The 144,179-nt window shown below is 40.9% G+C and overlaps 4 protein-coding genes and 1 pseudogene across 5 annotated transcripts; 4 read left to right on the top strand and 1 right to left on the bottom strand.

Moving 5' to 3' along the window:
* The first annotated feature begins 29,026 nt into the window (after positions 1-29,026).
* On the top strand, positions 29,027-38,130 carry LOC133823015 (protein SHORT ROOT IN SALT MEDIUM 1). The gene is made up of 21 exons (XM_062255571.1): positions 29,027-29,183; positions 29,313-29,419; positions 29,714-29,917; positions 30,218-30,499; positions 30,681-30,781; positions 31,010-31,684; positions 31,785-31,830; positions 32,740-32,832; positions 32,902-32,957; positions 33,326-33,443; positions 34,182-34,393; positions 34,482-34,545; positions 34,644-34,817; positions 34,949-34,976; positions 35,065-36,233; positions 36,340-36,414; positions 36,571-36,645; positions 36,739-37,323; positions 37,406-37,447; positions 37,527-37,589; positions 37,699-38,130. Exons 2-21 carry the CDS (start codon positions 29,348-29,350, stop codon positions 37,786-37,788), a joined length of 4,224 nt encoding a protein of 1,407 aa, XP_062111555.1. The 5' UTR covers positions 29,027-29,183; positions 29,313-29,347; the 3' UTR covers positions 37,789-38,130.
* A 1,513-nt stretch (positions 38,131-39,643) lies between these two features.
* On the top strand, positions 39,644-41,924 carry LOC133824770 (uncharacterized). Its single transcript, XM_062257747.1, has 5 exons — positions 39,644-39,819; positions 39,947-40,052; positions 40,218-40,272; positions 40,792-41,300; positions 41,475-41,924. Exons 1-5 carry the CDS (start codon positions 39,644-39,646, stop codon positions 41,922-41,924), a joined length of 1,296 nt encoding a protein of 431 aa, XP_062113731.1.
* Positions 41,925-50,059: 8,135 nt separating this feature from the next.
* LOC133823014 (uncharacterized) lies at positions 50,060-57,221 on the bottom strand. 2 transcript variants are annotated; one of them, XM_062255570.1, is made up of 5 exons: positions 57,159-57,221; positions 53,058-53,151; positions 52,584-52,804; positions 52,380-52,496; positions 50,060-50,231 (listed from the first exon to the last, which is right to left on the bottom strand). In XM_062255570.1, the coding sequence occupies exons 3-5, from the start codon at positions 52,734-52,736 to the stop codon at positions 50,067-50,069; spliced, it is 435 nt and encodes a 144-aa protein (XP_062111554.1). In that variant the 5' UTR covers positions 52,737-52,804; positions 53,058-53,151; positions 57,159-57,221; the 3' UTR covers positions 50,060-50,066. The 2 variants fall into 2 exon arrangements, with proteins under 2 accessions (XP_062111554.1, XP_062111553.1); XM_062255569.1 differs by lacking the exon at positions 57,159-57,221 and having other exon boundaries at positions 53,058-53,436.
* A 7,887-nt stretch (positions 57,222-65,108) lies between these two features.
* LOC133824768 (protein PIR-like) lies at positions 65,109-87,901 on the top strand (annotated as a pseudogene).
* Positions 87,902-95,710: 7,809 nt separating this feature from the next.
* LOC133824766 (uncharacterized) lies at positions 95,711-141,261 on the top strand. Its single transcript, XM_062257745.1, has 4 exons — positions 95,711-96,090; positions 135,986-136,116; positions 136,198-136,505; positions 141,127-141,261. Exons 1-4 carry the CDS (start codon positions 95,711-95,713, stop codon positions 141,259-141,261), a joined length of 954 nt encoding a protein of 317 aa, XP_062113729.1.
* Positions 141,262-144,179: the final 2,918 nt, after the last annotated feature.

Genomic DNA, 144,179 nt, shown 5'->3' with positions numbered 1-144,179 from the left:
TCACGTTTAATAGTCAACCAACATGCCTTAAGAATAGCCATGCATGTCATACATAATAATCAACCGACATGCATCAAGAATAACCATGCATGTCATACTCAATAATCAACCAACATGCATCGATAATAGCCATGCATGTCACATATACACAGGGTGCAGTTCTCTTACCTCAAAGTCGAGCTAGAACGATTAAAAGAACGACCCTTGAGAACGATCAACTTTTAGTCCTTTAGCTATCACCTAGTCATAACCAAATATAAGGTATCATTAATAAAAAATGATCAACATAAGTTCCCAAGTCAATATCTAGCCTCCGGAACATCAATCCCCACTTAACCGGGTACTAGGTACAACCCCGAGGCCTAAGGCTTGAATCCCCAAGCTAAAAACACCATTTTGGGCTAAAATGACCTTAAGGGCCGCAGCCCTCCCCTGCTGCGCCGCGGCTCGCCCTCAAACAGAGAGGGCTCTCCCTCTGCCAGATGCCAAGGGTCGCGGTGCACCCCTGCTGCGCCGCGGCGCCCAGCCCAGACCAGCAATACGGCCACACGCACCAGAAATTTAACCCTGCGCTTTCCCTCTCAAACCAGCCTCTCAAATCAACTCCAAACCTCCTCCAATCATACAATTAAACCCCCAAATAACACCCATAGCTCACCCTCATCAAATCCCAATCAAACCAACACAAAAACTCCCTTTGATTCCCACTTTCTACATCAAAAATCATGAGCTGAAAACTAAAACGAAAACAGAGCAACACCTGAAACCAAAGTCTAAAACTCACCTTGAAACCGGTTTTGGACCTCCCTCACAAGCTGAATCAAGCCACCAACCCAGCCTTAAGTTTTCCTAGCTTGAAACCTCTCCTAGAGCTCAAGAACACCAAAGGAGAAATGAAGAAGATAATGTACGGGAAGGAGTAAGCAAGTCTCTGTTTTGTTCTGTTTTAATCTACCACTTTCTACAGCCAGCAGCCTCTTAAATCATATATATCCACCCCTAAAATGACCAAATTACCCTTGTGTCATCTTAAGCCTCTAAAACCATTCTAGGGGTAAAATTGGTACTTTTTGCTTAACCCGTTAATCATAATTAACGCTTCCCAATTCCCGCTAATCTCAATATCCTCAAACACCAATAATTCATATCCCGTTACCCTAAAATCCCTAGTAACGCTATAATCATTAATATCACCCCGAGCCCCGAGCTTAAACCCGTTATGACTAGACCGAACACTTACATCTCATGATCGTCTCATGTCGATAGCTCGAACCAATCCACCTTATAATGTGGCTATATTAATTAATCACAATCATGCACCCAAAATATACAATTATGCCCACATTGGCCAAATTACCAAATTACCCTCACAATAATAAATTCTCCCATATGCATGCATTCACCATCATATAATAATATAATTCACGTAAACATGCATATAATCATTAAATATTATAATAAATCAATTATGGCCCTCCCGGCCTCCTAATCAAGGTCCTAAACCTTATTAGAAAATTTGGGGCATTACAGTTATTGTTGAGATTTAACTAACATACCGTCAACATAAACTTCCATGTTGTTACCTATCTGTTCGGAGAACATCATGTTTACGAGTCGCTGGTAAGTGGCTCCAGCATTCTTGAGCCCGAATGGCATGACGTTATAGTAATACAGTCTTGTGTCTATCACAAAACTCGTATGCTCTTGGTCAGGGGCGTGCATGGCGATCTGGTTATATCCAGAATAGGCATCCATGAATGACATGAGTCCATGCTCTTCCGTGGCATCCACGAGCTGGTCGATCCGAGGTAAAGGGAAGCAGTCCTTAAGACAGGCCTTATTGAGGTCCGAGTAATCAATACAAGTCCGCCACGTCCCGTTAGGCTTCAGGACCAGTATCGGGTTAGCTACCCAATCGGGGTAAAAAGCGTCCCTGATGAATCGGTTTGCTTTCAACCTGTCGACTTCCTCTTTAAGGGCCCTCTTCCTATCGTCATCCAGTAGTCTCCACTTTTGCTGCTTCGGCGGGAAACTTTTGTCGATATTCAATGCATGGCTCACCACATTTGGACTTATCCTTATCATGTCTGAATGTGACCATGCGAAGACATCCTGGTTCTTCCTCAAAAAGCAAATTAATTGCTATTTTGTTTCTTCGGGGAGGTTTTTCCCTACCTTTACTGTTTTCAGGGGTTCTGCTTCTTCGAGCCTGATTTCTTCGAGCTCTTCCAATGGTTCGAGAGCAGCTCTTTCCTCTATTCTTGGATCGATTTCTTCATCTATTTCGAAGATTGTCCAGTCCTTATTCTGAATAATGATGAGTGCTTGTGCGCTCGTCTGCTTCTTTCCTCTCATGGAAATGTTATAGCATTCCCTTCCGACTAGCTGGTGCCCCTTCAATGTCTGGATGCCACTAGAAGTCGGGAACTTGATGGCCAAATGCCTTACAGACGAGACTACCCCCAGCCCTACTAGGGCGGGTCTCCCGAGCAGCACGTTGTAGGCCGATGGCAGGTCCACTACTTCGAATTCCATCATCTTGGTTGTTGAGACTGGGAAGTCTCCCAAGGTTACAGGGAGTTCGATGGATCCCATACAGGCAATCCCTTCTCCTGAAAAACTGTACAACATCGTTGCACAGGCCTTTAGTTCACAAAGTGCGAGTCCCATATTTTCTAAGGTGGCCTTATAGAGAATGTTCACTGAGCTCCCATTATCAATAAGAACTCGGTGAACCCTCTTGTTCGCGAGCTGAAGAGTGATGACTAGTGGGTCGTTGTGAGGAAATTGAACATGGGACGCATCGTCCTCAATAAAGGTTATAGGTTGAGATTCAACTCTTTGGTACTTCGGAGCTCTGGGTTCGGGTTCATAAGGGGACTCGTCGCCAGTTTTTAGCTCATTCACGTATCGCTTTTGGGCATTCTTGCCCGATCCTGCGAGATGAGGCCCGCCCGAGATGGTTACAACATCTTCTCCATCAATCAGATGGGGTATCTCGTCTTCCCTAGCTCGGGAATTGCTGTTTTGGGCAGGCGGCAGTGCAGCTGTCCTCTAGCTGGTAGGAGCTTGATTATTGTTTTGGTTTCTGACATACTGCCTGAAGTATCCTCTTGAGATCAAGCCTTCGATCTCATCCTTCAGTTGCCTTCACTCATCAGTAATGTGTCTAGTATCTCTGTGAAATCGACAGTATTTACTGGAGTCTCTCTTGGATTTTTGGTTTCTAAGGGGGTCTGGATGTCTGAAAGGGACCTGGTTTTCATTAGCCAGGTAAATATTCTCCTGAGACTCGTTGAGCTCGGTGTACACCTTGTACACGAAGAAATACCTTTCCCCTTTCTTCTTCTTTCCCCCTTCCGCCTCGGGGTTACTTCCTTCATTCTTCTTTCTTTTGGAAGGGTTTTCTGCAGGGGGTTTTGAGCCTGATGGGTCCACCGAGGTCGAGGCAGAGTTTACGTTTGTCGTTGTAGTTATGGGCTGAGAGGTCATATTCAGCTTTGACCTCGCCTCTTCTACATTGACAAACCTCTGACCTCGTCGATTAAACTCGGTTATGGACCTCACAGACTTACTCTGCATATCTTCCCAGAGGGGACTTCCCGACATTACCCCAGCTCGGATAGCCATTAAATGACCATTGTCATCTACATCACGAGCTCGGGCGACTTCCAGATTGAATCTTGTAAGGTAGCTTTTCAGCGTTTCATTTGGTTGTTGCTGGACGTTGGTCAGGGCCGATGCCTCGGGCCTTATCCCGATCATGGCTCTAAATTGCTTCTTGAAATCGCTTGACAACTGATCCCAAGAAGTGATTGAATGCCTCTTATATTTTTTGAACCAGTTTTTTGCTAATCCTGTAAGCGATGCTGGAAACAGCATGCATCTGAGCTCATAACCCACATTACTTGCTCTCATAATAGTGTTAAATGTACTTAAGTGACTGTACAGGTCGGATTTCCCTTCAAAAGGTGGGACATGAGGAATCTGAAACCCCTGAGGAAACGGAGTGTTGGAAATGTGGGGAGCGAATGGTTCAAGCTCCTCATCAGAATCTTCATCCCGATTCCGACCTCGCTCATTCTGTAAGAGCCTAAATGCTCTCTCTAGTTGATCAATTCTCTCCTAAACTGGATCCACGGGAGGTCTCGCCTGAAATTGGTTATCGTTGATCACAATTCCAGGCTTGTGCCTTCGCATGGGATCCTTGCGCCCATTTAGGCGATCTCTCAGGTTTGGGTTCGAGGGGTTACCACTACCCCGATTTTGATTCAGGTGTTCCCGCAAGTCAGGGTGGTTCCTTTGGTTCCCAGTATTTCTGCGTCCTTGATCATACATACTGACTGATCTGGTGTCCCCTGAGTCTTCACTGGCGAGGCTCGTTGCATGATTGTTTCGAGATGGATTCCTTTCAGGTTACCTTGTCTCTATAGTGTGAGACCGAGACATTTGGCTTCTCGTAGGCCGGGCGCTTCTCTGTTCTCTAGCAGTTTCTCCATTCCCCTGCTTCCGTCCAGCCCACCTTTCCCTATCACCCTGAGCTGGTTGTGTGCTTCTCCGAGGTGGTGAGGGATACCTTATTGACGACAGAGGGTGCCGTATGGGTGATGGTGGCTGCCACCCATTTCGAGGTCTGGATGGTCCCGAGTTTGCCTATGCTAGATCAGGAACATTCTGCGCGTTACCAGGATTCTAAGTCTGAGCCGCTGCAGGAGCTCGGTTATTCCTAGTTTCAGCTGGTAACTCAGCAATTGAGTTAACAGGAGCTCTAGCCCGGGTGTTTCTTCGGGGCCTCGAGGGAGCAGGTTGTTCTATCGGTGGCGGAGGTTGCTATGTTCTTCTTGTGGCGGCATTTTTGTGAGATCGCCCACGAGGCCTACGAGGAGGAACATGAACGTCCCGCGGAGGTGGGACCTGGACCTCAGACAAAGGTTGAGGTTGAGCCGCCTGCGCCTCCGCAGCCAATCTAGCTAATTCCTCGTTACGCTTCTTGGCCTCAGCCAACTGTTTTCTCAACTGATGATTTTTTAGTTCCACAATGGGGACATATCACTCAGGATTATAGAACATGTCTCGTCGTCCCTAGGGGCCGGTGTGTTAGGAGTGTGTCCTAAAAGCATGTAAAGACATTCATTTTTTCTGTGAATAAATAAATACAATGGTTTATTATTATTGTCATATTTAGATTGTTAAATTATTGTTTGAATAATTTTGTAAATATCAAAAAAATTCCATATTCATTATTGAGGATGTGATCTTGTATTAGTACGAGAGAATTAAGATCACATGAATGAATAAAAATAGTCAACAACAACAAATTAAAGTTATGGAATTCTTTAATTGGAGTTGTAAGTACGGTTTACTGAGTATCATAATGATACAAATAATCTAGATTCGGATTATTGATGTGGAAAGACATCTTGGTAAAGGTGCTTTATATAATATGATTATATATGACATGGACCGATATGAATTAAAGTCTTTATCCAAATACCATTTAACAATAAAGACTTGTAATTCATATCATAACTAATGATCATTTATTGATCAACCTAAATCCTGAGTGTTCATGAACTCCTGTTCATGTTTATTAAATCTTTTGATTCATTCGTTAAGGTCTCTTCAAAGAATGAGGCTAATGAGTTTTGTTTTGGAGATTTAATATCATGGATGGCTGGGAACATGTATCAACAATACGGAATCTAATCTTTCCTAACGGATCGTATATTAGTTCCCTTAAGGGTTAATTCTGGAACTGAATGATTTTCAGCTCAAATCTATAATTAGATTATAGATTAATTATTCACTAGTGAATTAATGGTACTTAAGGAATAAGAAGTAAATTAGAAATGTTAAATGGTAATTCTTCCATTCTAATTTATGAACTAATTAATTAGAGGGTTGAACTATTGTAAGATGGTTATATCAATAGACGACTTAAGAAAAAGATTTCTATAAAAGTATATCTATAACATAAAGAGTGCAATTCTGAATTTATAGTGGAGTAAGATCAGAATTAATAAATTAACTATTATAATTAAAGAGTTTAATTATTTAGTTTCAATTTATTGGAGCCTAATGTTATAGCTCCATGGTCCCCGAAATGGCTCAAACAATCACTGTCAAAGGCAAATACAAAAAAATGGGCAAAAAGGACTTATGTGATAAGTAAAATATTTTTCTATGTATCAAACATAATTATTGTTTAATTATGTGTAATTAATTAATTATTTGATTTAACAAAAATATAATTAATTTTGAATTAATTTATTTTTGGGATTTTTGGTATTTAAATAATAATAAAAATTGGGAAAAATCACATGCCACCACAAGCATGTGGTACACGTGTGGCATAGTACACATGCACTGTGCTACACGCATAAGAGATGTACTGAGTCTCTTGATTCCACAATTTTAGTAATTTAAATATTAAATAAATAATGAGATATTTTAATATGATTAAAATATTATTATTTAAACAAAAATCTGATAACTGATTAGTTATTTTGAATTTGTTTAAAATAACAAATATTTTAATATATTGGATATATTAAATATTGGATATCAGTTTTTCACAGAACGTAACTTTTCAGGGATAGAAAAATATCTAGAAATCTCTCTCAGAGAAAGAGAACAGTGACAAAAACAAAGGTCATTGTTCTTCACAAAACCTAGGTCCAAACTTTATCAGATCTCATGTGTTGAGAACATCTGATAAATAGTTATTGCCTATTATTTGTATAGCGAGCCCACACTCGTTCTTTGTGTGCCTGAGAACATTTTGGAAGATCTTGGTGTGAGATCTTGAGGATTTAGCCATACGAAAAGATAGCAGCAAGGAAGGACCTGAAGTAATTTTTCTGTTCATGTCCTTGATTCAATATATATATATATGCATGTGAAGAAGTAGATCTTGAAATATTATGGGATTAATCTAACAATTTGATTGTTGCTCCGCTGCGCATAATCTCTGATTTGATCAATAAAAACCAACACGGTGGTGCTAGAGGTCCTCGAGAGTCAGAGGACTCACTTCTCTCCTCTGGTTCTGGATTCGCATTGGCCGTTTTCCAGGGCACCGCGGATAGTTGACTTCTTCTTCAGGAATATTAGGATCATTTGCGACCATAGCTAATCAGGGAGGCTTTTTCGAATGACTAGACTCAAATTCGTACTGCTTAATGCTCTCAATGAAAGCACCAAACTGTTGACGCTGTTTTTCGTCAACTTAAAATGTAGAGCAATTAAACAATATGAGCTATGGTGTAGATGAATAGTATGGTGGAACAACAAGGGTTTTATGTGGTTCAGCAGTTAAATCTGCCTAGTCCACGAGTCTATTTTATTAGGACTTGGAGTTTTCTGGAAATCCTTCAAAGATGAATTCCCCAAAGTTCTCTCTCAAGATATCAAAAGATCCCTCCTTTACAAGTGTTCATGACCTCTCTATTTATAGAGAGTTTTCAGAGTTCATTCCCACATATTTCAGGAAGATACTCATGCATATTAATTGAAATAATGATATTAAATGCCGTAACTCCTATATACAAGGAAACGTCCCCTGAAGGCCAGGAAACAGATAACAGACTTGTTAATATCCCTTTAATGTTGGGATGTTACAACAATAAATATCTTTAAACGTACAGAACGTGTTACATCAGATGACTCATCAAATCTCCGAGGTCAGCAACCAGCATCGCGTCAGTCAAGGTTTACGGACAAGTTACGAACTGGTCGTCTTATTCCAAGACCTGCTCGGAGCAGATAAATACCATCGAGGTTGTCACATTTCGAGCTTGTGCTCTTTAAGCTCGGACTACTCGGTCTGAAGGCACTCGCTAACGAATGTATCCTGATGCTATGCTCTTTCGAGCTTAGAAAGAATCTCAAGGTTACATCTTCGAGATTGTCATCTTGCTTCGGGGGTTTTACAACTGGACCATGAACATGCGTTTTTAAATATCTCGAGCTCACACTCGATGAGTCCAGCCTTCGAGGTCATAATTTCTTGTCTCGAAATCTGGGTGTAACAATCTTGTTCACCAATAACATCATTGATGATGTCAATAATATCATCAGTCATTGGAGCCCCGTCGTCCACTGCTTGAGGCATATCAACTTCACTATGGTAGGTCCACTTCACGTATTGTTGCAGAAACCCATATCTGTGTATGTGAGCCTCCACCACATCCAGTTTTTGATTCAACATATTGAAACATTGAACACATGGCACTACAACAATTTTCACTTTCGATGGCTCCCTTTAATGTCTTAGTTAATGTCTTACACCATAGGTGTAAGACATTAAAAATTAGAAGGGGTCTTTAATATCATATATTGGGAGACATTGAATTTTTTTGTTTATGACTAAAATTGCAAGTCATTAAAACTATAGGGAGACATTGTAAATAGACTAGGCGGGCGCCACAATGGCATTTGGCTTGCCTATAAAGTCTTCCATTGGGAGATGTGGCAAACATTTGATGTCTCCCAGTATAAGACGTTAAAAGTTATCAAATGACTTTTAACGTCTCCCACTAGGAGACATCAAATGTTTTCCACGTCTCCCATTGGAAGAGGTGAGATTTCATTACAAAAAAAGGGCCAATGCATATATTTCTTTCTCCCACGTTTTCTACCAATAACTAAATAACATTAATGAACACATTTATTTATTTTAAAAAGCTAGCTATACAGCACAACACACACTCTCTCTTATACGGTTACTTTAATTTTCTTTCTTTTTATATTAAAAATAAATCACAAATAGTGTAAAACAAATAAACAAACCCTGCAACTCTCACTATCTCTTTCTCTCATTTCTTCCCAGCCGCCTTTCCCACCTCCTTCATTTCTTTCTCTTTTTTCTCTCAAGCCTCTTCACTTTCTTCCTCTCTATCTCTCTATTCCTCTCACTTTCTCTTTGTTTCATCTGTAGATAGCGGCAAAGATTGGGTTCCGACGACGATGGGTGCGACAACGATGGTGCAAGGATGGGCTGGGCACACCAAAGTCAGCAGTGAGAGTCGATGGTCTCTCTATATCTATATCCTTTTTATTTTTATTTTTCATTCTTTGATTTTTTTTTTTTATTTTTGGGAAAATTTGGGTGCCAATAGAGTTTCAAGGACCTTCAAATGATGGAACTTTTGTCCCCATATTTGATTTTTGTGTTTCAGAGTTTGTTTGAGATATAGGTTTTAGATTTGAACAATGTTTAGTGATTTTTTTTTCTTTTTGAAATGGATTTTAGGGTATGTATGTTGGTTTTGGTATTTGTATTTTATGCATTTTTCAGATTTGAGATTGTATTGTAATCTTGAGTGTATCAATAATAAATTTGATTATGATCAATTTTTATATTAATTATATAATGTGATAATAAAATTACTTTGTAATGATTCAATTGGAATTGATTCAGGAAAACAAAATAAATATTAAATTAATTGATTCAATTTCATTGTAAATATCAAATATATGAGAAAAGATACAATGTGTATATAAACCGTGTATATTTAATATATAATATCATCAATTTATAAAAGAAATCTGGGTATTATAAACCTTATATATTAAATTAATTGGAAAAAATTTAAAATTAAAAAAAAAAGATACAAGGTCTCCCATATAGAGACATAATATATATAATAGTTTAATGCACTGCATACAACGTCTCCCATTGGGAGAAGTAGGACGTCTCTCACCTCTTCCAATGGGAGACGTGGGATGTACACTTAGAATGACCCCAGCAACCACGTCTCCACCAATGAGAGACATTAAAAGTTTATAATGTCTCCCAAATAAAGTCATTGAATGTCAAAATTGTTGTAGTGTGGGCACCTGACTTCTCCCGAAGCATTCACATGATTCTTGGCCATTTGTATAAATGCTTGAAGACCATTCCAAAACTCATCAAGATTACGTCGTCTATTAGTTATCCAAATCTTGACAATTGTCATATCTGATTCAAGTGGAAAATAAATTATCACAATGTGATAATCATAAAAAAAAAATTACATTTATTTGCTAATAATTTTTTTATCACCAAAATACTAATTTTTTTTAAGTAAATTGTGAAATTTTATGAATAAATTATTAAATTTTATGAATATATATTATTGTTAGTTATGAATGTATTATAAAGTTTCGTTATATAATCAAATATTTAATTATAATTATTATTATGTTATTTAACAATTATCAAATTCTTAATATAATTTTCACTTTTTATTTTTTTAAGAACAACAATAAAGTTTTATTATTTTAATTTTAACTTAATTTTAAGAGTAAAGTTAACTTAGTTACCTATTTTATCTACATATATTATCAAATTTTATGAATATATTATTAAATTAATTAAATAAACAAATATTTAATCACAAATTTATTAATTTACCATTAAAGATTATTATTTTAATTTCTACTTATTTTATAAAAAAATATTAATAAAGTTTTATACTTGTAAAATTATTATTTTAATTTACACTATAATTTTTTTAATTAATTTTTATTAATTACTTTAAAATTTATTAATTAAAAATTTTAATCACACTAACTTTAAAACTATTTTGTAATGTTTAGTTTTTCTAAATCTACAAAAATTTCGGCAACATAACGACTGTAATTTAACCTATCCCAAAATTTAAAATCTACATATAAACTAAAAAAACCAGTCACAGAGTATACATAAAATTGAATAAAATCATTTAAATTCTCATATCAACAACAAAAAATATATTATAAATAAATAATACAAATTCTTAACATGATTTATCAATAAATTCATCAACATTTATTTATATACTATAATCTTAACTAACATTAAACATCTAATATGGATTTATCTAACCTAACATACAATTAAAAAAATTATATCATCTAAACTAACATTTTTTTATAACATACATTCATATTTTCTTAAAACATAAATATATAAATATACAATTTTCATCTTAAAAAAGCACAAATATAATCAAATTAACAAACAAATATACTTCTAATAATCCTTTAAGTCTTTAAAAAGAATCTGGAAAAAAATAACACTATTTAAAATAATAATCACACACCTATAAAATATAAATTAAACATACATCAATACATATAACAATACATTCATCAATCACAAAAAAAAAATTCAATTAAAAACAATACCCAAGGGAGGATCTCTACAATTTGAACAATACCCAAGTGTAGTCTTCTGTTATCTAAAAAAAGAAAAGAAAAAAACAAACATCAAAAACTCATTTTGACCAAAAACTAAATAGCCACAAAAAATACACACATATACTAACAAAAAAATACATTTTAAACCATAAAATATAAAGAAAATAGGATTAGATTACCAAAACAAGGCAAAAATGGTAGCAAATCAGCTCAGATCAATGGTGGGGCTCGGATGGACGTTAGTTTTTCAAAAAAAATTTGCAGAAAATGAATAAGCAGGCTCGGGCTTGGGAGTTATATCAACTGATTCTATAGAGACGACACGTCGTCGTTATAGAGTACAAGAATGTTGTCGCTGATATCAAACGCACCGTTTCACTCAAACGGTGGGACCCTACAGCGATGACATGTCGTCGCTGTAGATAAGTGAATAGTACACGAATCCTGCCACATGCTACGCGTCTAGTCTATAGCGACGACATGCAGTAAAAATTTGACTGAAATTTTTGGTAGTCCACTTTCCCTCCATTTTTTTTACCCTATTGCAACGACATGTTGTCGCTATAGACAAAAAAGTAACTACCCAGTGGATTAAATTAGACTCTATAGAGTGAAAATAAGCAACCAACTTTTGGCGGTTGAGTTCCCTCCCTATCCTACAGTGACGACATGTCATTGCTATAGATAAACATATTTCCCTCTCTTTTTTACGAGGACTCTACAACGATGGCATGTTGTCACCGTAGAGTCAGTTCCCGCCTCTAGTTCCCTCCAAATTCATGTCGTCGTTGTAGGGTACCCAAAATTTGGAGGGTCTGGTCGTGTGTTGCTGACGACCCTACAGTGACGACATGTCGTCGATGTAGCTTATTTATTTTAATAAATTAAAAAAATATTTTTTTCGTGGATTTCGACTACATACAGCGATGACTTTGGAATCGTCGCAATATATGTCATCGTTGTAGAGTCTTTTTCTTGTAGTGCGTGCCCTAAAAGTAAATTTTGCTAATAAACTATATGAAATTTGTTAATTTATATGAAAACTCATTAGTTTTTTAAATAGGCTTGAAGGTAAAACCTAAAAATAAGTTAAGTTTTAGGGGTAACTAATCAATATCTTAAGATAACCAATTTCTACAAATAGGCTTGTAGGTAGAGCTATAAATGTGGGCAAGCCCGACCCACATTTTCGTGCCTCCGAATAATTCGGGTCGGGTCGGGCCAACCCATATTTGAAAGAGTAAGCCCAGCACGACCCATGTCGTGCTGTGCTTCATGCCGTGTCGGGCCCAAATCAGACCGGCCCACTTTCCTTATTCGAGCCCACTTTTAGGCCCATTTTATTATTGCCAAAAAAAAAGTGAGGATGTGGAATTAAACCATCCACCTCCTCTATAATAATCAATGGACTCACCACAAATCTAAATACATTTCTTTGTTTAAATTATAGTTTGAGATATTTTCATATACTTTTCAACAATACTTTACACAAAATTATACAAAGATTATTATTAAAATTTGAATAAATGCTAAAAAAGTTTAACTCAAAAATCTTAAAATAAATTAATATAATTACAAAATTATAAACATTGAGAAAAATAATAGACTTTTATTATCATTTTAGCTTACATATAATTAACAAATAAAAATTTATTATCATTATTAATGTCAAAATATCAGGCATTTTATCTTGTCGTGCTTTCGGGCTAGTTTGTTCGTGCTTTCATGTAGAGTCCCAAAATGTTTACTTAGTTAGCTAGCTAGTAGTAGTTGTAGTATTTTAGATTTCGTGGATTTTGGTTCAAACCGGGACTTAGTTGGAAACTTCTAGCAATAGTTATGGATTTTATAAGTTTAACCTATAGTTTAAGAATATTAATTATAACATAAGGTTTGATTAACATTGCTGGTTATAAATATGATATTTATTATAACCTAAGGTTTAGATGGAGCCAATAAGAATATGACAATTTTCATAAGCATGATTATTAAGGAATTATTATTTTAATGATAAAATAAGGAAATATAAGACTTAGTCTTCACCAGAAACTGTTAAGGTCGTAGTTTGACTCAGTCAAAGTAGTTATCCAACCTTAATTATGCTCAAAAAGTGCAATTACGTGTTTAAAATAATCACGTATGCTGATATATCGCAGCATAGGAGCCGATATATCGCCTGACAAAGAATACGGAAAAACACGTTGACGTTGCACGATCGTACGAACGGAAACTCGGGACTAGGGGCAGCCGATATATCACCACATAGGGGCGATATATCGCCTATATTTGATATTTTTTTATTTTTGTTTTAATTTTTTTTTAAATAACTTTGACTCCTTAAACCTACTTCTGATAGTTTTGACCGAGTCTTCAGTCTCTGATTGACGAATATTCAAATATCTTCAATTAAATTCATTATTTTTATTCAAGCCAAAAAGAATATTTTTATTCCTAGAACTCTATAAAAAGGACTTAGAACCCAGCCCTTTCACTTACTCAGCTGTGATCAGACTCCAAGATGCTAGTGAGACCATGAGAGTGATAAACACTTGGGTTGGGAAAAAGCTTTTCTATTCTTAAGCTTTATAAAACACTTTGGAAAGTGAGGTTAGGGAATTTTGGTATTGGGGATAGACCAATCCATAAGGTCAATAAAGGTACCCTTATTCTTAATTTCAATCCTGTTTGATTCCTTAGTTTCTTTAGTTTTCATTCAGGTTCTAACTTTTGTTATGGTTTTGTGGTTAGGTTTTTAAGTTCTTTGAACTTAAGGTGTCTTTTCGGTAAGTTTTCTCTTGGTGGTTTAGTTCTATTTTTCCATCTCTTTCTTTTAAGAAATACTCACTACTCTTATTATTGGTTTAGGAGTGTTCCAAGTCCCGCATTTGTTCTCATATCCCTGTTTTTGTAAGGAAAATAGGATAGACCTTGTGTGTTTGTATGATATGTTATGCTTATATGTTATGTTTATGTATAATATGTTATGATAAGTTTATGTTTTAATATGTTATGTTATGATTTGCCCTACCTCAAATATTAGACAGGGGACCTAGATGGGTTATCATACACTACATGTGATCTAACTTACCTCAAATATTAGACATGGGACGTAGATGGTTTATCACATGTCATAATGGTCATTAATAGTATAGTCCTATATGGTATACGTTTCTATAGTCATATGTTTATAGTATATGTTATGATATGTTTATAGTATGTGTTATGATATGTTTATAGTATGTGTTATGATATGTTTATAGTATATATTTATGATATAATTTTATGTATATGATTTATGTTGTTAGTAGTTTTTCTTTATGGGTATTAGGCTCACTCCTTTTCTTTTAGTGTGATGCAGGAAAATAGATGCAAAGGCGGAAGGATTCTTGGAAGCTTGGTGTGTGTATGGAGGTGAATGGAATGGGTGGGCTGCGTGTCGATTCGAGGACAACATTTTTTTATTTTAGTCTCTTTAAATTACGTTTTTATGTATTTTTCCGCATTTAGTTTTGTAAACAATTTTATTTAAAGTTATGTTTTATTTTTAAAACAATGAGCTCATTTATGTATTACAAATATTATTTTTAAGTTTTTCAATAAAGTTATGAATTTTCTCATGTATGTTATCTTCAAAGTAGTAGGTTATATTTAGTAGGTTTAATGATCTAAGTCTCATAGATAGTTGGGTCGTTACATTTCATGTCGTGCCTTCAGGCTTGTCGTGCCGTGCTCAGGCCCATGTCATGTCATGTCGTGCCAATTTTCAATTCGTGTCGTGCCTGGCCCAAGCCCATATTTTTTCTTGTCGTGCTAAAAAGTCTAGCCCGTATTTACAACTCTACTTGTAGGTAACTAAAATGAAGCTTTTGAAGGTAACTAATTGATATCTTATCGATATCATAAGCAACCAAAATATTATTTTTGGAATACCCCACGAAAACGAAGAAAAAATATGGTTTGCACTGAGTTGGAAATATTCCCACTTTTTATGGAATTTAACTTATTTTTTGTAGGATGAATTATTTTCAAGTAAAGTATATTATTTTCAAATAAGGTAGTAGATTTTTGTAATTATTTATTATTTTGAATATTATTTTTATTTCGTTTATCAAAAAAAAATATTTTAGAAATATTTACATAAATATTGGAAAACTAAGTAAACTTTATATAAATATGGACAAAAAAATAATTAATCAAAATATTGAAAAACTGCCTAACAAAAACGAAAAAATATGGGATTCCCTTCATTTTATGAACCAGATTACCAGAGATTAACAAATTTCCTATAAACCGCCGACTACAGCATTTTGATCAAGAAACCTAATTATTGATCACCAAATCTTCATTCTCCGGCCACTGGAACTCGTTCTCCATAGTTTCCGACAATCCCATTATCTTCTTCGGCTACTGCAATTCGTCCTCCATTATTTTCGACCATAACATCATCTTCTTCGGCAACAACACTCTTCTTCTCCGATAAAGAAATCAAATTATTGATCGCCTGCTCTTCTTTTTCTCTGGCTTTCTATAGTAATCGAGCTAAAAGTAATATTCAAATTCCAATAAATTGCTCTTCTTCTCTAGCAACTGAAACAGAATTTCGATTCTTGTCCAACAATCACAACTCCTTCTCCGACAAATCATCTGTTTTTAGCTTTGTTTCTACGATTTCTCAACAGGTAACATTTAAAATAAACAAAATCTTGTTTGAAATATATGACATGGAAAATAATAACACAAAGAAACAGGAAATTACTTTTTTATTTACTCACATGAAACCGGTTACATCACATAACTTTAACATTTGCATAATTCAAATATTACAAAAAAATAAAAAATAAGACAACAAAATAAATACAGTAACTAGTCACACACGAAAAAATAATAATAACACTCTGCATAATAATTTATCATGAAACATGGAAAATAAATCTTGATTTAAGTTTATGAAACCGGTTACATAATATGTCTTTAACTTTTGCATATTTGAAATATATTAAAAAAAAAAGACAACGCATTCACTAAGGTAATCAGTTACACACGCAAAACTGAACATTATGCAAAATAATTAATTATAGAATTTGGAAAATAGTTATTGATTAACTTAAAGAAATCGGTTAATTATATATTTTCAACAATTGTTAATATTCATTCACTAACGTAACTAGTTACATTTAAATTAATAAAGCAACAACACTAAAAATTATTTTGTGATACATTGCATGTATGGAATACATAAAGACATTGATCCATTTTGGAGGAAATTGGATAGACAGATATCAGTATGATGACTACACCATGACTGGATTGCTAATACCAGAACAATTTGGTTCATCTAGTGAAAAATGAAATAAAATGCAATATGCAAAATATATTGAGCTGAGTTACCAGTTATCACCAAGTATGCCACCAATGAAATTGCTCACTGACAATTTAGTCTTATTCTACATTGAGCTGAAAAAGGAGCAAAATGCAGTAACGGAGCTACCACTATGCATCACCACTTTTGATAAAACAATAACTGAAACTATTGAACACAATACATATGAAGAAGAAACACAAATACAAAACACATATCTAGAAATGCTAGTTCTTCAACTAAACAACCAACAATCAGTTACAAAGTTACAATATGAAGAAGCAACCTACACGACAAATAACTAGGTACAAACATTCTCAAACATTACAAACATAGCTGATAATGTAGCAGATTTTATTATAAAGAGAACAGAAGAAAACAAAAGAAAAAGAGAATAAGATACAGAAATTATAACTGATCATAAAGTTTTCAAAATTAAAGAAGGCCAGATTTATAAGGACAAAAAGCTCTTGAAATATGCTCTATGTTATTATGCTATGATCCACAACATCCAATTTAAGACAAAAAGATCTAAACCGAGAGAGTACCTGGTAACTTGTGTGGATGAAAATTGTAACTAGTTACTTAGAGCTTCAAAATTTAAGGAAACATAAACATTTAAGATCAGAAAGTATGTAAAAACTCACACATGCTCCTTGGACATCATTATGGAAGACCACAGGTAGGCAAATTGCAATGTGATTGGAGAACTAATCAAAACAAAATACATGTCAATAAAGAGAGTACACACACCAAATGACATAATCAACGACATGCTAGACGATTATGGTGTTTCAATGGGGTATCAAAAAGCCTAAAGAGCAAGAGAAAAAGCTTTAGAATTGGCAAGAGGAAACCAAGATGATTCATACAAAAAACCTCCCATCCCTTCACATGCTAAAAGTCTCGAACCCAGGTACAATAATGCACCTGGCTACAAACAATAAAGATCACTTCAAATATATGTACCTAACATTTGCAAATTCCATCAAATGATGGAAACATTGTAGGCCAGTCATTGTGATAGATGGAACTTACTTGAAGACATCATTTGGGGGAACTTTATTCATTGCTTCAACAATGGATGCTAACAACAACATATTTCCATTAGCCTTTGGAATAAGAGATTCTGAAAATGATTCATCATGGTTATGGTTTTTCACAAAACTAAAAGAGACATATGGAGAAAGAGAAGGTATTGTTTTCTTTTTTTTGTTCCTATTCAAACAAACTAAACACATAAAAGAAACTGATTAATAATAATTCAGCAATATAATAATAAAATCAGTGTAAAAAAATAATAGTCATATAAATTAATGAAACCAGTTACTTAATTTTACACAATAACTAGATACTTAATCGTGATTTTACAAACATGTAAAGCAATCATTTCAAATATGCATAAAAGCATAGAAAATGTATACCCAAAAGCTTTCCATGGAGCATGCATATTCCACCTGCTAAACAACATCAAGGTCAATTTCGGTGTCCATGGTGAGGACCTAAACATAAACTTTGTGAAGGCAACAAAGGCATATAGGGTACAATCATTTGAGCACTGCATGCGTGAAATAGACAAGATTGACACTCGCATAAGACCGTATTTAAAAAAAATTGGATATCGCACTTGGTCTAGATGCCATGCTCCAACAAGAAGATATACAATGATGACATCAAATGTAGTCGAATCAATAAATGATGCATTAAAAGCTGCAAGAACACTGCCAATCACTACAATGATGGAAGGCCTTCGAAGTCTAGTTCAAAAATGGGTATGGAAAAATGGTAATGAAGCAAATGGAACATTCACACAAGTAACAATAGATGTTGAAACTGTGCTCAGAGAAAACTTTATTCGGGCCATTAAATTTTAGGTAACTAACATATATTCTACACTAAATATTATTTACCAAGACATTTGGTAACTAGTTACTAATAATTACCACAGTAACCAATTTATAACATGTATTCCTCTACTAAAATAAACAAGTATTCCCAGTAAATACTATATTGTACCAAATTGTGGTAGAAAACAAATGAAATTTTCTGGTCAACCCAATGGAGAAAACATGCGAGTGCAAAAGGTTCCAACAAGATGAAATACCATGTGCTCATGCAATAGCAATATTTTCCAATACACGGCTGAAAACATATGATTATGTTGCTGATTACTACAAAACTACAACTATGAAAGCAACATATGAGTCAACTATTCATCCCTTGCCAAATGAAAGTGAATGGACACTACCAGAGACTTTACACAAAATTGTCCTACCACAAAAAACAAGAAAGCCACCAAGCCTCCCTAGAAGGAAAAGAATCAGATATAGAGGAGAACCAAAAGTGTAGATTAAATGTGGACGATGCGGGCAACCAGAACATAATAGAAAAGCATGAGGAAATAAACCAATCCCAAAGCAGCGAAACCCAAAAAAGCCAAAGAAATTAGACAAATACATTTGTAAAGACTAGATAGACTACAATTTCAATTCATTCAATCAATATAATAAAATTATATCATAATGTTTTCCCATTCAATAAAACTACAGTCTTTTTAAGCATTTAACATTTTATAAACTTGAGACTCAAGTTCCTGGTTACAACACAAGTTATTCAAATCTGAAGGCTCAAGTACTTGATTACCACACATGTTAATCAAAAACCAGTTGCCATAAATACATGTAACATACGACTATAAATACATGTAACAAATGACTTAAAAACCCAGTTACATAATCACATATCTTTCACAAAAAAAGATAAATATATCAAAAACATTTAAAAATAATAAAATAAAAAATAAAGAAACTGTAACCAGTTACCTGAAACATATGGCTTACACTATCAAAAAACGAGGTAACTGGTTACACCATCCTCATACAAACCTATTTTCAAAAAAATTAACATTTACGAACCAGTTACATAATGAAATATCTCTTTCAAATACATTAAAAATTCATGAAGTATTATAGTTTAACAAAAAATAATTCATAAATTAAAAATAAAATTAAAACTGAACCCAATTACTTGTAACATATAACTGATCATTTCAAACAATACAATAATCGATTATCCATTAGCACACAAACTTCTTCAAAAATATTTGAAACCTATTTGAAAAAATAAAGATGCGCATAACAATATCTTCAAACTTTTAAAAAAAAATCATCAACTCTATTGAAAAAAAAAACATACACATTAATATAAAATACATATAAAAAAACTTTATATTAAGTCAAAAGGTGAAACCAGTTCTTTACATTAACCAAAACACAAAACAAAAATAAAAAAGTACCCAGAAACAAGTACAGTACTAAATCAGTATCCAGTTACAAACCACAACTTCACTTTTAAAAAAGAAAAAAAAAGACAGTCATTAATACAACTTAAAAAAACTACAAAAATCTCTCTTATTCTTCTTCCTCGTCTTTGATTTCTTTGACAAACCATCATCTTCTGTCTTGTACCCACCAATCTGCTTCTTTTTCCCATGAATATACAAGTTAATGGCAAGATAATCGCGATAGGTAGCAACTTTGCTAGCCATGTTCTTTGGGATGTCATCAATCTTCCCATGGATAAACAAATCAACATACTTGATAACAAATATTCCACAATCACTGAAAAACAAACAAAATAAACAACAAATTACAAAAACCAATTACCTACTTGTCCACTTGAGAAGGCAAGTCTTTGGCAAAATTAAATTGGTTCCTTCTTCCCAACAAAATATGGACCAACATTCAAGCCAGGTCTTTCATAGAAACATAAAAATAAAGAAAGTCCAGAAAATATGGTAAAACAACAGAATAAGCCTTTACATATGGCAAAGCAATACTCTCATTCTTCTTCCCCACCAAAGAGTTGAAGACAGTTAACATTCTACTCTGTATGGAAAAATGGATAAAAATCCAATGCAATTGAACATTCACATGCATAGGAAAAAGGACATGATTCACATCCACCCAAGGAATGTTACAAAACAAATATTCACCAATAATATAATCTGAAACCAGGTTATCAAAACGAATATTGCTTGGATCACATTTGGTTGCTGAAAAGTTATCATACAAACCATTGATAGTTGCATCAAACTAGGAGTCTGTAGTTGTAACCCTCTTATTCAAATTATCACTCAACTTAATCTTCTTCCTCAAGTAATAAAAACAAATATTGATGTGCTACAAAAAATAAATAAACAAACAAAAGTCAAGAACCTGGTTACTAGCCAATAAATAATAATAAAAACTAGTTACACACAATACTACAAGAATCTGGTTACTTGTCAAAAAAATTATCAAAGTTAGTTACACACAATACTACAAAAACCTGGTTACATGTCTTAACCATCATCAACAAAATAATAAAACATCTAAATAAACAAATATCGGTTACAAAATATTATACCAAGAACTTGGTTACTTACAATGTCCAAAAGTTCCTCCCCACAAGTTTGAAGCTTGTAAAACCTTATAAAAATTTTTAAAAAAAGTATAATCCATAGGTGGATTGATAATGTTATTAACATTAGAAAATTTCTTCTTCTCTCAAACAAAAAAAAAATTATATTAACAGACATTTACATATCAAAAACAATAATATTAAACAAAATAAAAAAAGCATACTTGTTTTTAAAAATCATTTTATCCTCAATCCATGTAATATAATCCATGCATTCATCATTTGAAACATTATGTCCAATCTCATCTTTAAATGGAAGCAACCCTCTAACAATCAATACTTCTTCTACCTTCCTCTTCGCATCTTCTTTTACTTCAGATGGGCCAAACTCGCTAACAAAATGATATTTAACATGAGTACTAGGTTTAGGCTCCATCTTTTCAATAGCAACAGGAATTTCATCAACATCTCCAACCATTACAACTTTCCAATCATCCTTACTCCCACTTAATCTCTTTTCTCCTTTTGCATACTCCACAATTTTATCAATAACCTTCAAAATCTCTGGATCCAAATATATTTATTCAAAACTTAAACCATCTGAACTGAACTCATGCTTCTTTGAATTATCCTGTAACGAAGAACAATAAAATCAGTTACAACAAATTCCCTTTTAAATAAAATAATACAAAGAAACAAAACAAAATTGATTTCAATACCTTAGTTCCAGCCACAATATTTGACAACTCCAACCCAGTATAAACACCATCAAAATTTTCACTTAAATCCTTCCCAAAACCCTAAAAAAAATGAAACTGGTTACACCAATAACATGTTACACTAATAAACTTACAAATAACAACATACTATTATGTAACAGAAACCAGTTACCTTACTGCTATCAAAATCTTCACCTAAATCCATCCCATAAGCCTGGACAAATAAAAAAAAGAAAAAGAAATTGTGTTACAACAAACAATGGTTAAAAAAAACAAAATACATAGAACAAACAAGTTACCTTAGAATAAGGAGAAACATGGCTAGATACTTTATCAAAATCAGTTGACTTTTTCACTTCATTAAATTCAGCAGTTTCATCACCAGAACGTCCAACTTTTTCTGATTTTTTTTCAACAATATTTCCAATCATTGTGGACAATTCACAGAGTTTCTCCATGAACTCTGACCTCATAATTGAAATATCACTAATAATAACTTGTTGGCTCTCTTATATTTAATAATTTGTTTCACAAATCAATCTCAATTTTTCACTATCAATCAGAAAAAACATAATAAAATACATTACAAAACAACAAAAAATAAAAATAAAAACAAACATATAAATTTAAAACAAAATAATGATTTTTAACTAAAACAAACACCAACACTAACAAGTACCTGGGTACCCGAACCATCATCTCCATTATCAGCACTCTCTTTGGGCAAATATATAGGCTCAAACTTAAAGTTCTTCACTGTTGGTTTCCGCCTCTCCCTAGAGTTTGGATAAACATCCAAGATAGTTAACTGAATAAATAAAAATATATATATATAAAAACCAAGAAATTGGTTACCATGTTCCATAAGCAACTACAAACAAAAATCCTAAATGATTCAAATAAATTTACGTAGTAACCAGTTACAAAATGAAATATTATACATTTTTGCAGTTAAAAATCTTTGTCACCAAGTTCGAATAGAAAGCATTATCAAAACTCTTCCAATTTAGCAAACGATGATACATTTTACCAACCCCCTGACAAAACTCAGGATGCAAATTAAATATAGTTTCATATATCCATACCAGAAAAGTAATAGGGAAACCAAGAAGTTTATAAGGATGAAGCCCAACCTTCCCATTAACAAAAACACCATAAAAATTTTTATTGCCACCCTTCAAAGTAATTTTCATATAATGAAAAGTCCTATCCCAAACAAACTTCCCAAAACCAATACTTCCCAATTAAGACAGATCACGATCAACCATCTAAAAAAAAGTCATCAACCAATTTCTCACTAATATATCCATACAAATAGTTTCCTAAAATATGAACTATCCCCAATTTCACAACATCATCATCATCTAATAACTCCTTACTATTGAAAGCATTACATAATTCTGCCTTTGACACTTTACCACCAAAACGACCAAATATTTTTTTCTTAAAATGAACTTTCTTTTTTATGAAAAAGACTTAAATAAGAAAGACCATCACATTTAAGACCTGTAACAAGGGCACACTCCTCAATAGAACATCTACAAACCCTACGACCCAACTTAAACTACATCCCTATCATGAGACATCTCTCTCAATAAGACCAATTGTGCAAGTTGGGTGTAACACCCTGGTTACCCCAGAACAGTTACGGTGAACAGTGAACCGGAAATTTGACCCGCTACCTGAGTCCTTTGGTTAAAACGTGATCTAAGTATCTTTATCAGGTTAAGGTGAAAATCGGTAAAAAGGAAAGGGTACATTTCATTAAGTAAATAAACTGCTCATGAGCCTTTTAAAATGTTTACAATTAGTTTGTATTACAAAAGAGTTGCTACAGTTCCAAATATACAATCCCCGCCGCCCTAAGCGGCAAAAATAGGGTAAACCCCTAGTCCCTCTGAGAACTCCTTGACCGTGGCAGTCAAGTGGCCCTGTATGTACATCACATCGCCCAAGCTCTCCACTCAAGGCTGGCCAAGCTTTTCCTTTCCTTTACCTGCACCACATAGTACCCATGAGCCAAGGCCCAGCAAGAAAACATAACAAAACATGATATAATATCAACAACGATCATATTAACCCTTCAGGACTATCAGTCCAACAAACAGGTGGCAATAGCCAAAAGTCACAATAATGAGCATCGCTCCCTCTAGCCATGTAACGATAGGGTCACCAGGGCTTAACTGATAGGTGATTCCTTCATAAGTTCGCTCAGGACAGGTGCATGGTGATTGGTCACCAACATAACCTTCCTCACGACTCTAGAGTCGAAACTATGGACAACGTCCCTTAGCCTTGTGACAAACAGTCACCGGGGTCATATACCTTGGCTATAATCATCTGGTCATAGACCAGGCAAGCGCTTGTAAGTTTCTCGACCCCAGGGTCGGTCTGGCATTAATGCTATAGAGCCATTCAATGCATGATTCTCGACTTTAGAGTCGGTCCCTGACTAGTCAGTGTCTCCAGCAGGTAATCAGCGTTCAATAGCATTTAATATGCAATCCATGTCCACATATATCAACCAGCATGCCTCAAATATCAAACCATACATGTCATATATCTATACAGGGTGCAACTGTATTCATACACTGTTTTCTTACCTCTGGTTCGAGTGAGGATTATAATATGAACGACCCCTGAGAACGATCAACCTTTAAAAACCTTGACGGTCACCTGGTCATAACCAAATTATAGAATTTATTAATAAAAATGATAACCGAGGGTTCCCAAACCAAATCCCAGCCCCCGAGACCTCAAATACTACCCAACCGGGTACTAGGTTCAACCCCGAGGCCTATGGTTTGAATCCCCGAGCCAAAAACCTCATTTTAGCAAAATTGGCCTTAAGGGCCGCGGCCCTCCCCTGATGCGCCGCGGCGCGCCCTTAAGCCAGAAGGGCTCCCTCCTGACAGACTCCAAGGGCCGCGGCGCACCTCTGCTGCGCCGCGGCGCCCAGCCCAGACCAGCTAGAACGCCCTCAACGAACCAGTTTTCTCCCTATGCATTTTTCTATCAAACCAGTCTCTCAAACCATCATGGAACCTCCTCCAAACATGTAATTAAACCCCCAAATAACACCCTTAGCTCCCTCACATCAAACCCCAATCAAATTAACACTAAAACCCCCTTTGATTCTCATTTCCCACATCAAAAACATGAATTGAAAGCTATAAGCAAAACAGAGCACCAACTGTAACTAATGGCCAAAACTCACCTTGAGACTAGCTTTAAATCTCCCACACAGGCTAACACAAGTGCTCCAACCCAGCCTTAAGTTCCTCTAGCTTGAATTACCACCAAGAACACAAAACCATCAAAGAAGGAGTGAAGAAGATGAAGCTAGGAGAAGGTACGGGAAGAGAAGAAGGCAAACCCCTGTTTTACTCTGTTTATTCTACAGCCTTCCAATCCACTTAAGTCACATATATCCTCCCAAAAAGACCAAAATACCCTTGTCTCATCTTAAGCCTCTAAAGCCACCTCAAGGGCAAAATTGGTACTTTCCGCCTATCCCGTTAATTATAATTAACGCTTCCCAATTCCCGCTAATCTCAATATCCTCAAACACCAATAATTCATATCCCGTTACCCTAAAATCCCCAGTAACGCTATAGCCATTAATATCACCCCGAGACTCACCCCGAGCCCCGGGCTCAAACCTGTTATGACCAAACCGTTAAATCATGTTTAAAGATTGTCTCATGTCGAAATACTCGAACCAACCCACATTATAATGTGGTCTCACAATATATCATTAATATGCAAACAAATATACAGTTATACCCTCAACGGGCCAAATTACCAAAATACCCCCTGTAAACAAATGTGGACTCACATGCACGCATTTAACATCATATTATAATATAATTCTCATAAACATGCATAAACACATTTAATGGCATAATTAAACAGTTATGGCCCTCCCGCCCTACTAATCCAGCCATTAACCATAATAGGGAAACCGGGGCATTACATTGGGTTTGGAAATGAATATCAGAAACTTCTAAGAAGTGCCCAAATGGCGTCTTCTTAAAGAATGCTTTTTGACTTTTGGTGAACTTAGCTTTCAAGTCTTTAATGACATTCTTCTCATTGAAATGTTGTACCTTACTTCCAAATTGATCTTTAAATGAGCCTACAGAATAAACAAACATACCAATTACACAACATGTAACCGATTTCATAAAATAGAAACATGGAAAATAGATCTTGATTTACGTTTATGAAACCGGTTACATAAATATGTCTTTAACTTTTGCATATTTGAAATATATATATATATAAAAGACAATACATTCACTAAGGTAACTAGTTACACACTCAAAACAGTACATTATGCAAAATAAACTACTTATCTACTTGTAACTAGTTACACATGTAACCAGATACAGAGAAACATAATACTTTAAGAACAAAAAAACACAACGATAAAAATAAAACAAACACAATCCCCCGAATGTAAATCCGATTACAGTAACATCAACATATGAACATTTTTTATATTATTATACTTAACAAAATAAACACATACCACAACATGCTTAGTCTCAACAGAATCATCTACATCATCCTTACTACCAGATGCAAAGGTTTCCCTCGTCTGTTTAACAATGGAAAGAGATTTACTCTTCTTCCTTGCAACAGACTTCAAACGAGTAATGTTACTCATTCGAGGAAGAATCTTGCCAATATCATCTCCAACACAGCCAGCCTTCGAATCATCTTTTACTACTTCAGAAGATTTCTTCTCTTAACCAACAACACCACCAACTTCATCACTATAGAACTCAGAGTGATCCATCAGAAATCTTCGAAATTAAAATACACAATGCACTGCATAATATAAAAACAAACAACACAAACGAAAATGAATAACGAATATATATGTAGAGCACAAACAAATAACTACCCATAAACTTTCCCAAAAAAACTGATCAAAAACTGCCAAACCCACACTAGAAAACTAACTATCAAAACGTGCACCAAAAACAAAAACCACCATTAACACCGATTCAAAAAAAATCAACCACAACCGGAAATATCAATCACCCATGACTGAAAATAAATAATCCAAAGCAAAATTAACAAAAATATACATTAAAAAAACTAAAACATAAACCCCTGTAACCAGGTACTCATCGAGTCGAAACAACACAATCGCTACAAAACCACAAACTGAAAAGTTAGCAAACCCTAAAAACAGAACGAAAGAGAAGACAAAAATCAGAAAAACAAATGCAAAAGGATACGAGTAAAACGAAATGGGGGAAATATGAAAGCGTGATAACGAAGCAACCTAGAAAAAATAGTAGATATAGGTACTCGAGTACCTGCATGGAGAAGGAAGAACACGTCTGAAGACAAAAAATTGAACAAAAAAATAAAATAAAAAATAATACATAAAATTACTAAAATACCCTCACAAAAATTCAAATTTAGCATAAATAATCTTATACAATTAAATATAGGAAACCTAATAATTTATTTGATAAATATGGAAAAACAAATCCCTTAAAAAAAGTTAAACAACAAAAAATTACCATAAAAAATGCACAAAAAAAGCAATATATATCAAAATTTAGTTAATTTTCCCATATTTCACGTAAATTCACTATATTTTATGAGGAAATCACATTTTATATAAGATTTTTAGTAGAGTGTGAAAAATATGACTTTAAAAAAAAAAAAAAAAATTAATCTATGACTTTTTTTAAGAATTTTCACTTTTATAGGTTTATTTTCTTATATTTTTGTATAAAAGTTGGTTTATGCCATAATTTTACTCTTAATCAAGTTTTATTAATTTGTAAGGGTATGTTTGTAATTTGATTATTATTTTTTTAGCTTATTTGTTTTTTTATATTACTAATTTTACATTAAATTTTTCTTTGGTTGTTTTGCAATTTTTTTTTGGTAATATGAATTGTTTTTAAAATTATTTTTTATTTATTATAAACATTTTTTCCTTTTTTTTTTAGATTGTACGTTTCTTTTTTCAAATTTTGGGTAAGGTAACTAGTTACTTGATTGATCTTTGATAGTTATGTAAAAAAAATCCTAGAGCTAGGTTAAATAATATGTACCAGGATGAGTAACTAGTTATCCTGAGAGGAGTAACTTTCTGCCGTAGGAGGGATAACCAGTTACCATAAGAGGGGTGATGAATCACTCATATTAAATAAGAAAAGAAACATAAAATTTGAAGGAAAAAGAGGAAGAACATTTTATTAAAAAGGAAGAAGAAGTAACTATGATTTTAGTAACATAGGTAACCAGTTACCATAAAGAACCCATAAATATACACACACTAGAACGTGAAGGTAACCAGTTATCCCCAGAAATATACACACAAAGAACGTGAAGGAAACCAGTTACCCATTCACGTTTTCATATTTTTATTAGTTTTTTTCTTCCAAATTTTGGTATTCCTATAAGTGTTACAGTAAAAAGAAAATGCTGAAAAAATTGATTTGAATTTTTTTACATATAGTGGAAAAAACTATAAAAAAAATTAAAATAATAAAATATAATAAATACAAAAATAGTAAAATAATTATGTAATGTTAAAATATATGTGTGAAAAAATGAAAAAAAATGGAATGAGAAAAGAATAAATATAAAAATGAAAAAAATATGAAAAAATAAACAAAAGAAATGATGAAGGAAAAAAAACAGATGAATAAATAAAAATGAAAAGAAGAAAAAGAAAAATAATAGAAAAATGAAAAAAAAATATGAATGAAAAAATTGGTAGAAAAAAAAGAAAAAAAAAAGAAAAGATGAAAAAAGAAAAAAAAGAAAGAAAAAAAAGGTTCATGTGTATGAAAAAAGAAAAAAAATAGAAAGAGAAAATAATAAATACAAAAATGAAGAAAAAATAGAAGGAAAAAAATGAAAAAAAAAGAAAGAAAACTGAAAAATATGAAAAAAATAAAATATAAATGAAAGAAAAAAAATAGATAAATGAATAAAAATGAGAAGAAATGGAAGAAAAATAATTAAAAAATGGAAAAAAAAAGATAAAAGAAAAAATTGGTAAAAAAAAATAAAAAAAGAAAAAATGGAGAAAAAAATTAAAATAAATTTACTTTTAAAATAAAAAAATAAAATTATGATAAAAAATATAATATTTTTATATTTTAGTTAGCATATTTAAATTTTTTTTTAATAAATTTTCCGATATAAATTAACAAAAAAAAAAAAAAAATTCCCGGATATTATTAGAAAAGCTATATTTTAAAAAAATTCTAATATTTTATTTCTGAAGTAACGATCCAGTAGGCGATTTAGGCCTGCGGAGCCCTTTTTAGGGATAATAAGCCGGCTTTTGTAATGGCCCATTTAAACGAAATGGAGCGTTGTTGGCCCGCGAAATAATAAAAAAGTAAAGGATTTTTGGGAAACCAAATCATCCAAGTCCCCCCACTCATAGTCGCTCCTCCGAGTTAGGGTTTTTCCGCTGTTGGAAAATCAAAGCTTTCGCTATCCTCATCGTCATCGTCGCTAGGGTTTTCTTTTATCTTTATTGTCTAATTTGGGTAAGAGTTCTTGAAATTTTTCTTTTTGTGATTGGAAAAATTAGAATTCCTGAAACTTATGTATTTGAAAACCTGATCTTGTGGTTCATATATCCTCAATTAGTCATTGTCCCATATTTTTTTTTGCAGGATTTATAATTATTACTTCGTCTATGTGAAAGAAAATGTATTCTTCAAGAGGAAGTAATGCGTACGGTCAACAGTCTTATGCTGGGCAACCTGCCTATGGCCAAAACGTAAGTTTTCTTTTCTCCATGTTAGTTTTACAATCTGCAATTCCTTGCATATGGGTATCAATTAACCTCGTTAGGAAAAAAAACCTCACGGGGTTCGAGTAATGGTTTGAGAGGTGGCATGCTGGTATTGTTGCTGTTGCTGTTTTTTAATTTTTCTACATTAGCCTTTTGTTGTTTAATCTCAATGCAATTGCTATTGAATTCTTGAAATTTAGTACAGAGTTATGTTGAGTTTTGCTTCGATTGTGTTTGTGTTTTTTTCAAAGTTTCATCCTATTTTTGTTATGTTTGTAGCTGGGATCTGCTTATTCTGGAAGTACTGTTGGAGGTCCAGACGGGGGTTCTCAACTTTCCATTTCTTCACGCCATACCTCTATGTTAGGTGCTTCTCAAGAAGCGGACGCTGCTGCCTATAGAGCTCATCCTTCTACCACAGCTCATTACGGGGGACAATATGGTTCTTTGTATAGCTCGGCTGCTTTGACAGGTGTATCTCAGGTTGGAGAATCTAATCTTAGAGTAATATACGATTCTTTTTAGTATATATTGCGTTGTCTTGGCTAGATAGTTTTTTTCAGCCTAGTTAACATAGAATTATCATTTATGTCACTGATACATAGGAAAGAATTGTCATGTTAAAACAAATGCAAAACAACTTGGTTATACAATTGTATTCCAATGTAGGATGCACACAGAGGGTTTTAATTAATGATATTTCCTTTCATAATTATTTTTCCTGGATTATATGGTGTATTGCAGTACTTAATGCCATATTCATGTTGTTTATTATTTGAGCAGGTTCCATCAATAACTGCTAAAGCGGGATCATCTGCTTTGGAAAGTCGTGGGGCCTATACCTCAGCTGTTCCAGATTCACCAAAATTCTCTTCTGGTGACTATGTCTCCTCTACAAGCCATGGGTATGCTCATAAAGGGGGTCAACTATATGGGGAAAAGGTTCCTGATTATCCTGTTATAGACAGAAGACAATACGGTGAAAGACAGAGTTCTTACATGGGAAGGGACTTGCAAAACGAATCAACTGGAAGATTTTCTGATTCTGTCAGTTTTGCTCATCAGGTGCTGCGTTCACATCACTTTTTATCTATATTTTCTGTTTCTTCTTTCTTCTTCTCATTTTCTTATTCTTTTTTGTTTTATTATTTTTTCTTTGTTCTCACTGATCTGCGCTTCTTCCTTGCAAGATTTTAAATATTTAATATTTTGTATGTTTTTTTTTTCCTGTTATGTTTTGTGACAGAGTGAAATTTATGATCGGATTGATCAGGCAGTTTTGCTTCGGCAAGAACAGTTATTGAAGTCACAATCATTGCAATCTGCTTCTCTTGATGGAAGTGCCAGGTACTTTTTCTCTGATATTATATGTTAACTGCAAATTAGTTTTGTCTTAACAGAAACGTCTGATCAATCAGAGTTAGGTTTATTTCATATTAAATGAACATCCAATGTCGTTCTTGCCTTTTCATGAGGAAATTGGCCTTTTCTTACTGGTGATAGTCTTTGGACAGCTAGCTATGTTAGATGGTAATATGTTTCTTATAGAACTGAGTAGCAACGCATTTCTGGCAGAGAAACTGATTATCTTGCAGCAAGAGCTGCTGCTGGTCGTCATCCCACTCAAGATCTCATCACTTATGGAGGAAGAATGGATGCTGATTCTCGCAGTATATCATTACTTGGTGCTTCATCCTACAACACACAACATGCCCCCTCAATATTAGGGGCAGCCCCACGGAGAAATGCTGATGACCTTGTCTATGCACAAAGCTCTTCAAATCCTGGTTATGGAGTGAGCCTCCCTCCTGGTAGGGATTACGCCATGGGAAAAGGGCTGCATGCTTCGTCACTTGAGACAGACTATCCAAGTAGTGTATTGCCTCGCAGTGGTCATGCAAGGATTGATGAGCTGAAGGATGATAGGGCTAGTTACCTTCGAGAGTTTGAGCTAAGGGAGGAGGAACGTCGTCGCGAACGTTTGCGGGATAGAGAAAGAGACAGAGAAAGGGAGAAGGATCGAGATCGTGAACGAGAACGTGAACGAGAACGAGAAAAAGAAAGAGATCGTGAAAGGGAGCGCATTATGGAACGACGAGAAAAGGAGAGGGAGCGAGAGCGCAAACGTGCACTTGAAGTAAGGCGTGATCGAAGTCTACCGAGAGTTTCTAGGGATCGTCGAGGCTCGTCTTTGTTAAAGGAGGGGAGATCATTGCGACGGGAGTCCCCTCAACGTGAAGCTTTGCATAGGTGGATCTTTTTGTTTCATTTTGCGTCGACTGGTTCTGTTATAGCTGCTTGTGTATCTTGCAGCCTTTTTCACTAACTTTGGTGTTCTGTTATCCTGAAGGCGTCGTTCCCCAGTTAAAGAAAAAAGGAGAGAATATGTCTGCAAGGTAAAAAGCAAAAGTTAGTCGTTAAAATGATAATGAGAATGCTAAACTCTTCAAACTGTTGCAATCTGCTTTTCACCTCCACTGGGGATCAGAAATTGAGTTCTTCGTTCATTCTGCTGTTGGCTTTGGATTAGTGTTGACTTAAATTCCCTCAAACCTGGGTTACTTCTATTAATTCACAACGCTGGAACCTTTTTTTATTTTATGTCACTTCCTGTTGGTGCCTTGGTTTTCACTGCAATGCTTCTTTCCACATTCTTGCTGCAAGGTGTCTTTCTGTATTCTTGTTGCAATGTTTCTTATGACATTCTCAATGCATTTTTTTATTTCTCTATTCTGGTTACAATGTTTCTTACCACAATCATGCTGCAATGTTTCTCTCCACATTCTCTCTGCAAGGTCTCTTTCTGTATTCTTGTTGCAATGTTTCTTACCACATTCTCACTGCAATATTTCTCACCACATTCTTCCTGGATTTCTTTATCTCTTGTGCTTGCCTTTGGCTCCAGCATTTTCTTTATATCTCTTGTGCTTGCCTTTGGCTCCAGCATTTTCTTTATATCCTCTTGTGTCTTGCTATGTATTCTTCCCTCTCCTTTTTTTTTCAAAATTATTTCATTTTCTTCTTTTATCTGCCACTTGTTATGTTGGTGCAAGTTTATGGAAATTGATATTTCTGCAGTGTTAGCCTCTGGTATATGGATTGCCTGAACTAAAATGGAATAGAAGTGTAGGCATTTTATTTGTTTAGCTGATGGTGGATGGAAATCGGAATACGATTACATTCAGGAAAATGGAACACAGTTCTAAGAAATATTGAGGATGGAATCTTTGTTGTATTTGTTTACTATATTTTCCTTTATACCAATGATTTTTACACATGTTTGGTAACCAAATTCTCTTTTGCAGGTTTACACTTCCAGTCTGGTTGACGAGGAGAGGGATTATCTCTGCATAGATAAGCGATATCCCAGGCTTTTCATATCCCCAGAGTTTTCCAAGGTCCATCTTTAGTGTTTTATATCCATCTGGATTTTGGTGACAATGTTTAACAAAATTATGTTTTTTCAGGCTGTTGTATATTGGCCAAAGGAGAATCTCAAACTTTCTATCCATACTCCCATCAGGTGACTTGTTTTTATAATTTCGTGTCATCTGGTTTCTGAAAGTTATTTATCTCTTTTTAATTTTTATTCTTTTTTTTTCTTCATTTGGACTAGTGACGAGGCTTGATGCTAATGATTTTAATTTGAAATAATTTAAATATTTTACTTTTATATTTGGTTTGATTATAAAATTAAGAGAACTAGTGAGAGATTTTAGTGCATCAACCTTTAAACTCCGAGCAGTTGTGGAACTTTTCATCACCCCATTCGTGGGGGAAAAACTTAGATTTTGGGAAAGAACGTTGCTCAGCATTCTACTTTTTATTCTGATGAATAGAGAGAGGAAAAAGGAAATGTAAATATTGGGTCTCTTGTTGAAATTGGAACAGTTTTGAGCATGATTTTATTGAAGAAGAGAGCGCATCTGGGTCGAAAAAGGATTCTACTAACCTTTTGTCTGAAGAATCTTCAAAATCAGGACATGGAAATATACTGTGGAATGCAAAGGTTGGAAATTCTCCTCAGCTGTATTTTAAGAAAAGTTTTTAACTGTAAATTACTGTGATTGATCTGAAATTACACAATTTTGCATCAAACTTTATTATCTTTTCTTTTTGTTCCCTTTTCAAAAATTTGTCAGCACTGATTATTAATGCCTATCCATGGACATTTTAGCTGTACAATTATAAGAATCTTCCTTTCGTGAGCGAAGTGTCAAGTCTGTATATCTGTTTCTTCCCTGATATGATTCTTGTACAACTTCTCAAAAAAACAAAAACAAAAACAAAATATTTGTTCAGCATTGGACATTTCTTGCTCCTTGATGTGTGAACAAATCCATATTTAACAAGTTCCCCTCCTCTCCTCCTACTTTCCCCTGGTCACACATTGTGTCATTAATTTTCATTTCAATATTTTAATTTGTTTATGAGAATGTTATTTAATTTTACTTTCTCCTATTATTTGCATTTTATTATAACTCTTAAAAAGCTTATTCATTTATGCATAATAATGTTTTAGTTTTATGTGCACCAAACATGGTATGGTACTCAACAATCCTATTTAGTCAAATGTAATCCAACCTCATTTAATAGTCTTGTCATATCTACTCCAATCCAATCCTCTATGGCAGATGACTCGTGATTGATAGTTTGGATATTTTGGTGGAAGCTCCATTATATGGCACTCTAAATTGATACAATTTTCTCCTTGAATAATCCTTCGTCTTTTTTGTTTATTTGTTAGTTTATTCTAATGAGTGGAATTAGCAAGAATGCTCTGGAGGAGCTATCATCTGAAAAAATTTTTGATGATCGCATACCCCATATCTACAACATTCTTCGGTTTGCTGTTCTTAAAAAGGATCATTCTTTAATGGCAATTGGAGGCCCTTGGAAATCTGTTGATGGTGGGGACCCATCTGTTGATGATACCTCTCTAACTCATACTGCCCAAAGGTTGACGCTGAACCTTTTTTTTCTTTAGTATTATACCTCCCGGCAAGAAGTTGTCTTTTGTAAATGCACTAAGCATTTTTTGTTATAGATATGCAAAGGAGATTGCTCAACTTGATCTGCAAAATTGCCAGCACTGGAATCGTTTCCTCGAGGTTTTCTTTTGACTCCTTTCTCTCAAAAAATGTATTTTAGTCGTAATTTTGCTTATTCATTTTAGGTTAATTTATAAATTTTGCTGCCATATATACAGATACACTACGACAGAGTTGGAAAGGATGGACTGTTTAGTCATAAGGAGGTTACTGTATTGTTTCTTCCTGATTTGTCTGAATGTCTCCCTTCATTGGATGCATGGCGAGACCAATGGCTTGCACACCAGAAGGTTGTTGCTGAAAGAGACCGTCTTCTTTCGCTGCGAAGAGAGGTGCTTGACAAAGCCATTATTCTGTGTTCCTTTGTGCTTAAAATGATTGCCAAAATGAATTTATGTTTGTATTCTCAAATTGTGAGGGTGCTTTCATTGTTATTAACTACCTAATATGTTTATTCTTTCAGAAAATGAAGGTGAAAGATGCACTAAAAGGTGAAGTTGGAATCTTGTATAGGTGTTAAATTTTTGTGCAATGCCTTTAATTTCAGTTCTATCTGATTAACCTTTTTCTGGCTTGCAGATAAAGATCATGATTCCTCGAAAGATGTTAAACGGGTAGACAAAGAAGAAAAAAAGAAAGAGGTAGCATCTTCTGGAAAAGCTAAAGATGTTGAAAAAAAGGAGAAAGAGAAAGATGGTAACAATTTGAAAAAAAGTGCATCTGAAGTAAAGGGTGACACAAATGAAAAACCTGGGAAACAAAATTCTATGGAAAGTAGGGAGGAAGAGATGAAAGTGGATAAAAAAGAAGAGGGAGCAACTGCTGTTGCTCAAACAACTGGTGGTGTGATGTCTGGGAAGAAGAAAATTATGAAGAAGGTTGTCAAACAGAAAGTTGTTGGCAAGACAACAGGTGATACTGTAAGCAAACAACATAATGGAAATGAAAAGGAGGAGAATAGTGCAAGCTTAGAGGGTTCAGGTCAACAGGATGCATCTTCCGCTGCATCAAGTGGGGTCAAAACTTTTGCAAGGAAAAAAGTTGTGAAGAAAGTGGTAAAAGCTAGTGCAAGTGAAGATAAAGTTGCACAAGTTGAGAAGAAAGTTGACAAGGAAACTGATTCCTCTGGAGACAAACTGAAGGATAATATAGATCCAAACAGTGCTGCAGCAGTGCAAGATACGAGTGTGAAAACAGTCAAGAAGAAGATTATCAAGAGGGTACCTAAAAGAAAAATTGCTACCGTGCAATCCAACGATGGTGTTTCTGGCACACAAAAAGAGGGTGATGGTAATGAGAAAGCTGCTGCTGAGGCAGTAGATGGAACACAAGGTGCAGGGAAGCAAAATGCAGATGCAGACAACATGAAAACTGAAGTTAAGACATTAGAAAAAAAAATTATTTCTAAAACAGAGAAGTCAGATAAGATGGGAAGTTCTGGTAAAGTAGTCATAAAGGATGAAAAAGCAGAGAAGAAAGAGGTGAAGGTAGCAGGCGAGCGAAGTGCCACTAGAAAGGAGACAGAGACGGATAAGAAAAAAATATCTCAAAAGGACATCAATGATAGTAAGAGTGGGTTATTGAAAGATAGTGAGAAATCTAAAGATGTTAAAGAGAAAAAAGGCAAAGATGTAAAGGATGAGTCTAGAAGCAAATCAAATAAAGAATTGAAAGAAAAGAAAAAACCTGAAGAACCTCCTCGACACCCAGGATTTATTCTACAAACCAAATCGAGCAAGGATTCCAAGGTAAAGTGCTTTGTTGAATATGGTAGCATTATGCCTTAAAATGCTTATAAGATATATCCTGCATCTTAATTCATCCAATAATCCTAATTTTTAACATTTGTTTCAGTCCCGATCCATGTCACTTGCACTGGAAACACTCTTGGATTATTCTGACAAAGATGTTGAAGAATCAACATTTGAGGTTTGCTTTCTTGCTTCACCTATTGTCTTTGTAAAAGTCAAATTACCACACTTTTACCATTAGTTTACTCTATTTATGGAAACTATATTGTAATTACTTGAGGATCTTAAGTTTTTTTTATTTTTTTTATTTTTTTTAAATATAATCAATTTGTAGCTCTCACTCTTTGCTGAGACACTCTGCGAAATGCTTCAGTATCAGATGGGTTGTCGTCTCTTCACTTTTCTCCAGGTTGGTCTGAGAATTGTCAATACAGATGGATATGCATATTACCATACATTATTCACTAATGTCTTGTTTTCATTACTCTTGTTTTTGTTTTAGAAATTGCGTGTGAAATTTGTGAGAAAAAGATTTCAAAATAAGAGGCAGAGGGAAGAGAAGAGAGGGAGTGAAATTGATAAATTATCACCAACAAAGCGCCTAAAGACTGAGAAGCTCTCTGTCAACAACCAATCTACTCAAGCATCTGAAACATCAAATCCAGCCCAGCCAGATGATAAAAATACAACAGAGGAGTATGTCATTGTTGATCCTGCTGTTGAGGTGAAGACTAATAACTTGGTTGAGCCTGCTGATGAAGTGAAGACAGAGAATGGAACAGATGATGATGAAGACTATGAGGAGGATCCAGAAGAAGATCCAGAAGAGGATGAGGAAATGGATGATGTGAATCCTCCAGGTGATTCATCTGTCCAAAATGATGCCAAGGAAACAAACTTAAAAGAGGAACCTGTAAATGAGAAGGATGACAAATTGGACAAGGGACAACCTGGCCTCAAGGCTACAGAGACAACAGCAAAATCTGACACAAAAGCAGGTGAAAAAATTGAGACAAAAGTGGATACTGGTGAGAAAGGAACTCTGGTAAAGTTGAAGGAAACATCTGCCGACAAGGAGCTATTACAGGTATCTATCTTTCTTGAGTTGTATTTTGATTGTATTCTTTTTTCAATTGTGCATTAATCGAACATATTATATTCTTAAACAGGCTTTTAGGTTTTTTGACCGGAATCGAGTTGGCTACATCAGGGTATTTTTCTTCTTTCAAACGTAATATTTGATTTCATAATTGCTACGAAGCTGTAAGTAATATATGTTTGCATTTACAGGTTGAAGATTTGCGGTTGATTATCCACAACTTGGGGAAATTCCTCTCTCACAGGGATGTCAAAGTGAGTATCCGTTTCATTAAATTCCAACGTATTTTGTTATCTGGACACTACTTTTATTTATTTATTAATGTGTGGTTTGTCCAATGGTGTTTTTCCTGCCCTGCTTCAGGAACTTGTGCAGAGCGCATTGTTAGAGAGCAACACAGGAAGGGATGATCGTATTCTTTACAATAAGCTTGTGCGGATGTCCGACATATAATAAGATTGAAGAAACCGTGGTGATTTAGGTCTTTGCTTGACATATTATGTTATATTAACTTGAATTGCTCGAAAGAACATTAAGCCTTTAGACTCAAATCTAGGTTATTCACATTCCATATTTTGCATGGATTTTTGTTTTTTCAGGATGTGGATTTGAATACTAATTTAAAGTCCATAAATCTGCAAAAAAATTATAGCTGAAGCTGTTAACATTGTAAAGAAACATTGATGATTTTTCTTTTTTTAATGACTTCTCCAAAAGTTATCTTCATTGGATAATTTACACCAAGAGTCCCCAATTGATAAAGCATATCCTTTACACGGACTCAATTACTCACTATTTTACTGTCTCGTCTTTCCCTCTAATTAAAATACATTGTGGCCTCATCTTTTACAAGTAAAGATCGTATTATTTAATTACCTTACTTTTTTTCTTTTTCCCTAATGCTTGTTTGTGTTTAGCAAAAATTTTCGATTCAACTCACATAATACTATATGATACAATACAATCGAATATGAGCACTGCTATTCAGCCAGCTAGAATTTCTAGCACGGGCTGCATGTTTATATAACAATTGTTGTTTTCAAACATTAAAAAAAGAAAATTTAATAAAATAAATAATTTATAGGTGACACAATTGCTAACTAATTAAATATGACAACCTGGATATCAAACATAAGCAAAACAATGGTACTATAGTAATTAGCATTTCAATAATCTTCTCAAACTTCACTGACCTCCCCTTCCGTAAGAGAATTCATGAAACTCCGATCACTATAGCAAGTAAATTTGTGATCCTCATCTCCAGAAATCAAAGCATTTCCCACAAAATTGGTAATCTCCGATCAGTTCTGCTGCAACTTTCTATAACTCCAACGACCTGCATCTCCAGAATCCAATCAAGAAGCAAGGTCTGCAATCTTTTTGTCTCAATTCTATTCTAGTGCCATTTTCTTCTATTTCAGAACTATTAATTTTCTAAATCTTGTTGATAAAGCTATTTTGTTTGTATATAAATATTCTCTTGATTATAATGATAATGATGATAATTACGAAAAAAAAAAATGCACAGCGTAATTATCATCATTATCATTATAATCAAGAGAATATTTATATACAAACAAAAATTACGCTGTGCATTTTGAAAACAAAAATTTTATGAGCTTAGAAATTGAATTTTTTTTTATTAAAAGTTATAGATATATGTGCATTGATTGGCCAAAATAGACATAAATAAAGAACTTTATAAATTTTAGAAATTGTAATTTGTCCTTTCAATAAAAATACTTTGATATTGAAAATTTTCAAAAATAAAAACGATATTAGATTGTGATGTTTAAGTGCTAAAAAATTAAGTAACAAGGCTACCAATTACCTTATAAACAATGAATATATTAAAAGGAATTATTATGTAGTGTATGTGATTACACATAAAGGTAACCAATTACCTGTCGACTTATACCCTACTAATTCCTTAAATATTGTCAAAATTTGTAGATATAGACAATACTATTTTTGTTCAATTTGGAGGCAAATTGAATGAAAACAATGAGTACCAAGGGTACACAATGACTGAAATATTAATTCCGCCAAATTGTTTTCTTGACAACTTGGTGAATTTGATAAAAAAAAGGAGATAAAAGAAACAATGACAACTTTGAAGTTTCTTATCAAGTAGCCAAAGAAACACCACCAATGAAGTTGGAAACAGACAACTCAGTGTTGTTCTACATAGAAAAAAAAAGCTATTGCAATGATAACAGACTTACCATTGTGTGTCACTATAGTTCAAGAATCATGCAATGAAAATAACCTTCTCCTACTAGCAAATTAGCTAGCTACAGTAGAAGAAATGGAGATGGGGACATTATTATTGCAAGCCAACCAAACTTCCATAGATGAACAAATATTACTTGAAGAAGGAATGTCAAGCACAACTAATGAGGGCATTGATGTGCCATACATACCTCATCTTGCTGAAGAAGTAGCAGATTTCATAATTGAAGACAATACGGAAAGGAAAAAGATGTTGGAGGAAATCTAAATAGTAATAACGGATCACAGGGTCAACACAATAAAGGAAGTGCAAGTTTATAAGGATAAGAACACAATCAAATAAGCTCTTAGCTACTATGCTATGCTTCATAACTTCCAGTTCAAAACAAAAAGATCAGAACCGAGAGTACCTGGTTACCTGCGTAGATGACACTTGCACCTGGTTTGTGAGAGCATCTAAGTACAAAGACCAAGATTTATTCAAGGTATGAAAATGCATTTCAAAACACACTTGCTCGATTAAAATAGTTATGGAGAACCATAGGCAAGCAAAAAACATCGTAATTGGTGAATTAATAAAGAACAAATACAAATTAATAGAAAAAATTACCTCGGAATGACATTGTGAATGATATGAATGATGACTTCAGAGTAAACATGGGATACACAAAATCATGGAGATCAAGAGAGAAAGCTTTGCAACTAGTAAGAGGAAACCTGGATGATTCATTTTAAAAGCTTCCAATGTTGAAGCAAGAAAATCCAAGAACAATCACACACCTACTCACAGACAAAGAATATAGATTCAAATACTTATACATAGCTTTCTCCAACTTAATCAAGGGCTGGAAGTACTTGAGACCTATAGTTGTTATTGATGGAAGTTTCTTGAAAAAGGCACACGACAATACCCTATTTTTAGCTTCAACATTAGATTCAAACCACAATATTTTTGTATTGGCTTTTGGAATAGCAGACTCTAAAAATGATAATTCATGGCTTTGGTTCTTCTCCAAACTAAGAGACACCTATGGAGAACCCGACGATATGATAGCTTCAAATTAAATATTCTTGTTTACATAGAAAAAAGAAATGGTTACCCAACCAGATTTACACATATATGTTATATTTTTTAATATCTGAGTAAAATAGCTGGTTGCCTTTACCAGAACTTATCAAATGAATAATATCTAATTTTTTTTTTTCAATATTTAAATTCCACAGGATTGGCTATTGTTTCTGACAGACACAAGACCATAGACTATGCAGTACATATGGTGTACCCAAATGCTTCCCATGGAGCTTGCATGTTTCATTTGCTCAATAATTTGAAAAGAAAGTATGGAAACCATGGAGAAGAGCTACAAATGAATTTTATTGAAGCAACAAAGGCATACACAAAAACAAAATGTGAACGTTTCATGAAAGACCTTGATAGACTTGACAAACGCAGTAGACCCTACTTAGAGAAGGTCGGGTATGAAACACGAGCAAGATCATACTCGCCAACAAAAAGATACTCAATGATGACATCCAACATCGTAGAATCACTCAATGCTGCACTAAAAGTTGCAAGAGGTCTCCCCATTGATATCTTTGTCGAATGCCTTAGAAGCTTGGTTCAAAAATGGGTTTGGACCAACTCAAATAATCCAAACGGAACATTCACAAAAGTCTCTACATCAACAAAAAATGAGTTGAGGCATGACATTATTTCAAAAATGAAGTATGAGGTATGCAACTGAATTTTTCCTTACTACTTCTGCCAGTGGATGGTAACCAATTACCTTCCATAATTGCAGCAGAAAAAACATTAAGTTACACAAAAGTGTAACTAGTTACCTTCAATATTAAGTTTAGTTTAAATGTGTATTGTTTGATTCTATTTCATGACAAAAATATTTTAGGTCTTTCCTTTCAAACCAATAGAATACCAAGTTCGTGATGAAAAAGAGGTCAATTTTACAGTAAATATGCAAAATAGAACATGTACTTGCAATAGGTTTCAAGAAGATGAAATGCCTTGTGGACATGCAATAGCTGTAATTGCAAAGAGAAACTTGAGAGTCTATGATTACTGTGCAAAGTTCTACAAAATCGAAACATTGAAAGTATTATATCAAGAAAATGTTCATCCTTTGCCTCATAAAGATGAATGGAATCTCCCACAACACTTGGACATAGTGATGCTACCTCCAAAGGAAACAATCCTTGCAGGAAGACTAAGAAAGAAAAGAATAAGATCAAGAGGGGAACCAAATGTAATATTCAATTGTGGGAACTGTGGGCAACCGGGACATACCAGGAAGACTTGCAGGAATCCTCCAATTGAGAAGCCAAACAAGCAGAAAAAGTAAAAGACCTAGCTTCATACGTTACAGCGAAACAAAACTATCATAACTTTATTGATTAAATAGTGATTTTCATATTCATCAAGTATCATTGAGTATTTTTTCATATTCATCAAGTATTATTGAGTATTTTAATAATTATGTTGCAAAATTAAATACATTGATTGATTACTCAAAGTTATTAATTCTTTTCAGACTAAATTCTTGAGTTTTTTTGCCTGTTATTTATCAATGCCACCATCAACATAAGATACTAGCAAGAAAGTAACTGGTTACCCATAAAAGAAAAAGGGATCAAACAAGAAAGTAACCAGTTACGCAAATATACCAGCAAAACAACGATATAGGCAACTGGTTACCCTGATATAACAATACAAGACAAATTAAAAGAAAATTTAACCACCATAACAATATAAAGCCAAAAATATTAAAACCTTTGCTTTCTTCTGTCACACACTCTCTATATAGAATATCAAAGTTACTTTGCTTTAAAAATCTCAAAAAAAAAAAAAAAAAGGAAAAGAAATAAAAAAAGAAAGCAAAATACACACATAATAATGATAAAAAAATTGAAAAATACACATTTTTGTTGGCCTATCTACCGAATTTAAACTTCTTAAGTTCTAATATTAACTAAATAAATTGGTTACCTTACTTTAACAAAACCAACATAAAAAAAAATCAAACACTTAAGTAACCAGTTACCCTCAGTATTTTAGAAAAACAACAACCTGGGTACTTGTTTACCCTCAAATCAGTCCTGCCCCAATTACCCCTGGTAAATTAGCAAAGCAACACATCTGGGTAACTGGTTACCCTCAAATCTTTCCGGAAAATTGAGAAAAAAAAAATACAAAACAAAGTGAAAACTAGCTAGTTGATTTAAAGTGTTATATACAATATATATATATATATATATTAATAATTGAATTAAAAAAGGAACAAAAAAATAAAAATTAAAACAACAAATGAACTAACAAAATTTAAACTGATATATAAAATATCCTTAAGTATCCCAATGTTTTACATAAGCAGAAATTTAACATAACTAATTGTAAAACTTGAAATTGTCCATCATTTAATAACTGGTATTGCCAAAAAAAAAAAAAAAGAAACATCACAAAAGCCTATGCAACAATCTTCCTTCTCTTCTGTCTCCTCTCCAAAAGCCTTTATTGAACTCATCACTAGTTAAGTAACCCTCAAGTTCTTTCTTCTTGCCAAGAAAGTACAAGCTAACCGCAATATCTTGGCAAAGGAGGCGAACATCAATTTCTTTAGGCATCTCATTCTCATTTCCAATGATTATTTGCTTAGCAAAGTAAGTAGCAAACGCCCCACAATCGTTGCATATTGGAAAAAAAAACTAAGAACTTAACAAAATCACAAAAAAAAAAAAAAACTAAAATCAAATAGAAAAACTAACCAATCAATCTGTTGAGGAATGCCTCTAGCACTAGTCAACTTCAAAGCATCATTCTCCGACACATCATAAGGACTAACATCAATATTTATATCTTGACGATCATATAAACCAATCTTTTCCAACAGAAGAGGAATCAATACAACAAAAGCTTCAATCACATGTAAAGTGTGATTCCCATGCCTTGCACCTGACATTGAATCATACACCTTAAGTAATCTCTACTTTATATCAAAGTGCAACACAATCCACTGCATAAGAGCCTTCACATTAACAGGCATAACAACGTCATCAAGAAAATTCCAATGAGTGGCACAAAACATGGATTCTCCCCTCATTATCTTCAAAGTAACACAACTGTCATCTACTTTAAATGCACCACTACCTGATTTTTTTAAAAATTTCATACATAAAAACTATGTTTTGCCCAAACAACTATCAATGGTAGATACTCTCCTCTTCAAACCATTACACAACTTAACATTTCTCCTAAGTAATACATCATCACATAAATATGCTGCAAATGAAAAAAAAAATATGCTTATAAGATAATATATCAAGTAACAAAATCAACTATTACAACTTAACATATTTAAACTCAAGGGTAATTGGTTACCATCAACAACACAACACAATTAATAGCTTGGGTAACCAGTTACCAAATGTATTACAACATAGCAAACAGTTCGATAACTGGGTACTCGATAACATCATAATATATAAATTGAACTGGATCACTATACTTTCTTTTTCTAAAATCCAAGATGAAAAAATAAATAAAAGAAAAGGAAGAAACTCACTGATGTATCAAGGAATTGCCCAAGGTAATTAAGGCTATAGAACCAAGTCTTCTCACCAATAAATATGAAAGTGAAGTTAATTGGTGTGTGCACCGTATTATCATCATTTTTCTTGACCCTGTACAATACATAAAAAAAGGTTAAGTAATTAAACAAATATATTCGACAAAAAAAAATGTTAAAAATAACTAATATTTATACATACTTGTTCCTTTTCTTCACATTACTTTCAATCCACGTGTGAAACTCAGAAAATTGTTCTACATTGTGATTGTGAGCAAGATCATTGGAAAAAGGACATATATTATCCAATATGGTCCTCCTTCTTTTTTGTTTCACTTCGACTTCAGAAGATCCAAACTTCGTTAGGAAATGAGACTTTACTAAGGCACTCGGCTTCGCTTCCCTTTTCATTTCCAAAATCAGCCCACAATCAACAACTTGTGCATCACCACACACCACAATAGACCTCTTGCTTTTATCCTCCAAACAAATACTACCTTTAAGTGGTCTCTCAACTAATTCATTAATAACTCTCCACATTTCGTTAGAGACATGAAATGTAGGAGTTCGAGGACTTGAGCACACAATTAATGTAACGCCCTACTTCCTTAGAGCCGTTACCATGTGATTTATAAATGTTCCATTAGCTTGCTAATAGAGGTTTTAAGTTAAAAAGTGTGATTAAATTGAATTAAAGACTCGTTTAACGAATATTAAGTCAAAGAAATTGGTCATTCATTAAAATTTATAAAATTGTTACATTGGGATCCCAAAATACCGTTTTAAAATACTTTTACAATCCAAAGATATGGTACAGTCGACCTAAGCAACAAAAGCGAACATTTACCACGTGTTCCTTTAAACAACCCCAGCCGTGGCGGCCATGTAGGCCAAACATGTACACACTGATCCATGCCCTCCAACTCATGGTTGTTCGACCCATTTTCCTTGCTCTTACCTGCACCACAGAGCACCCGTGAGCCGAGGCTCAGCAAAAGAACTTCAAGCACGACATACAATAATAATACACCTCAGCAAGACATACTTAATCAGAAAAATAGACAGCTACCAATTCCTATTGGAATGCACAACAATACAACAGTAAAACAACTATATATCACAATGGCATAACAACGTAATAGTACATCAATACAATAACACAACAGTACATAACTTAGCAGTATAATAACACATCAGTCTAATAACACAGCAGCGGCCTTCACCGATCGGGGTGCGCTATCAGGCACCAAGTTCGTCGTCCTAGCCGAACAGGTGTGTACAACACACTTTAGGGTCTCGCCCTGGCGACCTGCATTCAACATGCTTAACAACAATCTTGGCCCCTTGCCACTCCTGACTCTTGCCGATCCTGGCTCTTGTCGATCAGTCATAATCACATGTATGACATAACAAACATAAACAATACATACAACGTTATATGTCACATAGCTCTACGGGTACAAATAGTTCTCTTACCTGTTGTCCCGAGTGACAACCCAAAGCGATCCCGAGCACGACTCCCAATCTCGAGCCTGAGCGGTAAGACCTAGTCACAACGTATCAATAAATATCCATCATGATCTAAAGCAATTAAAAGCCTTTGGAATAACATACTAGCCTCCGGGACCTTGAATTCTACTAAACCGGGTAGTAGAATCCTTCCCAAGCCTTAACATTTGGGTTCCCGAGCTCAAAACTCAAATTTGGTCACTTTCCCTAATTTGAGCCGCGACATGCCCCTTAGGGCTGTGACGCGCCTACAACTCAGAGAGTAGAGCTCTCTCTGCTGAAGGACGCAGGCTGTGACATGCCCCCCCTAGGGCCGCGGTGCCTGGGCAAACCACAGGCTTCTCAGCCTCTTCAAACACGCGGGCCGTGGCACCTGAAGAACAGGGCCGCGACTCGGGCCTCCGAAACCCAGAAATCCACCATTTTTTTATGAGCCAACCTCTCCAAAATCCACACATATTAGAGCCTAGACCCAGAATTCACTCCACAATTCATACCAAAGTAGCATAACTAATAAAGATACCCCAAAACTTACCCCACAAACTCATCAAAATCCAGAAATCATATCCTAAAGTTCAACCCTATAGAACCTCTAAACCACAAAAAAAAAACTCAGTAAAATCAACAGTAATTACCAGAAGAAACATAGAAACAACCTTACCTCATCTGATGACCCAGCTCTGAGCTAAACCTCAACTACCTTTAGCTTCAATCCCCCTTTGAATTCCAAGCCTTCTCTCTTGAATTTCAGCAACAAAACTTCCTTAGCCCTTTGAGAGAGAGAGAATTGTGAGGGAGAGAGATAGCTGAGAGGTTGTGGTGTCCTTCCCCTATTTTCAGGCCAGTTCTAGAGTACACTTTAGCTTAAGTCTATCCTCAGTTGTAAAATACCTTAAATGCCCTCTCTAGTCCTTCAGTTCCACCAAGGGAAATCCTGTCATTTTCCACCTCTCGCCAATTCCTCGAGTATTCCTCTAAATTCCCATTTAATCCTGACATACCCAAATAATTACTAGGTAATTAACCGTTACCCAATAAACCTAGGCACATGCCAAGTTCTCAAAATACCCCTAGGCTCACCCCGAGCCGGGTATCTGACCCCGTTGTGACTATTCCGCTAATCTGCTCCCTAGGATCATCTCGGACCACACATCTCAAATATATCCCTATAACACTGGGGTCTCACTCAAAACACATGCATATTTACATTTATGCCCTCAACGGGCCAAAATTACCAACATGCCCTATTCACAGAAATGGGCCCATATGCACATTCAATACACATAAACATGCATGTCTAATTCACATTACCACATAATTCATTTATAACACCTCATCACACATAAAATCCATTACTCGCTCAATAATCCCAATTAGGCCCTCCAGACACTGTAGTCAAGGCTCTCAACCTTAATATCAAATTCAGGATGTTACAACTATCCCCTCCTAATTAAAATTTCATCCTCGAAATTTATTCACACACCTTGGAATACCAATCCCGCAAACTTGACTATAACCCCAAAATCAGGTCCTTTACTTTGTCATTACTTGCAACACTTTCATAAGTACAAAGTTTTAATCTATAAGACCTTATCTCTTTTATCCAGAATTCCACTGGCCTTTTCTTACACAGTAAATTTCACTAAATTTCTAGGGTCTCTTCACCCAATCAGGGGTTGTACTCATCACCCCCTTTCTTCAACATTGGCACCAGTAACACCTCGTGAGTCTCTACCCATACTAGGGTAAGGCCAAACTGTAGGCCCCTGGCCTAATCCCTATTAGCATCTCACAAACATATGTCAACTCTAGAGTCAAACTCCTATTTCCTTTCCGAAAAATCATATCCTTGTTAGTTCATAATACACAGAGGACACAAAGTCCTCAATCCTGGAACTCCACGTTCCCATATCTAGACTTACAAACTCTTATGTCCCTGTAATAACGTAGTGCAAGAGGAAATTCTTGAAATGTCTCTTGCCTTGATCCTCAACTGGGTGAATCTTGAAAACATTGTCCTATCCTCGCAATCGGGTAATGAAACCTTTGTTCTTGATAATGGGTACCCATTCTTAACGATTACTTCCTTTGAATATCCATATGCGGTATATACCCTCGCAGACTGGGCCCTCTTCTTGACAAACGATGTTGACATCTCCCATGATAAGATGTTCCGTCTGATCAACCCTCAAGTTGAACACGTCTTCAACTGAACCTTAATTCCTCCCGCTGAGCTAGTACCATTCTTCATAATGTCCCAGATACCGATTCTATCTCTGCCTTAATCCCGTAGCATGCTCAATTCCCTAGATATGACAATAATCTCAACGAATCCTCATGAGCTCATCTGAAAATTTACCGGTCGATCCAATATTTATCTAGTCTCACTGAAATAATCCTAATGGTATCTCCCTCACAGCTAGGTACCCCGTAACTACAACCGGGTCCTTTCTGTTTCACCTCAGAAGTCACCATCACACCTTACAGTCCATGGGCGACCCTTATTTGATAGGAAAATCCACACTCAGGATCACCTCATATACCTCATAGAACCAACTCAATCAATTACTACCAATTTTTCCCAGGCAGATTCTAAAATCTTAAGCCCCATGGCATGACAACCATATAACATGTGCCACACGTCGGTGTCTCCCCCAACAGGTAAGTAGCACCAAACTCAATCAGTTCAATTTATAAACAGGAACAAGAACTAGAAAGCCAACCAGTCACCTCCTCGGGCTCTAACCATATCGAGACGGTCACTTGAGCTGGGGTAGGGTTATCTATATTCTTTAGTTCTTCCGTCTTTATCTTCGAGCAATTCCCCTTGATGTGCCCTACGGTTCCTCATCAATAACATGCCTTTGCTCGACATTCACCCACATGATGTCTCCTACGCCTAGCGCATACTAAGTAACCCTTCCAGACCTCATCGCTGTCCACGTGGCCACCCCAAACACCATGAACCTTCTTGTCAGGACCAGGAGTAATAGAACCATCGGGGTCTTTCTTTCCTGGTTACTGGGCCTCTGTCCTTACCTGATCCCGCAAATGGGGATACCATTGCCTTAGCTTTTCGCCCAACAACACTCTTACTCCATGTCTCGTCCCCTGCGTCCTCTATAACAAGGGTCCTCCCTATCGCCCAAGCGTAGGTAACAATCTCATACACTAGAGCGATCCTAACACTTTGGGCCATCCTAGGGTTCAATCCTCGAGTGGACCGCTTCTTCCGGGCCACATCTGTTGGTACCAAATCAAACACAATTTGGCCGATCTACAAGGCTCACTGACAACCTTGGTCACTGCCTTTCTATCTAGAACCGAATTCATAAACTCATTGATCTTCGCAATTCAAACTGCGTCATAGTAAGGCCTTTTGTTGAAATATTGTCTAAGGTTCCTTCCAACCTACCATGACAACATTCCTGGTCTGGGGTACATCTCCCTACCAGGTTCGGGCATCCTCCCGCAACACGTACGCGACACATGCCACTCTATCATTGCATTTCACTCCCATATAGCCGAGGATGGAGCTAACCATGCATGTCCACTGTTCAATTCTGTACGAGTCTAGACCTCCCTAAAAAAACTGAAGGATTAAACTTTTGGATTCTTTCATATAATAATTCTCGTATGTTTCCACCCTTAGGTTAAGTCGTAACCGGTGCCATTGTTGCCAACTCTCATAGGGCAGCGTATCCTGACAGAACCCACTGTCTCAATCACCTAACCTCTTCTTCTTGCCTTTACAATCCCGCTTGCTTGCTAGCAAACACTTGTCACCAATCCCAGGACCGACGGATGATTTTGGTCTCAGCTGTCATCATTCACACTGCCTGATCCAATTGACTGCCTTGGATACAAAACTTCCAAATCTATCTGCAATCGAAAACTTGGCCTACCAGCCTTGAAACTTTAATCCAACACTAAACCAAAGCAAGGCTAAACAACATAGTAGCCATATAATACACATATCAAAACACAAATCCAAAATGCTCATGCAACACTCATCAAACCTCATTCCCACAAAAACACAAACATATCTATCATGCTCCTTATTCTAGTAGATAAGGCAACTCAAATAAACAGTTAAGCAAATATTGCATCTAATACCAACCAACCTTGAGTCGAACTTGTCTCTGGCAGCAAGTGTACATGTTTGGTCAATCTCTAGAAACCATAAACCTTGGCACGCTCTGATACCAAGTTGTAATGCCCTACTTCCTTAGAGCCATTACCATGTTATTTATAAATGTGCCATTAGCTCGGTAATCGAGCTTTTAAGTTAAAAAGCGTGATTAAATTGAATTAAAGACCCGTTTAACGAATATTAAGTAAAAGAAGTTGGTCATTCATTAAAATTTATAAAATTATTACATTGGGATCCCAAAATACGGTTTTAAAATACTTTTACAATCCAAAGATATGGTACAGTTGACCTAGGCAACAAAAGCGAACATTTACCACGTGTTCCTTTAAACAACCCCAGCTGTGGTGGCCAAGTAGGCCAAACATGTACACACCGCTCCATGCCCTCCAACTCATAGTTGTTCGACCCATTTTCCTTGCTCTTACCTGCACCACAGAGCACCCATGAGCCGAGGCCCAACAAGAGAACTTCAAGCACATCATACAATAATAATACACCTCAGCAAGACATACTTAATCAGAACAACATATAGCTACCAGTTCCTATGGGAATGCACAACAATACAACAGTAGAACAACTCAATAGCACAATTGCATAATAGCCTAATAGTACATCAATACAATAACACAACCGTACAATAACTTAGTAGTATAATAACACAACAGTCTAATAACACAACAATCTAATAACACAACAACCTAATAACACAGTAGCAACCTTCGCCGATTGGGGTACACTATCAGGCACCAAGTTTGCGGTCCTAGCCGAATGGGTGTGTACAATGCTCTTTAGGGTCTCGCACTGGCGACCTGCATTCAACATGCTTAACACCGATCTCGGCCCCTTGCCGCTCTTGACTCTTGTCGCTTTCGGCTCTTGCCGATCAGTCATAATCACATGTATGACATAACAAACATAAAAAATACATACAACGCTATATGTCACATAACTCTACAGGTACAAATAGTTCTCTTACCTGTTGTCCCGAGTGACAACCCAAAGCGATCCCGAGTACGACTCCCAATCCCGAGTCTGAGCGGTAAGACCTAGTCATAACGTATCAATAGATATCCATCATGATCTAAATCAATTAAAAGCCTTTGGAATAACATACTAGCCTCCGGGACCTCAAATTCTACTAAATCGGGTAGTAGAATCCTTCCTGAGCCTTAACATTTGGGTTCCCGAGCTTAAAACTCCAATTTGGTCACTTTCCCTAATTTGAGCCGCGGCATGCCCCTTAGGGCCGCGACGCGCCTACAGGTCAGAGAGTAGAGCTCTCTATGCTGAAGGACACAGGCTGCAACATGCCTCCCCTAGGGTCGCGACACCTGGGCAAACCATAGGCTTCTTAGCCTCTTCAAACACGCGGGCCACGACTCCTGAAGAACAAGGCCGCGATTCGGGCCTTCGAAACCCAGAAATCCACCATTTTTTTACGAGCCAACCTTTCCAAAATCCACAAAAAGCAGAGCCTAGACCCAAAATTCACTCCACAATTCATACCAAAGTAGCATAACTATTAAAGATACCCCAAAACTTACCCCACAAACTCATCAAAATCCAGAAATCATATCCTAAAGTTCAACCCTATAGAGCCTCTAAATCACAACAAAAACTCAGTAAAATCAACATTAATTACTAGAAGAAACATAGAAACAACCTTACCTCATCTGATGACCCAGCCCTGAGCTAAACCTCAACTACCTCTAGCTTTAATCCCCTTTGATTTCCAAGCCTTCTCTCTTGAATTTCAGCAACAAAACTTCCTTAGCCCTTTAAGAGAGAGAGAATTGTTAGGGAAAGAGAGAGAGCTAAGAGTTTGTGGTATCCTTCCCCTGTTTTATGGTCAGTTCTAGAGTATAGGTTAGCTTAAGTCTATCCTCAGCTGTAAAATACCCCAAATGCCCCTAAGTCTATCTCTAGTCCTTCAGTGCCACCAAAGGGCAATCCTGTCATTTGCCACCTCCCGCTAATTCCTTGAGTATTCCTATAAATTCTCGTTTAATCCCGACATACCCAAATAATTACTAGGTAATTACCCATTACCCGGTAAACCCACACATTTGCCAAGTTCTCAAAATACCCCTAGCCTCACTCTGAGCCGGGGATCTGATCCCATTGTGACTATTCCGCTAATCTGCTCCCTATGATCGTCTCAGACCACACATCTCAAATACATCCCCATAACACTAGGGTCTCACTCTAAACACATGCATATTTACATTTATGCCTTCAATGGGCCAAAGTTAACAACATGCCTCTATTCACAGAAATGGGCCCACATGCACATTCAATACATATAAACATGCATGTCTAATTCACATTACCACATAATTCATTTATAACACCTCATCACGCATAAAATCCATTACTTGCTCAATAATCCCAATTAGACCCTCCAGGAAATGTAGTCAAGGCTCTCATCCTTAATATCAAATTCGGGACGTTGCAAATAAGTCATCTTTAATTTGCCTCTGAAAAAAATAAATAAGGAACCAATACTTTATAAAAAAAACAACAAAATATGGAAAAAACTGTTACTTAAACAATACATGGTAAAAACAACATACATTAGCAGGAGTAATAAATTGTGAAGCAATCTGAACAAAATGCTCGAAGTCAGCCCCCATCTCTTCACCAATATAAACATCTTGGTACCCTCCAGAAAAACAGTCATCAAAATAATCCTAAAGTACAAACAACAACAATTAAAAAAAATGAGAAACAAATCAGACCTAATAACACAAAACACACAGACAATAGTAACCAGTTACCTCAGAAGAAGTATTAGCATGCACATGATCTTCACACTCTACACCCCCATTATCATTAGTAGCAGGCATAGATGCCTTAATATCACCCAACAAAGCTATGACACTTGCAAACTCAGTTGCGAAAGATTTCTTCAAATCAGAAATTTCAAGCATTATACACTTCTGGGGATCTTGCACTTCAACCAATTTTGATTCAATGGCAATAAGGTCCTCACGAATATCTGATGTACAATCATCAATAGGTGGATTTGTTGGAAAAAATGTATTGTCAAAAGACAACCCTCTCAAAATAGGCAGTTTGATTTTTTCATTGGTATGAATCATGACATTAACATCATACTACAATAATGATTTTTTTTTTAAAACAAACTGCAACAAGAGCTGTAATAGGTAACCAGTTACCCAAATAAATAACCAAAATAATAAAAAAGAATACAAGAAAAAAAAACTAAAAAAATAAAAGGAAATCGATACCTCTTCCTCCAAAAGCACTTTATCAAGCAAATACTGGTACAACACACTTCCCTTGCTTGTGAAATTCAAAATTCTTGGAAACAAGGAATCAACCCTCTGACATAAAGATTGAGAACAAGAAGGAATGCTCTCATAAATCCATATAAGGAAAGCAATAGGGAAACCATAACACTTATAACTATGGTTATCAAGTGACCCATCTGGTTTCCTAGGGAAAAAATCATAAATGGCATTCCTAACTTTCAAGACGGATCGAATGGCACACCTAGTCCATTGCCACAAAACTTTCCCAAACACAAAATTTTTCAACTCAACACAATCAATATCAACCATAGCAAAAAAAAAAAAAAGCTGACAACCCGAGTCTCAGGCTATGTCCCAATCAAATAATGTAACGCCCTACTACCTTAGAGCCGTTACCAAGTGAGTTTTAAGACAAAACAGTGTGCAATGAACTTGCTAATCGAGGTTTTTAAAACAAAAGTGTGACTAATAAAAGTTAAGGCTGTAATCTTTGAAAATGCGCCGTTTCATTAAAACTTCTAGTATTAAACATTTGGGATCCCAAAATGAGGTTTGAAAACTATTTACATCTTGAAATAAGCTTACAGTTGATTAGTTATAAAAATTATAGATTATTACAGCCATTTCTCGAATAAACCCCCAACCAAAGCAGTCGGGCAGGCCAAACATGTACGCGTCGCTTCACGCTCTCCGTACTCATGGTTGGTTGACTCAATCTATGCCCTTACCTGCAACACAGAGCACCCGTGAGCCGAAGCCCAGCAAGAAAACTCATGCAGTACATAACATATGCAAATTATACAGTTAATCATATCAGATAGTCCACAGATAAACAAGTCAACCATTAGACTAAGCAAACACGGCCATGCCGCCCCAGAAGCCTTACCAAAGCCTGGGGTCTCGGTCCTTACCGTAGGATCTCACATGTATCCACTGGGTCCTACCCTGACTATAAGCATCCCATGTGCTAAGTGTTACTTCCGGCCCCGCTGCCGTTCTCGGCCTTGCCGCCCTCGGCCATAGCCGTTCATTTCACTATAATCACACATATAGTGTAACTCAAACAACATTCAAACAAATATTAATTCATTTAAGTCTGCACCCTAACATGTAATGCAATATAGGGCCGTGCCTTGCAATCATCTCATCATGCAACAGGCAATATAGGGCCGTGCCCCGCAATCACACTATGGGCCCATGCCCTATCCTACGGGTGTTATAGTTTTCTTACCTTTCAATTCGATAGCTTAGATCACCTGACTCCTTGAGCACGATCCCACTCGAGCCTTAGCGCACACCTAGGCATAAACATAGGTCAAAGTCAACACCGAACCCCAAGTCCGAATACCTAGCCTCGGGACCACTCCCGAGCCCCCAGGAAGTCCTAAATCCCCAAAACAAAGTGGCGGAATCGAGCCCCGAACCCTAGGTCAAAATCCCTCATCAAAAACCCAAAAATCCACTTCTGTGAACAGTGCAACGCTACAGCGCTCTAAAGAGGGCGCTGTAGCGCTACAAGCAGAACACACCCCCCAGAACAGGGGCTAGCGCTACAGCGCCCACTGACTAGCGCTGTAGCGCTAGTTGCAGCCCAGCAGAACCCAAAAATCGCTTCTTGCGATTTCCTTCAACCATTTCAACCCCAAACTTGTCCAAACCTTTTCCAAACCCAAAATCAAGCTTATAAACACTCTCCATTCATCCCAAGCATCCCCAAATCTCAAAACCCAAGCACAAACATCCCGAATCTCAAAATTCACCATAAACAACCCTAAACCCAGAAATTCAGTCAACAACAAAGTTAAAGGCTCAGAATTCTTACCATTGATGCAAATTTCGACCTTGATTCAACCCTAGACCTCCTTAGCTTGTTCATCCTCAAAGCTTGCCCAGAAATTCCCTAAAATTCCCATCAACTCAGCTCAAACCATCAAAACCCTTAAAACTGAAATCTCTAAAAACTTACCTCAAAAGTTGATGTGTTCTTGCTAATCCTTGCCAAATCTTCAAGTCTAACCCAAGATCCTTGATGCTCAGCCTATCATTGCTCTCCACTAAGCTTTTCTCCAAGAAAAATGGAGAGGAATGGTGCAAAAATGCACAAACCGATCCTTTGGAAAACCCCTCTGTTTTCTCTCTTTTCTTTCTTTCCTTTTTCTTTCTTTTCTTTCTTTCTCTCCACAGCCAACACTATTTCTCTATAAATCCCACTAAGTGTATAAAGCCTCATAAATCAATCTTCTAAAAGCCAATTGACCAAAATGCCCTTCCTATTAACTCTAAATCCTTTTGTCCAAGTAGGGCCATTTTAGTCATTCACCCAATTCCCGCTAATCCTCAAGTGTCTCTAATATTTTCCCGTTGCTTTCCAACACCTGATAAATCACCAAATAAGTATCCCCCATCATCAAAATTAATCTCAATCTATTCTCTAAATTCCTGCTTATACCCCCAGGCTCGCCCCGAGCCGGGTATAAATTCCCGCCATGACTTTTCCGCTAGCCTGCTCACTGGGATCGCCTCGAGTCACAAATCACAGATACATCCACATCACAATGCGGTCTCAACAATCATCACATATCAATACAGCTATGCCCAACATGGCCAAAATTACAGTTATGCCCTTCTAAAACGATCCGGGCCTACATGCACACTAATATACATAGTCATGCATCTCAGATAAACAAATAGTCATATAACATGCTTTAAATCATAACCATGCATTTAACTCATAAAATCACACATAAATCCCAACCTTCCCTCCCGGCACACTAATCAAGGCCCTTAAGCCTTATTAGTGATTTTGGGTCGTTACAAATAACTACCTTGCAAATGAACAATGGACAACTTAACAACAACCATATCACCCTTCTTCTGCAATTCTTTATTGAAAGCAGATGCAACCTCATCTTTCCTAAGCTTCTCTTATTTCCTAGGTTTACCATCACACAAAGGAAAAATAAATTTCCTAAGACCCAAATCAGCCTCTTTAAAAATGCTAAAATCAACACTACCCACACATTTCAGTCCAGTAATGTGGGCAAACTCATCAATTGAAAACCTAACTACTTTACCACCCAACTTAAACCAAAAATCAAAATCTTCATTTTTTTATGAACCTCCCTCATAAAAACACTGCGAAATAACTAAGTCTGAAATGTAATATCAGGCAAATCCAAGAAATGACCAAATGGTGTTCTTCGAAAAATTATTTTTTGTCTCGAAGTTAAAACTGACTTAATATCACTTATAACACTAGCCATATTCCATTGTTGCACTTTACTCCCAAATTGCCTCTTAGGTTTATTTCTAAAATGGGCATCCTGCAAAAAACATGGCAACATGTTAGTAACTGGTTACTTATCATTGAAAAAGCATAGATAAACATATAAAACTATTTCAAAATAACTAGGTACCTATAAAAAAACACTAACATCATTAAGTAATTGTGTACCGATAAAGCCAGAAAATAAAAAAATACAACAAAATAAAAATGGACAACATAAAGTACCTGATTACTTAACATTAAAATAACACATATAAGTAAAGTAAAACATTTCAAGGTAACCAGGGACCGCATGAGAAAACACTAAAAAACACTAAACATCATTAAGTAACTGTGTACCTATAAAGCCAGAAAAAAATACAACAAAGTAACTAGGTGCCTATAAAAAACACTAAAAATCATTAAGTAACTGTGTACCTATAAAGCCAGAAAATAAAAAAACACAACAAAGTAACTAGCTACCTATAAAAAATACTAAAAATCATTAATTAACCATGTACCTATAAAGCCATAAAATAAAAAAATACAACAAAATAACAGTGGAAAACCTAAAGTACATGGTTGCTTAACATTCAAGTAACACATATAAGTAAAGGAAAGCATTTCAAGGTTACCAGGGACCACGTGAGAAAACACTACCAAACACTTGGGAACTTGGAACTTATCAAAAAAAAAAAAAAAAGATATATGAACATGGAAAACCATATCAAAGTAACCAGGTACCTTAACTCTACTCCCATGATCTTTCTTTATCCCAATAGTCATGCTCTTGAAATTTGATGACCCTTTACCTCGAGGTGAAGAACACAAACCACCAGCAACACATGGCGATGAAGCACCACCATTACCTCCCTGATACACATAAACATAAGATGAAAACTATGAATACCAAAGAGAAAATATATGAGCATAATTCTAATTAACAAAAAATAAACTAATAACCAAACCAAAATACAAACAAATAGTACAAAAACAAAAGTAAAACCAATAAAACTAAAGAAACCAAAATACATGAATGTTAGGTGCTTCATTGTTAACAGGTGTCGTTGGAGTTCGAGGAGAACGACACAAATTTAAAGAAGGACCAATATCATGAGGGAATTTAGAAGGACCAACATTACCTCCCTTTTTAACCATTTCTAATACATATTGTTGACGCCGTTTTTCGTCAACTTAGATATGAAGAGCACTAAACAATGATACAAAAAAATAAAAGGATTCAATAGCTTTTTACGTGGTTTAGCAGTTAAAATGTGCCTAGTCCACGAGTCACTATCTCACTACTCTCTCAAAGCTTTTTCAGAAAAAAATTTGGCAGAGTATTCCTCAATACAATTTGTGCGTGAATACAATTGAATCAGACCAGACTATTTATAGACTTGGTCATGAGAATATCTTCCTCTGATTCAGGGAAGTTACAATCAATTATATTAGTTTGAAATAAATATAATAAATGCATTGATTACATAATATCCCATAATAATAGGGATTTTATATATGATAATAACGACTCCCTATGAAATATGGATTTCCTAACAACATTCCTGCGTGTGAAACGCGTCGCTGAGCTCGATCGTATTGCTGACGTGCTTTCAATATCAGTCCAGACTTCGAGCTCACCGTTCTAGTTATAACCTCCTCCTCATCTAGTAATTTTGTCGAGTACGTTCCTCGGAGAAGGTCGGTGCCTTCGAGCCTGCAACTTAGGTTGGAACGATGCGACTCATGCTCGATTGCTAGTGATGGATCTATAAGTAGACTAGAATGCTGATAGCATATCTAGAACCATTTGATAATTCGTACAAGTGTTTTGCTAGTATTCGTATACACGAGCTTAACTATTTCAAGCTTAACCATTTTGAGTCGACCTTTCGAGGCTATTTATTTTATTCTCAAAATTTGGGTGTAACATTTTGCCCCCTCAAAAGTGTTGGTTCGAATCCTCTAAGAAGGAAGCTTTTGAACTTCACTTTCGAAAAATGTACCCACCTGCTACACTCGAGTGTGGACACGTGTCATTAGGGGATTGCATACCAAGAGTACTCAAGTACTCTTTTCTTTGCACATGTCCCTTCCAATTCCCTTTTTGCCGCCAAATTTTTAAACCGAATGTGGTCCCTTGGATCACATTTTAACCTAGATCAAGGGTTTAGATTCCCCCTTTTAGCACTACCTTTTTTCCTATTTAACCCATTCGCCACCTTCTACCCCTTCACTTTGCTTTTTAATTTTTCAGAAGAAAAACAAACGCAAACCAGAGCTCTCCTTGCATGTTCTCCAAATTGAAGAAGCAAAGCACTTTTTCAACCTTCGGCTCCGTATGATCGTTCCCGCTACCTCTTCTACAATTGACGATATCTTCGTACCCACAATCCACATTGTGTAAGTTCTCTGATCTTCATATATGTATTTTTTTTACATATGTTTCCTTTATGTGTAAAAAAGTTTTTCTGGTTTCTACCAGATTCTTGAAATCTCTTTTGCACTAGGTAGTTTCTGATTTTGGTAAATTGGTAGTGATCAGAGATTTTTTTAGGCAAAAAGATTCGATGAAAACAGATAAAAATTGTGCCTTTCTTTAGGTCATGGGGTAACATGTTATAAGTTTCGTGTAGCATAAGAAATAGAGTTCTGAATTAGGGTTTTAACGCACGTATCCCGATAATATTGCCTTTTTGGGTAATTGGCCATTTTTTCCCTAGAAATTCGGGATACTCTTAAATTGACAATAACTACCCCACACTCACGTGGGTTTACCCTCGATGCCCTGAACTTCATAGTAGTTCAGTGTTGGCATTGGAATTAATCTCTCCGTTTCGAGCCTTCAGGCTTGATTAAGGCGATCTCGTTATCTCGAGCTTGCGAGCTTGAGTTATCAAGATCTTAATCTTTTCCTCTTATTTTTTATAATGAGCCCTCACCTTTTTCTTTCTTGTTAGATGTCACAGTCTTCAAAGAATCAGTAGGGGGCCGAGCTTTCCATCCCTTATCACCCGTCATCTCCTCAACCTGAATTGCCATTCACGCGAAATCAACGGTTAATCTGTGCGCATAAGGAATAGCGCGAACGAGAAGATATATGATCCCATTTTTGACGTCAGATCGACGAGAGGAAGAGAAAGAAACTTCAAGTTGCGGTATATACCGATCTGGACCTTGAGATCCGACCAATTCCACTAGACCCTAAGCTTAGAGTCATCGTAGCCTACCCTCCTGTCACTCTTTCATTCTACCTAATGGAGGATCTTTTAAATCAACTGTCCACTGCTCCTAAATCTCTCTCCATCTCAGTCTTGGAGAGCTCTTTCTTTGAGGCCGAACACTACCAAAGTACCATCACTTCGACCTGACAGATTTCTGAGCTACTATCCTGCCTTGGGCTAAAACTCTCCAGCAAGTTGGTATGTCGTCCCACCAGCTCCAACAAAAGGAGCTGCTATGCCCCTGGCGCAGGCAATCTCGAGAGGAAGGTTAAGCACACAGCCTGGAGTCGAGAGCACCTGCGATGCCTTACTGCCTCTAAAGGACTATTTCTGGGACTTCCTGGATTATGCCGATATCACCCCATTCCAACTCCAAACCCACTCGTACATGCTCCTGGCCTCCTTGAGGTCGCTATACTAGGAGATGAAGTGGGAGCGCCCTCAGCGCACGAGATCCTCTATCTCTTTTGTCTCAAAAGTAACCTTTCCCGAGCTCACGACGGAGATGGATTCTACTAACTCTCGAGCTACCCCAAGGAGAAGCGCCTGTTCGAGGATACCCCAACCATCCTCCTAATTTCAAGACCATCTTTTTCTAGACGGACAGTCTTACTCCCTCTTGCTTTTACTCCTTCAAGTGGATTCATAAGTATTTCACCATAGACCTTATTAATTATCTTTTTCTTTCATTTTTGAGCTCACATTGCTCACAAATATTGAATGCAACAACCTACCACCGTCCATAGCCTACAGATTCCATGAGAGAACATAGGGAAGCGATCCTCAAGCTCCCTTACAATCAACGATTCCTCGGCTATCTCCTTCACGAAGACAAGCTCCGGCTTTGTAGCCATCTTGAGGAGAGCGATTCCACTGACGACTCGAGCATCCGTAAATATGCAAGGTGGGAAGACGTCCCCGTGCCCACAACCAGGCTCCCTGTGAGAGGCAAACACATGGGCTCGAGCTCGTGTGGCCCGATACCTCGCCCAATCGAACCCTCCTGCTCGGGTAATGAGGCACAGGACGAGGCCTCAACGAGCTCATTTGAAGGAGGTAAAGTTGTACTCGACTTATCCCACTGGTCTCCCACTTTGCTTGGATACGAACCCAACACCATAGTTTTATTTAACGATCCCCAGAACAATTTCCTGGTCAGGGGTAGATTTTAAGGTTCATAGGTTCAATAGCTGGTTGGGGAAATACCAAACAATGTATAGTTTAAACAAGGTTTGGGATGGGATAGTCGTACAATATGGAACCAATGAATATAGGGACTCCATTGGCCTCGCTAGAATATGGGGGAATTTCTTGGTCCCCTAGCTCGAGCTTAGAGGAATCCTACAGTCAAGTTCCTAATACTTTGCCGTTTTCATTATTAGACTTATGCATTTTTTCTTCTCTCAATACAATTGATCTTCTATTTCTCCTTTAAGGCGAGATGGATTCCAATTTGGACAATATCTTGGGGATACCTCCTAAGGCTTGAGGTAGCAAGCGAGGACGTGCCACCTTGAAGAAGGGCATCGTTCCTTTGAAGAATGCGAAGGTTGCTGAGGGCGACGATTGAATGCAAGCGCATAATGGTGACCTTTGAACCAGAAAGGGAGGTACCCTTTGTGTTCGTGGGGATAGTGAGTACCCATGATTTCGGCCCTGAAGGCTAGAGACATGATGCAGGAGGGTTGCATAGGATTCCTAGCAAACATTTTAGATACTACTAGAGTTGTTTTGGTTTGACCGAAGGAGACCAGACTAGTATGTGAGTTTCCTGATTTGTTCCCCACAGACTTGCCAGGGTTGCTGCCACACCGAGAGATCGAGTTTGTTATAGAGTTTGCTCCAGGGGCGGAGCCAATATATAGGACACCTTATAGAATGGCTCCGGTAGAGTTGAAGGAACTGAAGATTCAGTTGCAAGAGTTACTGGATTTGGGATTCATCAGACCGAGTTTTTTGCCATGGGTTGCTCCCGTGTTGTTCGTCAAGAAGAAGGATGGATCCTTAAGGATGTGTATTGACTATACAGAGCTGAACAAGATGTCCATTAAGGACAAGTACCCACTACCTAGAATTGATGACTTTTTTGACTAGCTACAGGGGAAGACAATGTTCTCTAAGATTGATCTTCGGTCAAGCTACCGTCAGTTGAGGATTAAAGAGGAGGACATACCAAATACCTCTTTCCACACAAGGTATGGACACTATGAATTCCTGGTTATGTCCTTTGGATTAACCAATGCCCTGGCAGCCTTTATGGAATTGATGAATAGGGTTTTCAAGGATTATATGGACAAGTTTATGATCGTATTCATTGACGACATACTGGTATGCTCTCAGTCAAAGACAGAGCAAGAGCAACATCTACGCCTGGTATTACAGCGGTTGAGGGAGCATAGGTTATATGCTAAGTTCGACAAGTGTGAGTTTTGGCTACCCCAAGTAACATTTATGGGTCATATTGTCAGTAAGGAGGGGATTCTGGTTGACCCAAGTAAGATTAAGGCGGTGAGGGATTGGCCCAGGCCGAGTAGTGTACCAGAGGTTAGGAGTTTTTTGGGATTGGCAGGATACTATCGGCGGTTCATTGAGGGATTCTCTAGGATAGCCACACCATTGACCGAATTGACACATAGGAAGACTAGGTATGTATGGATAGAAAGGTGTGAGAACAACTTTAAGGAGTTGAAGTGGCGACTAGTCACTGCTGCAATATTGAGTCCGCCGTCAGACAATGATAAGTTTGTAGTCTATTGTGATGCTTCCAGACAGGGTTTGGGATGTGTATTGATGCAAGCCGGAAAGGTAATAGACTACATGTCAAGACAGTTGAAGGAATACGAGCAGAGGTATCCCACACATGATCTGGAATTGGCGGCGGTGGTATTTGCACTTAAGGTTTGGAGACATTCACTACAACAAATATCTCTTTCCACAACACATGAATATAAGCTTTTTCAAAAAGTATTATAATAAGTAAGATTAAAAAGAGGTAAAATTAGATTTCTGAAAATTATAGGCGGGACAAAAAATTTTAAGCGGCAAATGAAAAAATGTGTTATACTTTTTGCCCAAATCCAATTTTTCTTTCTCTCACCTCATTCTTTTCTCTCCACCCAAATCACTTTGACAATTAGCCTCCATCGCACAATTCCACCTCCATCTCCATCACAACCTTTGGCAGGGATGGGTATTGGGAAAAGGGTGGGGGCTTAGGGGTCGGTCATCGGCAAACGACACAAATGACAGGGGCTCGTGGGTCTTGTGAAAACGACGGGCTCAGGGTCGTGGGTGGCTTGGTCTTGCGGAGGGGGTGGTTTTGGTTCTTCTTCTCTGTCTCACAAAGGCAGAAAGAGACCATGGCTTCTCCTTCTCCTTCTCACCTCACAACTATCCCACAACGCCTCTCAAAACCCTCCCTTTCCCACTGTAAGTAACTCTCTCTCTCTCTCTATATATATATATAAAATATATATGTATATATATGACGCTACTAGTACCCTTAAAATGAACTAGTTGAGAATTTTTAATTATCAGCCATTTTCTTGCACATAATTCTTGTATAATGAGGATACTGCTTACTTGAAGTCTTGGTTGTTACCATTTCTGGGTGAATTCTGGTTTTTCTTATTATCCCCTGTTGGAAAAAGAAAAAATTTATGGACAATCATCTTCTTTGTCACGTTTGGTGTTATTTATGAGAAAATTTATAACTAATATGAAATTAGGTTTTATTTGTTTCGTTTAAATGAGACTCAACCCAAAAGTGTACACTGCTCAGTGCTTAGTTTGTATTTTTTAATTACTTTAACACATGCTTATTAATTATACCTTATTTATGCTCTTATTTCAATGTAATTATTGTTAGATTATTAGCCAAGTTGGACAAAAACGGGGTAGATTGAATATTGAGGAAGATGATGATGGGCAACCAAGGAAGAAGGTTCGTCTAGGTGTTCCAGCGACACAATGGATTTCAGTTTACAATGCTCGCTAGCCAATGAAACAGAGGTGCATTTTTTGAATGTTATGTTATTTTTTTTACCCTTGAAGTAGTATCATTTGTCATTTCTGTTGATATTACTAGCAGTATTCTGCCTATATTTCTTTCTGTTAATTTTTAAATGCTTGGATTGGAACCATATACAACATTCTTAATCTCTCTATTTTTCTTTGTTGCCAACCATAAGCAAGAACAAGTGCCCTACCAGCTGTCATGTTCTTCTTCTCTGTGCGTCTCTCAAAATCTCATCTATGGTTTTTAGTTTTCAGTTTCACATTAATAAATATATATATTTGTTGAAATACATATGTTTATTGTTTATACTACATTCATTTATATATAAATATATATTATATTGTTGTTGGAAAGGAAGGGAAGATGGCAGATTTTTATGATTTCCCCTCTTAAATGTATTAAATTTAGGTATATGCAATTCATAGATTGAATATTACTTTAAATTAACGCCGTGGCTTATGCATGCATGATGAATAATTAGAATAGATCTTATCCCCTTATTCTTGTGTGTAGGGTATTGACTCAAAGCATCAGACTTCTCTCTTATACATTCTTGAGAAAAGAAAACTATGACTGAATAGTTGTACCTATGGTAGGTAAGTTTTTTTTTTTGCCAAATTTAGTATTTAGTAGTCCTTTTGCTTTTATGGATTCTTGTTCATCTAATGCCTGCTCTGCTACTTTGTTTTGCAGAAAATCAGCAAATGAGTAAATAAATTAATATTTTGTAGTTTCATTTTCTTTGTGAATAATTTTGGTTGTGTGGTGCTTGACTTGTGTATTTATTTTATTGTAGGTTCATTATGAGTTTAATACATCGATGGGTACTGGACTTCTTGCATGGTAAAGAGCATTTTATGTCTTATCTTTTGATGCTGTTGCAATGGTCTCCTTTTGCGACAGAAGCAGAGCTTCTGAAGCAAGTAAGCTTTTACATAATCATTATCTTATTCTTTTCTAATCATTTGCTTGTTCCTTTTTGAACACACGCGTACTGATTTTATTTCTAACTTTTACTTGCATGATACTAATTTCTTCATTGTGAACTTTTGAATCTTGATTCATCAAATTGTCAATGATTTGAACAAAGTTCATCTTGATACATTCCGTAGTCTCATTAAGAGGAATGCTTGCTATTAATCATCTTGTGTCTATAAATACAAAGAAATAATCATGGATTGATGCAGCCCATTTTTCATGTTTTAGAGAATTAGGAAATTCCAGCTAGTCATGGGAAAGATGTGACATATCCCTTCACTATACGAGGTTGTTAGGGTAAGATGGAGGATTTGCTCACTTGTGATGTGAGTAAGTTAATAAATCAATAATAAAAAAAATCCTGTTGCTATCTTGAGGGCCTCAAACATAATTTGTTTTGAAGTTCTTTTTGGTAGTTCTAAGTCCCATTGATTTTACATTTACCTTAAGATGATATATCCATTAGCATCTAAATGAACTACTCATGTGTTAGTGTGAATAATAAAAGGACATATTGCCATACAAATACAATTATAATGAAAATGTTTGCTGTGCAAGAGCGAGAGTTGGAGGATGTTATAGTAGACAATACTCTCCAAGTTTCTTATTTAAAATCAGATACCACTCAACTTGGCCGAAATGAGTTTTTGAATCAGATTTTTGCAGGTATTATAGCTTTATATTCTTTAGATTACATCATTGATGATTGGCTTTATATTCCATTAATAATCAACTCATTTTGCATCATTTTTGTTTTGGGGTGAAAGATCCTATGAAACAAGTGCTAGGTAGGCTTGTTTTGGGTTGGTTGGGGAGGCTTGCATTTCCTCCATCTGGAACCCTTATGGTGCCTCAAGCAAGGCCTTTCTTTTACTGTGAGTATGTTACGTTATGATAGATAATTTTGATTAATTAAATTTGAGTGTTGTATTGCAATGAACTTGTGTACATTCTTATTATCTTAACATGTGTTTTCCCATCGTTCAATCCAATCAATGTCCCCAAGGCCAAAGGTGTGTATACAGAGTTTGTGAATTTTCTGTAGTATTTGTGAGCAGTTTATAATTGCTTGTTTTTCCTTACTAAATTTTACAAATTACAATAGAATTGTCCAACAAATGGAAGAGACAGGAGAAAATCTTTTGGGTATCTAAAGCATGAATATAATGTGTTTTGGTACATATGATCTAATGTTCTAACCTTATTTTGATTAATGATATTGCTGCGAACTTGTGTACATTCTTATCTTCACAGGTGTTTTTTCATCGTTTATTCCAATCTATGTCCCCAAGGCCAAAGGTGGTGTGGATACAGTTAATTATAGAGCCTTAGGTCAATGATATGAAACAGTTGGAAACCTTCTTTTACAAGCTCAGTTTTTTCTTACATATATTGGATTACTCAGGTATTTTTGCTTAGTCACCTTTGGCTCCATTTTCCTAAGAATGTCCATATCACACATGTAACCCAGCCTTTGAATTTTTCAAAGTTGATAAGCTAGATTAACTACCATTAATATTATGACATTATCTTATAAGTTATATCTTACCTTCACGTGATTCTATGTGCAGCAACCGTTGCAACTTTGACAGACCTTGGCTTCCTATGGTTTATAGAATTTTATTTGGAATCAACTCGTGTTATTCATGTATAAACAACTTTATAGCATTATAATTGGAGTCTTCTTAAACTTTAAGTAGTATATGTAGCTGAAACATGCATACAGAGGGATGTTGGTGTACTCACTCGATTTGTTATTTTGAAATTGTGAAATGTGTAACAATTTAGTACTGGTTGTGGTTGGAAACTTGGGAGTGATGACTGAAAATGGATGATAGCAATTTTCTTTTGGCTTTACATGTGCATAGGCCTTTAGCCACATTGTCTCTATCCGTGAATATCACATGCTCCCACAATAATTAAAGGGAACTTGAAAATGACTACTCTTTTTTGTCCACTTAATATATATATATACAAGAGCTTCTTAGAATTTCAAGGAGAGCCAATTTCACTACGAGGGTGTTAAAAATGTTACTATGGAATGAGAGTCTTCACACCAAGAATTACAAATAATTACAGATAAATATAATTTGGATAAGTCATAACACTAGTGAAAAGCATGGTTATCTTAATTGCTAGGCAATGTACCTTTAACTCCAACAACTCGTCCCTGCAAATGCTTCTGAAAATTGTGAAATGTGTGCATTCTTATTTGTTATTTATTTTTATTTTTTTGCTGTACTCACTTGATTTTCAAGTTATTACTTTGCTGTTCTGACTAATCATCAATAGTCCTGTTTATTTTATTGAAACATTTTTATTCTCCTTGTTCAGTTTCCTATTGAATGCTCTATTCCCTGGATGTTGGTGGATTATGTTATTTAGTCACAGAACGCGAGTCTTATTGAGAGTATTTTAATGCCATTTGACATCTATAATGATTCAGCCCAACAAGCATTAACTGTCTTGAAACAACGTTTCCTCTATGATGAAATTGAGGCTGAGGTATAGAAATTTCTAAAGTAGTTTGAGACATTGTAGTTTTATTCTTGTATTTCCATTTATCCTACTGGGTAATAAGTATTCTCTTACCTTGTTTTACTGTCCGCTATATTCTTTCCTTGATGATTGTTTATTAATCTTTGAAAATGTTATCCTTTGGCTAATATTTAGTACAAACGTGCTATGATAATTGTTGACGCGGTTCTTCGCCAACAGGTAATTAAGAAAAGAAGAGAAAGGGATTAGTGCTTAGGTTGAACCAAAATAGATGAATGATCTTAGAAATGAAATGGTGACTCAAAATACGTTTTTTAAGTGGTTCAAAGGTTAAAATCCTTCTACTCCACTAGTCAGTATTATTGCTATATACTGGGTATTTGATTACAGGGTATTTCTTACAATATAGAATCCAACCCCTTACAACTCCCAGGGTCCCCATATTTATAGGAGAAGGCACCTGGGAGTTGGTAAGAAGGTCATCCCGTGACCTTGTCAACTCTGTGACATTCATGATTAATTCCTAAACCTGACACATAAGTGTGGTCAAATCAATAGGTAAGGGGATAATGGGCCGCACGGCCTAACCCAGTCGTGGGTGTCTGAATACGCACGTTCCTGCTGCGTGTCCGAGAAGTCAGGGACATATCAGACACGTGATGTCTGATATATGCACGTTTACCTTGCGTGGTTGACTTTATAAAAGGTCACAGCCTCCAACTCCAGTTTGTACAACGAGCTGGATGCTTCCCTCGACCTGCGGCATTCAGAGTCCAGACCCAGTCCTCAAGTAATCTTGGCGAACCCTTAGGTTACCTCGAGCTAAGGAGGTAGGATCGTATGATTACAGCTCCGGTCTTGGGGACGTCCACATGGTAATCATGATTAGGCCGTATCTCAGCTCGCTAATCAGCCCGTGGGAAAATCAGGGCGTACATCTGCCCCCCAAGCTCCTGCTCGTGGTACACGACGTCGTGTAGGGCCACAGTAGGGGCTTTTAGGCTTCCCCATGAACTCTTCATATTCCACATTCTACGTAGGCGCCGAATACGTGGAACATCGTGGTTGGTGACGGTACGTCTTCCGAGAACCGCATTTAATGGCCTAGCCTATGCCCAGCCGTTGTTTCGTCTTTCGAGTGGAGGGCCTTGGATCCCACATCAGGGCAATCCAACGGACCTCTTCATGTGACCCTTCACGCATATAAAAGGGGTGGCCACCCTACGCATGGGCCACCCTTTCATTTGAAATTTCTCAGAAGTTTTCCTCTTCTTCTTGCTCTCAAAAATCCCCCCTTTTTCCTCTTTACGGTTACCATCTTTGGCGTTCCAGAAACCCAGACGCAAGGACTCCTTCGAAGCCTTGGAATCACTCACTTCGACGAAGCCCCAACCCAGGCGATTCCTTCATCCTCTTCCCAGCCAAACATTCTGTAAGTCTCCTGACTGTGCATGTTTTGAAATTATTTTTCATTGTAGCTTAGGTAAATATTTACTGTAGCCGCATGCAAGGGTTTGCTGGGTTTTGTGGGAATGAAGGGTGAAAGCCTTTTAGGTTAGGGTATTGTTTGTAGTAGGGAACCGTTTAGGAGAATGGTTTACAGGATGCATTTTTTGGGGAAAATTTCTGGGTAGGATTTTTGGGATATTAGTTCAAAATATCCAGTATTTTGGGTGCAAAACTGGGTAGCTTAGGGGACACGCTTCACAGGCGGTTTTTCCTTTCTTGCTTATTGGAACTTTCCCTCCAAGGAAAAATTCTAACCTGACCCTCCTGACACACGAATTCCGAGTAATTGGGGATTTGTTGGGAGCACAGGCGCGTGTTCATAGAACTGCATGGTCTCACTCTCCACGAGCTGGGCTTACCTCAGCTCGTGTCAAGGAAACAGATTGTTCTCCATTTTTAAGTCGCCTTCTTCTAAAATTTCTTCTTTTTGTTCGCTAGGCGACCAGATGGGACCCAAGAAGAATGCTCCCAAGAAGCCTGTAGGAAGCTCGTCCTCCCGTCAAGACAAAGGGAATGAGGTGATGGCCGAATCCCCGATCCCCAACTTCGGGCCAGCGGTGGAACAAGAGCTCGAGGTGGCCCCTGACGCGTTCTTTGAGGCAGAGAGGATCGTCTCAAAGATTACTGACCAGGCGAAGGTCAACAAAATATTCCTCTCCCATAACATCGGGCTGGGGAGAGCATCCGTGATTGCCCGAACTCCCACAGAGGGCGAGCGGAGCTGCGCACCGCTTGACGAGGCATTCTCGGCCTGGAGCGACGAGCATTTTAAGGCGGGGGCCTTCCTCCCGTTGGATCAGTATTTCGTTGACTTTCTCAATTACGTGAGGTTGGCCCCATTCTAGCTCCCCCCAACTCTTATCGGCTGTTGGCGGGGTTAAGATATTTATTCTTGAAACAGGAGTGGGAGGTCCCCACTCCTGCAGATATTTTGTACTTTTTCTGCCTCAAGGCCAGCCCGGAGCAGCGGGGGCGACGCGACGGGTTTTATTACTTAACCCGATTCCCCAACACGGCTGCGGTCATCGAGCTGCCCAGCCACCCCAACGACTTCAAAGATCAATTCTTTATGTCGACGGGGTTCCGAAACTGCGAGCTCCACTATTTCAATCGTCCTCGTAAGTGCTTTTCAACCTTATCTCGTAAGTTAAGTATCATATAGCTCCTCCTGTATCCCTTTCTGATTTAGATTAATTCTGCAGCTATCTTTGCGAGGACAGAGAAATCTGTGACCCTCGGGGCCCAATACGAGACACTGGCGGGCTTGCCCCCTAGTGAAAAGGAATACCGTGTGCTCGTGACAGACGAGACGATGGTGGCCTGTAAGCTGATCTTCCCAAATCAGACTCTGAACCTGAGGAGGTCCCGGGCGCTTCCCCCAGCCCGCGATACGAGGCCTATCATCGTGGAGGAGGTCGTGGGGGATGAAGATGAGGAGGACGAGGTTCCCCTCGTGAGGAACAGGAAGTGGGCGTTGGAGGTCGCCTAGAGAACGGACGAGGAGAGGATCCGGTCCAGAGCAGTCGCGGGTCCTTCCGGCCAAGGTAACCCTTACATGTTTAGGAATTTAGATAGGGCCATCACCGACCCTCGGCTAGCTAGGTTCAATCCCAGACAGATCGTCCAACGTCACCGAAGTGATCTGGACCTAGATACAACCCTGCTTCACTGTGTCGATCAGCTCGTGCTGGATTACCAAGATAGCCGCCCTAGGGGTACCATAGTCGTAGATAACACCCTAGCCTTTAGGTCGATCCTATTCGAGGAGTATGGGACCAACCTTCGGTCATGGCCATCACTCCGGAGGGGTGCCGTAGCTCCAGGACTTAGGCAATATGTAGAAGAATCTAGCCCGGAGCCAGAGTCGGATCCAGAACTTCCGCCAGCTCGGGAAATAATCGACTTAGATTCTCCCGCAGGAGCTCCGGGGCCGATGGTCGTAACCATAGGTTCTTCTTCTAGCTCGGGGGGTAGGATCCCTTTTAGTATATATATACACTTGAATTTATCCTTTTCCCCCTTTGTTTTTGTTTTTGAATGGCTGCTAACTTGTGTACTAACCATATCTTTGCTTTGACAGAAGAGATGTCTCAGCCCGGAGGGAGTCTGCGAGCTGCGTTCGCCGGGGGGAATCCCTCAGCCGGGGCCTCTGGACCCAAAATGAAGAAGCTCCGGACTTCAAAGAAAACTTTCGGGACCCCAACCAAGTCTCCTGCAAAGGAGAAGAAGCAGCCCCCAGCCGCCCAGGTCGTGGAAACTGTTCCTCCCGCTGCAGGGGGGAGCAGAATGCCCCCACCCCCTCCGCGAGCTCCGACCCTCTTCCGAGACACAGAGGCGGAGCTCGGGACTTTGGAAATTTCAACCTCCGAGGTGCGCATCCCGGTTGACCCCCATGACCTGGAGAAGATTCCAGAGGCCTTCCGGGGGACGGTGTATGAGTCGACGAACTATGCCGTCAGCCACATCTACAAGTTCAACGAGAAGGAGCTCAGGGCCATCGAAACCAGGAGCTCGGTGGGCGTGCTGGAGTCTTCACTGGGCATGGCCCTAACGGTAAGCTAACCTCAACCTTTTATGGTTTTTGATTATTACACCTTGCCCTGTTTTTCCTTTCTCCCTTCTCTTTTTTTTTCCTAAGGCATGTGCCCCTCCGTTTTCGCAGAGCGCCGTTGCCCTTCATCGGAGCATAGCCAGGACCAAGGCTCAGCTCGGGGAGATGAGGAGCGAGCACTAGACAGTTGTGGCCAACCACCAGACCTCCTTGCAGGCGGCTAAGGACGCCCTGGTGGCCGCGCAGGCCAAGCTGAAAGAGGCCCGTCCCAAGCTAAAAGAGCTCGAGACCACCAAAGTCGTCCTCGCCGCCTCGCGGGCCGACCTAGACACTGCGAAGGCCGAGGCCAAGGCCACCCTGGAGGCCGAGCAGGCAACTTCAGGCACCGCCATGGAGGACATGTTCTACCATTGCTGGGCCTATAATCAGGATGCCTACTTCTCCTTCTTGGTAGCGGACGTCTGGGAGCCCTTGCTGGAGAAGTTCAAAGCTCGCCTCGAGAAAGAAGCACCTTCCGAGGCCGGGGAAGTCTCCGGCGCAGCTGAGCAGGGCGAGACGGTGACCTCCAAGGGCCAACTGGTGGAACCTAGGGCCCACTCTTTCATTCTTATTATTTTTTTGTTGTAACTCTTGCATGAGGTGTTCCCACCTCGAGACAATTAATTTTTACCTTTGAATTGATTAACTCCCTTTTGCCTCTACGCATTTCAGTTACAATTTTTTCAAAAAATTAGTTCGCGTTAACTTTCATCAATATCCCGTGCTCTTTAGGAAGAACAACGATCAATAGATTTAAATTAACTTCTAAGTTTTTTGACCTGTTCATATCCAGGAACTTAATTTGAAAACTTAGTTCGTGTTAATTTTTATCAATATCTCGTGCTCTTTAGGAAGAACAACGATCAATAGATTTAAATCAACTTCTAAGTTTTTTGACCTGGTCATATCCAGGAACTTAATTTGAAAACTTAGTTCGTGTTAATTTTTATCAATATCTCATGCTCTTTAGGAAGAACAACGATCAATAGATTTAAATCAACTTCTAAGTTATATGACCTGGTTATATCCAGGAACTTAATTTGAAAACTTAGTTCGTGTTAACTTTTATCAATATCTCGTGCTTTTTAAGAAAAGCAACAATCAATCGATTTAAGTCAACTTCTAAGTTTTATGAGGCGACCTGGTTAAATCCAGGATAGGACTTAGTTTGCGTTAATCCTTATCAATATCTTGCGTTTTTTAAGAAAAACAACGATCAATCGATATGAATCAACTTCTAAGTCATTAAGGCGACCTGGTTATATCCAGGTACCATATGCCCCCCAAGTAACTGGGAAAGGGTCTTTCGTGGTTACTTTAGATTACACTTGAAAACATGTACAAATATAAACAAAAAGTTAATTCTCATTGCTTAATACATAAAAGATGGCCTTTTAGCCTTACAAGTGAATCATTGATAATATCTCTTCAAATGGATGGCGTTCCAAGTCTATGGGACTGCCCCTCCATCAAGACGAGCTAACTTATAAGTTCCCTCCTTAATGACCTCGATGACTTGATATGGTCCTTCCCAGTTCGGTCCCAATACTCAATCTTTGGGATCCTTTCCGGCCAAGAAAACTCTTCTGAGGACCAGATCGCCAACGCTAAAGGCGCGCTTCTTGACTTTTGAGTTGAAATAGTGAGTGATCTTTTGCTGATAATGGGCGAGCTGGAGTTGCGAATCTTCTCGTCTTTCATCAATCAAGTCTAAAGAAGTGCGAAGAAGCTCGTGGTTGCGATCCTGGTCATATGACTGGACCCTATGCGAAAGCACCTTAATCTCCACAGGGAGGACTGCCTCACTCCCGAAGGTCAAGCAAAAAGGAGTATGACCCGTAAGAGTCCGATGTGAGGTCCGGTATGCCCAGAGGACCTGGGGGAGCTGTTTCGGCCAGACCCCCTTCGCTTCGTCTAGTCTCTTCTTGAGGCTCGCCTTTAGAGTCTTGTTGACAGCCTCGACCTGGCCGTTCGCCTGAGGATAGGCCACGGAGGAGAAACTTTTCACAATTCTGTACCTTTCGCAAAATTCGGATAACAGGTCGCTGTCGAACTGAGTCCCATTGTCGGAAACAATATTCTTGGGCAGCCCGAATCGGAAGATAATGTTCTTAACCACGAAGTCAAGGACTTTTTTGGAAGTTATCGTTGCCAGAGGTTCTGCCTCAGCCCACTTCGTAAAGTAGTCGATGGCCACCATGGCGTAACGGACCCCGCCTCTTCTAGTAGGGAGGGCGCCAACCAAGTCGATCCCCCAAACTACAAACGGCCATGGGGAAGAGATCATCTTCAGCTCGACTGGGGGAGCTCGGGCAACTGTGGCGAATCGCTGGCACTTGTCACACTTCTTCACGTACGAGACCGAGTCCTTGGATAGAGTAGGCCAGTAATATCCTTGCCTCAGGATCTTCAAGGCCAAGCTTTGCCCCCCAGTGTGATCTCCGCAAAAACCCTCATGCACCTCCTGCAGGATGGCCTTTGCTTCGCCTGGAAGAACACATCGTAGGAGAGGTAGGGAGTGCCCACGTTGGTATAACACCCCATCTACCATAGTATACCTGGGAGCTTAATACAGAACTCACCGCGCATCATTACGCCCTTCAGGTAGCTTTCCCTCGATGAGATACTCAAGGATGGGGGTCATCCAGGTCGGCCTGGCGTCGATCATCTCGACCTCCGTCCTGACTTCTTCTATACTTGGTTTCTCCAAAAATTCTATCGATACTAACCCCAAGGTCTCCGTTTCCCCAGAGGTGGCGAGCTTGGCAAGAGCGTCTGCATTAGTGTTCTGCTCCCGAGGTATCTGATCGATCGAGCCTCGCCCAAACGCGGACAGCTCAACCTTTACCTTTGCTAGATAGGCAGCCATCTTGGGTCCCCGTGCTTGATATTTGCCCAGAACCTGGTTTACCACGAGTTGGAGTCACTGAAGCATTGGACGAAACTCGCCTTTAGCTCCTGGGCTATCCTTAGCCCGGCAACAAAGCTTCGTACTCGGCCTCATTGTTGGAGGCCTTGAATCCGAATCTCAGCGCCGAGTGGAATCTATGTCCCTCAGGGGATAACAAAATGATTCCAGCCCCGGAGCCATTCTCGTTGGATGAACCATCCACGAATATCCTCCACGATGCCTGGGCCGAGGTGACCTCGGGTGAGTCTTCTGCAGGATCCTCCCGGAATCCTGTGCACTCGGCTACAAAATCGGCCAGGGCCTGACTCTTTATAGCAGTTCACGGAGTGTACAGAATCTCGAACTGGCTGAGTTTGATTGCCTACTTTAACAAGCGTCCCGATGCTTCAGGTTTTTGCAAAACCTGCCTTAAAGGCTGATCGGTCATGACGTGTATTGAGTGGGACTGGAAGTACGGCCTGAGCTTTCGCGAGGCCGTGATAAGGCTGAACGCCAATTTCTCCATCAACGGGTACCGGGATTCAGCTCCGAGAAATCTCTTGCTGATGTAGTAGACTGGCTTTTGAATCCGGTCCTCTTCCCGGACCAATACGGCACTGGCTGCATCCTCCGTGACAACCAGGTAGAGAAAAAGAGGTTCTCCTGCTTTTGGTTTGGATAGTACGGGTGGCTCGGCCAGATGTACCTTCAGGTCGAGGAAAGCGCTTTCGCACTCTTCTGTCCATTCGAACTTCTTATTTCCTCGGAGCAGGTTGTAGAATGGCAAGCACTTATCGGTGGACTTCGAAATAAACCGGTTGAGGGCTGCCACCCTTCCTGTCAGGCCTTGGACATCTTTGCGCGACCTAGGTGAGGGAAGCTTGAGCAATGATCTGATCTTGTCGGGGTTTGCCTCGATTCCTCGGGTATTGACGATGAAACCCAGGAATTTTCCCGATGCGACTCCAAAAGTGCACTTCTGTGGATTTAGCCTCATGCCATACTCCCGTAGTATCTTGAAGCATTCCCCCAGGTCGGAAACATGGTTATCGGCAGTCTTTGACTTGACTAGCATGTCATCAACGTACACTTCCATGTTTTTTCTGATCTGGTCTGCGAACATTCTATTCACTAACCTTTGATACGTAGCTCCGGCGTTCTTCAGCCCGAAGGGCATGACCTTATAACAATAAACGTTTGTCGGGGTCATGAAGCTGGTGTGCTCCTGGTCCGCCGAATTCATGGCGATCTGATTGTAGCCTGAGTACGCGTCCATAAAGGACATGAGCTCGTGCCCCGCCGTGGCATCCACCAACTGGTCAATCCTTGGCAATGGAAAACAATCCTTGGGGCAGGCTTTGTTCAGGTCGGAGAAGTCGATGCAGGTCCGCCATTTCCCGTTGGGCTTCGGGACCAGCACGGGTTTGGCGACCCAAATCGGAAACTTGGCTTCACGGATAAAGCCGCATTTTTTGAGCCGGGCTACTTCTTCCTCTAAGGCTTCAACCCGGGTTGTTCTTAGGCGTCTCTGCTTTTGGGACTTTGCAGGAACGCTTTTATCTAGATGAAGTGTGTGCATGATGACACTCGGGCTGATTCCCACCATGTCCTCGTGTGACCATGCAAACACATCCAGGTTATCCCGCAGAAATCTGATCAGCTCCGCCTTCCTCTCGCTGCTGAGGTTTTTTCCGAGCTTGACCATCCGTGATGGGTTCTGCGGATCAATGTTTACTTCCTCGAGCTCCTCAATAGCTTGGAGCTCGGATCTGTCCTCGCCTATTCGGGGGTCAGTATCCTCACTTAAGACGATATTTTCCCCTTCAGCGCTTTGAGGTTTTTTAATCTCGGGACCAGACAAGGGGTCTCGAGATTCCTCTTCACCACTTTGGATGGCCATCACCAGCTGCCCAGGTTTCGATTTTCCCTTCATGGAAATGCTGTAGCATTCCCTGGTAGTGATCTGATCGCCATGGACAGTGCATATTCCTGTGGAAGTAGGGAATTTCATCGCGAGGTGGCGGATGGAAGTGACAGCCTCAAAAGCTATGAGCGTAGGTCGTCCCAAAATTGCGTTGTATGCAGCAGAGCAGTCGATGACCACAAACTCGAGGAGTTTGGAGACTGTCCGAGGTCCCTCTCCAAGGGTGATCACCAGCTCGATCGTCCCTATGGCCGCCGATCCTTCTCCCGAAAAACCATATAGCATCATGGAGGTCGCCTTCAGCTCGATGACAGTCAAACCCATCTTCTCTAATGCGGACCGGAATAGGAGGTTCACCGAGCTCCCATTGTCGATCAGCACCCTCCTAACCTTCCAATTAGCGAGTTGAACTGCTATGACCAGAGGGTCATTGTGCGGGAACTGGACATGGCCCGCATCTTCCTCCGTAAAAATGATCGGTTGCTTCTCCAATCGCTGCTGCTTTGGCAAGCGTTGCTCCGAGACGAACTCTACTCCATTATGCACTTTGAGTTCATTTACGTACCTCTTCTGGGCCTGCTCGTGCCAGCCATATGTGGACCTCTAGAGATGGTGGATATCTCCCCTCCAATCACGGGAGGAGGGGCGTCCTGATCTACCCGAGACCCGGGCTGACTGACCGGGACTTCTGGAGCAGGTCGACTTGCTGGGACTCTGTTCCGCGCGTACTAGGCCAAGGGGCTGGCTCGGATGAGAGTCTCGATCTCATCTTTCAAATGCCTACAATCATCAGTATTGTGGCCAACATTGTTGTGAAAACGGCAAAACTTGGAGGTGTCTCTCTTCCCCTTCTGGTGCTTCAATGACTTCGGCCTCTTCTAGGGGAGGCGAGTAGAGTTAGCTAGGAAGATATTCTCCCTAGAATGGGTGAGCTCTGTATAAGTCGCGTAGACGGGCTTAAACTTGTCTACGGACTTATTCTTCTTTGGGCCGTGCTGACTGTTTTCTCCATTCCCCTTTCTTTTGCCTCCACCGAGCTGGTTGTTCTGTGTGACGTTTTGGGTCACTGCCACGACCTCCGTCCCTACTCCAGCGGGCTGATCAGGGACCTGGCTGGTTCCTGCAGCTGAGGCTTCGACTTCCTCCAAGTTGATCCATTCCTGGACCCTGTTAAGGAATTCGTTAACCGAGCTAACTCCCTTCCTTTGTATATCCTTCCAGAGCTCTCCTCCGACGAGGATTCCTGTTCTCATGGCCATGAGTTTGGAGCTATCATCCGCGTCTCTAGCCCGAGCAGCGACGTTCGCAAATCTGCTCAGGTAGGCCTTCAGAGTTTCGCCGGGCTGCTGCCTCACGTTAGCCAGAGAGTCGGCCTGGATGCAAGCAACCTGGGAGGCTCGGAATGCCCTTTTGAAGTCATCTGAGAAAGTTTTCCAGGAGCTGATTGACTGTCTTTTGCCTTGCTTGAACCACTTCCTGGCTGGTCCAGTCAGTGTGGAAGGGAATATCAAACATCTCAGCTCGGGGCCAATGTTGTGGGCAATCATCAGGGTGTTGAACATCCCCAGATGATCCGACAGATCTCCGTCTCCATTGAACTTGGACAGGTGTGGCATACGGAAACCAGGTGGGTACGCCGTTGTTGCTATGCTGGGGGCGAAGAGCTCCATCTCGTCCCCCAAATCGCACTCATCTTTCTCTTTCTCCGACAGGAGCTTCCTCATCAGCTCCTCCATCTGGGCCAAGTGCTCGAGGGTTTGGTCCTGATGTCCTTGGTTATTTCGGGGCTGTTCAACAACTCCAGATCCATTGTACATATTTGGTGGGTTATTGCCCCTCCTATCTTGAGATAGGTTATTTGGGGCATTCCCGCCGTTACGTACTTCGGACAGGGCTCCCCTTGAGCGAGCATGGCTGTCGCCTCTTGCTAGCTCCCCTCTATGAGAGTTAAGGCGATCTCGCAGGTCGCCCCCCTGGGTGGCTTGAGGACTTTGTGCCGAACTTAGACGTTGACGCAAGTCTCCGCCAGAAAGGTCGCTCCGGCGACTGCCGGTCCAGTAGCTCCTGTTAGATAGGCTCGGAGTCCGCCTTTGGTGGTGAGGGTCTGGGCTTTCCCTCGGCACCCTGTTACGTTGGGAAGGTCTGGCTGATGGCGGATTTCTCCTGCTACTCCCATAGGCTGGAATATCTCGGACGGGCCGAGGAGGAGATGGATATCTGATCGGAGATGGAGGATGCCTGACCGGAGAGGCGATCTTGGTTCCATCAGGACAGATGAGGTTAGGTGGGGGCCTCTCGGCCCTGCCAAATTGCGGGTCCCGCGCCTGGCGATCTGGACGAGGCGCAGGACGGCTGTTGGGGACGGGCTGACGCTGCGAGCCCTCCCCAGACTCCTTCTGGAATTTCCTCGAGCTGCCCTAGGCGCGCTCGAGGCTGGTTGGGAGCTAGGAGTTGAAGTTCTGACCGAACAGCTGTACTGCTGTTGTTCGGCTCTAGGCATTTCTCTGAAGTTTGCCTCTCGACGGTGCGATGAAGGAGTGGAGTTGGCTGTCGGAAGTCTGTCCGAGCGGCTATGCCTGGACCGATTACCCCGGTAAGACTTAGGAGTCTTGCCTTGCCTCTCTCCGACGTTAGCGTTGGTTGTGAGAGGGGGTAGTCGGGCCAGCACATCCTTGATCTAAAGCACCAAACTATTGACGCGGTTCTTCGCCAACAGGTAATTAAGAAAAGAAGAGAAAGGGATTAGTGCTTAGGTTGAACCGAAATAGATGAATGATCTTAGAAATGAAATGGTGACTCAAAATACGTTTTTTAAGTGGTTCAAAGGTTAAAATCCTTCTACTCCACTAGTCAGTATTATTGCTATATACTGGGTATTTGATTACAGGGTATTTCTTACAATATAGAATCCAACCCCTTACAACTCCCAGGGTCCCCATATTTATAGGAGAAGGCACCTGGGAGTTGGTAAGAAGGTCATCCCGTGACCTTGTCAACTCTGTGACATTCATGATTAATTCCTAAACCTGACACATAAGTGTGGTCAAATCAATAGGTAAGGGGATAATGGGCCGCACGGCCTAACCCAGTCGTGGGTGTCTGAATACGCACGTTCCTGCTGCGTGTCCGAGAAGTCAGGGACATATCAGACACGTGATGTCTGATATATGCACGTTTACCTTGCGTGGTTTACTTTATAAAAGGTCACAACCTCCAACTCCAGTTCGTACCACGAGCTGGATGCTTCCCTCGACCTGCGGCATTCAGAGTCCAGACCCAGTCCTCAAGTAATCTTGGCGAACCCTTAGGTTACCTCGAGCTAAGGAGGTAGGATCGTATGATTGCAGCTCCGGTCTTGGGGACGTCCACATGGTAATCATGATTAGGCCGTATCTCAGCTCGCTAATCAGCCCGTGGGAAAATCAGGGCGTACAATAATCATTTATTACAAAAGCAGAGTCTTCTAGAAATTCTGCCCAAGTCGTGTAAATTTTCTTCAATCATATATTTTAATTTTTTTTTAATACATGTTTTAGTTTGTACCAATAAATTCCCTTGCTGGATCGAAAGCATCTTCTATTACGTTATGGATATTCTCTTACACTGCCACTCATGGATATACTTTTTGCCTTCCCAAAGTAGTTTCTTGATGATTGGTCATATTGTTTTCTTTAAATTATAGGTGGATCACTGCTTTGACTTATTCGTTTCTAAACTGTGCCACACTGTATTTACATATTACAAGAGCTGGGCAGCGAGGTTTGTGTTTTTTCTCCTGTGCCACCAAAATATGAACGCTATTGTTATTCCTTTTACAGGAACTATGAGATAGCTAATAAATATTGTTGTTCATATATTTGCAGTGAATTACTTGATCCCTCATTCCTCTTTGCATAAGATAATGGTGATACATTTTCTATCCATCCTATGAGGTTTACTGCACTCCTAAAGATGACTAGAGTGAAGGTAAATAATATTTTTTAGTTTGTTACTACTTGGGAGGACAATTAACTTGAGAAGCTTGATTACTGAGCGGATGAATAAAGTTTTTAGGGAGAATCTTGAATTTCTCTCTGATCATCGAAGGTTCCACATGTTCCTGTGCAATAGCCATCAGTTCCCTATGCAAAGCCTAATTTCTATTGTGGCACTCAAGTACTAATCTATTTCCCATGCACCACAAGTAATATCAGAGATCAACCTTTATGTTTTTCACTAATAACTAAGTATAATAATGCTTTCCATCATATATTTGATTTCCCTGGATAATCTTATTTTCTGCCACATTGGCTTTTGGTGTGATAGGAATTAAATTTGGCTCATCAAAATTTTGCACGACTTCATAGTGGTTTCTTTGGAATTCCTCATTTGTTCTCCATTGTCAAGCTTCTAGGATCGAGATCTCTGCCTTGGCTTATTAGGGCACTTCTCGATCATATATCAAATAAGGTGTTCCTCCTATCCATTACAAGTCCTTATTCGCATCTAGCATTTCAAAACAAAATAATTTGTTTAGCATAATGATCTCTTCCTGGTTGCTTCAGTTAACAACACTTGAACCAATGATCACTGGATTTCAAGAATCATTGCCAAAGTCCATTGGATTGCTTCCTTTTGATGGAGGTGTGGCAGGTACATGATGTTATTATACTTGAACTTGAAGACTTTTGTTTAGAGTTTGTTTATAAAATTAAGGTTGCCGGTGTCCTTGCATTTGGTATAATTTTACTGAAGTCTTCAAAATGAACTGGAGATTCCTGAAACATGATGTATACCATCTAATTGGTTAGTTAAAGTTGAAATAAGTGTTTCTGGCCACTTGAATCTTATTGTTGCCATCTCACATGCTGAACAGAGAGAAGTAGATACCTGACACTTCATGTAAACAACCCCTTGGCTGGGTTTACTTCCCAGTGCAGATGGGCAAGTATTACATTCTCAAGATGGTGGAGATAGTCCAATTCTCAGTCTCTTTAAATCAGTCACTGCTGCAATATTATCTAAGCCAGGGTGCCCAAGTCCAACCTCTTTCAGCACCCTATCAAAACAAGCAGAAGCTGCAGGTACAGAGCTGAACATTCAATATTTAGAAAACTCATTGTATGTATATATCATCGATTCTCGGGTAATTCAAATGGTCAGACATGTGGTTTGTTCTCATAAAGTTTGAGATTCGAGTTTTCTTGAACATCTACATAGCTATTCGTCAAATATTGTAGGGTTAGGCGGAGAGTAGTTTAAATATGCATCAATTATCAATATCCTCTTTTGATTTTTTTTTTGGGGGCAAAATATTTTGAATTTGATGCGGTGTCAAGGTGGTCTTATAAATTATTTTTTGGATTGTAACTACTTTGAGCTTTGAAATTGCGACAAAGTGGTTCCCTGTAAGTTTGGGTTAAATTTTAACCAAATATTGTGATTATGGTTTTCTTCACTAGTGAGTTTCTTCCCATACATTTAGTTCAATGCTCTTTTGGGGCAAGATAGTTTTAACACTCGTTGCTTGCTTTCTTTGCAACATTGTTGTCATGAGACATCATCAAGCTGTGCATATATTAGTTTAATTTGAATGTTGTCTGTGAGAAATCAAAGCATTTACTCGGAACATTTTCAGCCTTCAATAATGACGATCACTTAAATTCTCCGCTTCCTAAATTGATATGCGAATCTTGCTTTTATTTTCATAGTTCATTTAAAATATTGAAGTGTCTTCCAATTGCAAATCTTTTATACAAGGCAAATATGAATACTAGAAGTGTGCTTGAATATGCCCTCGCCTTTACAAGTGCAGCATTGGATAAGTATTGCAGTAAATGGAATGCTATTCCCAAAACAAGATTTGTTGACATTACAACTTCAAAGGATTTCTACCGAATATTGTATATCCCGTATTCCTGCTAATATGTCATAATCCTTGAATTGTAGGGATATATGGAAGAATCTGGGCAAGTCTCTTCAAACAATCATGAACTGTTGGGTGATTCAGTAGCGTGGGGTGGTTGCACCATGATATATTTGCTTGGGCAGTAGATACATTTTGAGCTTTTCAATTTTTCACATCAAGTCCTCAATGTTGTAGAAGTAAAGACTCTGTCATCTACACAATCACCCAGGAATCCTCACTTTTCCCAGGTATGCAAGATTTCCTTCTATTTCTTTTTAAAAAGCCATCCATCTATTTTAAGCTTATACTATTAAGATTTCAAAATCAATAATTAGGATCATTCATGTATGTTAGTATTATCTGCATTTAAATTGCTGTTCTGATTTTTCTATTAAATGAGCTTTCTATATAATTGATTTCTTACTATTAATTAATCAAGCTTTTTGTGCATACAGTAGAGAAAAATAGTACTTGTGAAACAATTATATCATCAAAGTTGCTTAGTTTATTCTTTATAAAAGGGATTTGATTTCTATGTTCAATTAAATTGGGTCCTTGACTTTTTTTAGTTTGGAAATACATTACAAAGTTTGATAGAAAATTTTCTTTTTCTGGAAAAGAGAAATCAGAGGGAATTTCCATTGCTTTTGTATTCGCATTTTTGATTGTCCTTGGATTTGCATTTGTGATTGTCTTTTGTATGTGGTGTCCTCTCTTGGAAAAAATTTCCATACCATTTTTCTTAAAGTAATTTTTGATGCTAGATAATAACAATAAAATATTTCTTTGTTTATTTTGCAGATGTGACAAGTGAAATAAAAAAAGGGTACTTAATTTTGAAGGCTTTGTGTTGGGTAGTTGTAGAATATTTTGTGTTGAAAGTAGTAGCTTTTCAATATGTTGAATATTTAAGACTACTTGAATACTTAAAGAACATTTTGTTGTTGATGACAGTGTTGAATGTTTTAAACTAATTTGTGGATTGTTAATACAATGTTGAATGTTTTTACCTTTTTATTTGAAAATCAAGTTCATTTGATGATGCTAGTATATATTAGAAAGCTAATTTTAATTATATAAATAAAAAATAAAAATATAATATAATAAATTAGTGTTATATAAATGAATATATAATGAGAATTTAAACTTATCTAAATATTAAAATAATACGAAAAATGTGTTATAATATCTATTACAATAACACTTTTTATAAGTAAAGAATTTTGTTATGCAAACTTCATTATATAACACAAAAAATGTGTCATACTAAAGTGTAGTATAACACAAAAAATGTGTTATACTAAAGTGTAGTATAATCCAAATTTATAAGTATTGAAATGTGTTATATAATCGATTATAAATAATTTAATTAAACACTTATCTATTTATTAAAATAACACAGAAAGTGTGTTATCGTTGACAGTATAATAACATATCTGTATAACAATGATAAAGTGTTATGTAAAGTACCCTGACCTACGATAACATAGTCGGTCTTACATGCCAAAAAGTGTTATGGTATGTTTTGATAACACATTTTTGGTCTTATTAAAAGCATTTTTTCTTGTAGTGATTATTTATATGGTGAGAAGTGCGAAATATACACCGACCATAAGAGTTTGAAGTACTTCTGTACTCAGAAGGATCCGAATATGCGCCAGAGACGTTGGCTAGAATTTGTAAAGGATTATGATTGTGATATTCTATACCATCCTGGGAAAGCCAATGTGGTGGCCGACGCGTTGAGTCAGAAGGGCCCAGGACATTTGTTCAGTTCGAGGTAGATATTAGATAAGTTAGCTGAAGAAATGACTAGAGCAGGTATAGAGTTGGTGGTTGTTCAGTTAGCCAACATCACTCTTCAGTCTACGCCCCTTAAGAGGATCAAGAAGGCACAGGGGGAGGATTCCCAGTTGAGAGAGCACAAAGAGGGCATCTTAGCTGGAGCAGCTAAATACTTCTCTATTTTGGAGATGGGATTACTGAAGTACAAAGGCCAGATTTATGTTCCGATGGATTCCGGTATTCGGCGAGAGATTTTAGACGAATCTCATACCACTCCCTATTCTTTACATCCGGGTACGATGAAAATGTACCAATATTTGAGAATGTATTGTTGGTCAAGAATGAAGAGGGATGTGGTGGATTATGTGGCCAAGTATTTGACTTGTCAGCAGGTAAAGGCTGGACATTAGAGGCCAGCAGGGTTGTTGCAGCCTCTAGGGATTCCGGAGTGGAAATGGGAGGATATCACCATGGACTTCGTTGTTGGATTTCCGAAGACCATGGGACAACATGATTTAGTGTGGGTGATTGTGGATAGGAACACCAAGTCCACCCACTTTTTACTTGTTATGACAACTTATATTGTGGAGCAGTATGCTAAATTATATGTGAAAGAAATTGTGTGACTACATGGGGCTCCGAGGTCGATAGTATCCGACAGGGACCCCACCTTCACCTCCAAGTTTTGGGAGAGCCTGCAGAAGGCTATGGGTACATAGTTGCGGTTTAGTACTGCTTATCATCCTTAGACGGATGGGCAGTCTGAGAGGATGATTCAGATACTGGAGGATATGTTATGAGCGTGTTTGCTGGATTTTGGGGGATCTTGGAGTAAGTATCCCCCTTTGATTGAGTTTTTGTACAATAACAACTATCAGGCGACTATCGGAGTGGCTCCGTATGAGATGTTATATGGGAGGAAGTGCAGATCATCTATTCATTGGGATGAAACAGGTGAGAGGAGGTATCTAGGTCTTGAGGTTGTTCAGAGGACCAATGACACAATTGAGAAGATTAGAGCTCGAATGCTCACCTCCCAGAGTTGGCAGAAGAGTTACTCAGACTTGAGACGCAGTAGCGTAGAGTTTCAAGTTGGTGACCATGTCTTTCTTAGAGTTTCTCCCTTAAGAGGGGTGAAACAGTTTGGTGTGCGAGGCAAGGTAAGCCCTAGGTATGTTGGCCCCTTTGAGATTCTGGAATGGGTTGGAGAGGTAGCTTACAGATTGGCGATGCCTCCAGCTTTATCAGGGTTTCACAATGTGTTTCATGTATCCATGCTCCGGAAGTATGTATCAGATTCTATGCACGTATTGAGTTATGAGAACTTGGAGCTGGATCAGGATTTATCGTACGAAGAGAAGTCAGTTCAGATTCTCGATCGAAAGGATAAAGTCTTGCAGAGCAAGACCATCGCCTTAGTGAAAGTGTTGTGGAGGAGCAACAAAGTGGAAGAGGCGACTTGGGAACTTGAGACAGATATGCGGGATCAGTATCCCGAGTTATTCAGGTAATTTCGAGGGTGAAATTTCTGTAAGGAGGGGATAGTTGTAGCTTCTCAAATTTGCTAATAAGGCTTAGGGCCTTGATTAGCGTGCCGGGAGGGCAATACTTGATTTAATTACGTTAATATATGAGTTTGATGATTATGTGATTAGAAATGCATGTTTAGGTGAATTAAATATGCATGTGGGCCCCATTTGGCTATTAGGGGTATATTTGTAATTTTAGCCTGTTGAGGGCATAAATGAAATATTTGTGTATATTATGATTGATACCACGAGTGAGTGGTGATATATTTGTGATGCACGATTCCAAGATGGTCCTAGTGAGCAGTTTAGCTAGATAGTCACAACGAGGTCAAATACCCGACTCAGGAGAAGCCTAGGGGTATTTTGGGAACGTAATATGTGTTCGAGATTTATCGAGTAGTGGGTAGTAATTTAGCAATGATTTGGACATGTCGGGATTAAACTAGGATTTATAGGAACACTCAAGGAACTAGCGGGACTTGATAATAGACAAAATTTCCCTTGGTAGCACTTGAGGATTAGGATAAGCTTAAGGGCATTTTACACATTTGACTAAGGTTGGATATACACTTAGATGGCTTGAGAAACCACTAGAATTAAGGGAAGGACAAGCAACAACTCTCAACTATTTCTTTCCATCGGTTTTCTCTCTCTCTCTCACTCTCTCTTGGAGACTTAAGCAAGCTTTGGGAATTCAAGTGGTTGAGGCTGTGGATTTGAGGCTGAAGCTTTAGGAAAATTGAATTTTGAGGCAATTGAAGTTAGCTTAGGGTCGAATATTGTATAGAGGTAAGGTCTTATACTTGATCATCATGTTGAATTCTGCTGGGATTGGAGGTTTGCATGAGAGTTCAATTTTAAGTTTGATTTTGAATGTTTGATGAGTGTGAGAAGTTGTTTGTGGTTCTATTGTGTTGTTTAGGTTATGTGAAAGGGAATTCTAGACCTAAATCTAAGTTGGGTTTATGATTGGGGTGTGAATTTGGGGCTTAGGCTCGAGGAAAACGCAGGAAATAGTTTGATTTTTTGGGTTTGGGGGCTCGGGCCGCGGCCCTGTTCTTCAAGCGCCACGACCTGTGTGTGTCGAAGAGGCTGGAAAGCCCCTGTTTGTCTAGGCGCACCGCATCACAAGGTATAGCGTGCCGTGGCTCGTGTCCCTCAGTAGAGAGGCATATTGCCTCTGACTTGAGTGCGCCGTGGCCCTTAAGGGGCTGGGCCGCGACTCAAATGCAAAATAATGGCTGTTTGTAGGTTTTTAGCTTGGGAACTCAAATGTTAAGGCTCAGAAAGGATTTTACTACCCGGATTAGTAGAATCCAAGGTCCCAAAGGCTAGATTTATATTTCAAAGTTATTTATTGGTTTAGAACTTGATAAATGGTTATTATGAACACGTTGTGACTAGGTTTTTAACGAGGCTCGGGTTAGGGGACTGTGCTCGTGATCGCAGTGCTCATATAGCTCGGGACACAGGTAAGAAAACTGTTGTATCCGTAGAGTAGGTCGTGGCCCTATTATTTGTATTGCAGGACATATCCCTAATGATTGTGTTGCAGGGCATGGACCTAATGTTTATATTCAGTATGTGTTTAAATATCTGTTGATATTGTGCTATGTGATGCATATTTTTGAGTGAACGACGAAGGCAGAGAACGGCAGGAAGCAGAGTACGGCAAGGGGCCAGGGTCGGTGTTGAGCACGCTGAGTGCAGGACGTTAGGGCGAGACCCCCCTAGGGTACTAGAGCCACCCTCTTAGTGAAGACCGTGAACCCAAGGCCTGGTAAAGCGCCTGGAATAGCATTGGCTACTATGTGTTTAGCATGCTTGCTGTTTTGACATATACTGTGAATTGCTACGCTTATGTTATATGTTTTGTGTTGAGTTTTCTTGCTGGGCTTCGGCTCAAGGGTGCTCTATGGTGCAAGTAAGGGAAAAGGAAAGGGCGACCAACCATGAGTACGGAGAGCGTGGAGCGACGAGTAAATGTTCGGCTTGCCTGCCCTCCACGAATAAGGTTATTTTTGGGAAAGTGTACTGTAATAGTTGTTTTGTCGCCTAAGTCGACCATATGTATATTTTGATCTGTAATGTATTTTCTAAACAGTATTTTGAGATTCCAACTGTAAAACTTTCTAAGATTTCAATGAATAACCAAATGTTTATACTTAATGTCTTTAAACGTGTTTTGTTGTAGTTTAGTCACACTTTTAACCTAAAACCTTGATTAGCGAGCTAATGAGACATTTTTAACTCACTTAGTAACGACTCTAAGGAAGTAGGGCGTTACAATGCCCTTAAAGCTTCCCAGGCCAAACTTACTTCTTCAGAGGCCAACGTCAACAACTTGAAGGCCGAGCTCGACACCAAAACAACCGATTTTGACGCCGCTAGAGCCGAGATTGATCGTCTGAAGGCAGAAACGAGTGCTGCCAAGGCCGAGACTGAACGCCTAAAGGAGGAAAAGAGCATCGCCTTCAAGATTCTCGAGGATGAGATGAAACGCATGCTTGAGGAATTCAAGGCCAAGAAGGATTGGGCTACTGAGCGGGCCATGTACAGAATGTGGTCTTTAAATCCCGAGATGGACACCTTGTTCCTCCTGGATAAGGGAGAGGTGTTCGTCTTCAAATGGAAGGCTCGGTTGGCTGAGGAGGAGGTTACTGTCACCACCTTGGATGGCAAAGGTGAAGAGGCTGAGTCTGCTCCTGTTGGCCAAGAATGAATCTCGTTTATTAAAAAGGGTTGCGCCCCTTACTATTTTTTTTTGTAATTAAAGATTTCTTTTTCATGCCCCTTGGGCAAAGACAATTAAAAATCAAGGTTTGAGTTTGTTTATATTTTGATGATAGTTTACATTTTTATGCGTAGATTTCTTGCTCAAAATATTCATGCGTATTGTCTACCTTGAATGCTTTTTCCTTTATTACACGCTTCACCTTTCTAGCCTCGAAACATTCCAAGAACGTGCAAAAAGTACTATATTTGTTTATCTACACAAATACTTGTCGTGCTTTGAGCTCGAAATTTCATTCAATTGCACCTTTTTCAACTTCGTTATTTTCAAAATCGAATATTACTTTTACCTCATATCTTTGTTATAAAATACTTATTTGGCATGTAACCTCGTTAGTCTAGTTATTTATTGTCATTGATAGTAACTTTTCCTCATCCTCGAGTATGGTCTCGGGGTTGTGAGGTCGAAACTTATTTGCAAAAAATTTCCAGCTCTATCTCGACTTATAAACTTTTGTTGGTTTATCTAGAATTCCAACTTGTAATCGTGTCGATTAGAGTTTGCTAGTTTGCTCCAGACTTGTTTAATTTGCATTAGGTTAATGATCCATACAATGTTATTGTTTTACTTCTTGTTTGGTTAATAATCCATACACTTTTATTAATATTATTTCCTTTTTCATTGATGCTATATTTTTGAGCTTATGGTATTATCGTATACCACTTGTGCCCCCCTTAATATCTTACGATTGCAATCTTAGGTTATTCTATTTTGAGAGCTCGCAAAAGTATAACAATAAAAATACACAAAATTTGAATAAAAGTCGGTGATTTATTGATGAAAGACAAAAATTAAATACAAGCTGGGTTACAAATGAATAAACATCATTCCTACATTACTGATAATAAGGTCGTAGATGGTCACCATTCCAAGCTCGTGGGGACCAATTCTCCATTCAATCTCGCTAGTTTATAAACACCAAGGCGAATAATGGATTCAATTTGATATGGTCCTTCCCAATTAGGCCCGAGCACACCCGCAGAAGGGTCTCGTGTGGCCAAAAACTAGCTTCTAAGCACCAAATCTCCCAATCCAAATTTTCTGTCTGGAACCCTCTTGGTGAAGTATCTCATAGCCCTTTGCTGGTATGCAGCCTTCCTTAGTTGGGCTTTGTCTCGTCTTTCTTCAATTAGGTCTAGAGTTTCTTCGAGCTGGGATTGGTTTAAGGTCTGGTCGTATGCCTCGCATCTTATTGTTGGGATTTTGACCTCAATAGGTAACATAACCTCGTAACCATAGGCCAGGGAGAAGGGGGTATGTCCCGTTGAGGTCCGTGCTATCATTCTGTATGCCCATAGGACTTGTGGTAGTACTTCTGGCTATCTTCCTTTAGCTTCTTTGAGCCTTTTCTTAATAGAACTATTCAAAGTTTTATTTACCGCTTCAACATGGCTGTTCGCTTGTGGGTGGGCCACAGAGGAAAATCTTTTGATTATCCCATTCTTTTCACAGAACTGGGTGAAGAGGTCACTGTCGAACTGGGTCCCCTTGTTTGATACTATTTTTCTTGGTACCCCATATCTACAAATTATATTTTTCACTACGAAATCTAAGACCTTCTTTGAGGTTATGGTAGCTAAAGGTTCAACCTCAGTCCAGTTTGTGAAGTAATCAACAACGACATATTTTACTCCCCCTTTTTCAGTTGGTAAGGATCCTATGAGGTCGATTCCCCATACTAAAAATGGCCACGAGGAGCTCATCATGGTGAGCTCGGTAGGTGGAGCATGTGGGATTGAAGCGAACAGTTGACACTTGTCACAGCGCTTAACGTATTCAAATGATTTTGCTTTAATTGTAGGCCAATAGAATCCTTGCCTAATCACCTTTTTCGACAGACTATGCCCTCCAGTGTGGTCTCCACAAAATCCTTCATGGATTTCTTCTAAAATTTTTCTAGCTTTGGGTGGAGTTACACATCTTAGCAGTGGCATGGAATACCCTCTTCTGTACAACTTCCCTTCCAAGATGGTGTATCTTGGTATGTTGTACATAAGTTTCCTAGCCTCATTCCGGTCTGCTGGGAGGCTTCCAGCTTCGAGGTAGTCAATTATGGGAGTCATCTAGGTAGATTGTGAGTCAATCATGTTGACATCTTCTTCTTCAGGCTTGGCTATGCTTGGGACTGGTAGGAATTCGACCAACACTACATTTAGTGCCTCGACTTCTTTGGTCATGGCGAGCCTAGCTAGAACGTTCACATTTGAGTTTTGTTCCCACAGAACTTGTTCAATGGCACATAACTCAAATTTCCTGAATGCCACCTTAACTTTCTCCAAATAAGCTGCTATTTTAATGCCACGAGCTTGATATTTGCCTAAAACCTGGTTAACGACTAATTGGGAATCACTATAGCAGTGAATAGGCTTTGAGCTCGAAAGCTATTCGAAGTCACGCTAATAGTGCTTCGTATTTGGCCTCGTTATTTGTTGCTTCAAAGCCAAATCGTAAGGCAGAAGGAAAACGATTTCCTGTCAGAGTGATCAAAATGACTCCTGCTCCTGACCCATTCTCATTAGAGGATCCATCAATGTAAAGTTTCCACAGATCGCGGGCTGGGGTTATTATTTCCTCGTTGGTGATCCCCGTACATTCAAATATGAAATCTACTAAGGCCTGCCCTTTTATCGTTGATCTTGGATGAAAGGTGATCTCGAACTGCCCGAGTTCGACAACCCATTTTAACAATCTCCCGGATGCCTCAGGCTTTGATAATACTTGTCTTAAGGATTGATCACTAAATACATGCACTTGGTATGCTTGGAAGTAAGGCTGGAGCTTTCAAGACGCATGTATCAGGCACAAATCCAGTTTCTCCATTAATGGATATCTCAACTCTGCCCCCAGTAACCTTTTACTAACATAGTAAAACAACTTTTTCACTTTCTTGTCCTCCTAAACAAGTATTGCGCTGATTGTATGCTTGGTTGTGGTGAGGTACAAGTACAATACTTCCCCTGTAATTGGCTTGGATAAAATCGGTGATTCGGCGAAGTGCTTCTTAAGGGCTTGAAAAGCAAGCTCACACTTGTCTGACCATTCAAATTTTTTGCCCCCTCTCAAAAGATTAAAGAATGGGAGGCATCTATCTATAGATTTTGAGATGAACCTACTTAAGGCCGCCATTCGTCCAGTTACGCTTTGGACATCTTTATGTTTTCGAGGTGAGGGCATATTGATTAATGCCTTACTCTTATCTGGGTTTGCCTCTATGCCCCGAGCATTTACTATGAATCCAAGAAACTTTCCCGAGGATACCCTGAATGAGCATTTCTGCGGGTTAAAAATCATATTGTACTTCTGGAGTACATCGAAGCATTCAATGAGATCATCTACATGGTTACAGTTATGCTTGGACTTTACCAGCATGTCATCCACATAAACTTCCATGTTATTCCCTATTTTCTCGGCAAACATCCTATTCACTAACCTTTGGTATGTGGCTCCGGCGTTCTTGAGCCCGAAAGGCATCACATTATAGCAATACAAGCCTTTATCGGTCATAAAGCTTGTATGTTCCTGGTCAGGTGTATTGACGCCGTTTTTCGTCAACTTAAATAGTAGAGAAATTAAACAATAAAATATATTGGTGCAAATGAATAAAGAGGAAAACCAGAGGATTTTTACGTGGTTCAGCAGTTAACTCTGCCTAGTCCATGAGTCTCTGTTATTAAGACTTGGGAGTTTTCTGGAAACTTTTTCAGAGAAGAGTTGCCCAGAGTTTTCTCTCCAGAAATCAGAAATCGGTCCTTTACAAATGGTGCTTCCTTCTCTATTTATAAAGAAGGTTGCAGAATTCATTCCCACATATCTTGGGAAGATATTCTATAAATCAATTAATATAATGCTATTCAATGCATTATTTCCTTTATACACGGAAACATCCCATGAAGATCGGGAACAGATAACAGATTAAATGATATCCCATAAATATTGGGATTGTACAACAATAAACATATTCACACATAACTGATTAACCCAGATGATTCATCAAATCTTCGAGATCAACAATTGCTATTAAACATGTCGAGACAATCAATCGATCACAAGCTCGCCGCCCAACTTCACTTATGCTTAAAACAAATAGATGCTGACGATGCTGTCACATCCGAGCTTTCACTTCCCAAGCTTGAGCCATCTCGCCTGAAGGCAATCAGGGAAAAATATATTCATGTGTCATACCATGGCCATCGCGAGCTCAGAGAATGTTCAAGACTACACATCCTCGAGGTCGTTGTTTACTTCAGAGAGATCCGACGGTTGGTTCATATGATGTCCGCATATGTTTTGAGCTCACACCCGACGAGCCCAGTTTTCGGGGTCATAACTTCTCATCTCGAAATCTGGGTGTAACATTTTGCCCTCTCAAAAGTATTAGTTCGAATCCCATGAGAAGGAAACTTTTGAACTGCCCTTCTTGGAAACTGTACCATCAATTGTACTCAAGTGTGGACACATGTTAGGCAGATATTGGATGATCATAGTACTTGAGTATGTTTGCACCATGCCCATGTCTTCTCATCTGCCACCTTTTTGCCACCATTGCCACGCCTGTACTCGTTCGTTCGATCAGATACCAAACTTGACCAACGACCCAGATTAATTCGTCGTTTGAAATTCTTTTGTGGCCTATAAATATGCTTGTGCCATCTTCTTCCCTTACTTTCGCGTTCAGAGTTTTTGGAGAGAAGAGAAGAACAAAAGACCAGAACTCAAAACTCGTTCGGCTCTTGCATGTTCTCCAAACCGAGGAAGCAAAACAACGTTGGCCTGTTCGACTCTATGAGATTGTTCTTGCAACTAATCCTTTGATCATCAATCTCTCTGTATCCACCAGCTGCATTGTGTAAGTATTCGTTCCTATTCTCATATGTTCATATATGTGCTCTATTTTTTCCATGCATGTTCGTGTTGTTGTTGCACTTTGGGTACTAGTTTAGCGCTAGAATGCTTTAGTCAATATCGTGTAGTTTTTAGGCTCATTTGATAATACGAATTTCCAAACCCAGATTTTGCATAAATGATGCAAATATGGCTCTTTTACTGGGTTATCTTGATTTCAAATATCATATTGTGCAGACCAAGAAACGGGGTTTAAGATTAGGGTTTTCAAATTGCACGTTTCCCAAAAATATAACTTTTTGTGTAACCGCCAACTTTTTCCCAGAAAATCCGAGATCTTTCAAAAATAAATCCACTTTCCCCCCTCCGCGTCAAATACATGCTTAGGGTTCGATTCTTTTGATAGCTCAGGTTTCTTCCAAACTTGATCTCGTTCTTTTGATCAAGCTTATTCGATGGTCTCGAGCATTCGAGCTCAGACCATCTCGATTTTTATCCTTAATTTCTTGTATGCCTGGCCCTCACCCTTTTTCTTTCTTGCTAGATGTTGCAGAATTTGGAAAAGCGGTGGGGGTCAATACTTGCGATTCCTTACTCACCGACAACTCCGAGCCCGGAGTCACCCTTTACTCGGAACCAGCGACTGATTCGAGAGCACAAATTGAAGTGTGAGCAAGAGGATACTTGAGCTCATTTTCAATGCCAGATTGACGAGGTCGAAGAGAGAAAGAGGAAGAAACTTAGGGTCAGAATCTATCCAGACCTGGACCCCGAGCTCAGACCAATTCCTCTCGACCCTACTCTCAAAGTGACGGTCGCATTTAAACTGGGAGAACTCAAATTTTCATTGATGGAAGCATCAACAAATCGCCCATCCACCTCACAGCCAACCGCCATTCCCACCTTGAGGGGAGAATTTTTCGAGGCCGAGCATTATTGTAGCTTGGTCTCCTCATTGGTGCAGATAACTAACATCCTAGCTCTCCACAGCCTAGGATTATCAGGCTCACTGAGATGTCGAGCTCCCACTTCCAAAGACCGCAGCTGCCATGCCCCGGGAGATGGCAATCCTGACAACAAGTTGAAGCTCGTGGCTTGGAGCCACGAGCATATGAGGGCAGGGGCCTTATTGCCCTTAAAGTCCTTTTTTAAGGACTTTCTAGATTTTTTTGGGCTCGCGCCCTTCCAACTCTAGACCAACTCATACAAGGTCTTGTCAGACCTGAGGTCGCTTTACCACGAGCTAAAGTGGGAAAGACCTTCACCAAAAGAGATTTTGTATATCTTTTGCTTGAAAAGCAATCCATCTTGAGCTTGGGGAGGAGATGGCTTCTACTACCTCTCAAGCTATCCTAAGGAGAAGAAGATCTTCGAGGACCTATCGAACCATCCTCCCAACTTCAAGCTAGCGTTCTTTTGGACGGACGGCCTGGCTCCCTCCAGATATTATTCGTTCAGGCGAATCCGTAAGTATACAATCCTTTTCCTCTCATGCTTGATTTTTGTTTATGCTCAAACCACTCATAATATATTCAATTCTCCAGCCAACTATCACTACCCTACTCCCACGGACGAGATGAAGGAGCACAAGGAAACTTTGCTTCAACTCCCTTATGGTAGGCGCTCTCTATTGTATCTTCTTCATGAAGATAATCTTCGAGCCTGTGGTTTCCTGGAGAAGGATCAATTCACACATGATAGACCCTACAAGAAGTACACCAAGTGGGAGTTTATGCCTCTTCCAATCGGCAGCCTTCCTCTGAGGCGAAGCTCTAAGGCACGATCCCTAGCTCGCCATACTAGGAGTCTGTGCTCGGGGAGCGTTGCCAATGATGAGGCTTTGAGCTCAAGTGACAGAGGTACAGTCATCCTTAACTCGACTTTATGGTCTCCTTCCCTACTTAAGCATAAACCTGACACTCTGATCTTATGCCCAGATGAAAGGGACAATTTTTATGTATGGTCTTGGGTAGACGATAGGGTCCATAGGTTTGATAGCTGGCTAGGGAAGTACGACACAATGTATAGTCTGAATGAAGTTTGGGATGGAATAGCTGTCCAATATGGGACAAAAGATTATAGGGACCTTTCGAGGCTAACTTCCACATATAGGGAAGGGACTCCCCCTACCTCCTCCGAAGATAGGGGAATTATGTGGTTGCCGAGCACAAGCTCGGGGGAGAGTTCCAGTTAGGTCCCTCGTCACTTGACTTTAATTCCTTTAACTGTCCGCATTATGCTAATTTTAGCGTCTTGAGATCGTTTTCTAATGTGATTTGATGGTGTAGGTACTATGGACTCCGATCTCGAGAACGTGCTCGCCAGGGGTGAGGGGGCCAAGTAGAGCAAGCGCCTGAGAGCCTCGCAAAAATCTGGTCGGCCTACTAAGGTCCCTAAAAGGACCGAGGCGACTCCTCCTCCAGCTCCTACTATTATGAGCCTAGTAGCGGACCCTAATTCCCAGGTCGATGCTTCCACAATAGATGCTCATCCCTTGCCTCCCGCTATCAAGATCCTTCCAACACTCGATCCAACTCTGAAGAAACCGGCGACCTCCAGGGAGCGCCTGCTGTCTATTTCTACTCATGTCAATGAGTATGTCATCGACAAGGCTGCTGGGGTTCATGGTGCCACTCTCAGTTTGGACGTCCTATCTCGGGTAGGCCAAAGCATCAGCAATTTTGAGGCTCCTTAGTGGCAGTTTTTGGTCAATGCTCGGGACTGCAACGTCCTTTACGACAAAAGTGTCGAGCTTGCATCTACAGTAATCTCTCTTACTTGATTATTTGTAAGAATTTTTCTTTGAGTATGTTCTAACTTGATTCGTTTGTGTGCTAGTCTCTTACCGCGTTTGCTCAGCTAAATTACAAGCTGAACAACGAGGTCCACACGAGCATGTCCTATGCTCAGGAGGTGAAGGATTTCCAGCTCAAGCTCAAAGACGAGTACAAAGCCGTGAAGTCAAAACTGGAGGCCGAGGTCAAAGAGATGAGCTCTAGGGTTGAGGAGCTTGAGAAACTGAATGCCGAGCTCGAGGAGGCAAAAAATAAGCTCAAAGAGAAGAGCTCCATGGTTGAGGAGCTGAATGCCAAGCTCGAGGAGGAGAAAAAGGCCACCTTTGAGATCATGGAGGGCAAAAAGGCTCATCTCCTTGAAGAGTTCAAGGAGAGGAAGGATCGGACGGTTGACCTGGTCATGTATAGGATCTGGGCTAGCAACGCTGATCTTGACACCAACTTCCTAGGCTCTTTTGAGGACAAGCTTATAGCCAAATGGCAAGCTCGGTTGGAGGCAGAGGAGGATGCTGAGAAGGCTAAGGAGGGCGCTCCTACCTCCTAAATCTTGATCTTGGGCTACGTCCCTTTGAGCCTTTTGTAATAGTTTATAGCTTTTGTTTTTTTTTTTATGCCCTTGGGGCAAAAACAATTTATATCTCGTACAAGAGCTACTTACTTATGATATTTGTGATACCATATTTGACTTCCCTTTAATATTTTTGCTTTACATCTCTTAAATCGAAATATTTTAAGCAGTTTATATTAAAATTTTGCCTTTATGTCTGTTTATTCATACCAACACATGTTGGATTTTGAGCTCGAGTTTCTACGCATTCTCGCGTAGTTTGTTTGATATATCCGTGTCCGATCTCATTAATTTTCAAGGTCGGATCTTACTTTCACCATGCACTCGAAAGTACTTATATGGCGTGTAAGGTAGGTAGTTTAGTTATATCCTGTTTTTCTAGTTACTTTTCCTCGTCCTCGGGTAGCTCCCCAAAGTTAAGAGGTTCAAACTATCTTTTTGCAAAATATTCCAGCTTTGATCTCGACTTAAATTGAAGTGGGTTTATTTATATCCCATCTTTCAGTCGATTAGTTTTAGCTGGTTTGTTCCAAACCTATTTAGGTCGTGTTTGGTTTGTAATCCGTACACTTACATATTTTCGATCTAGTTATATCTAGATCACACTGGTTCGCGTATCTAGTTGTATCCAGACACTTTTTAATATTTTGGTTATATCTAAATTATCTTGATTCGTGCATTTGGTTATATCCAAACACTTTACTTTTAATAATCTGGTTATGTCCAAATTATCTTAGCTCGCACATTTGGTTATATCCAAACACTTTACTTTTAATAATCTGGTTATGTCCCAATTATCTTAGCTCGCGCATTTGGTTATATCCAAACACTTTACTTTTAATAATCTGGTTATGTCCAAATTATCTTAGCTCGTGCATTTGGTTATATCCAAACACTTTACTTTTAATAATCTGGTTAACGGTCCAAATGATCTTAGCTCGCGCATTTGGTTATATCCAAACACTTTACTTTTAATAATCTGGTTAACGTGCAGACATTTGCTTGTTTTTGTGTATGCTTATTTTTGAGCAATTTTTTCAAACTTATGGTATGTATACCACTGATGCCCCCTTAATTATCCTATGAGTGTGACCATAGGTTATTAAATTAAGAGAGTTTGCAAAAAATATAACACATTGAAATGAAAATGAACTTTATTTAGAATTGAACAATTTATTAACAGAAGCTTAGTAAAGATAAACAAGCATGGTTACAGGAAACATCATTCCTACACTATTGATAGTAAGGTCGTAGATGTTCGACATTCCATGCTCGTGGTACCAATTTTCCATTTAGCCTTGCCAATTTGTAGATGCCAGGTCGAATAACTGACTCGATTTGATAAGGCCCTTTCCAATTAGGCCCGAGCACGCCAGTGGCTGGGTCCCGCGTAGCTAGGAACACACGCCTTAACACCAAGTCTCCTAATTCGAATTTTTTTTTCCCAAACCTTTTTATTGAAATATCGGGTAGCTCGCAGCTGATATGCTGCATTTTTTAGTTGAGCTTCGTCCCGTCTTTCTTTGATTAGGTCCAGACTTACTTCAAGCTGGGATTGGTTCGAGGCTTGGTCATAAGCATGGCTACGAATAGTGGGTATTTTGACCTCGATTGGTAACATGGCCTCGCATCCATATGCCAGAGAAAAAGGGGTATGCCCTGTTGAAGTGCGGGTTGTGGTTCGATAGGACCACAAGAGTTGGTGCAACTCATCGAGCCATTTTCCCATAGCTTCTTCCAATCTCTTTTTCATAGAACTTTTCAGAGTCTTATTTACAGCTTTGACTTGGCCATTTGCTTGGGGATGGGCCACAGAGGAGAAGCTCTTTATTATCCCATTTTTCTCACAAAATTTGGTAAACAGTTCACTGTCGAACTGAGTACCGTTATCTGATACTATCTTCCTTGGCATTCCATATCGCAGATTATGTTTTTCACCACGAAGTCCAAGACTTTCTTCGAGGTAATCGTTACCAGAGGTTCGGCCTCGGTCCACTTTGGGAAATAATCTATCGCGACTACTGCATACTTCACTCCATCTTTTCCAATTGGCAACGAGCCTATGAGATCAATTCCCCAGACCGCAAATGGCCATGGGGAGGTCATCATAGTTAGCTAAGAAGGTGGAGCTCGCGAGATTGTAGCGAACCGTTGGCACTTATCGCATCTCTTGACATAATCAAATGAATCTGTTTTGATAGTGGGCCAGAAGTATCCTTGTTGTCTAATTTTATTTGATAGGCTATGTCCCCGAGTGTGGTCCCCACAAAATCCTTCATGAATCTCTTCTAGGATTTTCTTGGCCTCGGGTGGAGTCACACATCGGAGTAGTGGCATAGAGTATCCTCTCCGATATAGCCTTCCTTCCACAATAGTGTATCTGGGAATCTGATACATCAGTTTCTGAGCCTTGTTCCGTTCTGTTGGGAGAATGTCGGTTTCAAGGTACTCAACTATTGGGGTCATCCAGGTTGACCCGGAGTTAATCATGCAGAAATATTCCTGTTCAGGCTCGCTAATACTGGGTGTTTTCAGGTGCTTAATTGGCACAACATTCAGTGCATTGACTTAGGCGGATGTGGCGAGCCTGGCTAGTGCGTCTGCATTTGAATTTTGCTCTCGAGGAACCTGCTCTATCGTATAGAACTTGAAATGTTCGAGTGTTGTTTTTGCTTTTTCTAAATATGCAGCCATCTTTGTTCCGCGAGCCTGGTATTCTCCTAAAATTTGGTTGACCACCAACTGTGAGTCACTGTAGCAATGTATTGCCTTAGCCCTGAGTTCCTTGGCTATTCAGAGTCCGGCCAATAGAGCCTCATATTCAGCCTCGTTGTTAGACGCTTCAAAGCCAAACCTTAAGGCGGAGTGAAATTGACTTCCAGTTGGAGTGATCAATGTGATTCCTGCCCCCGATCCATTCTCGTTGGAGGACCCATCGACATAAAGTTTCCACAGCTCGCGGACTAGGGTTATAACTTCGTCATCAATCATTCTAGTGCATTCCACTATAAATTCTGCCAGAGCTTGTCCTTTTATGGTTGTTCTTGAATGATAAGTGATCTCGAATTGTCCGAGCTCAATAGCCCATTTTAATAATCGGCCCGAGGGTTCTAGCTTAGACAAGACTTGCCGTAGTGGTTGGTCAGTCAGCACATGGATGGGGTGTGCTTGGAAGTTAGGTCGGAGCTTTCGAGATGAGTGAATTAGGCTGAGAGTGATGGACCCAAAATGAGTATGTTTTAAATATTTATACTCGCAAGCGCACGAATCGTATTTATAGAATAGTTTTCGTGTAAGCACGAGATCGAACCCAAAGGAGTTGTCTAAAATCGAAAATGAAACTATTTTAAATCAAAATTAATAAATTCTAACCTAGCCCCAAATATTGATGAGAATTTGTGACAAGAAAATAAACTAAAAGATAATAATAAAAACATTAAAGACAATACATAAACATAAATTAATAATAGAAATCAAGATAGTAAAATGAGATTATTAAGGATTAGGATCCACAAAATATAAGTTCAATAATATTTATAAGTATATTGATTCCCAAGTTTTAGTGATAGTTAAAATAATTCAAACTGCCATTTTCCAAATAGATTTATAATTTTAAGCACAAATTACTTCTAAAAAGATAAGATTTTTCTTCACTTTTCAAAATTATAATTTCAAAGCATTTAGTGTAAATCAATCTAATGAAATAACAAATAAATCAATGAACATTATTTATAAGGCAAAACATAATATTTTTGTTCTAAGCATGGATGTGTACAATTTAATGACACATCTTACACAAAGAATATTATGATTTTTGCACTAATGAAGAACAAAGTGTAAATATGTGCTAACAATCCAAAATACATGATATTTAAGATAAAAGAAGATATTTGAAGAAGAAAATTCCATAAACTTTGTTGCACAAAATGGGAAATCAACATACAAAATAAACACTATCTAGTTACATATTGTTTCATCATCACCTTAATAATCTTAAAAAGATTAGAAACTCATAACTAAAATAGCAAATAAAAACTAAAAATTACAAACATAAATAGGAAAATTTGGAGGAGAAACCCCCAAATTGTTCCTCTAAAAATACATAGAAAATAACCAAAAAGAAGAAGAAGATGAAGAGAATGGAGAGGTTTTGAAATGTGTAAAATTTTGTGTAGTGTGGTAACCTCTCCCCAAAATGGACACCCTAAATCCCTTATTTATAGCAAAAAATGAGGTATTAAAATAATCAATTTAAATTGATTAAATTAATTTAATTGATTATAATATGGTAAATAGGGGTAAAATATAGGGTGTAATAATGATGTTTTGGGGTAAAATGTGTAGAAAGTGGGGTAAAAATGTGGTATTTTTGGCAAAAGAGACAAGGGTACAAAAGCATTTTTGTTGGGCTCAATAAGTGGCATGCATGGGTTTGGTGGCTTTGGGGCTGCTTTGTGCTGTTTTGGTAGCTGAGAGGCTTTCGGTTGGGGATTGAAGCAGCTGGCAGGAGGCGTGGGTTTGCTCCTGGTGGGCTGGAGAGTTGGGCTGGAGGCAGCTGCAAATGGGTCACGTGGAAAGGAGCTGGGGGAGCATCATATGTGATTGCTGAAGGAGTTGGAGCGTGGAGGAGGTGCATGACTGGTGAGCAGCTGAGGAGTTGAGGCTGCTTTCTTGGGCTGGGCTGGCGCAGGCCCAAAGGAGAGGCAGGCGTAGAGAGAAGGCAGCTGCTGGGAGAGTTGGAACCGTGGGCCTGGGAGTGCTGGGCCGAAATGAAGAAGGCAAAAATGCCACATTTTTTCTTGTCTTGCTTTCTTGAAAATGCCATATTGTCATACATTTTTCTTTCTTTTCAAGAGCAAAAAATATCATAAATTCCCTACAAAATAAATATAAAATAAATCATAATACAATATTTTCAACTATAAAATAAATCAATTGAATCCTTTGAAAATATTAATTATAACTTAATTTATATTTAACATTTAAGTTTAATTATACAACATTTTTTTCCACTAACTTAACAATAATAATTCAAAAAATTAACTACAATATTTTACAACAAAATAACTATAAAAACACACAAAAATGTATAAAATTAAAATAAACCTAATAAATTCAAAATTACTTAAAAACATAATAAATCAATTAAAAACTCAAGAATTAAGCAACAATTAGCACATAAAAAGTGGTAAAATAACTCTATTTTGTAGAGTTATCAGAGAGCCAATCTCGATTTTGCCCCCAGTAACCTTTTGTTGACATAGTATACTAGCTTTTGTACCTTTTCCTCGCATTCCTCTATCCACTCGAATTTTTTGCCCCCTCTCAAAAGGTTGAAAAATGGAAGACAACGGTCTGTAGATTTCGAGATAAACCTACTCAATGCCGCCATTTGTCCTGTCAAACTCTGGACATCTTTATGTTTTCAAGGAGAGGGCATGTTAATTAACGCCTGGATCTTGTCAGGATTAACCTCTATTCCTCGCGTGTTCACAATGAAGCCCAGGAACTTCCCCGACGATACCCCAAATGAGCATTTATGGGGGTTGAGCTTCATGTTGTACTTTCGTAGCACGACGAAGCATTCTTCGAGGTCGTCCACATGGTTATTGTTATGTTTAGATTTGACCAACATGTCATCAACATACACTTCCATGTTATTACCTATCTGCTCGGAGAACTTCATATTTACGAGCCTTTGGTAGGTGGCTCCAGTATTTTTGAGCCCGAAAGGCATGACATTGTAACAATACAGCCCTTTATCTGTTACAAAACTCATATGCTCTTGGTCCGGGGCATGCATGGAAATCTAGTTATATTCAGAATAAGCATCCATGAATGACATAAGTCCGTGCCCGGCAGTGGCATCTACGAGCTGGTCGATCCGAGGTAAGGGAAAGCAGTCCTTAGGGCATGCCTTATTGAGGTCAGAGTATTCGATAGAAGTTTGCCATGTTTCATTAGGTTTTGGTACAAGTACTGGGTTAGCGACCCAATCAGGGTAGAAGGCGTCTCATATAAATCGATTCGCCTTTAACCTGTCGACCTCTTCCTTCAGGGCTTTCTTTCTGTCATCATCTAGGAGTCTTCGTTTTTGGTTCTTCGGGGGGAAGCTGTTGACGGTGAAATCTCGTCAACGAAATTAGATCGGAAAACTCAAAGGTAAGTCGAGTGAGGTTTTTGTAAGAACTAAGAATAAGCTTTAAGAAAAAGTAGACACAGATAAATGATGGAGCAAATCCTGGTATATTTCTCTATAGCCTCTCCTTACAATGAATTTTTCAACCCCCTTTCAGGTGGTCTTAGGGTTCCTTTTATAGTAGGCTCTAATGGCCTTAGATACATAGTGGTCCAGGGGACCAAGTGGTACATACGTACTGTGTCAGGGGAGTGGCTTCAGAGGTTGTGGTCGTACACCCCGTACAGAAGCAGGTGTCAGGAGGATGTCTCCACTACTTGTCGGTACCCATGTCTAATGCGTGGTGGCAGGCGTAGTGGCGCAGGAGGTAGTGGTGTCGGCTCTGACCCATGGCCGTAGACGTACGGACCATAACTCCTATTCTTGCATAACCACTCCTGGCATTCCCACTACATGTCTGGTAAGGGTACTATATCTGTACTCTGACTTCTTTAGGTTTGTAGGCCCATTCCATATTCATGCATGTACCTTGCCCTTTGTGAGTATTCTCACCTCCAAGGCCATGGGCGAGGCCATGGACGAGGCCATGAGCGAGGCCATGGGCGAGGCCATGGGCGAGGCCATGGGCGAGGCCATGGGCGAGGCCATGGGCGAGGCCATGGGCGAGGCCATGGGCGAGGCCATGGGCGAGGCCATGGGCGAGGCCATGGGCGAGGCCATGGGCGAGGCCATGGGCGAGGCCATGGGCGAGGCCATGGGCGAGGCCATGGGCGAGGCCATGGGCGAGGCCATGGGAGAGGCCATGGGCGAGGCCATGGGCGAGGCCATGGACGAGGCCATGGACGAGGCCATGGGCGAGGCCATGGGAAAGGCCATACCTCATTGCGAGCCCCTGGTGCGCGCGGGGCGCGAGGCCCCTGGTGCGCGCGGGGCGCGAAGCCCCTGGTGCGCGCGGGGCGCGAGGCGCATGGGCGCGCGGGGCGCGAGGCCCCTGGTGCGCGCGGGGCGCGAGGCGCATGGGCGCGCGGGGCGCGAGGCCCCTGGTGCACGAGGCCCCTGGTGCGCGTGGGGGCGCGAGGCGCATGGGCGCGAGGCCCCTGGTGCGCGTGGGGCGCGAGGCGCATGGGCGCGCGGGGCGCGAGGCCCCTGGTGCGCGCGGGGCGCGAGGCGCATGCGCGGGCGCGAGACCTCTGGTGCTCGCGAGGCGCGAGGCGCATGGGCGCGCGGGGCGCGAGGCCCCTGGTGCGCATGGGGCGCGAGGCCCCTGTGCGCGCGGGGCGCGAGGCCCCTGGTGCGCGCGGGGCGCGAGGCGCATGCGCGAGCGCGAGACCCCTGGTGCGCGCGGGGCGCGAGGCGCATGGGCGCGCGGGCGCGAGGCCCTTGGTGCGCGCGGGGCGCGAGGCCCTTGGTGCGCGCGTGCGCGAGGCCCCTGATGCGCGCGGGTGCGAGGCCCCTGGAGCGCGCGAGGCGCGAGGCGCATGGGCGCGCGGGCGCGAGGCCCCTGATGCGCGCGGGCGCGAGGCCCCTGGTGCGCGCGGGGCGCGAGGCGCATGCCTTGCTGAGACATGGGATACATCCTAGGTGCGAAATGTCTTCTTGGCGTGAGGTCCTTGGTGTGGGACACCTCGGGGCAAGGCTAGGCGCATGAGGTGTTGGCATGCGTGGGGTGCTGCTGGAGTGGTGTTCGCGAGGCTGGGGCCTTAACTTCGAGGGGCACGGATAAGGGCCATGTGTGCATGACAAACACATCTAACAAGGTGATGCAGCTTGGAGGCCTGGAATGACCTCATGAGGCCTAGAGCTCTGCGAGTGTCTAACACTTCGATGGCCTATAATTACCTTCTGCCTTCATTGCGTACTTGGTGCCCTTGGTGCCCCTTAGCTATTTACTTCTTTAAGGGACTAGAAACTTCTTTTGTGTGTTTTTCTTATTTGGTGGATTTTCGGCATCCACACTTACCCCCCAGTCTATAGGGAGGCCTTTAGGCGTTCTTGTAGACTCTTCCGCTCCTTTTTATTATTCTCTTATTCTTCTTCTTTCTTCTTTTTTTTATATATTTATCATGTTCGAGGTCCTTTGGAACCCACGCGAAAAGGGGGTTCGGTAGGCCTCTCTGCGATGCGTCTTAGTTGCACCTGTAAGGATATATTGACCCCTTGGGTTCTAATTATCCTTTTATATATCTTCACGCGCGCTTATTATATCTTGCGAGAAGCGTCCTTCTCGTCATTAGGCATAGTACTATTTTTGCAAGCGTCTTCTTTGAGACCCTTTTTGCAAGCGTCTTCTTTAAGACCCTTTTCGGAAGCGTCTACTTTGAGACCCTTTTGGATAGCGTCTACTTGGGAGACCCTTTTTGGAGGCGTCTACTTTGGAGACCCTTTTTGGGAGGTGTCTACGTTGTAGACCCCTTTTGGTGGGGTCTACTTATGAGACCCTTTTTGCAAGCGTCTACTTTGGAGACCCTTTTTGCAAGCGTCTACTTTGGAGACCCTTTTTGCAAGCGTCTACTTTTGAGGTGATCTCCCCTCAGGTGGAGACTTTCATGGCTAGATGGTCTTCGTTCGATCTCTAATTTGGTTAGGGACCCCTCTAGCACGATGCCCCCCTTCTATATGGAATCCCCAGACATACTGGTAGTATGGCCACTGGAGGAAGGTTCGCTCTCTTCGACATGGAAGTTCTTATGGCCCTCTTCCACACGTATGTACTTCTGTGCTCTGTCGAAGAAGTCGTCCAAATCCGAAACTTCTCTTTTGAGCATGTTACTCCATAACTTGCTTCCTGGACGAACTCCGGCTGTAATAGCCATCTTGAGCTCTGCTTTGGTTAAACATCCCACCTTTGTTGCTTCTATACCGAATCTATGGATGTAGTCCTTCAAACTTTCATTCTCGCCTTGTTTGATGTTAGCGAGGCTGGTAGTTGGCATGACGTAGTCACACGCTGCATGGTGTTGCTGAAGAAATTCATCAGAGAATTGTTGCCATGACTTGATTGTTCCTGGCCTTATCCTCCTGAACCATTTGTACGCCACTCCTTTAAGAGTAACGACGAAGCAATGACATTTTGCTCTGTTGTTGACCCCCCTTAACCTCATCAAGTTATTGAAGGAGTCTAAGTGATATTTTGGGTCTGTAGTACCCTCATACGGAGTCATGCGAGGCTCTCTGAAGCCAGTGGGCATTTGTTCAGCCTGAATCTCCCTTGTGAAGGGTGAATCACGGTCGAATTCTCCGCCATCCATGTGCCCCCCAAGTACAGTGGTGATCTTGCCTTGGGGGCATCGCATTTTGGTGTCTAGTCCCCTCCTCTTTTCGTATAAGGAATTTTGCGGGTTCTCGGGCTGATCCCTCGCCTTGGTTGTGTCCCTCGGTGGAACCGCGGGGGGTGCGTCTCTCACTTCTGACCTCTCCTCATGGAGCCCTTTTCTTAGGCCAGGGGGTGACCCTTTTGGGGGGACTTCGGCATCTTTCTTATGACCCTCATCTTCTCTCTGCCTATGCTCCTGGGGACACTTCGTTGGCCTATGTCCCCCATGGTACTTTGCCTGGGGGGTTTCACTGGCGGAAAGTTGGGTTCCCCCACCGTCTATGGGGACAGTGTTTTCCCCTTCTTCATGCTCCTTCCCTTTATGCTTTGGGAGGGGCATGCTTGACTTCCCTTGCCGTAGGTTGTTTAAAACCTTCTGCATGTTTTCCATCATGGTTTCCAGCCTCCTAGTCTTTTTATGCAACTCGTGAATCTCATCCTTGTAGAAGCGCGTCCTTGAGCTGGAACTTACCGAGCGTACCCCGGGACCCTTGCCTGGCCAGTGCGTCGAGGGACTGGGGTCCCGGTGGCCTGAGCGTGGGGTCAACCGGGGCCGGTTAAGTGGATACACTAGCGGCTCTGAATGACCTCCGTCGGGCTGGGTAGCTGAGGATGATGCTTCCCTCTCCTCCTCCGGGGGAAGAGGTTCTTCTGGTCCATCTCCATGCTCGGGCAGAGGGGGGTCTTTCTTGGAAGGCCTCCGCTCTACTTCGTCTCGGTGAACCTCCACCTTTTGTATATGCCGTAGGCGTTTTGAACGTCTTAGCATCTTTCTTTGTTGGAAATGAAGGAAGAACACTGGCTTGATGCTTGTTCTTCCCACAGACGGCGCCAAACTGTTGACGGTGAAATCTCGTCAACGAAATTAGATCGGAAAACTCAAAGGTAAGTCGAGTGAGGTTTTTGTAAGAACTAAGAATAAGCTTTAAGAAAAAGTAGACACAGATAAATGATGGAGCAAATCCTGGTATATTTCTCTATAGCCTCTCCTTACAATGAATTTTTCAACCCCCTTTCAGGTGGTCTTAGGGTTCCTTTTATAGTAGGCTCTAATGGCCTTAGATACATAGTGGTCCAGGGGACCAAGTGGTACATACGTACTGTGTCAGGGGAGTGGCTTCAGAGGTTGTGGTCGTACACCCCGTACAGAAGCAGGTGTCAGGAGGATGTCTCCACTACTTGTCGGTACCCATGTCTAATGCGTGGTGGCAGGCGTAGTGGCGCAGGAGGTAGTGGTGTCGGCTCTGACCCATGGCCGTAGACGTACGGACCATAACTCCTATTCTTGCATAACCACTCCTGGCATTCCCACTACATGTCTGGTAAGGGTACTATATCTGTACTCTGACTTCTTTAGGTTTGTAGGCCCATTCCATATTCATGCATGTACCTTGCCCTTTGTGAGTATTCTCACCTCCAAGGCCATGGGCGAGGCCATGGGAGAGGCCATGGGCGAGGCCATGGACGAGGCCATGAGCGAGGCCATGGGCGAGGCCATGGGCGAGGCCATGGGCGAGGCCATGGGCGAGGCCATGGGCGAGGCCATGGGCGAGGCCATGGGCGAGGCCATGGGCGAGGCCATGGGCGAGGCCATGGGCGAGGCCATGGGCGAGGCCATGGGCGAGGCCATGGGCGAGGCCATGGGCGAGGCCATGGGCGAGGCCATGGGCGAGGCCATGGGCGAGGCCATGGGCGAGGCCATGGGCGAGGCCATGGGCGAGGCCATGGGCGAGGCCATGGGCGAGGCCATGGGCGAGGCCATGGGAGAGGCCATGGGCGAGGCCATGGGCGAGGCCATGGACGAGGCCATGGACGAGGCCATGGGCGAGGCCATGGGAAAGGCCATACCTCATTGCGAGCCCCTGGTGCGCGCGGGGCGCGAGGCCCCTGGTGCGCGCGGGGCGCGAAGCCCCTGGTGCGCGCGGGGCGCGAGGCGCATGGGCGCGCGGGGCGCGAGGCCCCTGGTGCGCGCGGGGCGCGAGGCGCATGGGCGCGCGGGGCGCGAGGCCCCTGGTGCACGAGGCCCCTGGTGCGCGTGGGGGCGCGAGGCGCATGGGCGCGAGGCCCCTGGTGCGCGCGGGGCGCGAGGCCCTTGGTGCGCGCGGGGCGCGAGGCCCCTGGTGCGCGTGGGGCGCGAGGCGCATGGGCGCGCGGGGCGCGAGGCCCCTGGTGCGCGCGGGGCGCGAGGCGCATGCGCGGGCGCGAGACCTCTGGTGCTCGCGAGGCGCGAGGCGCATGGGCGCGCGGGGCGCGAGGCCCCTGGTGCGCATGGGGCGCGAGGCCCCTGTGCGCGCGGGGCGCGAGGCCCCTGGTGCGCGCGGGGCGCGAGGCGCATGCGCGAGCGCGAGACCCCTGGTGCGCGCGGGGCGCGAGGCGCATGGGCGCGCGGGCGCGAGGCCCTTGGTGCGCGCGGGGCGCGAGGCCCTTGGTGCGCGCGTGCGCGAGGCCCCTGATGCGCGCGGGTGCGAGGCCCCTGGAGCGCGCGAGGCGCGAGGCGCATGGGCGCGCGGGCGCGAGGCCCCTGATGCGCGCGGGCGCGAGGCCCCTGGTGCGCGCGGGGCGCGAGGCGCATGCCTTGCTGAGACATGGGATACATCCTAGGTGCGAAATGTCTTCTTGGCGTGAGGTCCTTGGTGTGGGACACCTCGGGGCAAGGCTAGGCGCATGAGGTGTTGGCATGCGTGGGGTGCTGCTGGAGTGGTGTTCGCGAGGCTGGGGCCTTAACTTCGAGGGGCACGGATAAGGGCCATGTGTGCATGACAAACACATCTAACAAGGTGATGCAGCTTGGAGGCCTGGAATGACCTCATGAGGCCTAGAGCTCTGCGAGTGTCTAACACTTCGATGGCCTATAATTACCTTCTGCCTTCATTGCGTACTTGGTGCCCTTGGTGCCCCTTAGCTATTTACTTCTTTAAGGGACTAGAAACTTCTTTTGTGTGTTTTTCTTATTTGGTGGATTTTCGGCATCCACAGAAGCTATTATCAATGTTAAGGGCGTGGCTCATCACATTCAGACTTATCCCTACCATGTCCGAATGTGACCATGCAAAAACATCCTGGTTCTTCCTCGAGAAGCAAATTAATTGCTACATTGTTTCTTTTGGAAGGTTTTTTCCTACCTTTACAGTTTTCGGGGGATCGACCTCTTCGAGCTTGACCTCTTCGAGCTCTTCAAGAGGCTCGAGGTCAACCCTTTCTTATATTCTTGGATTGATCTCTTCGTCTATTTCGAAGACTGTCCCATCGTTATTCTGAATTACTACAAGTGTTTCTGCACTTGTCTGCTTCTTTCCTCTCATGGAAATGCTGTAGCATTCCCTTCCCGCGAGCTGGTCTCCTTTCAACGTCCCGATGCCGCTAGAAGTCGGGAACTTGATGGCCATGTTCCTAACGGACGAAATTGCCCCCAGCCATACTAGGGAAGGTATCCCGAGCAGTACGTTGTAGGCCGATGGAAGATCCACCACTATGAACTCCATCATCTTGGTTGTCGAGATTGGGAAGTCTCCCAAGGTTACGGGGAGTTTGATGGATCCCATACAGGCAATCCCTTCTCCTGAAAAGATGTACAACGTCGTTGCAAAGGCCTTTAGGTCGTGAAGCGTGAGTCCCATCTTTTCCAATGTGGCCTTGCAGAGGATATTTACTGAGCTCCCGTTATCAATCAGGACTCGGTGTACCCTCTTATTCGCGAGCTGAAGGGTTATGACCAACGAGTCATTATGAGGGAACTGTACATGGGATGCATCATCTTCAGTAAAAGTTATGGGTTGAGATTCAACCCTTTGCTGTTTTGGAGCTCTGGGTTCGGGTTCGTAGGGAGAACCGTCACCAGTTTTCAGCTCATTCACATATATTTTCTGGGCATTCCTGCCTGATCCTGCAATATGGGGTCCCCTGAGATGGTTATGACATCTTCTCCATCAATCGGAGGGGGTCGTTCATCTTCCCGTGCTCGGGAGTTGCTGTTCTGGGCAGGTGGTGCAGCTACTGCCCTTTGGCTGGTGGAAGCCTGACTGGGGTTTTGATTTCTCACATATTGCCTGAAATATCCTCTCGAGATTAGACCTTCAATCTCATCTTTTAATTGCCTGCATTCATCGGTTGTATGTCCGATATCCCTATGGAATCTGCAGTACTTGTTGGAGTCTCTTTTCGCCTTTTGGTTTCTCATGGGGTCAGGCCGTCTGAAAGGGACCTGGTTTTCATTAGCCAGGTAGATATTCTCCCGAGACTCATTGAGCTCGGTATACACCTTGTATATGGAGAAATATCTTTCCCCTTTCTTCTTCTTTCCCCATTCCGCCTCGGGATTATTCCCTTCATTTTTCTTTCTTTTAGAAGGGTTGTCCCCAGAAGGTTTTGAGGTCATAGGATCCACTGCGGTCGAGGCAGAGTTTGTGTTTGTTGTTGTGGTTATGGGCTGAGAGGTCATATTTAATGCTGACCTCGCCTATTCTACATTAACAAACCTCTGAGCTCGTCGATTGAACTCGGTTAAGGACCTTATGGGCTTCCTTTGCATGTCCTCCCAGAGAGGACTTCCAGGCATTACTCCAGCTTGGACAACCATTAAATGGCCACTGTTGTCGAAGTCACGGGCTCGAGCGACTTCCAAGTTAAACCTTGTGAGATAGCTTTTCAGTGTCTCATTTGGCTGCTGTTGGACATTGGTCAAGGCAGACGCCTCAGGCCTAATGCCAACCATGGCCTTGAATTAATTCTTGAAATCTCTTGATAATTGATCCCAAGAAGCAATCAAATGTCTCTTATACATTTTAAACCAGTTCTTCGCTGGTCCCGTGAGTGAGCCTAGGAACAACATGCACCTGAGCTCGTAGCCCACATTTCTGGCTCGCATGATTGTGTTGAACGTACTTAAATGGCTGTACGAATCCGAATTCCCATCAAAGGGTGGGACATGAGGAATTCTGAACCCTTGAGGAAACGGGGTGCTGGAAATATACAGGGCGAAGGGCTCGAGTTCTTCATCAAACTCTTCATCCTGAAATTGACCTCGTTCATTTTGTAATAGCCTGAATGCTCTTTCCAACTGCTCAATCCTTTCTTGGATTGGATCTACGGGGGGTTTGACTTGAAGCAGTGGGAACTGATCATCATTGATTACAACTCCAGTTCCCTACCTCGGCGCGGGGTGCTTGCGCCCGTTGAGATGGTCTCTCAGGTCCGAATTTGGGGGATTTTCATGCCCCCGATTTTGGTTCAAATGCTCCCGTAAATCTGGGTGATCACCTCGATTTCCAGTGTTTCTACGTTCCTAGTCGTATATACTTACAGACCTGGTGTCACCCGAGCCTTCACTGACATGGCTCATTGCATGATTATTTCGAGATGAGATTCTTGCTGGTTGTCTCGTCTCAATAGCGTGAGATCGAGACATTTGGCTTCTCGTGGGATGGGGACCCCTATGCTCCCTAGCAGTTTCCCTATTTCCACGCCTTCGCCCAACTCACCTTTCCTTATCACCATGGGTCGGTTGGGCGTTCCTCCGAGTTGGTGAGGGATGCCTTATTGGCGATGGTGGGTGCCTTATTGGTGATGGTGGCTGCCATCCATTACGGGGCCTAGAAGGCCCTGAGTTTGCTCAATTAGGTTCTGCAACGTTCTGCATATAACAATTTTTGGGTCCAAGCCTTCGAGGGGGCTTGATTATTCCTTACTCCGGCTGGTGCCTCCACAGTTGGTTAGCAGGACCTCCAGCCCGGTTACTTCTCCGGGGCCTCGGTGGAGCAGGTTGTTCTGCTGGTGGTAGAGGCTGCTCCACTCTTCGGGTGGCAGAGTTTTTGCACGGCCACCCCCAAGGCCTACGCGGTGGGACGTGGATGTCCCGCGGAGGAGGTGGGGCCTGAGCTGGTTGCGCTTCAGCTACCAACCTGGCTAGCTCTTCGTTGCGTTTCTTAGCTTCTGCCAACTACTTTTGCAATTGACAATTTTTGAGTTCCACTATTGGGACATATCGTTCAGGATTGAAGTACATGTCCTCGTCGTCCTTGGGGGTAGGTGGTCCCCGAGAGTCGGATGACCCACTCCTCTCATCGGGGTCAGAATTCACCATAGGCTGCTTTCCAGGGCGCCGGGGGTACTCAGCTTCATCTAAAATCTCATCCTCAGGAATATTGGGATCATTTGTAGCCATTGCTAATCTGAGAGGCTTCCTGAATAAATAGACTCATGCACATACTGTTTAATAACTCTCAATGAAAGCACCAAACTGTTGACGTCATTTTTTGTCAACTTAAATAGTAGAGCAATTAAACAATAAAATATTGGTGCAAATGAATAAAGAGGAAAACCAAAGGATTTTTACATGGTTCAGCAGTTAACTCTGCCTAGTCCACGAGTCTATGTTATTAAGACTTGGGAGTTTTCTGGAAACTTTTTCAGAGAAGAGTTGCCCAGAGTTTTCTCTCTAGAAATCAGAAATCGGTCCTTTACAAATGGTGCTTCCTTCTCTATTTATAGAGAAGGTTGGAGAATTCATTCCCACATATCTCGGGAAGATATTCTGTAAATCAATTAATATAATGCTATTCAATGCATTATATCCTTTATACACGGAAACATCCCATGAAGATCGGGAACAGATAACAGATTAAATGATATCCCTTAAATATTGAGATTGTACAACAATAAACATATTCACACGTAACTGATTAACCCTGATGATTCATCAAATCTTCGAGATCAACAATTGCCATTGAACTTGTCAAGACTATCAATCGATCATGAGCTTGCCACCTAGCTTCACTTATGCTCGGAACAAATAGATGCTGACGATGCTGTCACATCCGAGCTTGCACTTCCCGAGCTCGAGCCATCTCGCCTGAAGGCAATCAGGGAAAAATATATTCATGTGTCATACCATGGCCATCGTGAACTCAGAGAATATTTGAGGCTACACATCCTCGAGGTCGTTGTTTACTTCAGAGAGATCCGACAGTTGGTTCATATGATGTCCGCATATGTTTCGAGCTTACACCTGATGAGCCCAGTTTTCGGGGTCATAACTTCTCATCTCGAAATCTAGGTGTAACAAGGTGCGTGCATGAATATCTAGTTATATCCAGAGTATGCATCCATGAATGACATGATATCGTGACTTGCGGTGACATCTACAAGCTGCTCAATTCGAGGTAAGGGAAAGCAATCCTTTGGATATGCCTTATTGAGATCCGAATAATCAATGCAAGTTTGCCACTTGCCATTGGGCTTTAGAACTAGCACATGATTGGCTATCCAATTGGGGTAGAAAGTATCTCGGATAAACCGATTTGCCTTCAACCTTTTGATCTCTTCTTTCAAGGCTTTCTTCCTTTCATCGTCCAGGAGCCTTCTTTTCTATTATATTGGAGGGAAGCTTTTGTCTATGTTGAGTGCATGGCTTATAATTTTTGGGTTGATCCCAACCATGTCTGGGTGCGACCATGCAAACACATTCGGATTTTCCCTCAGGAAGCGAATTAATTGCTATCTCGCATCTTTGGGGAGATTCTTCCCTATCTTTACCACCCTAGTGGTATCATTTTAATCAACCTCTACATCAAGATCGACCCTATACTCTTCTATTCTAGGCTCAATCTCTTCTTCAACTTCAAAGACTGTTCTGCTTATTTCCCGGATGAAAAAAGTGCCTGTGCACTTTTTTTGCCCTTCCTTCTCATGGAAATGCTATAACATTCTCAGGTAGGCAGATGGTCTCCCTTTAGTGTCCCAATGCCACTGGATGTTGAGAATGTGATGGCCAAGTGCCTCACAGATGACAATGCCCCTAGCCAAGTGCCTCACAGATGACACTGCCCCCAACCCAAGTGTCTCTTGAGTAGTACATTGTAGGCTGATGGGGTGTCCACCACTATAAACTCCATAATCTTGGTTACTAAGACTGGATAGTCTCCCAAGGTTACTAAGAGCTTGATAGAACCCATGCTGGCTATTCCTTCTCCGAAAAATCTGTACAACGTCGTCGCACACGCCTTCAAGTCTCGAACTGTGAGTCCCATCTTTTCCAAAGTGGCCTTGTAAAGGATGTTAGCCGAGCTCCCGTTCTCTATCAGGACCCAGTGCATCATTTTATTGGCGAGCTGGAGTGTGATGACCAAAGAGCCATTGTGGGGAAACTGGACGTGCGAGGCATCTTCTTCTGTGAAAGTAATGGTTGAGTTTCAACCTTCTGTCGTTTTGGAGCTCTTGGTTCAGGTTCGTGGGGAGATTTGTCCCCCGTCTTGAGCTCGTTGACATATATTTTATGGGCATTTCTTCTTGACCCAACGATATGTGGTCCTCTAGCAATGGTTACCACATCCTCCCCATCTATCGGGGGAGGTCAGTCATCCTCCCTTGTGCGTGGGGCCGTGTTCTATTGGGAAGGCTGTGTAGAAGCTGCCCTGTAACGACCCAAAATCGCTAATAAGGCTTAAGGGCCTTGATTAGTGTGCCAGGAGGGCATGTTGGGATTTATGTGTGATTTGATGAGTTAAATGCATGATTATGATTTAAAGCATGTTATATGACTAATTGAACATCGAGATGCATGACTACGTGGTTAGTATGCATGTTAGGTGAAATAATTATGCATGTGGACCCCATTTGCATGATAGGGGTAAATTGGTAATTTTAGCACGCTGAGGGCATATATGTGATAATTGTATTCTATGACTTGTACCACGCGAGTGTGGTGTTATTGTTGTGATGCACGTGCCGAGACGGTCCTAGAGAGCTAGTTAACTTAAGAGTCACAACGAGATTTCTATACCCGGCTCGGGAGGAGCCTAGGGGTACTTTGGGAATTTTATGGTTAAGATTGAGATTTAGCGGGTAATGGTTATTGGTGATTGAGTAACCTGGGTAACCATTAGTTACTGCTGAGAGTAACAAGTTCTAGATAGAAAATGGTAGAAATGAAATAGAAGTAAAAGGACTTAAGTGCCCTTGAGGTTTAGTTGGGAAAGGATAGGCAAGGAGGGGTAAAATGGTCATTTGGCTTGGAATTTGATATATGGCAGCTGGGTTATATGGGGTACACGGTTTGGGGCTTAGTCATTTTGGTGGTTTTGTTTAAAATTAAGAAAGGAAAAGCTAGAAGGAGACCTAGGGCAAGAAGAAGGAGAAGAAGAAGAAGAGGAGTGATGGAGCTGAAATTTGAAGACTTAGGAGATGGATCAAGGAAGCATAGGGTTGGATTCTTCATTCAAGGTATGGATTCTAAGTAATTTAAGGCTTGTTTCTGTTATGGGTTAAGGAATTTGAGCATGGTTTAAGTTTGAACTTTGAGTTTTTATTTTTCTGAAATTGAAATCAAGGATGTGGATTTTGGGGATTTGATTGTGTGTTTGGATTTCTTTGATGATGTTTATGGGTTGTTAGATGGTCCATTTGAAGTTTTAAATTGATTTTGGGGTTTGGGTATTGGTTTGGTATGATTTTGGAAGGTTTTAACTCGGAGATAGTGCAGGGAAAAACCCAGAATTCTGGGTCTGCGAAGGCGTGCCGCGACACAGGTTTTTCGTGCCGCGGCGAGGGAGTCCCTGACTGATGGGTGCCGCGGCACAAGGCAAATTTCAGGTTGACATTTTTGGCAATTTTAGGCCTTTGCTCCGGGGGTTCGGGGGATGTCTCCAGGGTGTTGTTTTAAGGTTTTAGAGGTCCCGAGAGTGTGGGATTGGTCCCGGGAAGTGGTTTTGGGTTGATTAGTATTGAGGGATGTTTCTTGTGTGTTGTGACTAGGTTGTTGGTGAGGCTCGTGCTAGAGGACCGTGCTCGCGGCTTTAGTGCATCAGGAGGCTCGGAATACAGGTAAGAAAACCGTAACACCCGAGAATAGGGCATGGCCCCATTGTGTGATTGCAGGGCATGGCCCCAGATTGTATTATTTGCAAATGTTTAACCTTAAATGAATCATGATGTGTGTGAATGATTATTTCGAATGTACTATATGTGTGATTATAATGAAATGAACGGCAAGGGCCGAGTGCGGCGTAGGCCGGGTGCGGCCGTGGGGCCGAAAGTAACACACAGCACATGGGATGCTTATATTCAGGGTGGGACCCAAGGGATACATGAGTTATCCTCGCGGTGAGAACCGAAACCCCAGGCTTTGGTAAGGCCTCTGGGGCGGCATGGCCGTGCTTGTTTATTATGATGGTTTTCCTATTTGTCAGTGATTTATGCCAGCTATATGAATTGCATATGTTATGTATTATTTGGGTTTTCTTGCTGGGCTTCGGCTCACGGGTGCTCCGTGTGGCAGGTAGAAGCAAGGACTGAGTCAACCAACCATGAGTACGGAGAGCGTGAAGCGACGCGTACATGTTTGGCCTGCCCGACTGCTTTGGTTGGGGGTTTATTCGAAAATGGCTGTAATAATCTATGATTTTATGATTTCTCAACTGTAACCTTATTTCAAGATGTAATTAGTTTTCAAACCTTATTTTGGGATCCCAAATGTTTAATAATAGAAGTTTTAATGAAACGACGCATTTTCAAAGATTACAGCCTTAACTTTTAATTAGTCACACTTTTGTTTCAAAACCTCGGTTAGCGAGTTCATTGCACACTGTTTTGTCTTAAAAACTCACTTAGTAACGGCTCTAAGGAAGTAGGGCGTTACATGCCCTCTGTCCAACTGACGCTTGTGCCAGATTTCTGTTTCTTACATACTTCCCAAAATATCCTCTCAAGATCAGATCTTCGATCTCTTCCTTCAGTTGTCTGCATACATCAGTGGTATGACCGATGTCCCTATGGAATCTGCATAATTTATTAGTATCCCTCTTCGACTTTTGATTTCGCATTGGGTTAGGTTGTCTAAACGGGACCTGATTTTCGTTTGCAATAAAAATGTTTTCCCGAGTTTCTGTAAGCTAGATCTAAACTGTGTAAAAGGAGAAGTATTTATCTCCTTTTTTCTTTTTTCCCCTGTCCGCCTCCAAGTTATTCCCTTCATTTTTCTTTCTTTTTGAAGGGTTTTCTCCTAAGGGCTGCGACATTGAGTGGGTAGTTGAGGTCGAGGCTGAGTTGATGTTCATAGTTGTAGTTATAACAGGCTGAGGGGTCAGTTTTAATGTCGACCTCGCCTTTTCTACATAGACGAATCTCTGAGCCCTATTGTTGAACTCGATTATTGTCCTTATAGGGTTCCTTTGCATATCGTCCCAAAGGGGACTTCCAGGCAATACCCCAGCTCGTACTGCCATAAGATGACCACTGTCATTGACATTTCGAGCTCGTGCCACCTCTATGTTAAACCTTGTTAGGTAGCTCTTTAATGACTCTCCCTGCTGCTGTCTAACATTAGTCAAGGATGAGGCTTTGGGCCTGACACGTACCATGGCCTTGAATTGTTTCTTGAATTCCTTAGCCAGTTGTTCCCAAGACAAGATCGAATGCCTTCAAAACTTGTTGAACTAGTTTTTTACTAGTCCCGTCAGCATGGTTGGAAAAAGAATGCACCTGAGCTCATATCTGACATTGCTGGCGCGCTTTATCGTGTTAAACGTACTTAGATGGACGTACGGGTCTAAGGTCTCGTCAAAAGGTGCCACATGGGGTATCTTGAATCCGTAAGGAAATGGAGTGTTCGATATGTGCGGAGGAAAAGGCTCGAGCTCCTCATTGGAGTCGTCAACCTTGCCCTTCTTTCTCTCCTCTTGAAGGAGTCTAAATGATCTTTCAAGTTGGTTAATTCTTTCTTGGACCAAGTCCACCGGAGGTTGAGCTTGCACTTGGGGCAACTGGTTATTGTTTGTGAAAACTCCAGTTCCCTGCCCCAGTACAGGGTTACACTAATTTCCGTATACTGGCTGCATGGGCTCTTTTCGGCTATTCAAATGTGTTCGTAAATCCAAGTTTTAAGTGTTAGCCTGCCCTCAATTTTTCACGACCTTTACCGTTTTCGAGGGATCTGACTCTTCGAGCTCTTCTAATGGTTCGAGATCAGCTTTTTCCTCCACTCTTGGATCGATTTCTTCATCTATCTCCAAGATCGTCCCATCCTTATTCTGAATAACGACGAGTGCTTGTTCGCTCGCCTATTTCTTTCCTCTTACAGAAATGCTATAGCATTCCCTTCCGGCTAACTGGTCTCCCTTCAACGTCTCGATGCCACTAGAAGTCGGGAAATTGATGGCCGGATGCCTTACATACGAGACTGCCCCCAGCCCTACTAGGGCGGGTCTCCCGAGCAGCACGTTGTAGGCCGATGGCAGGTCCACTATTACAAACTCCATCATTTTGGTTACTGAGACTTGGTAGTCTCCCAAGGTTACCGGGAGTTCGATGGACCCCATACAGGCAATCCCCTCTCCTGAAAAACCATACAAGGTCGTTGCACAGGCCTTTAGGTCATGAACCATGAGTCCCATATTTTCTAAGGTGGCCTTATAGAGGATATTCACTGAGCTTCCGTTATCTATCAGGACTCGGTGAACTCTCTTATTCACTAGCTGAAGGGTGATGACCAGCGGGTTGTTGTGAGGAAACTTAACATGGGACGCATCGTCCTCAGTAAAGGTTATCGGCTGAGATTCAATCTTTTGGCATTTTGGAGCTCTAGGTTCGAGTTCATAAGGGGACCCGTCCCCAGTTTTTAGCTCGTTCACATAGCGATTTGGGAATTCTTGCCCATCCCTGCGAGATGAGGCCCGCCCGAGATGGTTATCACATCTTCTCCATCTATTGGAGGAGGCCTATCTTCTTCTCTTGCTTGGGAATTATTGTTTTGAGCAGGTTGTGGTGCAGCTGCCCTCTGGTTAGTAGAAGCCTGATTGTTACTCTGGTTTTTGACATACTGTCTGAAATATCCTCTCAAGATTAGTCCTTCGATCTCGTCCTTCAACTGCCTGCACTCATCAGTAGCGTGCCCAGTGTCTCTGTGAAATCGACAGTACTTGCTGGAGTCCCTCTTGGACTTCTGATTTCTCATGGGGTCTAGGCGCCTGAAAGGGATGTGGTTTTCATTAGCCAGGTATATATTCTCCCGAGACTCATTGAGCTCGGTGTACACTTTGTACACAGAGAAATACCTTTCCCCCTTCTGCCTCGGGGTTACTTCCTTCGTTCTTCTTCCTTTGGGAAGGGTTTTCCGCAGGAGGCTTTGAAGCTGTTGGGTCCGCCAAAGTCGAGGCAGAGTTTATGTTTATCGTTGTAGTTACGGGCTGAGAAGTCATATTCAGTGTTGACCTTGCCTCCTCTACATTGACAAACCTTTGAGCTCGCTTATTAAACTCGGTTAAGGACCTCATAGGTTTTCTCTGCATATCGTCCCAGAGAGGACTTCTCGGCATTACCCCAGCTTGGACAGCCATTAGATGACCGCTGTCATCCACATTTCGAGCTCACGCAACCTCCAGATTAAACCTCGTAAGGTAGCTTTTCAACGTTTCGCCTGGCTGTTGCCGAACGTTGGTCAGAGTTGATGCCTCGGGTCTTACCCCGATCATGGCTCTGAACTGTTTCTTGAAATCCTTTGATAGCTGATCCCAAGAAGTGATCAAATGTCTTTTACATTTCTCGAACCAACTTTTTGCTGGTCCTGTAAGCGATGCTGGAAATAACATGCATCTGAGCTCGTAACCCACATTACTTGCTCTCATTATGGTATTAAATGTACTCAGATGGCTGTACGGGTTGGACTTCCTCTCAAAAGGCGGGACATGAGGGATCCGAAACCCTTGAGGAAACAGAGTGTTGGAAATATGGGGAGCGAATGGTTTGAGCTCCTCGTCAGAATCCTCATCCTGTCTCCAACCTCGCTCATTTTGCAAGAGCCTAAAGGCCTTTTCCAGTTGATCAATTCTTTCTTGAACCATGTCTGCAGGGGTTCTTGCCTGAAATTGGCTATCATTGATCATAATTCCAGGTTCGCGCCTTCGCAGGGGATCTTTGCACCCATTTAGGCGATCTCTCAGGTCTGGGTTCGATGGATTACCACTACCCCGATTCTGATTTAGATGTTCCCGCAGGTTGGAGCGGTTCCTATGGTTTCAAGTATTTCTTCGACCTTGATCATACACGCTGACTGATCTAGTGTCTCCTGAATCATCACTGGCGAGGCTTGTTGCATGATTATTCCAAGATGGATCTCTTTCATACTGCCTCGTCTCTGCAGTGTGAGACCAAGACATTTGACTTCTTGTAGGCTGGGCGTCTCTCTGCTCCCTGAAGGCTTCTCTATTTCCTAGTTTCCTTCCTGCATGCCTTTCCTCATCATCTTAAACTGGTTGAGCGTTCCTGCAAGGCAGTAAAGGGTATCTTATAGGCGATGGAGGGAATCGTATGGGTGATGGTGGCGGCCACCCATTTTGGGGTCTGGACGGTCCTGAGTTCACCCGTGTTGGCTCGGTAACATTCTGCGTGTTACCAGGAATCTGAGTCCGAGCCTCTGCAGGGGCTCAGTTATTCCCAGTTTCCGTTGGTACCTTCGCAGTTGAATTAACCGGAGCCCTAGCCCGAGTAATTCTTCAGGGTCTCGAGGGAGCGGATTGCTCCGCCGGTGGCGGAGGTTGCTCTGGTCTCCTTGTGGCAGCGTTTTTCCGAGGTCGCCCACAAGGCCCGCGGGGAGGAACATGCACGTCCCTCGGAGGTGGGGCTTGGTTCTCACGCGGAGGTGGGGGCTGAGCCACCTGGGCCTCCACAGCTAACCTAGCTAGTTCCTCGTTCCGCTTATTGGCCTCAGCCAACTGGTTTCTCAACTGTCAGTTTTCAAGTTCCACAATGGGGACGTACCATTCAGGATTATAGTACATGTCCTCATCATCCCTTGGGGCCGGAGGTGCTGGAGGTCCTCGAGAATCGGAGGACTCGCTTCTTTCTTCAGTTTCTGGATTTACCATTGGCTGCTTCCCAGGGCGACGTGGATAGTTTTCTTCAGGAATATTTTGATCATTCGCGGCCATAGCTATTCAGGGATTGCACTGCTTAAGGCTCTCAATGAAAGCACCAAACTGTTGACGCCGTTTTTCGTCAACTTAAAATGTAGAGCACGTAAACAGTAAAAACTATGGCAAAGAAGAATAATACAGTAAAACAATGAGAGTTTTTTACGTGGTTCAGCAGTTAACTCTGCCTAGTCTACGAGTCTTTTTTATTAGGACTTAGGAAATTTCTGGAAATTCTTCAGGGATGAATTCTCCAGAGATTCTCTCAAGATCACAAAATTTTGGTCCTTTACAAAGGTACATGACATCTCTATTTATAGAGGAGATCTCAGAATCCAATCCCACACGTTTCGGGAAGTTATTCTGTAAATTAATAAATTTAATTACTTTAAAGTTTGTAACTCCTATATACAAGGAAATGTCCCCTAAAGACCAGGGGGCGTATAACCGACTAGTTAATATCCCTTTATTGTAGGGAAGTTACAACAATAAATATCTCTTGAATGCATGGACTGTGTCTCCTCAGGTGACTCACTAAGCCGTTCGAGGTCAGCAATCAGCATCACGCTAGTCTAGGTCTCTGAGTAGATTACGAGTTGTATTACTTTCCCCAAGACCAGCTCGGAGTGGGTAAATACCGCCGAGGCTGCCTTATTTCGGGCTCACATCCATGCCAAGCTCGGGCCAATTGACGGGCTTAGAGATTTGTCAATATAGAGGAGGCAAGGTCAGCACTCAATATGGCCTCTCAGCCCATAACTACAATGACAAACATAAACTCTGCTTCGACCTCGGCGGACCCATTGGCCTCGAAGCCCTCTGCAGACAACCCTTCCAAAAGAAAGAAGATTGAAGGGAGTAACCCCGAGGCGGAAGGGGGAAAGAAGAAGAAAGAGGAAAGATATTTCTCCGTGTACAAAGTGTATACCGAGCTGAATGAGTCTCGGGAGAATATCTACCTGGCTAATGAAAATCAGGTCCCTTTCAGGCGTCCGGACCCCATGAGGAACCAGAAAGCAAAGAGAGATTCTAGTAAATACTGCATATTCCATAAGGATATCGGACATACAATCGATGAATGCAGGCAACTAAAAGACGAGATAGAAGGCCTAATCTCGAGAGGATATTTAAGGCCATATGTAAGAAACCAAAATTCCAATCAGGCTTTTACCAGTCAGAGGGCAGCTGCACCACCGTCTTCCCAAAACAATAACTCCCGAGCAAGGGAGGATGAGAGACCCCCTCTGATTGATGGAGAAGATGTTGTAACCATCTCGGGGGGACCTCATCTCGCAGGATCGGGCAAGAACGCCCAAAAAAGATACGTGAATGAGCTGAAAACTGGTGACGGGTCCCCTTATGAACCTGAACCCAGGGCTCTAAAACACCAGAGGGTTGAATCTCAGCCGATAACCTTTATTGAGGATGACGCGTCCCATGTTCAGTTTCCTCACAACAACCCGCTGGTCATCACCCTTCAGCTAGCGAATAAGAGAGTTCACCGAGTCTTGATAGATAACGGGAGCTAAGTGAATATCCTCTATAAGGCCACCTTAGAAAAGATGGGACTCATGGTTCGTGACCTAAAGGCCTGTGCAATGACCTTGTACGGTTTTTTAGGAGAGGGGATTGCCTGTATGGGGTCCATCGAACTCTCGGTAACCTTGGGAGACTACCCAGTCTCAGTAACCAAAATGATGGAGTTTGTAATAGTGGACCTGCCATCGGCCTACAACGTGCTGCTTGGGAGACCCGCCCTAGTAGGGCTGGGGGCAGTCTCGTATGTAAGGCATCCGGCCATCAAGTTCCCGACTTCTAATGGCATCGGGACGCTGAAGGGAGACCAGTTAACCGGAAGGGAATGCTATAGCATTTCCATAAGAGGAAAGAAACAGGCGAGCGAACAAGCACTCGTCGTTATTCAGAATAAAGATGGGACGGTCTTGGAGATAGATGAAGAAATCGATCCAAGAGTGGAGGAAAAAGCTGATCTCGAACCATTAGAAGAGCTTGAAGAAATCAAGCTCGAAGAGTCAGATCCCTCGAAAACGGTAAAGGTCGGGAAAAATCTCCATGAAGAAACTAAATAGCAATTAATTTGCTATATGAAGAAAAACCAGGATGTCTTCGCGTGGTCACATCCGGAAATGGTAGGAATAAGTCCGAATATAGTGAGCCACGAGCTAAATATCGATAAAAGCTTCCCACCGAAGCAACAAAAGCGAACACAACTGGATGACGACAGAAAAAAAGGCCTTAAAAGAGGAAGTCGACAGGATAAAAGCAAAGAGATTCATTAGGGATGCTTTTTACCCTGATTGGGTAGCCAACCTGGTACTGGTCCCGAAGCCTAATGGGACGTGGCGAACTTGCATTGACTATTCAGACCTCAACAAGGCCTGTCCAAAGGACTGCTTTCCTTTACCACAGATTGACCAGCTCGTGGATGCCACGACAAGTTCATGGATACCTATTCTGGATATAACCAGATTTCCATGCATGCCCCTGACCAGGAACATACGAGCTACATAATAGATAAGGGGTTATATTGTTATAACGTCATGCCATTCGGGCTCAAAAATGCTGGGGCCACATACCAGCGGCTCGTGAACATGATGTTCTCAGAGCAAATAGGGAACAACATGGAAGTTTATTTTGACGACATGTTAGTCAAGTCTTAACTTAATGATAACCATGTTGATGATCTCGAAGAATGCTTTGCCGTGCTCCGGAAATATAACATGAAGCTTAACCCTCAGAAATGCTCCTTTGGAGTATCTTCAGGAAAATTCCTGGGCTTTATTGTAAATGCTCGAGGAATAGAAGCTAATCCAGACAAGATCCAGGCCTTGATCGATATGCTCTCACCTCGAAAACACAAAGATGTCCAGAGTTTTACCGACAGTATGGCGACACTAAGTAGATTTATCTCGAAATCTACAGACCGTTGGCTTCTATTTTTCAACCTGTTGAGGGGAGGCAAAAAATTTGAATGGACAGAGGAGTGCGAGTTGGCTTTTAAAGAACTCAAGAAACACCTTGCAGAACCTCCTATACTATCAAAACCTATTACGGGAGAAGTTCTGTATATATATATTGCCACTACTGAGCATGCCATAAGTGCAGTGCTCGTACGAGAGGAAGAAAAGGTTCAGAGGCCCGTATACTACGTCAGTAAAAGGTTGCTGGGGGTAGAATCGAGATATCCCTTGATGGAAAAGCTAGCTCTTAGCTTAATTCACCCATCTCGGAAACTTCGACCCTACTTTCAAGCGCACCCCATCCATGTACTAACTGATCAACCACTAAGACAAATCTTGTCTAGGTTAGAAGCTTCAGGTTGACTTCTTAAATGGGTAGTTGAACTCGGGCAATTCGAGATCACCTATCATCCAAGGACGACCATTAGGGTGTAAGCATTGGCAGACTTCATAGTGGAATGTACTGGTATGACCAACGATGAAGTTATAACCCTGGCCCACGAGTTGTGGAAACTTTACGTTGATGGGTCATCTAATGAAAATGGATCGGGGGCAGGAGTAATTTTGATCACTCCTGCAGGAAGCAGATTTCAGCCTGCCTTGAGATTTGACTTCAACGCATCAAATAACGAGGCCGAGTACGGGGCTTTACTGGCGGGACTTCGCATAGCCAAGGAGCTTAATGCTAAAGCAATACATTGCTACAGCGACTCCCAGCTAGTGGTTAACCAAAATTTGGGAGAATACCAGGCTCGTGGTACAAGAATGGCAGCTTACTTAGAAAAGGCAAAATTAGCATGGGAACACTTCGAGTTCTATGCGATAGAACAGGTTCCTCGAGAACAAAACTCGAATGCGGACGCCTTAGCCCGGCTCGCTACCTCTACCGAGGATGACGAGCTAAATGTCATACCAATTGAACATCTCTCGGCACCTAGTATTAGCGAGCCAAAGCAGGAAGACGTGTGTATGATCGATTCCGAGCCTACCTGGATGACTCCGATAATTGAATATCTCGAGACCGGCGCCCTTCCAAAAGATCGGAACCAGGCTCGAAAGTTGATGTATCAAATCCCTCGTTATACCATTATGGATGGAAAGCTGTATAGAAGAGGATATTCCATGCCATTACTTCGGTGTGTGACTCCACCCGAAGCCAAGAAAATCATTGAAGAAATTCACGAAGGGTTCTATGGAGACCATACTGGGGGGCATAGCTTGTCCAAGAAAATCATACGCCAAGGTTATTTCTAGCCTACCATCAAGTCAGATACTTTTGAGTACGTAAAGAAGTGTGATAAGTGCCAGCGATTTGCCACAATTCCTCGAGCTCCACTGTCCGAGCTGACTATGATGACCTCCCATGGCCATTTGCAGTATGGCGAATCGACCTCATAGGCTTTCTCCCAACTGGCAAGGGCGGAGTGAAGTATGCGGTAGTTGCCATTGATTACTTCACAAAGTGGACAGAAGCTGAACCTTTGGCGACCGTAACCTCCAAAAAAGTCCTTGACTTTCTGGTGAAGAACATCATATGTCGATATGGGATGCCGAGGAAGATTGTGTCCGATAACGGAACCCAGTTCGACAACGATCTGTTTACCAACTTTTGCGAAAAAATGGAATAATAAAGAGTTTTTTGTCAGTGGCCCATCCTTAGGCGAATGCCCAGGTCGAGGCTGTGAACAAAACTCTAAAAATTTCATTGAAAAAAAAGTTGGAAGAAGCTAAAGGAAGATGGCCCGAAGAATTGCCCCAAGTCCTATGGGGATATAGGACTACGACCCGTACATCGACAGAACATACCCCATTCTCTCTGGCGTACGGTTGCGAGGCTATGTTGCCAGTCGAGGTCGAAATTCCCATAATTCGAGCCCTCGCTTACGATCAAGCCTCGAACCACTCTTAGCTCGAAGAAAATCTCGACCTGATCGAAGAAAGAAGGAACGAAGCTCAGCTAAAAAATACTGCATACCAACAGCGAGCTACCCGGTACTTCAACAAAAGAGTTCGGGATCAAAGATTCGGGGTGGGAGATTTAGTGCTGAGGCGTGTATTCTTGGCAACATAGGATCTAGCAGCTAGCGTGATCGGGCCAAATTGGGAAGGACCTTACCAGATAGAGTCAGTCATTTGACCCGGTGTTTACAAGTTGGCGAGATTGGATGGAAGTCTAGTGCCGCGAGCATGGAATGGCGAACACCTACGACCTTACTATCAATAGTATAGGAAGGATGTTGCCTGTAACCATGCTTGTTTATCTGTACTATTTTTTCTATTTTTGGATTTTGTCAAATAAAGATTGATTTCGTTTAATATGCTATATTTTTTGCAATCTCTCTTAATTTAATAACCTATGGTCACATTCATAGGATATTAAGGGGGCATTATAGGTATATATACCATCAGCTTGAAAAATAAAATAACATATACGAAATACATGCAAGTGTTTGGATATAACCAAATGCGCGAGCTAAGATAGTTTGGATGTAACCAAGCTATCAAACATAAAAAAACGTACAAGTGTTTGGACATAACCAAATACGCGAGCTAAGACAGTTTGGATATAACCAAGCTAGCAAAAAGATAAAGTGTTTGGATGTAACCAAATATGCAAACTAGATTAAAATGTAAGTGTATGGATTACAAACCTAACACAACCTTAATAGGTTTGGAACAAACCAACTAAAACTAATCGGCAGTAAGTTGGAGCATAACCCACTTCGGATAAGCCGAGATCGAGGCTGGAGTTTCTTGCAAAATAATAGTTTCGACCTCATAACCTCGGAAAGATAACCGAGGACGAGAAAAAGTAACTAAAAAGTAAGATATAACTAAACCGTTTGCATTACACACCATAAAAGTACTTTTGGGTGCATGGTTAAAGTAATATCCGACCTTGACAAATAACGAGATCGGAAGCGGATAATTCAAGCAAACTGTGCATGAATGCATTGAACCTCGAGCTTAAATCCAAACTATGTTTGTGTGATTAAACAAGCATATATGACTCTTTAATATAAAATGTGCAAAATATTTCAAACCGAGAAATGTAAAGCATATATATTAAAAGGAAGTCAAAAAGAAAGAAAAATTGTACCAGCCCTACGGGCATAAATTAAAAGAAAACAATTACAAAAATAAAGGGACGCAGCCCCGAGGTAAGATTTATGAAGCAGCAGTCTCCTTAGCCTTCTCAGCATCAGCAGCACTAGATTCATCAGGACGAATAGCATGACTACCCTTCTGAGCCTCCCGAGTAGCCTCCTCCGCTTCAAGCCGAGCATGCCATTTGGCCACAAATCCTGCCTCGAAAGAGCCTTGGAAGCTGGTGTCGAGGTCGGCGTTGCTGGCCCAGATCCTATACATGGCTAGATCAACCGCCTTGTCCTTCTTCTCTTTAAACTCGGTAAGGAGACGGGCCTTTTCATTCTCGATTATCTCGAAAGTGGCGGCCTTCTCCTCCTCAAGCTTGGCATTGACCTTCTCCAGCTCCACAAGTTGAGCATTCACCTTTTCAAGCTCGGCTGTCTTAGCCTCGACCTCTGTCTTCGCAGCCTTGAGCTCATCAGCCATCTTAAGCTGAAGGTTCTTCGACTCTTGGGCTAAAGACATGCTCAAGTGCACCTCATTGGTCAGCTTATAATTAAGCTGAGTTGAGACAACAAGAGCCTGACACACAAAGAGATTGAATTACAACATATGCTAAGGCACATAAACAATTAAAAGTAAGTTGTGAAAAGTTACCGCGACAGTGAGCTCAATACTCTTATCATAAAGAGTATTGCAGTCCCGAGCTTTATTCAAAAACTCCCAATGCTCAGCGTCGAAACCACCAAGGCTCTGACCCACCCGAGATAGGATATCCGAGCCAAGTATAGCTCTGTGGACCCCAGCAGCATTGTCAATCACGAACTCATAAACATGAGTACGGATCGATAGCATGTGTGACTTGGAAGTTGAAGGCTTCTTCGAGGGTGGGCCGAGTGCTGGGTGGACTGTGACCGAGGGAGGCACGGAAGAAGTGGCCGAGATGGATGCTTTAACCTGGGCAGTCGGGTCCTCGGCTGTGCTCGTAGTAGTCGGAGCTGGTGGAGGGGTCTTCTCAGTGCGCTTGGGGATTTTGGAGGGTCGGTCCGACCTCCGCGAGCCTCTCGGGCGCTTACGTTTTTGAGCCCCTTCGCCACTAGCGAGTACGGCATCGAGATCGGAATCCATGGCACCTGCATAATTGCAATGAAGATTTAGCATGGTGCTAATAGACAAAGAATAAAATAATAAGTAAAGAAAAACCTAACTGGAACTCTCCCCCGAGCTCGTGCTCGGTGACCAAGAAATCCCTCTATCATTAGAGGAGGCTGGGGGAATACCTTCCCTATAGGTGGAAGTCAATCTCAAAAGGTCCCTATAGTCATTAGTTCCATACTGAACGACTACTCCATCCCACACCTCGTTCAGGCTATACATGGTGTCGTATTTCCCGAGCCAGCTATCAAACCTATGTACCCTATCATCTACCGAAGACCATACATAGAAATGATCCTTATCATCCTTACATAATACTAACCTATCAGGTTTATGTTTTAGCAGTGAGGGAGACCACATATTCGAGCTAAGGATGACTGTACCTTGCTCGTTGAAGCTCGAGCTCGAGGCCTCATCGTTGGCCTCATTCCCCGATTGTGGACTTCTGTGGCGGGCTAGAGATGGGAGCCTCGCATCTCTTCTCGGGGGGAGGTCGCCGGTTGGTAGAGGGACGAGCTCCCATCGGGCGTATTTCTTATTGGACCAGTCTTATGTAGACTGATCTTCCCCTAAGAGCCCATATGTCCGGAGCTTGTCTTCGTGCATGAGATAAGAGAGGGATCTCCTGCCGTAAGGGAGTTGGAGCAGAGTCTCTCTATGCTCCTTCATCTCATCAGTGGGAGCAGGGCGATGATAGTTGGCTGGAAAATCAAACGCATTTCAACTAAGAACGGGCCTGAAAACAAAGTTCGAGCACAGGAAAGAAGGAGGTTGAGATACTTACTAATTCGTCTGAACAAGTAGTATCGAGATGGGGTTAGGCCATCTGTCCAGAAGAAGGCCTTCTTGAAGTCAGGAGGATGATTGGGAAGATCCTCGAACATCTTCTTCTCCTTGGGATAGCTCGAGAGATAGTAGAAGCCATCTCCTCCCTGAGCTCGGGAGGGATTACTTTTCAAACAAAAGAGATATAAGATCTCTTCAGGCGAAGGCCCTTCCTACTTCAGCTCATGGTAAAGAGACCTTAGGGCAGACAGAACCCTATAAGAAATGGAATTTAGTTGGAAGGGAGCCAGCCCAACATAGTCCAAGAAGCCTTTAAAGAAGGACTTCAAGGGAAGGACAGCTCCCGCCTTCATATGCTTCTGGCTCCAAGCTGCATACCTCAGCCTGCTGTCAGGGTTTCCATCCCTCGGAGCACGACATCTCCGCTCGTGGGAAGTCAGGGCTCGGCACCTAAGCAAGCCCGACAGCCCTAGGCCGTGAAGGGCCAGAATATCAGATATCTGTCCCAGCGACGTGACCGAGCTCCAGTAGTGTTCGGCCTCGAAGAATTCCCTCCTCGGCTGCGAAGTGGAGGGTTCCCCCATCAGTGAGAATCGAAGATCTCCCGGCTTGTACGCGACTATCACTTTCAGCCTGGGATCAAGGGGGATCGGTCTAGGCTCGGAGTCAAAATCTGGATAAAGAGCCTCTCGGAGGATTTTTCTCTTCTTCTCTATGACCTCGACGATTTGACGTTGGTAGTGAGCTTGGGTTTCTTCTTGTTCACAAGCTAGCTCGTTTTCGCGAATCAGACGCTGGTTCTGGGTAAACAACGACTTCGGGCTCGGAGTTTTTGGCAAATACAGGATGGCAAGCAACGACCCCCACCGTCTTTCCAGATTCTGTGACATCTAGCAAGAAAGAAAAAATGGTGAGGGCCACACATGCAAGGAATCAAGAATAACGATCTCGATGGTTCAAGATCAAAAATGCTTGGATACGAAATGAGCTCGATCATGGGAACCCGATTAGTGACATGACATGTATTTCACGAAAAAGGGAGGAAAGTGGATTTAATTTTTGAAAATCCTGAAATATCAGGGAAAAAAGGTGGCAGTTATTCAAAAGTGGTATTTTTGAGAATCGTGCATTCTTTAAAACCCAGATTTTGTACCCGATATCTTGGTATACAAGATATGTCCTCCAAAAATTGAGAAACCCAGAAAAAGACCATATTTGGGTCTTTTTTCGCATAAACTGGGTATTGAACCGATGATGTTGGAACCTAAATGTAATATCTATCAGCCGACGCATCCTAGTGCATTAAACTAGTGAATGGACCAACAAAATTCTAGTGCCCAAGGTGCAACTGAAGCATAAACACACATGGAAAAAATAAAGAAGCCATGAACAGAAAACTTACACAATGCGATCGACGGAAACAAAGAGATGGACGATTGTATAAGTGGCTGCAAGTACGATCTCACAGAGTCAAAAATTCCAGCATGGCTTTGTCTTCTCAACTTCGAGAACATGCAAGAAATGGGCAAGGAAGGTTTTGGTTTTCCTTTCTTCTTTTTTTGAAAAAAACGTGAGTTAAGGAAGAAGACGACGGGGTCCAATTTATAAACACATGAGAATGTGAAAGGCTGGATTAATCTGGGCCATTGGCCAGATTCTGTATCAAATCTGACGGCCAGGGATAAGTGACATGATGGTACTGTAAAGGTGGCAGGCGAACGATCGTGGGCAGGTTTCCAAGGCACTCAAATACATTGAGTGAGCAATACCCAACTGACGCGTGTCCATACTCGAGTATGTGTGACGGTGCAGTTCCCGAAGAAAGTTATTCAAAAGTTTCCTTCTCATAGGATTCGAACTAATACTTTTGAGGGGGCAAAATGTTACACCCAGATTTCAAGACCTGAGGTTGTGACCTCGAAATCTGGATTCTTCAGGTGTGAGCTCACGATAGCTAAAATACATATTCGTAATCTAGACGCCTAACTCTCGAAGCAGGTGACAACCTCAAAGATAGGTAGCCTCAAAGTCCTTATAAGCTCGAAAGATGGAACATTAGAGTATATCCATTGTCGGGTAGCCTCGGATCAAGTGGCCTGAGCTTGGCATGGATGTGAGCCTGAAATAAGGCAGCCTCGGCGGTTTTACCCACTCCGAGCTGGTCTTGGGGAAAGTAATACAACTCGTAATCTACTCAGAGACCTAGACTGGCGTGATGCTGATTGATGACCTCGAACGGCTTAGTGAGTCACCTGAGGAGATGCAGTCCATGCATTCAAGAGATATTTATTGTTGTAACTTCCCTACAATAAAGGGATATTAACTAGTCGGTTATACGCCCCCTGGTCTTCAGGGGACGTTTCCTTGTATATAGGAGTTACAAACTTTAAAGTAATTAAATTTATTAATTTACAGAATAACTTCCCGAAACGTGTGGGATTGGATTCTGAGATCTCCTCTATAAATAGAGATGTCATGTACCTTTGTAAAGGACCGAAATTTTGTGATCTTGAGAGAATCTCTGGAGAATTCATCCCTGAAGAATTTCCAGAAATTTCCTAAGTCCTAATAAAAAAGACTCGTAGACTAGGCAGAGTTAACTGCTGAACCACGTAAAAAACTCTCATTGTTTTACTGTATTATTCTTCTTTGCCATAGTTTTTACTGTTTACGTGCTCTACATTTTAAGTTGACGAAAAACGGCGTCAACAATGGTATTAAACGTTCTTAAGTGACTGTATGGATCGGAATTCCCATCAAATGGTGGGACATGAAGAATCTGAAACCCTTGAGGAAACGGGGTACTAAAAATATGGGGGGTGAAGGGTTTGAGTTCCTCGTCAAACTCTTCGTCCCGATCCCGTCCTCGTTCATTTTGTAAGAGCCTGTACGCTCTTTCCAGTTGATCAATCCTTTCTTGGACTGGATCCACGGGGGGTCTGACTTGAAATTGGTTATCATTGATCACAATTATAGCTTTGTGCCTCTGCATGGGATTCTTGCGCCCATTTAGGTGATCCTTCAGGTCTGGGTTTGAGGGGTTATCATTACCCTGATTCTGGTTCAGGTGTTCCCGTAAATCTGGGTGATCCTTTCGATTTCTAGTATTTCTGTGTCCCCGGTCATACATACTGACTGATCTGGTGTCTCCTGAGCCTTCACTGGTATGGCTCGCTGCGTGGTTGTTTTGAGATGGGTTCCTTTCTGGTTGTATCGTCTCAATAGTGTAAGACCGAGACATTTGGCTTCTCGTAGGCTGGGCGACTCTACGTTCTCTAGCAGTCTCCCCATTCCCATGATTTCGTCCAGCTCGCCTTTCCCTATCGCCCTCCGTCGGTTGCGTGTTTCTCAGAGGCGGTGAGGGATCTTATCGGTGATGGTGGGTGCCTTATGGGTGATGGTGGCTGCCATCCATTATGGGGCCTAGAAGGTCCCGAGTTTGCCTGTGTTGGTTCAGGAACGTTTTGCGTGTTACCTGGATTTTGGGTCCGAGCCGCCGCAGGGGATCGGTTATTCCCAGTCTCAGCTGGTACCTCAGCAGTTGAGTTGACAGGAGCTCCAGCCCGAGTATTTCTCCCAGAACTTGAGGGAGCAAGTTATTCTGTTGGTGGCGGATGTTGCTCCGTTCTTCGTGTGGCAGAATTTTTGCGAGGTCGCCCACGAGACCTACGTGGTGGAACATGAACATCTCGTGGAGGTGGAGCTTGGGTCTCAGGCGGAGGCAGGGGCTGAGCCACCTGCGCCTCAGCAGCCAATCTGGCCAGCTCCTCATTACGTTTCTTGGCCTCTGCCAACTGCTTTTGCAGTTGACGATTTTCAAGCTCCACAATAGGGACATATCGCTCAGGGTTGTAGTACATGTCCTCATCGTCCCTGGGGGCCGGTGGTGCAGGTGATCCTCAAGAGTCAGAGGATACACTCCTCTCATCTGGGTCTGAATTCATCATCGGCTGTTTCCCAGGGCGCTGGGGATAGTTAACTTCCTCTAGGATTTCCTCCTCAGGAATATTGGGATCATTCGCGACCATAGTTGATTCAGGGAGGCTTCTTCGACTGAATAGACTCACGTATGTACTGCTTAATGCTCTCAATGAAAGCACCAAACTGTTGACGTCGTTTTTCGTCAACTTAAATCGTAGAGCAATTAAACAACGTATACTATGAAGCGAATGAATAATGAAGAAAGACAAGAGGGTTTTTACGTGGTTCAGCAGTTAACTCTGCCTAGTCCACGAGTCTGTGTTATTAAGGCTTAAAGATTTTTGGAAATTCTTCCGAGATGAATTACCCAGAGCTTATTCTTCAGCCAAAAGAAATCGATCCTTTACAAGTGGTCATTCATCCTCTATTTATAGGGGAGGTTACAGAGTTCATTCCCACCTATTTCGGGGAGATATTCTATATATCAATTTAAATAATGACATTAAATGCAATATCTCCTACATATATGGAAACGTCCCATAAGAATCAGGAACGGATGACAGACTAAATAATATCCCTTAAATGTTGGGATTATACAACAATAAATATGTTCATACATAACGAGTTATCCCAGATGACTCATCGGGTCTTCGAGATCAGCGATCGACCCTGTGGCTGTTGAGACTCATGGTATTGCTACGAGCTTACCATCCTACTTCAGGACATGCTCGGAGCAGATAGACACTGCTGAAGCTATCACACTCGAGCTTGCACTTCCCAAGCTCGGACTGTTTAATTCGAAGACGATCGATAACCGATGTATCCTAACGTCGTGTTATTTCGAACTCAGAAAGCGTCCCGAGGTTACACATCTTTGAGATCGTCATTTTACTTCGGAGATCTTACAGCTGTACCATACAATGCATTCATACATTTCGAGCTCACACCTGACGAGTCCAGTTTTCGAGGTCATAACCTCTGGTCTCGAAATCTGGGTGTAACAATATGTAAACCATGTGAGACTATATAGATTTTTTAATTATTAACTAATTCTTTTGTTAAATAAAAAATTAGAAAAAGTCACAAATTATCATAAAATTGATAAATCATATATAAATTATTATAGGAAGCCACCTCACTTTCTTATAGCTCTCTTTTATATAAGTATATAGATAGAGATATACATTCATAATTCACAATATGATCCAAAGACCTACAAATTGCAGCATATTGATGCTATAAGGAAATAGACCTGAAATATATTAGTCATATCATATTGTGGCGCAACTAATTCTTCATGATCAAAGAGTCAAAATAATGTTAAAATAAAAAATAATATATTTTTCCAGAAAAATAGCTAATGTAATTCTAGATAAAAGAAATTTTTTTTTTGGAAGTCAAGAATGACTACAGGCACCCAAACTTTATTCTCCAAATTGAAAGAATTACCTATCTGTAAGCCCAATATGATCCTAAGACGCAGGAATAGAAACATTGAATTTGTTTGTTCTATCAATTTCCTTTGTCTCAGCATGTCCCTCCAGACTTCCAGAGAGTGAAGTATGCAGCTGATGCACTTTGATTGAAGAGTCAAATCCAGGAGTAATGAGAATAATTTTTTTTGAATACATATTAACTAATAAATTATTTTACCAACAAAAAAAACTATAATCGTATGTCACATGGCAGTGTAATTACTATATATATACATAAATATTTACAAATTTATATATGATTACTATTACTATGATGATAAATATATATTTTAGAAATTTGTACGTGAAGATAAGTTTTTTTTTTTAATCGTAACATATATCTAGCTTGAAAAAGTAGAATAAAAATATTACATTATGATTATAAAAAATAGTAAAAATATCTCTTAATAAAAAGGTAGAATAAAAAAATTAGAAAATAAATTGAGTGATTTGGAGAGATTTTAGAGTTCCACCTCAACTCCTTGAATCCTTCCTATGTATAAATATAGATATTGATATTAAATGGGGTTGGACAAAGCCAACAAATTTAATTAGTGGGGGCTTAAAATCTAACAAAAACCCAAAGTTTTTTACACGGAAAAAATAAATATTAAAAATATTCATTTTGTTTGAGAAAATGAATAATAATTCTTCCAACAAACTCAAATCAAGAATTAATAATGTTAGTTAAATTGAGTTTATATTGAGATTGAAGTCTATATTTAATAAAATAATATTAAGTTTATTTGGACAAAAAAAAAAAAAAAACATTTTGAACCAATAAAATTGAGTTTTTTTACTCTATTTACATATATATTTTTTACTAATCTTATATTTATATATATACTAGGTGCAAGTAACGTATAATGCACGTTTTTTTTAGTTTTATTTAGAAAATATATTAATTATTTTTATTAAGTTGTTATGATTGCTATATAAATTTTAAATTAATAAACATTATTATATATAAAATAATGACATAAACATATTTAAAGAAAAATTAAACCAAAATATTGTTTATAATTTTTCTTAAAACAAATAATACGATAACCTTTTAGATCACAAATTACCATATTTAAGGTATAAAATATTCATGATATTATTTTATTCTTGATAGAAGATAAATGTTATTATAATTTCTTATTTAGTTATATAGTCATATTATTTGTACACACGACACTTATATATTGTTACACCCAGATTTCGAGATGGTAAATTATGACCCCGAAAACTGAGCTCGTCAGGTGTGAGCTCGAAATATATGCGGTCGTCATATGATCCTATAGTCGGACCTTTTTGAAGTAAACAACGACCTCGATGATATGTAGCCTCGAGTATGCTCTGAGCTTGCAAAGAATGGTTTGACACTTGTATACATTTCTCCCTGATTGCCTTTAGGCGAGATAGCTTGAGCTCGAGAAGTGTAAGTTTGAATGTGACAACATCGTCAACATCTACTTGTTCCGAGCATAGGCAGAACTAGGCGACGAGCTAGTGATCTACCGATAGTCTCGGTGAGTTCAATATCAACTGCTAATTTCGAAGATTTGATACGTGTGAATATGTTTATTGTTGTACAATCCCAATATTTAAGGGATATCATTTAATCTGTTACCCGTTCCCACATTTTATGAGACGTTTCCGTGTATGTAGGAAATAATGCAGTAAACATCATTATATTAATTGATTTACAGAATATCTTCCCGAGATATGTGGGAATGAATTTTGGAAACTTCTCTATAAATAGAGGAGGAAGCACCATTTGAAATGGACCGATAAGACTGGTACTGATTCAGGAGGAAAAACTATGGGCAACTATTTTCTGAAAAGTTTCCAAAAATCCTCAAAGTCTTAATAATATAGACTCGTGGACTAGGCAGAGTTAACTGCTGAACCATGCAAAAGCCATCCTGTGTTCTTTCTTGTTCATTTGCTCCAATATCTTCTTGTTTAATTGCTCTCCTATTTAAGTTGACGAAAAACGACGTCAACAGTTTGGTGCTTTCATTGAGAGCTATTAAACAATACGTACGTGAGTCTGTTTTGTCAGGAAGCCTTTCGGATTAGCAATGGCTACAAATGATCCCAATATTCCTGAGGAGGAAATTTTAGATGAAGCTAAGTACCCCCAACGCCTTGGAAAGCATCCTATGGAGAATTCTGACCCCGATGAGAGGAGTGGTTCATCCGACTCTCGGGGACCACCTGCCCCCAGGGACGACGATGACATGTACTATAATCTTGAATGATACGTCCCGATAGTGGAACTCGAAGATCGCCAACTGCGAAAACAGTTGGCAGAAGCAAAGAAATGCAACGAAGAGCTAGTCAGACTATCTGCTGAAGCGCAGGCGGCTCAGGCTCCACCTTCGCCAGATACCCAGGCTCTGCCTCCGAGGGACATTCATGTTCCATCACGTAGGCCTCGAGGACGGCCGCAGAAAAATGCAGCCACCCGAAGAGGGGAGAAACCTCCGCCGCTGGCAGAGCAACCTGCTCCTCCGAGAACCCGGATGAGGAACCGGGCTGAAGATCCTCCTAACCCAACTGTGGAGGCGCTGGCCGAGATAGTAAATAACCGAGCTCCCTTGGAGGCTCGGACCCGAAATCCTGGTACTACGCAGAACATGGTAGAACCTGATCGAGCAAACTCAGGGCCTTCTAGGCCCCGTAACGGATGGCAGCCACCATCGTTAATAAGACACCCACCATCACTAATAAGGTATCCCTCACCAACTTGGAGGAATGAACAACCGACCCATGGTGATAAGGAAAATCGAGCTGAGTGAAGGCATGGAAATGGGAAAACTACTAGGGAGCATAAGGGTCCCCATCCCATGAGAAGCCAAATGTCTCGATCTCACACTATTGAGACGAGACAACTAGCAAGAAACCCATCTTGAAATAATCGTGTAACAAGTCATGCCAGTGAAGGCTCGGGTGACACCAGGTTTGTAAGTATATACGACCAAGAACATAGGAACACTGGAAATCGAAGAAATCACCCAGATTTATGGGAGCATCTGAACCATAATCGGGGGCGTGATAATCCATCGAACCCAGATCTAAGAGATCATTTGAATGGGCATAAGCACCCTGCACCGAGGTGCGAAACTGGAGTTGTAATCAACAATAACCAGTTCCCATCGATTCAAGTTAGACCCCCCGTAGATCCAGTCCACGAAAGGATTGAGCAGTTAGAAAGAGCATTAAGGCTCTTACAAAACGAATGAAGCTGGGAAAGGGACGAAGAGTTTGACAAAAAACTCAAACCCTTTGCCCTGCATATTTCTAACACCCCGTTTCCTCAAGGGTTCAAAATTCCTCATGTCCCACCATTTGATGGAAATTCGGATCCATACAGTCATTTAAGTACATTCAACACAATCATGCGAGCCAGTAATGTGGGCTACGAGCTAAGATGCATGCTATTCCCAGCCTCGCTCACGGGACCAACGAAGAACTGGTTTGAAAAATATAAGAGACATTTGATTGCTTCTTGGGATTAATTATCAAGAGATTTCAAGAAGCAATTCAAGGCCATGGTCGGCATTAGGCCCGAGGCATCTGCCTTGACCAATGTCCGACAGCAGCCAAATGAGACATTGAAAAGCTATCTTACAAGGTTTAACTTGGAAGTCACTCGAGCTCATGACGTCGACAACAGTGGCCATTTAATGGCTGTCTGAGCTGGAGTAATGCCTGGAAGTACTCTCTGGGAGGATATGCAAAGGAAGCCCGTAAGGTCCTTAACCGAGTTCAATCAACGATCTCAGAGGTTTGTTAATGTAGAGGAGGTGAGGTCAGCGTTGAATATGACCTCTTAGCCCATAACTACAACAACGAACACAAACTCTGCCTCGACCTCAGCAGATCCTACGATCTCAAAACCCCCCAGGGAAAACCCTTCTAAAAGAAAGAAAAATGAAGGGAATAATCCCGAGGCGGAAGGAGGAAAGAAGAAGAAAGGGGAAAGATATTTCTCCTTATATAAGGTGTATATCGAGCTCAACGAGTCTCGGGAGAATATCTACATGGATAATGAAAACCAGGTCCCTTTCAGGCGGCCTGACCCCATGAGAAACCAAAAGGCAAAAAGAGACTCCAACAAGTACTGCAGATTCCACAAAGATATCAGTCATACAACCGATGAATGCAAGCAGTTAAAAGATGGTATCAAAGGTCTGATCTCGAGAGGATATTTTAGGCAGGTATGTGAGAAATCAAAACCCCAACCAGGCTTCCACCAACCAGAGGGCAGTAGCTGCACCGCCTGCCCAGAACAACAACCCCCGACCACGGGAAGATGAACGACCCCCTACGATTGATGGAGAAGATGTCATAACCATCTCAGGGGGACCACATATTGCAGGATCGGGCAGGAATGCCCAGAAAAGATATGTGAATGAACTGAAAACTGGTGATGGGTCTCCCTACGAACTCGAACCCAGAGCTCCGAAACAACAAAGGGTTGAATCTCACCCCATAACTTTTACTGAAGATGACGCATCCCATGTACAGTTCCCTCATAATGACCCGTTGGTCATAATCCTTCATCTCGCGAACAAGAGGGTACATCAAATCCTAATTGATAATGGGAGCTCGGTAAATATCCTCTACAAGGCCACTTTAGAAAAGATGGGACTCACACTTCGGGATCTAAACGCCTATGCAACGACGTTGTACGAATTTTCAGGAGACGGAATTGCCTGTATAGGGTCCATCGAACTCCCTGTAACCTTGGGAGACTTCCCAGTCTCGACAACAAAGATGATGGAATTTGTAGTGGTGGATCTACCATCGGCCTAACATTCAGCGCATCGACCTCGGCGGATGTGGCGAGCCTGGTTAGTGCGTTTGCATTTGAATTTTTTTCTCGGGGAACCTGCTCTATAGTATAGAACTCGAAATGTTCAAGTGCTGTTTTTGCTTTTTCTAAATATGCGGCCATCTTTGTTCTGCGAGCTTGGTATTCCCCTAAAATTTGGTTGACCACCAACTGTGAGTCACTGTAGCAATGTATCACCTTAGCCTTGAGTTCCTTGGCTATTCGAAGTCCGGCCAGTTGAGCTTTATATTCAGCCTTGTTGTTAGATGCTTCAAAGCCAAACCTTAAGGCGGAGTGAAATGGACTTCCAGTTGGAGTGATCAATATGATTCCTGCCTCCGATCCATTTTCATTGGAGGACCCATCGACATAAAGTTTCCACAGCTCTCGGGTTGGGGTTATAACTTTGTCATCAGTCATTCCAATACATTCCACTATGAAGTCTGCCAGGGCCTGCCCTTTTATGGTTGTTCTCGGATGATAAGTGATCTCGAATTGTCCGATCTCAACAACCCATTTTAATAATCGGCCCGAGGCTTCTGGCTTTGACAAGATTTGCCGTAGTGGTTGGTCAGTTAGCACATGGATGGAGTGTGCTTGGAAGTAAGGTCAAACTCTGGACATCTTTATGTTTTCGAGGTGAGGGCATGTCAATTAACGCCTGGATCTTGCAAAAAGATAGTTTTGACCTCATAACTTTGGGGAGCTACCCGAGGACGAGGAAAAGCAATTAGAAAAGCAGGATATAACTAAAATACCTACCTTACACACCATACAAGTACTTTTGAGTGCATGGTAAAAGTAAGTTCTGACCTTGACAGATAACGAGATCGGACATGGATATATCGAACAAACTATGCAAGAATGCATAGAAACTTGAGCTGAAATCCAGCATGTGTGTGTATGAATAAACAGACATAAAGGCAAACTTTTAATATAAACTGCTTGAAATATTTCAATTTGAGAGATGTAAAGCAAAAATATTACAAATATCATAAGTAGATAACTCTTGTACGAGCTATAAATTGTCTTTGCCCCAAGGGCATAAAAAACAAAAACAAAAGCTATAAACTATTACAAAAGGCTCAAAGGGACGCAGTTCAGGATCGAGATTTAGGAGGTAAGAGGGCCCTCCTTAGCCTTCTCAGCATCCTTGTTACACCTAGATTTTGAGATAAGAAGTTATGACCCCAAAAACTGGGCTCATCAGGTGTGAGCATGAAGCACATGCAATCATATGATCCAACCGTCAGACCTCTTTGAAGTAAATAAGACCTCAAGGATATGTAGCCTTGAATATTCTCTGAGCTCGCAATATGCCTTCAGGCAAGATGGCCCAACCTCGGGAAGTGCAAGCTCAAATGTGACAGCATCGTCAGCGTGTTCCAAGCACATCACGAAGCTAGTTGACAGGCTCATGGTTGACTCATGGTCTTGGCAAGTTCAATACCAATTGTTGATCTCGAAGATTTGATGAATCGTCTGGGTTAATCAGTTACGTGTGAATGTTTTTATGGTTGTACAATCCCAATATTTAAGGGATATCATTTAATTTGTTATCCGTTCCTGATCTTCATGGAACGTTTCCGTGTATAAAGAAAATAATACATTAAATAGCATTATATTAATTGATTTACAGAATATCTTCCCGAGATATATGGGAATGAATTCTGCAACCTTCTCTATAAATAGAGAAGGGAACACCATTTGTAGAGGACTGATTTCTGATTTCTTGAGAGAAAACTTTGGGCAACTCTTCTCTGAAAAGTTTCCAGAAAACTCCCAAGTCTTAATAACACAGACTTGTTGACTAGGCAGAGTTAACTGCTGAACCACGTAAAAATCCTCTGGTTTTCCTCTTTATTCATTTGCACCAATATATTTTTTTTGATCAAGAAGAAGAGATGAACTTCATTAATCAAACAAGCAAACGAATACAGTATCCAGACTAAACTACCTGAGGCTAATAACAACAAGCCTCACCTAAACCAACAGTACACTCTAAACTCAAACACACTCAGGAAACAACAAACTAGTTCAACCAAAATTTCCATAGTAATTTATGATGAAACTCTTTGCTCCTGAGAAGATAGCTTCTTCTTACTAAAAATGTAGAGCCGATGTTGAATTAAGGATTTTACTTTAGAAGCTATACTGGTAGCAGTCCTAGAAAAATTGTCAAAAATACAACCATTGCGATTCCTCCAGATGCTATATACTACAGCTGCTAATATCATGTTAGTTATATGAAAAAGGAAGCCATGATTTCTTCTAGAGAACCAGATCCTCCAGCTATCAAACTCATAAGGCCAAGCTCTGAATGCCATCCAGTTGAATATTTTATCCAACACCTGTTTTGACAGAGTACAGTCAAAGAACAGATGGGAATGACTTTCATCAAAACTTCCACAAACCGGGCACAACAGAGAGTCAAGAGGCACTCTGAATCGAAGCAAGTTATCCCAAGTAAGCAGTTGAGCATTAACTACTTGCCATAACAGGAACCTGTGCTTTGCACCAATATTTTATTGTTTAATTGCTCTACTATTTAAGTTGACGAAAAACAGCGTCAATAGTTTGGTGCTTTATTGAGAGCCATTAAACACTACGTGCGTGAGTCTGTTCAGGAGCCTCTCGAATCAACAATGGCAGAAAATGAAGCAAAGTACCCCCAGCGCCCTGGAAAGCAGCCTATGGTGAATTTTGATCCCGATGAGAGGAGTGGATCATCCAATTCTCGGGGACATCCTACCCCCAGGGACGACGAGGACATGTATTACAATCCTGAACGATACGTCCCAATAGTGGAACTCGAAAATCACCAACTGCGAAAGAAGGTTGCAAAAGCTAAGAAGCGCAACGAAGAGCTAGCTATACTAGCTGCTGAGGCACAAGCGGCTCAGGCCCCACCTTCGCAAGATGCCCAGGATCCGCCTCCACTGGATGTTCACATCCCACTGCATAGGCCTCAGGGGCGGCCGCGCAAAAACGCCGCCACCCGAAGAGCAGAGCAGCCTCCGCCGCCAGCAGAATAGCCTGCTCCGCAGAGGCCCCAGAGAAGTAATTGGATTAGAGGTCCTGCCAACCCAACTACGGAGGCACCAGCCAGAGTCAGGAATAACCGGGCCCCCTCGAAGGCTCGGACCTGAAATCCTGGTACCGCGCAGAATGTTGTAGAGCACGATTGAGCGAACTTGGGGCCTTCTAGGCCCCGTAATGGATGCAGCCACCATCACCAATAAGGCACCCAACATCGCCAATAAAGCATCCCTCACCAACTCGGAGGAACTCCCAACCGACCCATGGTGATAAGGAAAGGCGAGCTGGGCGAAGGCGTGGAAATGGGGAAACTGCTAGGGAGCATAGGGGTCCCCATCTCACGAGAAGCCAAATGTCTCGATCTCACACTATTGAGACAAGACAACAAGCAAGAAACCCAACTCGAAATAATCGTGCAACGAGCCATGTTAGTGAAGGCTCAGGTGACACCAGGTCTGTAAGTATATACGACCATGATAGTAGAAACAATGGAAATCAAGGTGATCACCCAGATTTGTTGGAGCATTTGAACCATAATCAGGGGTGTGACAATCTCCCAAATTCGGACCTGAGAGACCATCTTAACGGGTGCAAGCACCCCACGCTGAGGCGAGGAACTAGAGTTGAAATCAACGATAACCAATTCCCGCTGCTTCAAGTCAGACCCCCGTAGATCCAGTCCAAGAAAGGATTGAACAATTGGAAAGATCATTCAGGCTCTTACAAAATGAACGAGGCCGGGAAAGGGATGAAGAGTTTGATGAAGAACTCAAGCCCATCGCCCCGCATATTTCTAGCACCAGGATTCCTCAAGGGTTCAGAATTCCCCATGTCCCACCTTTTGATGGGAATTTCGATCCATACAGCCATTTAAGTACATTCAACACAATCATGCGAGCCAGTGATGTGGGCTACGAGCTCAGGTGCATGCTGTTCCCAGCCTCACTATCGGGACCATCGAAGAATTGGTTTGAAAAGTATAAGAGACATTCGATTGCTTCATGGGATCAATTATCAAGAGATTTCAAGAGCAATTCAAGGCCATGGTCAGCATTAGGTCCGAGGCGTGTGCCTTGACCAATGTCCGACAGCAGCCAAATGAGACACTGAAGAGCTATCTCACAAGGTTTAACTTGGAAGTCGCTCGAGCCTGTGACGTTGATGACAGTGGCCATTTAATGGCTGTCCGAGCTGGAGTAATGCCTGGAAGTCCTCTCTGGGATGATATGCAAAGGAAGCCCGTAAGGTCCTTAAATGAGTTCAATCAACAAGCTCAGAGGTTTTTTAATGTAGAGGAGGCAAGGTCAGCATTGAATATGACCTCTCAACCCATAACTACAACAACAAACACAAACTCTGCCTCGACCTCGGTGGATCCTACGACCTCAAAACCCCCTGGGGACAACCCTTCTAAAAGAAAGAAAAATGAAGGGAATAATCCTGAGGCGGAAGAGGGAAAGAAGAAGAAAGGGGAAAGGTACTTCCCAGTCTCGACAACCAAGATGATGGAGTTCTTAGTGGTGGATCTTCCATCGGCCTACAACGTACTGCTTGGTAGACCCTCCCTAGTAGGCTGGGGGAAGTTTCATCCGTTAGGCACCTGGCCATCAAGTTCTCGACTTCTAGTTGCATCGGGACGCTGAAAGGAGACCAGCTTGCGGGAAGGGAATGCTACAGCATTTCCGTGAAGGGAAAGAAGCAGACAAGTGCACAAATGCTTGTAGTAATTCAAAGTAAGGATGGGATAGTCTTCAAGATAGACGAAGAGATCGATCCAAGAGTAGAAGAGAGGGTTGACCTCGAGCCTCTGGAAGAGCTCGAAGAGGTAAAGCTCAAAGAGGCTGATTCCCCAAAAACTGTGAAGGTGGGGAAAAACCTTCTGGAAGAAACAAAGTAACAATTAATTTGCTTCCTAGGGAAGAACTAGGATGTTTTCGCATGGTCACACTTGGATATGGTGGGGATAAGTCTGAATGTGATAAGCCACGTCCTTAACATTGATAAGAGCTTCCCCCCAAAGCAACAAAAACGAAGACTCCTGGACAATGACAGGAAGAAAGCCCTGAAGGAAGAGGTCGACAAATTAAAGGTGAATCAATTTATACGAGACGCCTTTTACCCTGATTGGGTCGCCAACCCGGTACTAGTTCCAAAACCTAACGAAACGTGGCATACTTGTATTGATTACTCTGACCTCAATAAGGCATGTCCTAAGGACTGCTTTCCTTTACCTCGGATCGACCAACTCGTAGATGCCACAGCCAGGCATGGACTTATGTCATTCATGGACGTTTATTCTGGATATAACCATATTTCCATGCATTCCCCGGACCAAAAGCATACGATTTTTGTGAAAGATAAAGGGCTGTACTGTTAC

The sequence above is a fragment of the Humulus lupulus genome, chromosome 3 (assembly GCF_963169125.1).
Source record: "Humulus lupulus chromosome 3, drHumLupu1.1, whole genome shotgun sequence".
NCBI lineage: Eukaryota > Viridiplantae > Streptophyta > Magnoliopsida > Rosales > Cannabaceae > Humulus > Humulus lupulus.
Note: the sequence above shows the minus strand (reverse complement) of the source record. Positions and strands in the feature narration are given on the sequence as shown.

Coding starts and splice junctions, on each gene's coding strand:
- LOC133823015 (XM_062255571.1), top strand. CDS start 29,348: ATGTATTCTTCAAGAGGAAGTAATGCGTACGGTCAACAGTCTTATGCT. Junction 30,500..30,680: donor CTGTCAGTTTTGCTCATCAG/GTGCTGCGTTCA, acceptor GTTTTGTGACAG/AGTGAAATTTATGATCGGAT. Junction 37,590..37,698: donor TCTCTCACAGGGATGTCAAA/GTGAGTATCCGT, acceptor GCCCTGCTTCAG/GAACTTGTGCAGAGCGCATT.
- LOC133824770 (XM_062257747.1), top strand. CDS start 39,644: ATGGAGATGGGGACATTATTATTGCAAGCCAACCAAACTTCCATAGAT. Junction 40,053..40,217: donor AAGACCAAGATTTATTCAAG/GTATGAAAATGC, acceptor TGATGACTTCAG/AGTAAACATGGGATACACAA. Junction 40,273..40,791: donor GAGAGAAAGCTTTGCAACTA/GTAAGAGGAAAC, acceptor TAAATTCCACAG/GATTGGCTATTGTTTCTGAC.
- LOC133823014 (XM_062255570.1), bottom strand. CDS start 52,736: ATGCTTGAAATTTCTGATTTGAAGAAATCTTTCGCAACTGAGTTTGCA. Junction 52,497..52,583: donor ATGCTAATACTTCTTCTGAG/GTAACTGGTTAC, acceptor TTTGTACTTTAG/GATTATTTTGATGACTGTTT. Junction 50,232..52,379: donor AATTTATTACTCCTGCTAAT/GTATGTTGTTTT, acceptor TCTGTGGTGCAG/GTAAGAGCAAGGAAAATGGG.
- LOC133824766 (XM_062257745.1), top strand. CDS start 95,711: ATGTCCTATGCTCAGGAGGTGAAGGATTTCCAGCTCAAGCTCAAAGAC. Junction 96,091..135,985: donor GACAAGCTTATAGCCAAATG/GCAAGCTCGGTT, acceptor CTGTTTTGTCAG/GAAGCCTTTCGGATTAGCAA. Junction 136,117..136,197: donor TGACCCCGATGAGAGGAGTG/GTTCATCCGACT, acceptor ACGTCCCGATAG/TGGAACTCGAAGATCGCCAA.